The sequence below is a fragment of the Ranitomeya imitator genome, chromosome 2 (assembly GCF_032444005.1).
Source record: "Ranitomeya imitator isolate aRanImi1 chromosome 2, aRanImi1.pri, whole genome shotgun sequence".
In the NCBI taxonomy this organism is placed as follows: Eukaryota; Metazoa; Chordata; class Amphibia; order Anura; family Dendrobatidae; genus Ranitomeya; species Ranitomeya imitator.
In genome coordinates, this window is record NC_091283.1 from 188,423,862 (window position 1) to 188,568,040 (window position 144,179).

Genomic DNA, 144,179 nt, shown 5'->3' on the forward strand with positions numbered 1-144,179 from the left:
TCCTGCATGGCGGGCGCTCCTCTCTCACCTGGTTTATTAATATGGTGTCCCCTGCAACAGTTTTTATTGTTCTTTTTTAAAAACTACAATGCATTGATGTGCAAGATATTTTGGAAGTAATTAATTTTTTTTTTATTTTTTTTTTACAGTAGGATGGCTCTGGAGCAATTTTTTTTTCTACAAATGCCCAGTAGCGGGCATAAAAGAGTTAAAAACAGAACTATGTGCTGTAATATGAATGCGGCTTCCGGGGGTGGTGTCACTTTCCAGCCTAGGAGTGTCTGTCTCCTCTTACAGGTAGGGCTGGCTGTCCCCTGGGGAGGTCCCGTATGGTGTGTAAGGGGTGTGGACTGACTTCAGGTGAACGGAACTCAAGACCAGGAAAGAGTTACTGTACGAGACCTCAGGAGACATCCGCAGGGTCAGGATGTTCCGTAATTCCAGGAGACGTCGCTCTCAGGTAAGGTGGACGGCGGTGACTGCTGTATACTTTTGTCCGTATACTGTCCGTCTCCTGTTCTTTCTTTGTCTTTTTGACTTTCGCGAGCACAGACGTGCCCCGCTGTCTCTCATCATCGAAAGGTTTAGCGTCATTATAGCTTTACAGAATCTTTTTTTTAGTCCCCCATTCGCATGCAACAGAAAAAAATACACCGGAGGGTTTGAAAACCCAAAGCAGATTTGTTATTTTTCAACAGATTCCGCGCCGAAAGTTAGCCCCCTGCCGGATGATATTACTACGTGGGGATCTGCCGCCACTTTTTTTTTTTTTTTTTTTTTAGTTTTGGGTTTCTGCCATGGATTCTTTGGAAAACAAATAAATACAAGTCATCTTGAATCTAGGTGTCTTGGACACTCAACAATAGTGACCGTCACGTTTGTGGAGGAAAAACAATGTAGCCAGGTCAATATTCACAATGAAAAGATTCACGAGAATCGTCACGTCATCAGTAGCTTCGCATCGGTCATTTTACAGCTTTACGGGTAAAAAAAAATACAAAAACTGAAGTGGTTTTATCATTTAAAGGGTGGACAAAGTTTCAAACATTGTTATCAATCCTGTTTAGAAGTGTTGATGGGTGGGAATTCCGAGACCACCATTGATCACTGAATCCAAAGCGTAGAACCAGAAGCAACAAACTTGCACTCGAGTATGAGCAGAGCCTTCTATGGGTTAAAAAGTTTTGGTAAAAACAAGTTATTACCTATCCACATCATAGGTGATAACTTATTGATTGGTGGGAGTCCGACCGTTGGGGCACTTTTATCCCCATTAGAATGGAGCGGCATTCTCCAACATTGCTCCATTCATTCCCTCTGGAACTGTACTTCGACTTTTTTCTGGTGGAGAATGAATGAGCGGTGGTCGGGGGGGTCTGACCTGCAGATCCGTTTTGAAAGAGGGAATAAAGTTCCACTTTTGGGGATTAAAATTCTCAGCAGTGGGACCCCCATCAGTCAGTAAGAAAATAGGTGATACTTCAGTTTAACCAAACATTTTTATAGGGAAGTCTATGGGTTTATATACCTGATATGTTCAGGCGATCAATGGAGGTCTCAGGACCCGAATCCTACAGATCGAGGCTTCTGACAATCCCTTTTTGCCTCCAAAGATATGATAATGACCTTGTGACCTACTGCTTGAACCCACAATTATCAGCTCCAATCTGTCAGGAAACCCAATAGCAAGTGTTCAATTCCTCCACATCGCCCCCGCAGGAGAAATGAAGCATGACTGGTGCTAGGTCCTCCAGAGATGCAACAGTTGTATATACTATATACTGCAGGTAAAACCCAGATTTTTCTCATCCCTTCACTGGTGGAGCATCGAGTGAAACATTTCTAAGCCCACATACAATGATATTGGATTTTTGGAATAAAGTCATTAATGTAGTTAATCCACAATAAACAATGAACACTCTCAACCGGCCGAGCGTCTTCCGTCAGGCAGCACAAGTCACAGCTTCTCCGCATCAGCTGTCAACTTGCAAATCCAAGGAGTTTTAATGAAAAGTTAGGTATGAGATTTACAAATGTGATTGCAGCTGGTGTGTCCAACTCCGTCATCAGACACCCTTGTAAACATGGCAGCAATTAGCCACCGAGCAAACAAATTCTCATTTATCGGCTGATCGCATCTTCAAAAATAATTGTTGTAATTGCTCCTATGCAGTTTGCATTGGCCCATGTAAAAGACAGTGAAAGAATTACTAAAGGTTTTCGAAAAACATGGCTGCTGTGTTCCAGAAACAGCGCCACCCCAGACTTGTAGGTCAGCCTCATTCACTTTAATGGTGCACAGCTGCAATACCAGACACAACCAGTGCACCTGTGTAGCGCTGTTTCTGGAAGAAAGCATCCATGTTTTTCAGATCCTCTACAGCCCATGCGCTCCTCTATTTCTCCGAATGCAGGGACACATTTACCGGGCAATGCCAATGCAGCGCAGCCTTCCATAGATTGTGAAAAGTTAGGACAAATAAAAGACTTTAGACCCAATTCATTACTTGCATTTTTTAAGGCACTTTTATTTATTTTTTTGTCTTTCTTTGTTTTAAATTCTTCAAAATGCTGCACACAGTTTGTGATTTTTTGCATAAAATAAAAGACAAAAAAATATATATTTTTTTATTAACTTTTTTTTGTGTCTTTCAAGTCACGTGTTGCAAAATTTGTAGCAAATAATCAGACGTATATAAAATAACTCCAGGGGGGATGAAAACGGTGGGGTGAGGTTGACGGCGGATAATCAATGCTCGAAAAACCCAATAAAAAGATTTGCAGAAAAAGGAGTTAAAATGTGTGTTGTGCGTGAATGTAAGGAATGAGGAGCTATGAGGGGGTTTCTAAAAATGTTGTACAGCCCCTATCATGAAGTTATACATAGAATAAAGTCTTGATGGCGATCACATTAAAGGGTTTATCCCGTGAAGCTGATCCAACGATCATCAGATCACTGTTATGGTCAGGAAATGTGGGGTTCAGCTACTCATTTTTGTTACAGCGGCCACTACAGGATAAATGTAGTATTGCATCCTTGCCATTCAAATGAAAGGCCTGACTCCACCACGTCTGTATTTTCCCATGAGGTTGTCAACTTTGGGCCAGGAGACCGAGGCCGGTCTCTGCATCATGGTCTTTGTTCAGCCTTCGAAATACAGATGTGTGAATCTGGCATAATATGTCAACTGGTCCACCAAATTGAAAGCCTTTCTTTGTCTGGCTCTGTATTGTCACAAGGGGACTCTACTGTATGATTTTTATATGATCTTGATATTTGTCATGAGACAATCCCTTTAAAGATTTCATCATGATCATTGGCAACAACCATTATGAGAATACACAGTTAAAATCCATTTAATTTACATTTTAAAATTCAACTTTTGTATTTAGAACATTGTGGATTATTGTTTTTAAGTCTTTGTTATTATTTTTAGTTAAAGGGGACTTTTCATTGGGATTTTTAATATATACTGATTAGCTTCTTTAACCCTCCGTCACATACAACTGATCTGACAGGCGCTTCTCTTTTACTTTAATTTATCCTTCCTCACCAGATTGTGAGGAAACCCCCTCCCTCCATGTAGTCTCCTGTCTCTTGAAGGTCTGTGAAACCTGATATCACAGTTGGATTTCAGAGCTTCAGGGGAGAGGATATAGCTGCACAGATCTCTCAGGCTCATTGTATGTGAATACGTCACATTCAGTAAGGTTGGTATTTTATGTTTTTATTCATCACAATAGTTTATTTAGCTTGTTTTATGAATGTATAGCACAAAATGTGAGGATATTTCATAGAAATAAGGGAGATTTTATAAAAGAAAGTGTGCTGCTCAGGCATATACAGTAGTTCCCTAACATATTCCTTCTCTTGCTTCAGATTATCTGCTGAAATGGAGAGGAAAATGTACAATTTATCCAAACAACTTGATGTTGAGGAAGTAACAAACATGCTGTTAGATGATAGAGACCTCACACTGAATGAGGATTTAGGAGAGGAAAGTGAGATTGATTCTCATGATGAGGTGGAAGAATGTGTCCTGGATTCTGAAACAGAGCAAGATGGTGACAGTGGTGAGGATGAAGAAGTTGGATCATATTATATTGGAAAAGATAAAAATACTAAATGGAACAAGAAGCCATTCCAGAAAAAACGTAGGGAACCTTTAAACATTATTACTCACCTTCCTGCAGTAATAGGAACTGCACATAATGCAAAAACTGCAGTTGAATGCTGGAACAGTATATTTACAGATGACATTCTGGACTCTATTGTCACATATACCAACCAATATATAGACATTATAAAGGACAAGTACATCTGCAACAGAACCATCAAGCCCACAGATGAAATAGAACTGCGTGCTTTTTTTGGATTACTGTACCTTGCAGGAGCTTATAGGGCAAATAGACAAAGTTTGGAGGAACTTTGGGGTAAAGATGGGGATGGAGTTGAAAAATTTAGCCTTGTTATGTCCATAAACAGATTCAAGATTCTAATTCGTTGCCTTCGGTTTGACGACAGAACTACCCGAACCGAACGCAAAACACATGACCGACTTGCTCCAATTCGTGATATATTTCAAAGATTTGTTGTAAACTGTAAACAAAGTTATTACACTGGAGAGAATCTCACTATTGACGAAATGCTCCCTGGTTTTCGTAGTAGATGTGCCTTTCGTCAATATATTCCATCAAAGCCAAACAAATATGGAATAAAAATTTATGCCCTTGTTGATGCCAGTAAGACCTACACTTACAACCTGGAAGTTTATGCAGGAAAACAACCAGAAGGTCCTTACTGTGTGAGCAACAAACCCATTGATGTTGTAAAAAGACTGGCTGAACCCTTATTTGGATCGGGTCGCAATATTACAGCTGACAATTGGTTTACAAGTTGTGATCTGATTGATTATCTGAAAATTCAGAAGCTGTCATATGTGGGAACTGTAAGAAAAAACAAAAGGGAATTGCCGCCACAGTTTGTAAGTGTGAAAGAGAGACAACAGTACAGCAGTATGTTTGCATTCCATAATGGAAAGGCTTTAGTTTCCTATGTACCACATGCCAAAAAAATCGTACTTCTTCTATCAACACTTCATGATGATGCTGCCATCGATCCTGGGACTGGGGCAGAAAAAAAACCGGAGATAATTACATTTTACAATGCCACCAAAGGGGGTGTGGATACAGCAGATCAGATGTGCTCCACTTTAAACGTCAACAGAAACATCAAACGCTGGCCAATGGTCATATTTTTTGCTATGTTGAATTTGGGTGGTATAAATTCACAAGTAATTTATCTTGAAAACAAGCTTGAACCACTCCGTAGACGATTGTATCTGAAAAAATTGGCCCATGAACTAGTACTTGGAGAGCTACGCAGGAGAAGCGTGAAAACAATCGGTATCCCCTCTCGCCTTCAAGTTCAGCTCAAAAGGTTCCGCCCAGAAGATGATGGTGAAAAGTCACCATCTGCACCACCTCACAAAAGAAGGAGATGCACCACCTGCCAAATGGAAAGCGGAACCAGAAGGCTTTCAAATTATGAATGTCTCAAATGTCTTAAAGCAATTTGCCTGACACATGCAAAAATGGTGTGTAATTCTTGCTATTTGCTCTGCAAGTGTGACTTTTCTGGGGAAACCTCAGCATCTACTTCTGATTGAATATGTTTTTAATAGTACTTAAGGTACCTTAAAATTAAGTTTGTGTTCAAAAATTTTCTTTGTACATTTTTTTGAGAGAGTCGAACTGGGGACTATTTGGCGGGAGTTTTGAAAAGTTTGTATTTCATAGTTATTAGTTTTATGTTAAGTAAATGTTTTTTTTTGCAACTGATTATGTGTAGTCTCTTTTATTACATCCCTATGAAGGTCACTGATCACTTTTAGAGCACTGAAATTGCAAACATTAGATATTATAGGTATTTTTCCAGCAGGCGCCTGACAGGCACATTATATGTGAACTCGTTAGTCCGAATATTGTATGTGACGGAGGGTTAATTGTGGCTGATCCAGTGATTCTGGAACAGATTTTCTTTTTCTTCTGTGTCCCTCCATTCCAAAGTTATGGCCCCTGGAAATAAAGATGCAAATTTTCCCTTCAAATAACTGGGCGTATACCATGGAACTTCATTGTGGGCGTGGCTGTGTTTTGATTGGACAGCATCACAGGAGAAAAAAAAACAAACGCTCACAGAGACCTTCTGGGGTCTACGCCCAGTTTATTGAGGGGAAAATGTGCTTTTTTTCAAGGGGCATAACTATGGATCAGAGAGACACAGATGAAAAAGAAAAACGGATCCAAAATCAGTGAAGTAGTGGTAATTGGAGGAGATATTAAATTTAAATGAAAAAAATCAAGTGGAAGATCCCCTTTAATTAACCATCCCCAACATTCCAACATTTTAAACAATATATCATTGTTTTTAAATATGAATGAGATTTATATGTCTATGGTGACTACACGGGGCTCTGATTGGATCATTTATGAATACCATCTGCAAAAGTAACATAATTATAGGCAATCATGGCAGCTAATCAGACATGATGTAATAACGTGGTCTGGTAGGCATGCACTACTATATGCTTAGAAGATCTGTTTGGACTTGTCACCTTGAGCTGATTTGTACATACGATAGACCAGAGGTGGGAAATTCTGATGTCTGGCTGCAGGATATGCTGGTACCCGCAGGTAGTGGTACACATCACATAACCATGAATCAGTCGATCAGACCCATCACTGCTGGTAGAAAAGACTTTATCTGGTCCATAGTCTTCTGGAGGACACATCATAGCAGTGGTCCGCTGCACAATGGTACCCAAGTGTACAAACTTTTTTTCTTTCGCCAGCCAATATAGTTTCCCAAACTTTCCGTACATTCCCCAGGAGTTCTAACACTGTGACATAATAAGTAGCAGAGTTCGATCAGTCATTCATTAACACAGTTCCGTGACTCCATTAATTTTAAGACCTCGCACCCCTCCTCCTTCGAGTGCCCTGTATCCTGGTATTGCCAGATCTCTTCCATTTCTTGTCTGGGGAGCAGTCATCCTCTTATGTCAGTGCATGTGCTGCATACGCACTACTAGTATATGTAGTAAATATGAATGGCACATACAAATACCCCGAGAGGTGTCAAGACCCATATGGGTCACTCACTGCAGCCTCATCAGGGAATCGTAGGGAATCCAGGTGCAATAGCAGCAATGATTGTCTGAAAAGGGTTTTCCAGTTTTGGAAGACCACTGACCCTTGGCTGAAGTTTGTTTAAAAAAAAAAAAAAGCAAGCTGTGTGTTACCCTCAGTGTGCTTTTTTTTAAGCTGGGCACAAAATTGCAGTCTACCACACTCATGTGCCCAGCTAAAAAAAGATGGACACTGTCGTAAGAGAGGCCAGATGAAGCACAAAGTGTCCCCACCTTCCTCCTTATAGTGAATGGCTCTGTTAGCAGTTCTATCCAAATTCCGTGTTTCAGGACTTCAGACAGTAGTCACAAATGTCAAAAGACTGACTGGCACTTCCAAGCTAGTGTGAACAGGTGCATACTAGGAGCAGCTGCCTCCATATACAATAAAGTTGTACTCTGTAGTGCTAAATCATGTCAATATGAAATATATGAAATATGAATAGCCATACTGCTTCTGAATACAAGGAAAAAACTGAGACCCTTAGCACATAATTTGGCAAATTCATGCCTGCCCATCAACCAACGTCAAGGTGGTCTCACAACTGCTGGGGACCTACATGCCTAGTGTGAATGCCTCTCTAAGATTGAATTTCTGGGTAGATGTGAATACTTCTCTTTAAAGCCAGAATTTGGATGTGCCAGTCAGTCTTTTGTTATTTCTATGTTCGCTCTCTGACCGAGTGCTCCGCCCTTCAATAAGTGGTGATTTTAGTTGCAGCAGGATCCTACCTAACCATAAGTTCAAGCAAGGAGACAGAATAATTCTGCTACAAAGGGACCTAATACTGTTCTTGCACAGGGGCCCTCTTCTTTCTGTGTCCACCACTGCCCCAAGGGAATGTATGTGTGGAATGATGCCCATTGCAATCTATGGCATGTGGGTGAGATATAATTCATGTGGAATTTGACCTATAATCTGCAGCTTGTCAATTACTGTTATGGATTTTCACCCCTTTCAATATACCGTAGATGGTTAAATACTGCAGTTCTGCAACAAATGCGCGGTAAAAAAGAGCATTTTACACCTGAAAATGTGCTAATTTATTTCAAAATCTGGTGGACATGAATAGATGCCTAATACCTTTCCAAGGCCGGGGAACCCCTTTTAGGGTGCGTACACACACAGCGGAAATATCCACTGCAAGTCTAGGTCACATCCACAGCCTAAGACGCTGGCCAATCTCCATAGGGAAAGTCCAGAGCTCTGTCCTTACTTGTGAATTTACCCTAAACCCGGTCATACACATTAGATGGTTGTCAGCTATAGGATGGTTTGGACCATCCGTCGGCTGCCAGCCATCTCAGCTGTTTCTCCCACAGAGCCGAGCACTCCTGCGTTCTCCAAGAGAAAGATGGCGACTGACCCATCAGACGACGGTTTATCTCCTGGAGGACAGAGCGATCGGCAATCTGAAATTGAGCAGGCCTGATCCACATCTCCTCTGACCATCAGTCGGCCGGTGCCCCCATACTCATTAGACAATCGGTTGAACCCATTGATATTAGTGGATTTGGCCGACATTAGTCCAGTGTGTATGAGGGTTTTTAGGCAGTCATGCCTTACACCGCTTGGTTCTGCCAATCATGGGTTAAACTTTCCATCCTTACAGATCCCATTTTCGACAGGATAAGCTGGGCGCTCCAGGGCACGAGTGCAACTGCAACCCCTGCGTCCACTACAGTTACGCCCCTATAAGCAGTCGTGGCGCAAACCCGTCCTTCCTCTCTAAAGAATTCCGGCTGACCTACAGTAACGGCCTCCTCCATTAATGAGTTGGAAATGTAACGTCCAGTGACTTTCTCATCTCGCAGTTAACTATTAATAGGTTCTCATCATCGTTAGACAAATTCCATTTCCTATTCCCAACACTAACAGTTCCCAACATGTTGTAGTCCAATTATCAGTGTCTGTCCAGCAACTTCTCCCTATACCATTGTTTTCCCTCTCTCTTAAAGCATTTAGTAAAGCAGAATCTTCTCGTCTCGTCCACACGGTTTAGCTTTGATCTTTGCGGAGATCTGATAACAGGGAATGTGCCCTCCGGAGATTCACATGACCGGAATTACTGGTGTGTCCTCACCAATTGCTGCCCCTATCTGTGGCTACCGCTGGCAGTAATGGATGCCGCCTGTGCATTGTGAAGAGGAGGGTTTACGGGTTCAGCATCAGACTGCAGGGATTCACATTTCCTTCTAAGTGATCCAATGTTTCCGAAAAGTGACTTTTACGCTTTCGGTAAATGTGAATAGTGACGCATCTGCTAGAGTCATTTCTGCAGTAGATCACCAGGTCCTTAGATCCCTCATGATCGCGCAGAAGTGCTTAGCTTATCCTCAAGCCTCAGCAGAGCTCTGTACGATCCCTTTTGCTCTATTGACCCAGTACACGGGTCTGTTCACACTGACGTGATCCTAGTCCCTCCGGGATTCAGTGCTGAGCTCTCCATCTCCATCCAAACCAGCTTTTCCCCAGTCTATTTTCCTCTCATGAGCTGCACTGATATCAGAATATTTCATGTGGAGTACAGCTGATGGCAGTGATGGGGCAGCTCCTGTCTATTCCTCTGAGTATTGTGCTTATCAGAACAATCTCCTGCAGAAGCTGATCCCCAGAGTTAGTGACACTTAGGGTACCGTCACACAGAGCAATTTTCATCGCTACGACGGCACGATCCGTGACGCTCCAGCATCGTAACAATATCGCTCCAGCGTCGTAGACTGCTGTCACACTTTGCAATCTACGACGCTGGAGCGATAATTTCATGACGTATGTGCGATGTAGAAGCCGTTGGTTACTATGCGCACATCGTATACGATATATGTTACACCATGCGATCATGCCGCCACAGCGGGACATTAGACGACGAAAGAAAGTTTCAAACGATCTGCTACGACGTACGATTCTCAGCGGGGTCCCTGATCGCAGGAGCGTGTCAGACACTGCGAGATCGTAACTATATCGCTCGAACGTCACAAATCGTGCCGTCGTAGCGATCAAAATTGCACTGTGTGACGGTACCCTTAGGTGTTGACCCATCACTGCCATCAGCTGTACTCCACATGTTTACTTTGTTATATCAATGCAGAAGAAGACAGGAAAATAGACTGGGATTTTTTTTACAGGAATGAAGATAAATCCCCTACGAGGAGCATGGGCGCCACTTCCGAAACATTTAGGCTGCCAACCTCCACTGCAAGGCTGGGATACCCATGTAGGGACTTTCAGGACAGCACTGTCTCTGTACCCAGCTATCCCTTTGTGCTCATATTAGTCTCATTCTATTTAGTATTTGTCATGTCTCTTTTTTTATCTATTGGGTCTACGTTGTTTTTAGTGATAATTACTAAACTCTAATTTCTAGGGACTTTTTTTTAATATATGAGGTCAGTAGCTGTAACGCCCTATAGGGAGCCCTGGTCTTGATACCTGCTATATGAGTATTAGAGAGGGTCAAGGGATGCGACTCTTTTTAGTCTTTTTAGAATACAGTATAGTTGTCATTATAGTGAAAATGTATAAATGTACCAAGTAGGTTATCATGAATTCAGAGATGTTTTGTCTAGGACACGCCATAGTTTTTCAAGGACTTTTCTTGCATAGCTAAGTCTGTCCAAAGTATCCTTCGTATATTACTGTCTGAATCATGTGAATATTATATGTCACTAGATGGTAGCCTGATTCTAACGCATCGGGTATTCTAGAATATGTATGTAGTTTATTTATGAAGATTTTAGAATAATACATTGAATACACAGGATTCGGCCGGCTGCGACCAATTAGCGAAGCGTGGTTCAAATCCCGCGCCAATTCGCGGCCGGACTGCACCTGTCGCTGATTGTTCGCGGCTGGCCACATAGTATATAGCACAGCCACGTAGTATATAACAGCCCACGTAGTAAATAACACAGCCACGTAGTAAATAGCACAGCCCACGGAGTATATAGCACAGCCCACGGAGTATATAGCACAGCCCACGGAGTATATAGCACAGCCCACGGAGAGTATTGAACAGCCCACGCAATATATTGCACAGCCCATGCAGTATATTGCACAGCCCGCGCAGTATATTGCACAGCCCGCGTAGTATATTGCACAGCCCGCGTAGTATAATGCACAGCCCGCGTAGTATATTGCACAGCCCGCGTAGTATATTGCACAGCCCGCGCAGTGCCACGCACGCAGTATATAACACAGGCCACGTAGTTTATAACACAGCCCGTGTAGTGTATAACACAGGCCGCGTAGTACATTGCACAGCCCACGTAGTACATTGCACAGCTCGCGTACTACATTGCACAGCCCACGTACTGCATTGCACAGCCCGCACAGTACATTGCACAGCCCGCGCAGTACATTGCACAGCCCACGTAGTATATTGCACAGCCCACGTAGTATATTGCACAGCCCGCGCAGTACATTGCACACCCCGCGCAGTACATTGCACAGTCAACGTAGTATATTGCACAGCCCACGTAGTATATAGCACAGCCCACGTAGTATATTGGCCAGCCCATGTAGTATATAACACAGCCCACGTAGTATATTGCACAGCCCACACAGTATATAGCAATGTGGGCACCATATCCCTGTTAAAAAAAAGAATTAAAATAAAAAATAGTTATATACTCACCTTCCGTTGGCCCCCAGATCTAAGCGGTTACCGACACTCCTCGCGCGCTCCGGTCTGAAGAGTGCATTGTGGTCTTGCGAGATAATGACGTAGCGGTCTCGCGACACCGCTACGTCATCATCTCGCGAGACCGCAATGCATGGAGCGGTCACCGGGGCGTCGCGAGGAGCGGGAAAGGCCTGTTCCTGATCCGGGGGGCCGAAGCACAGTGAGTATATAACTATTTTTTATTTTTTTAATTATTTTTAACATTAGATCTTTTTACTATTGATGCTGCATAGGCAGCGTCAATAGTAAAAAGTTGGTCACACAGGGTTAATAGCAGCGTAACCGAGTGCGTTACACCGCGGTCAACGCTGGCATTAACCCTGTGTGAGCGCTGACTGGAGGGGATTATGGAGCGGGCACTGACTGCGGGGAGGAAGGAGCGGCCATTTTGCCGCCGGACTGTGCCCGTCGCTGATTGGTCGTGGCTGTTTTGCCACGACCAATCAGCGACTTTAATTTCCATGACAGACAGAGGCCACGACCAATTAATATCCGTGACAGATATTAAGTCATTTATATGTGATGGATTTTTATATCCAGTCAGTTTTAGGCTATGGTAACATTGCCAAACAGGGTAATTCGAGGCATCTGTCAGCAGATCCATCATCCAAGAATACTCCAATAAGCAGCAGTATTTTTCCAACCGAACAAAAGAACATTAATGGATCCTAAGTCAATAAAGTCCATCATGCAATAGAGCGATCTCCTCGCTATGGCTTCCAAAATCTGATGGTAGACTGATGCCCCATTTTAAACCGCTGAACCAAGCAAACAGGGCAGAATTCTAGCATGAACAAAAGGAGCGATTGCCCTAAGGTCTCCACCACTTTGTAGACCCCTGGGACATAAATCGTGGTTGTGTCCTTTTGCTTGTATTTTACCCAATATCTTGCCATTCAAAACATTTCCAAATTTCCTGGTACAAGATGCCCCCTTGCCCTGCTGACTCAAAGTGCTCTTGCACCATATGTTGGTATTATTTATGTCCTATGGGTAGTATTTGACTACTGTATAGCAGAAATTTTTGAGAATTGCATGATGGCACTATAGGGGCATTGTAATCTGATATTTCTTTGGTTCTGAGAGCACTGTTAGGCTCTGTTTACATATCCGTTTGGACTTTCCATTTGTCTGTTTCATTGTAGAAACAGACAAACATAATAGTGATCTGATGCTGAGGGCCTCATTGATCATTATGGGGTCCGTTTGGTGTCCATTTTTTTAGAACACGGGAATCATAGAACGTTAGGGTTGGAAGGGACCTCAAAGGTCATCGTGTCCAATCCCCGGCTCAATGGGGAAAACGTTCTGCCCTTTGCATACACAATGCAGCTGATCACTTATTCCAATTGTCTGTTCCCAAATACCTGTGTGAATAGAGGATTGGGCCAGTTCCACAACTTTAACAGACCAAGTACAGACTGCAATGTCCGAACCTGCCCAGGGACTTCTCACACGAACTCACCAGACCCCTGTTTGTTTATGAGGGCGTTTTGGGACGGCTGGTCTGGACCTTGGAATGTGTGAAATTGGTTTTATTTCGACACTATAAATTTTCACTATATAGTAGCTTCATTCATGTATTTTTGGGAAAATTATTCAGGCAATATTTTACTGCTTTTGAAAATTGATGAGGAACGAAAGCAGATGTTTTGCCCACAGGGCACAAATGTACTGTTCTTTTTGTTAAGCCATCATTATGGGTAGATTGAAAAAAAAAATTCTGTGTGCCTTGTATGGTTCTCTCAATTATAGATGAGCATTTTCTTGTCCTTGATGTTGAGCTGCGAGTGTTTCTCTGAAATTCTCTCATTCTTGTGGTTTGCGTTGTTTTGTTTCCACGCCTTTCTTCCTACTCTTACCCCAGGTACGGCGCTATGTGCATCAAGTTTAGACATCCCTTGTGTCTCACCGAATCATTGATCTTTTGTGAATATTCAAGTACAAACGCTTCATAGATTGTAGGTTAACCTTTATTAAATCCACACTTATTGCTCAAGAGGGAGATAAAGGATGTCATGTCATCGTCAGCCTGTTTTATTGTAACCTGTGTTATATATATATATATATATATATATATATATATGTTGTAGATTTATCCCCTGTGGATTGTCTGTAACTGAAAATCCATTGCGGAAAAATTTGCACCCAATTGTGCAGATTTACAGTATCACCAATTTTACCCTTTGAATTTATTTTTCAGAACAGTTCTCATTTATGGCTTGTGGGGGGTGCAAGGTGTGGGGGGTCTTTAGTGCTGAGCTCCTTGGGGTCTATTAGATAAAGGGCTAAAAATATACACACCCAAACCAAAGTAAAAGTTAGGGTTAAATGAGGGGCATATCTGGAGTAGTATGGGCCCTAGGACAAATGTATCTGCCGGAGCGGCTCTCGAGGTTGTTGCTGTGGGCGACTGCACCACTGTATCACTCGTGGGTGCGTTAGTAACTTTTCCTTCTCTGGCCTGAGTTCAGACTCACACAAACCTGTCCTGCATAAAGACTCCTGCTCTTCTGCTTGCAAACAAAACACTGACACACCTAAACCTTAACTGAAAGTTTAAGTGGGTTTCATGGACATGGACCATTCCAGAGACCCGAAGCAGAAGGAGAGATCTGTCCCACTACCATCCTACAGATCACTTAAAAAATAAAAGCCCATGTCAGGGTTTCCTAAATCTGACTTGGTAAAAAAGTTTGACGAAATCCACTCTCTCTTTTATTTTGCATTGTAAACACAGGCGCGGCTGTTATTACAATGCTCTCCAGTGGGTTCAGAAAGCCTGTATGCGCATCTGTAACACCCCAGGTTCGTGGTTGTTACAGTGGCATTACTTTCCTCATGGGAGAATGATGTCAGGCTTGGAAGCGAGGAAGGATCCCTTTATCAGGTATTCAGCACATACAACACTGTTCTGACTCCAGGCCAGAAGGGGGAGCTTTGAACTCAGTTTCATGGGAGCTTCCCAAGATATAGATATATATTCTAGTCTGGACGAGGAGTTAGTTTGTGAGAGGAGAGTGAGGAAGGAGTTCTGGGGCCGTGCAGCCACGTGAGGTGCTGCAGCTCCTGGGAAGAGCAAAGAGGAAAGCCGAGCAGTCTGTAAAGAGACAGAGGGGAAGTGGAGCAAATGAGAGAAGAGCTGGAGAGAGAAGCTGCACTGAGCTTCGTCCACGCTGAGCACAGATACCGGTAGCCGGAAGACTGAGGTTGTGGGAGAAACTCTATGCCCTACGGCAGAAACCGGCGAATTGCTGGACTTCAAGCCACCTGTCCACCATTAACACCCGAGAACACAGTAGCAGATAGAGCCCCGGTTGTGAAAGAGATCCTGTAAAAAGGCTCGAGTTATCTGTTGTACGTGTAGTGTCCTACCAACAAGGGGGACAGAGAGAAAATGTGAGGCCTAAGGGTATGTTCACACGTTCAGGATTTCCATCCTTTTTTTTTCAGGACAGTTTTTTTTAAAAACTGCAGCTCTTGGCAGAAAACGCAGGTCCTTTTTTTGGTCCTTTTTTTGTCCTTTTTTCATGCGTTTTTTGATGCGTTTTTTTGATGCGTTTTTTATCCTTTTTTTATGCAGTTTTCTATGCAGAGACTGTGTGTTTCCTAGGAAGCTTTTTAGGGCTAAAATGGCTGAAAATACCCTAACCCTACCCCTAACCCTAACCCTACCCCTAACCCTACCCCTAACCCTACCCCTAACCCTAACCCTACCCCTAACCCTAACCCTACCCCTAACCCTACCCCTAACCCTACCCCTAACCCTACCCCTACCCCTATTCTAACCTTAGTGAAAAAAAAAAAAAAAATTCTTAATTTTTTTATTGTCCCTACCAATGGGGGTGACAAAGTGGGGGGGGTGTCATTTACTATTTTTTTTATTTTGATCACTGAGATAGGTTATATCTCAGTGATCAAAATGCACTTTGGAGCGAATCTGCCGGCCGGCAGATTCGGCGGGCGCACTGCGCATGCGCCCGCCATTTTGCAAGATGGCGGCGCCCAGGGAGAAGACGGCCGGACGGACACCGGGACGCCGGGTAAGTATAAGGGGGGGAGATTAGGGCACGGGGGGGCATCGGAGCACTGGGGGGGGGCATCGGAGCACGGGTGGGGCATCGGAGCACGGGGGGGCGGGATCGGAGCACGGGAGGGCAGCCACACTCCGCCCACGCACTTCCGCCCGCTCCCCCGCACTTCCTGCTGCAGCGGTTCTGCACATCAAATCGCAGTAAAACCCGCAGATATATTTTTGATCTGCGGGTTTTACTGCGATTTTGACCTCACAATGGAGGTCTATGGGTGCAGAACCGCTGCGGTTCAGGAAAAAGAAGTGACATGCTCCTTCTTTTTTGCCGCAGCTATTCTGCGCGGCTTTTTAAACGAAATTACGGACCATGTGCACAGCAGTGACTGTTTTCCATAGGGTTACATTGTTATGTACCCTGCATGGAAAACTGCTGCGGAACCGCAGCGGCAATACCGCTGCGGTTCCGCAGTAAAAAACGCACTGTGTGAACATGGCCTAAGGCAGCAAGGAACTACAACGCAGTGCTAGAAGGAAGGCTTCCAACCCCACCTGGTTAAGGGGATTCCAGATTCGTTTCCAAGCCGGCTGGACCATACCAGCACCTGTGATCCGATACCCTGGACTGTGGCTGCCTGAATTCTACAGTAAAGAGGTAAAGAGACTTCAACTTGTGTCCTCTGTTTATTTTCCGTTACCGCACCAATCTTGCCAAACACACCGGGAGCCCTGGGGACCCAGCTTCACCTGTGGGAAGCCATACCATTCCTGCTGTCATAACATCACCCCAGAGGACCCCTTTAACCCCTTTCTGCCAATGGACGTACTATTCCGTCCATGTTGGGGTGGGCCCTACTTCCCAAGGACGGAATAGTACGTCCAGCGCGATCGGCCGCGCTCACGGGGGGAGCGCGGTTGATCGCGGCCGGGTGTCAGCTGCCTATCGCAGCTGGCATCCGGCACTATGTGCCAAGAGCAGTCACGGACCGCCCCCGGCACATTAACCCCCGGCACACCGCGATCATGTTTGCAGGGAAGCATCGCGCAGGGAGGGGGCTCCCTGCGGGCTTCCCTGAGACCCCCACAGCAATGCGATGTGATCGCGTTGCTGCGAGGGTCTTCCTACCTCCCTCCCTGCTCCAGGCCCGGATCCAAGATGGCCGCGGCATCCGGGTCCTGCAGGGAGGGAGGTGGCTTCACAGAGCCTGCTCAGAGCAGGCACTGTGAAGCCTGTGGTGAAGTGCTGTGAAGTGCTGTGAAGCACTGTGCTCTAAGACAGATCGGTGATCTGACAGAGTGCTGAGCAAACTGTCAGATCACCGATCTGTGATGTCCCCCCCCGGGACAAAGTAAAAAAGTTTAAAAAAAAAAATTCTACACGTGTAAAAAAAAAAAAAAAAATTCCTAAATAATGAAAAAAAAAAAATATTATTCCCATAAATTCATTTCTTTAAATAAAAAACAAACAATAAAAGTACACATATTTAGTATCGCTGCGTCCGTAACGACCCAACCAACATAAAACTGTCCCACTAGTTAACCCCTTCAGCAAAAAAAAAAAAATTATAGTCCTCAGAATAAAGCGATGCAAAAATAATTATTTTTTTTATAAAATTGTTTTTATCGTATAAAAGCGCCAAAACATAAAAAAATGATATAAATGAGGTATCGCTGTAATCGTACTGACCCGAAGAATAAAACTGCTTTATCAATTTTACCAATTGCGGAACGGTATAAACGCCTCCCCCAAAAGAAGTTCATGAATAGCTGGTTTTTGGTCATTCTGCCTCACAAAAATCAGAATAAAAAGCGATAAAAAATTGTCACGTGCCCGAAAATGTTACCAATAAAAACGTCAACTCGTCCCGCAAAAAACAAGACCTCACATGACTCTGTGGACCAAAATATGGAAAAATTATAGCTCTCAAAATGTGGTAACGCAAAAAATATTTTTTGCAATAAAAAGCGTCTTTTAGTGTGTGATGGCTGCCAATCATAAAAATCCGCTAAATAACCCACTATAAAAGTAAATCAAACCCCCCTTCATCACCCCATTAGTTAGGGAAAAATAAAAAAATTTAAAAAATGTATTTATTTCCATTTTCCCATTAGGTTTAGGGCTAGGGTTAGGGTTAGGGCTAGGGTTAGGGTTCGGGCTAGGGCTAGGGTTAGGGCTAGGGCTAGGCAGGGCCGTATTTAGAGTTTCTGCTGCCCTAGGCACTTTTAGTGCTGCCTCCCCTTTTGGTGAGTATGACACTATCGGCAGTGACTTTGGCAAGAATCGCTGATGTGAAAGTCGCCTTTTGCAGCAGATCGGGCAGTTATTTTGCATCTGCCGCGTAACGGATCACTTACGGCAACACTGCGTTCGGCCTCATTCATTCCCTATGGGATTTGCAGCACTTGCTGTGATCTGGCAAATGTGGTACCATACCTCCCAACTCTTGAAGGGAAAGAGGTATAAAGGTTGCTAATTTTAGGCCATGCTTCTGACCACACCCATTTCACAACTAGTCACACCCATATCCAAATCCCAACCACACCCATTTAGCACTGCTGATCACACTGTTTCATATACAATAATTATAACCAAAAAAAAAAAATGGCCACACAATGCTCCATACTGTATAATGGCCACACATGATGCTCCATACTGTATAATGACCCCACATGATGCTCAATACTGTATAATGGCCACACAGTGCTCCATACTGTATAATGACCACACATGATGCTCCATACTGTATAATGGCCACACATGATGCTCCATACTGTATAATGGCCACACATGATGCTCCATACTGTATAATGGCCACACATGATGCTCAATACTGTATAATTGCCACACATGATGCTCAATACTGTATAATGGCCACACATGATGCTCCATACTGTATAATGGCCACACAGTGCTCCATACTGTATAATGACCACACATGATGCTCCATACTGTATAATGGCCACACATGATGCTCCATACTGTATAATGGCCACACATGATGCTCCATACTGTATAATGGCCACACATGATGCTCCATACTGTATAATGGCCACACAGTGCTCCATACTGTATAATGGCCACACATGATGCTCCATACTGTATAATGACCGCACATGATGCTCCATACTGTATAATGACCACACGGTGCTCCATACTGTATAATGGCCACACATGATGCTCCATACTGTACAATGGCCACACATGATGCTCCATACTGTACAATGGCCACACATGATGCTCCATACTGTATAATGGCCACACATGATGCTCCATACTGTACAATGGCCACACATGATGCTCCATACTGTATAATGGCCACACATGATGCTCCATACTGTACAATGGCCACACATGATGCTCCATACTGTATAATGGCCACACATGATGCTCCATACTGTATAATGGCCACACATGATGCTCCATACTGTATAATGGCTCTCTACATGACGCTTCATACTGTATAATGGGTGGCCACACATGATGCTCCATACTGTATAATGACCACACATGATGCTCCATACTGTATAATGGCCACACATGATGCTCCATACTGTATAATGGCCACACATGATGCTCCATACTGTATAATGGCCACATATGATGCTCCACGCATAATGTTTAATGGCCCACCCCCCTCCCCCCTCCCATCCTGTATGCATGGCTCATCTCCCCCCCATGCATGGCTCATCGGCTTCCCGCTCCCATCATGCATGGCTCATCTCTCCCCCCCTCCTGTATGCATGGCTCATCTCCCCCCCCCCTGTATGCGTGGCTCATGTTGTCCCTCTCCCTGTATGCAGGGGTGGCTCTGGCTCATCTCCCATCCCCCCTATGCGTGGCTCATGTCCCCCCTCCCTGTATGCAGGGGTGGCTCATGCTCATCTCCCATCCCCCCATGCGTGGCTCATGTGTTGTCCCCCTCCCAGGCCTCCCTGTATGCAGGGGTGGCTCTCTGGCTCATCTCCCATCCCCCCCATGCGTGGCTCATGTGTTGTCCCCCTCGCAGGCTTCCCTGTATGCAGGGGTGGCTATGGCTCATCTCCCATCCCCCCCATGCGTGGCTCATGTTTTGTCCCCCTCCCAGGCCTCCCTGTATGCAGGGGTGGCTCTCTGGCTCATCTCCCATCCCCCCATTCCCTTCTGTACGCGTGGCTCATCGCCGCCCTCCTCTCTCCCCTGGCCAGCCGCCCCCAGGCTCCATCCTCCATGCATGGGCGCCGCATCAGCGTCACCATCATTCATGGGCGGCTCATCGGCTGAGGCTCCCCGACCCCGCCACTCCGCGCTCCATTCCCATCCTATCATGGCTCGGCTCGCTGCTCCGCTCCCCGTCCACGGTCCTCCCCCCGCCATCCTCCCACCCTGGCTGTCACATCATGACATCAGACATTCATACTCACCGAGTCACCGTCGGTCCGTCCGACTCCTTTCCACACCGCGCGGAATCCACCTCTGTCCCGGCGGCGGCGGCGCAGCACCCTCGTCCTCCTGCATGAGCGGTCAGGTGGTACCGCTCATTAAGTTCAGGAATATGCGCATAATCATGAACTTAATGAGCAGCGGTACCACCTGACCGCACCTCACGCAGGACGAGCTGCCGCCGGCCGACGTGGAGACCAGACCAGACCAGGCATTGCTGGAGCTAGCTAGGTGAGTATGTATGATGATGACTCACCAGTCCACACTGTATGATGTCGGGGCAAGGGCGGGCGACCGTGGGCGACCACGGAGGAGGGTATTATTAGGGACAGGGTGACCCCGCCGGCCCGGACCTTAAAAAAAAAACAAAAAAAAACCTTTGCTCTGGTGCCGCCCCCCGCATAGTCGCTGCCCTAGGCACGTGCCCTCGAGTGCCTATTGGCAAATACGGCCCTGGGGCTAGGGCTAGGGTTAGGGTTAGGGTTGGGGCTAGGGTTGGGGCTAGGGTTAGGGCTATGGTTAGGGCTAGGGTTGGGGCTAGGGTTAAGGCTAGGGTTTAGATTACATTTACGGTTGGGAATAGGGTTGGGATTAGGGTTAGGGGTGTGTCAGGGTTAGAGGTGCGGTTAGGGTTACCGTTGGGATTAGGGTTAGGGGTGTGTTTGGATTAGGATTTCAGTTATAATTGGGGGGTTTCCACTGTTTAGGCACATCAGGGGCTCTCCAAACGCGACATGGCGTCCGATCTCAATTCCAGCCAATTCTGCGTTGAAAAAGTAAAACAGTGCTCCTTCCCTTCCGAGCTCTCCCGTGTGCCCAAAGAGGGGTTTACCCCAACATATGGGGTATCAGCGTACTCAGGACAAATTGGACAACAACTTTTGGGGTCCAATTTCTCCTGTTACCCATGGGAAAATACAAAACTAGGGGCTAAAAAATAATTTTTTGGGGGGAAATTTTTTATTTTTATTTTCATAGCTCTGCTTTATTAACTGTAGTGAAACACTTGGGGGTTCAAAGTTCTCACAACATATCTAGATAAGTTCCTTGTGGGGTCTAGTTTCCAATATGGGGTCACTTGTGGGGGGTTTCTACTGTTTAGGTACATTAGGGGCTCTGCAAACGCAATGTGACGCCTGCAGACCATTCCATCTAAGTCTGCATTCCAAATGGCGCTCTTTCCCTTCCAAGCCCTCCCATGTGCCCAAACGGTGGTTCCTCCCCACATATGGGGTATCAGCGCACTCAGAACAAATTAAACAACAACTTTTGGGGTCCAATTTCTCCTGTTACCCTCGGGAAAATACAAAACTGGGGGCTAAAAAATAATTTTTGTGGGAAAAATTTTTTGTTTTATTTTTACGGCTCTGTATTATAAACTTCTGTGAAGCCCTTGGTGGGTCAAAGTGCTCACCACACCTCTAGATAAGTTCCTTAGGGGGTCTACTTTCCAAAACAGTGTCACTTGTGGGGGGTTTCAATGTTTAGGCACATCAGTGGCTCTCCAAACGCAACATGGCGTCCCATCTCAATTTCTGTCAATTTTGCATTGAAAAGTCAAACGGCGCTCCTTCGCCTGTTATGCGCCTAAACAGTGGTTTACCCCCACATGTGGGGTATTGGCGTAATCAGGACAAATTGTACAACAATGTTTGGGGTCCATTTTCTCCTGTTACCCTTGGTAAAATAAAACAAATTGGAGCTGAAGTAAATTTTTTGTGAAAAAAGTTAAATGTTCATTTTTATTTAAACATTCCAAAAATTCCTGTGAAACACCTGAAGGGTTAATAAACTTCTTGAATGTGGTTTTGAGCACCTTGAGGGGTGCAGTTTTTAGAATGGTGTCACACTTGGGTATTTTCTATCATATAGACCCCTCAAAATGACTTCAAATGGGATGTGGTCTCTAAAAAAAAAAATGGTGTTGTAAAAATGAGAAATTGCTGGTCAACTTTTAACCCTTATAACTCCCTAACAAAAAAAAATTTTGGTTCCAAAATTGTGCTGATGTAAAGTAGACATGAGGGAAATGTTACTTATTAAGTATTTTGTGTGACACATCTCTGTGATTTAATTGCATAAAAATTCAAAGTTTTAAAATTGCGAAATTTTCAACATTTTCGCCAAATTTCCATTTTTTTCACAAATAAATGCAGGTAATATCAAAGAAATTTTAACACTATCATGAAGTACAATATGTCACGAGAAAACAATGTCAGAATCACAGGGATCCGTTGAAGCGTTCCAGAGTTATAACCTCATAAAGGGACAGCGGTCAGAATTGTAAAAATTGGCCCGGTCTATAACGTGCAAACCACCCTTGGGGGTAAAGGGGTTAAGCAGCGTCGTTCACCCATGAGTATCACAGGTGGCGTGACAAACTTTTATTATTTCACAAACCCCTTTAAAGACCGTCCCTTTAACATTAGCGCCCAGGGCCATGGACCTGGTCACCGCCGCCATGACACATCTCTAAGTACCGGACCCGGTACAGAGTACCCCACAGGCCTGGCGGGCATTCCACATCCTTGGGGACACAACCCTCATAAATGATTCGACTCAGTGCCCACACTCCATAAATTAATTAAGCCCCCTTCTGTGCCTCCATATATTAATAATGCCCCTTCTGTGCCTTCATATATTAAAAGTGCCCCTTCTTTGCCTCCATATATTAATAATGCCCCTTTTGTACCTCCATATATTAATAATGCCCCCTTTTGCTGGATTCCATGGCCCGATGAGCGATGCGGCTTCCTTTCCTCTTCTGGCAGCTTTCAGCCTGGAGCAGGCAGCGCCTGCCTGATGTTTTCCATACACTCTGGACCTCTAGTAAATGACAGCAGCTAAAGCAGCTTTTGACTTACTGGAGTAAGTGGTGGAGCAGGGATCCAATGGCTCTCTGCTCCGCCACAGGTTTCAGCTGTATATTCCCTGCTGCAGATGCCATACAGCTGAGACAAGTTCTTGGTTGGGGATCTGGCAGGTCTCCTTCTCCTCTGGGCCCGCTTACTGTTGGACCCGCTACCACTGTGATGGCCGCATCATTGGGTTAGAGAACCAATTTTGCAATATGGTAGTTACAACAAATTAGAGTTCTGCCACTTGATTTTCCTGGAGTCCAATATGGAAACCAATATAAATGTTTGCCAACCGTGATGTCAGATTTACATTAATTCCCTATACGGAGTACTGTGCAAGAAAAGCAAATGGATACCAATTTCCTTGGAGGCCAGATTATAACCTTGTTGGGTGGTGTAAGAGTGGGTTCAGGCCATACTAAAACTTAGGCCATTCATGACCCCACGTTGCTCCGTGCGCTCGTCCGCAGAGCAAACTGTTTTCGACAAAATGTATGAAAACCTAGAAAATGTCTTAGATAGATCTATATTTTCCCCATCTGTAATTAATTTCAGTGATTTTCATTTCTGTACTAGGGAGCGGAGATTAATGTCACAGGTCAAGGTCAGCCATGTTACTCCTGCAAAGAGCGGTGCCCAGGTTTCCTTGCACACCGATGGAGGTATGTTAAAATATAATCATTTTTATGTACTCCTTGTATATAAACCCTCCTTCTATATAAACCCTCCTTGTGGAGTGTGTCAATGACTGCCTTCTGGACAGCTGTCAAGTCAGCAGTCTTCCCCATGATTGTGGATCCTACTGAACTGAAACAAATTAAAGGCCCTTTTTACATGGTTAGGAAGCCATTACACGTCTTTTTTTGTTAATTAATGTAATTTAGTGAGATAATGACTTTTGGGTTTTCATTGGCTGTAAGCCATAATCATCAACATTTACAGAAATAAACATGTGAAATTGATCACTCTGTCTGTAATGACCCTATATAATATATGAGTTTCACTTTTCGTATTGAAGAAGTGAAATAAATTAACTTTTAGATGCTATTCTAATTTTGTGAGAAGCACATGTATATGTGTCCTCTATGGAGATGCTGCTTCACCAATGAGAGCAGAGAGTGACTACAAGGAACAACTCTCACTCTGAAGACTTGGCACTACCATATGTTAGTACCCATTTGTTTTTTTTCCCAGCGTGCTTTGCTTGGTTTGTGTGTCAGTTTTTACAATCCTTGTTGCATCCAATTTTTGCGCATGAAAGAAAGAAATAATTAGCTTCCTCTACCCATGAAGCAGTAAAATACAGAATAAACATGGATGACATACATGTGCTATACATTTTCTCATGGGGAAACTTCAAAGTAGGCCAGGAAAAAAAAAGGACACGTGAAATGCCACATTGATTGTAGTAGGGCTGTGATCTATCTGTAAAAATACAGTACATAGCACTTGTACCAAAAAAACTGAGTCCGTACCAGAAGCTTTTCATTTTCCATCACGCAGACCTCAGGAACTCAGTACAACTTGCACAATGCAACTTTGGGTCACTTTCACAGGTTGAGGGTCGTTCCCACACCCAACTTACTACCATAGCCAATTCCTCCTATAACTTGACTGATCCTTCCAAGACACACCAGAAGCTTCATGGCAGCCAATCTCCCCATACACACCGGTCACCAGTCTTTCCCATGCTTATAGCCCCTCTAAATCCAAATTACAGTCCCCCTGCCCATAAAGCTCTAACATCCTTTCCACCCACTTTCGGAGAATCCAGCACAGAAACCCACAAGTTTCCCTTTCCCATGGCTAAGATTTTACCACTTCACTGTCTGTTCCTCAGTGTCCTTCTAAAGGCCTTGCTAGGTGTCACCATGATGGTACCTCTCACCCAAAACCCTGAAGCTTCTCATTCCAGCCCACCACCTCTCGCAATACGTCCACTATAGACAAGCCAGTCTGGCTCCCAGCGTCCCACCATGGTCACCGTGGACTAACCTTAGCTTAACAATCACATCGGCCCATTCTAGGTTTTCCAGGACCATCCGCACTCAGCCCATTGGTGCCAAACCAACTTCTTTCATCAGCTCATCTATGCCTCTCCCATCATAGCTATAGTGCAGTGTTTTAGTATGACATTGAGCACACTTACCCCCGGGTCACGGTCTACCTGGGCTACATTGATGCTGGTGCACAGTCAAGAAGAAAGTTAGAAAGCAAAACTGATTATAGTTCATTATGCTGGAGGGATCCCTTTACTAGAAATTAACATGTCTTGTAGGCCTATGAAGAATCTGTCCCAGTTAAAGCTTCATAAAGCTCGGTCCACATTTTATCATTCTATATTTTGCCTGTGGCAGAGATATTTTCTTCATTTCTAGGCATCAGGACAATGCCAGGCTAATCTCCAGTCATGCGGTGCTATTAATGTGTCACATTCCTCGGAGTTCCTAAAACAACTTTTCATTGACCTGGCTGACCTAGCGTAGTCCAAAGTTCTAGGAAACTACGTCGACTGTAAATGCAAAAGTGTGTGTAAGTGGTCAGTAATGTGGACTTACAAGCACAGCATTTCTTACTCTTGGATAACTCCTTTTCTCTTTTTTTTGCAGTTAATATTCTGCAATAACAATGCTCTTCTGTGCTCACCAGCCTTTCGGGTGCATCTTAATTGGAAAGGGAGCTGCATGGGGGAAAAGGGGCTTTGATTTAGCATATTAGGATTACTACATTGTCAATCTAGAAGTGGCGAGGTATTCGGGGGGGAAAACACTGTGCAAGAATGACCACATAGCAAAATAAAAATGCCTTACAACTCCCTACATGGTCCCTGCTCTGTGTACCCAATAGTCCCGACCCTAATACACATTACACAATTAAAGAGATCACATCAACCTAAATTTCTTACATCCCAGCCACAGCAGTTCTAGTTGCTTCTGTGTGACCCTTTTTGTAGTCCCGGGGTAGTGCACCATATACAGCTAGCAATACTCACCCCCCACTTGCTAGCTAGCTACAACGCAGTTTCTACCAGGCTACACAGTTCTCCTTTTCATACCAAACTGCTCCATTTGACTTCGGTAACTATTACTTTTTTTTCCAGGAAGATCTGCCAGCATTGTCACTGTCCATAGGAAGATCATGGGAGTTGGAGCTGGAGCTTTCTAGTTGCTTCTGTGTGACCCTTTTTGTAGTCCTGGGCTAGTGCACCATATACAGCTAGCAATACTCACCCCCACTTGCTAGCTAGCTACAAAGCAGTTTCTACCAGGCTACACAGTTCTCCTTTTCATACCAAACGTCTCCATTTCTACAACTATTACTTTTTATTCCAGGAAGATCTGCCAGCAATGTCACTGTCCATGGGAAGATCATGGGAGTTCCACATCTCATCGGGAACTGGAGAGATCTCTATGTCAAATGGTAGGAGCAAATCGCTTATCCTCAGGAGAAAGCAGTTCTGACTCTGCCTTTGAGAAATATGCATGGGTGCCCCCTGGACTAACACCTGCGCAGGTATCACTTATCCTCACAGTAATAATAGTAAAATATACAGTATCATGCCAGTCAATAAAACGTACGTTATGGGGTTTTATCTCACTCAGGTTCACCAATATTTCAGATGTCTCCCAGAGGACAAAGTCCCATATGTGCAGAGTATGGGAGAAAGATACAGACTAAGGCAACTTCTACGCCAACTACCCCCACATGACTGTGAGGTAAGTAGAATGGTTGAGGATTAAATTAGAACTGAAATATCTTCCCTTCTTTTTGTTTCTTAGTACCAATATTAGCTAGCATTTTATATAGTGGTTTCTATATAACGCTCAGTCTACAAAACATGGCGGTTTTCAGTGAGGCGGATAGGGGGAGTCATCCATGCTCTTGACACTCTGAGAAGTTGATCTAATGGAGCTTTATTGTGTTGATGTCCAACTTGGACCTTTCTTTTGCCTCATGTATTGACCTGAAGACCTTCAAATTGAACAATAGTTCATCTACAGAAGTTCACAAGCCACAAGCAGAAGAATGCCAATATGTCATGATCCAGTCCGGGTTTTGAGTCCTGTCTGCTCTTTTCCCAGACTGATCATGTCAAGGGTTAACTTTGCTTTGCCTCATTCTGGGTTCAGATTTGCTATTTAGCTCCGCTGCATCCTGTAGGTGGTGTCTGTTATATTTTTTTTGCCTACGGCGTGTGTATCTGGCTCTGGTAGTACCCTGATTGGTCCTGCTGCGCTTTCTGACCTTGCCCGTGTCTATCCTTCCTTCCCTACCCTCCTGTCTTAGTGTTTTCCTGATTGCTGTTGGATTCCCCGGTGTTTGACTCGGCTTTGACTCTGACTTGACTTTGCCTCTGGTCCCTGGTACTTCTGTCTTTTATCTGATATTGACCCTTTGGCTCTCCACTGACTCTGTGCCACATCACAAACAAGAAGAATATGATTTAATGTCTCCCTCCATTCTTGGGAGCGTTTTGTATGCTGCAATTCCTTGCTAGTTGGATACTTAGAGGCCACCAGGGTTCAATATGTTGATAGCCAAATGTGTGAGCAGGACATTACACAGGAACTGTAATAAAGTATGTTAAGGTTAGCCCTAATCTTCCTCTGGGTCACAGTATTTCCCATTTTATCTCGTAAAGCCCATGCTAGAGATACTTCCTCGGTGCCTTCGAGTCTAGATCAAGGGTTCTTCAAGTTCTGTATACTTTGCTCCCTTCTTCTCTGCTTTCTGTGTTACTCCTTGCGTGGTTCTGTGGCAGATCCAGTGCTGCTGTTTGTTCTGTGCTAGGCCCAGTACCGCTGTTAGTTGTAAGCCGGACCTGTCCCAGGCCCGGTACTGCTGCTCTTTGCAGGGAGAGGAAGAAGAGGAGTTACTAATACTTTTCGGCCAGAAACGGAAACTTGAAAATTTGGGTCGTGGATCTGTACGTCCTGTCTCCAGAACCATGAGTGGCACAGTCTGCCAGAAGGTAAGAGGACATATAATGCAAGCAATCATAGCGTTATAACTTGATCCTGGATTGTTAATTTGACTTTTTGTGAACCCCAATCTCACATAGTTGGTAACTTAGTTGATTGCCTAATTCTACCAAAAACGTAACAATCATACTATAACAAAATCTATCCTTGTGCAGTGTGGACACCAAATTGGTGGAGGTGATGTGGCAGTATTTGCATCAAGAGCAGGACTAGGCTCTTGTTGGCATCCTCAGTGTTTCTCCTGTACGCAGTGCTCGGAGCTACTTTGTGACCTCATCTACTTCTACCATGGAGGACAAGTGTACTGTGGCCGGCACCATGCTGAACTTCAGCGACCACGATGCTTGGCATGTGATGAGGTGAGTGCCCCCATCATCTGCCAAGTAGTTTACCTATTAATTGTAAATTAAATATTTTCTATTTTTTTGTGGTTCCTGGATGTTTTGTCTTTTAGATCATCTTCTCGGTGGAATGCACACAGGCTGAGGGTTTCCACTGGCACACCAGGCATTTCTGCTGCTTCGAGTGTGAATGTTCTGTTGTTGGGCACCGCCATGTAATGAAGGATAAGCGGCCATACTGCTCTGCCTGCTATGAGAAACTCTACGCACAGTACTGTGACAGCTGCGGTGAGATCATAGGTGAGGAAAAAAAATCATCTGTAAATAAAGTCCTTCAAGGGATTGTCCACTGCTTGGCCAAACCCATATTGCATTCAAGAGTGCCAAGTAGATAAAAAAAAACACAAAAAAAAATTATGCTCGCCTCCCGGAGATTTTTTTCTCACTTTACCTGGAATACATTTGCATTTAAGGGGTGACAACAAATAGTGGACAACCCCCTTAAATTCATCCATTTTGTCCTGTTGATGGAGTATTATTATGTACCCTATTAGGAAATTTTGAGTTAATAGCCAGATACCCCTTGTTCTTGACCCTTATCTTTTGGCTACAAGTGTCTTTTACTCTGGAGGACCAGTCCTGTACTGCATTACACAGGCAACCCGTTGATTTAATGTGCACTGTGTAATGCCTTATTTCTCCTGTGGAGGCACTGTAGGGAAATTGATCAACTCTTAGAAGGTTTTCCCACAGATCACAGACGATCACTGGGGGTCAGATCCGAGATACACTTTGTGATGATTATTTTGTCAAAAGAAAGTTGTAACACGTTAGGCTTAGTTCACATTGCGTTAGGGCAATCCGTTAAGCGCATAGCGCTAGCGGATTGCGGTAACGCAATGTTTGTTTAGGGTCCGCGTTCAGCGTCCCCGCTAGCGCACATCCCCGATCTGCGCCAGCGAGGGACGGGCCTCGGACGCAAGCAGCAAGCTGCAAGCAGCGTCCGAGGTCCGTCACAAAAGAACGGCACATCGCTAGCGCGTGCCGAAAATGGCATGCGCTAGCGATGCGCTACAGCAAAAAATCACATTGCTGTCAATGCGTGCGCTAACGGACCCGTTGCACGGTGTTAATTGCGACATTTTCGCCGTGCAACGTAGTCCGTTAGCGTTAACCCATTAACGCAATGTGAACCTAGCCTAAGAGATGTTCAAAGCGTAGAACCCCTTTACAAACCGGATGGTAAACAATATGGCTACCATCACAGGGGTTTTCATCTAACTTTTCCATCTCCTAAATGACAAACTAACTTAAAGACACAATGAGATATGGTCCTGTTCTGTATAAGTGAATAGTTAGTTGGATTTCCCATGTGTGCAGAATAGGGCATCTCTGAGGGGAGAAAAGGACATTGCCGTGGGTAGAACAAGGCATCGCCGTGAGTAGAAGAGGGCATCTCTATGGGCAGACGAGGGCATCTCTAGGACTTGTACCAGTCTTCCATAAGCTAATAAACGGTGTCTTGGCCCCCAGGTGTCGATGAAGGACAGCTATCTCATGGAGGACAGCACTGGCATGCATCTGAACGCTGCTTCTGTTGCGATAGGTGTGGGTCATCTCTTCTGGGCAGACCATTCCTACCACGTCATGGACAAATTTATTGCTCCCGGGCATGCAGTCTGCCACGCACAAACAGTGAGCGCTCTATCAGCCCGGCACAATCAGATGTATCTACACGCAAGGAAACAAGAGATATTGGCACATCTACCAACATAGAACCAGAGGGAGAAAATTTCGAAGAAAGACGAATGGGAGGAGGAAGAAGAGCCATGTCTATGATTGACCAAACTAGGACGCCCCAGCATTGTAACTCATATATAACTCCTCCGAGGTCCATACATTCCAGCCTAAGAGGAGCACCTCGCGAATTTTCCCGCGAATGTTCTCAAAGACGCTCTCTGCCCGACCTCAGGAGTCAAAATCGAACCGGTCCTCGAGTTACCTTTAAGATTCCCCTTAGTACTGAACTAAAAGAACCCATACATTTCACCTGTCCGTCGTTCTCGTCTACATCCTCTTCATCTTCAGATGAAGAGGAGGATGGATATTTTTTAGGAGAACCAATTCCTTTGCCTGCTTTTATGAGACCTCCAGGACATCCTACTCCTCCCAAACCTCCCCCAACACCAAAGAAGAAAGACAAGAATTGCAACCTGTCCTGAACCACCTGCGGGGGTCATTGTATGTCACCAATGTCACCTTCTAAACTCAGACTCAGAATTGATATTTAGTGAGGTACTGTCATCATCGATGTGGAAGCAGTATATGTATTTGTCATTCGAGTTGGAAGAAATTCAGGATAGATACAATCACTTACATGCCATATTCTATGTAAAGATTAGCGGTAACAGACACCTAATCCTTAGTAATGACGATAGCCCTTACCTAAGAATTTTGAAGTATCTTCTAAAGGGAATGTCCAGTCAACAATAAAGCTTAAAGGAGTTGTCCAGAACTGAGATATTTATCGATCACTCTCTCTGTAGAAATGGTCATCGTCAATCAGTGGGGTCCAACAATCAGCACCTCCATTAATCAGGTAACACAGGATGCTGTGGCCAAAGGAAGTACACAATCTACGGAGGTGGAACAACACAGATCCATACACTGTGTAGTGGTCAATCTCGTGGGGGTGCTGGATGTCAGACCACCACTGACCTGATACTTATGACCTGTCCCATTGGAAACGCATTGCACGAGAACTGCTAATGCTTGAGAGTAGAGCTGCCAATCATACTGAAGTCCCTCCCACAAGGAGCTGCTCGGCAGTGAAAACAATCGGGATAATACCAGCCAGGTGTAGTATGATATAACAGACGATAAATATGTGATTGCATATGATCTGCCATGGAGACTTTTACTGACTGCACCAAATACCCCCGTTCGATAAAATAGAATATGGTTATACCGGCTTTAAACCTGGTTACACAGCCAAACTGCGAAAGAGATCCATTTTTACATTTCATTTTTATTGTGCTTATCTTCTTGTGTCCTGATTTGCACTAGGATATATTGCGATATTGTTAATTGTTGTGATGTGTTGTCATGGGCTATAAAAATATCCATCTTTTGAAATATACGCAAGGGTTAAAGAGTAATTCCTTATATATTTTGAATAGTTAAGGATTCTCTGATGATGGTACCAGTAGCGGCAGAATATGATGTGGATACTTCCGGCCACATTCCGACTAGAAGTGACAAGTGAATTGAGCGAGGTCGTGTACGTCTAGTCAGCATGTGGCGTAAGTATGCAAATCGCATACTTGTGGTCATGCGCCCACCTGCTTCAGGCGTCGTAGAATCCTGACAGTGCACACTGTGCGCTGTGTGGATTCACAAGCCTGGACAACCGCTATAAGGCTACAGACCTTTTTCGGAGGTGTAAAAATTCCACAAGTTTTGCAAGTGGAATCTGCTTCATTAAAAGATTTTTGAAGGTGGTTTCTTTCTTAGTTTTTTCTATACGTGTTTCTTCGAGAATTTTTTTTTTTATGGTGGATTTTGGAGCGGATCTGCTTTAAAATCCTTCTCAAGACCTAACGAACATAGTCTAATTTTTTAGACAGTCGTAATGTGGCCATTTTTTATCAAGATCCCTCTTTAGCAGTTCTTCTGGAGCAAGCTCAGATTACAGGCATTTCTTATTGAATGGGGGAAAAAACAACAACTGGTACATGGCCCATAAAAGATACGACCCAAAAACGATAGAAAAACGCTTGAAAAGACAGCCGGTGGTTAAACGTCAAAGCGATCAGAGAACAACCAAAGATATGATTCAGGACAAAAACGCCAAAGTATCTTGATCCTCTTAAGATCCAGAGTAGTCCAGCATTGCAACCTGACCGGCTCTTTCCAGCGCTGCTGCAGGTGATTGACAGGTCTCTCCCTCGTGTGTACATAGGGACAAACCTGTCAATCACCTGCAGCAGCGCTGGGATGAGCCAACCAGGGGCAACGCCCGACTAGTCATAATTCAAACTATGGTCACCGACCGGATCTTTATCATTTAATTTCTCTGAAATGTCGATGTGAATACTTTTTTGCCCAATGATGACAGAAGTATTCTAGGAGTGATACCTTTATTGGCTAACCAGAAAATAATATGTTTGCAAGCTTTCAGAGCACAGTGGCTCCTTCTTCAGGCAAGATTTCAAACATTTCATAGAAAAATATACCTGGGCTCTGATTCATGCTGCCAAAGGTGTGGGCAGATCAAATCACCTGACAGATTCTGTTTAAAGGGAATCTGCCAGCAGGCTTTTGCTGTAATATCTGAGAAGAGCTGATGAAATAGAAGAGTCCTGTATTCCAGAGGTGTGTCACTGGACTGTATTTTACGGTTTTAATAAAATCAGTGTTTTATCACCAGGAGATTATCACTACAGGACTAGGCGTTAAGTACTTCCTAGTCCAACCACTGACACATCACTGATTGGCTGTACACTGTATATTGACAGCAAACCGCTAATCAGTGATGTGGGCAGAGTTATAAAGGCCCTACATTCTGAGCTCTGATAGATCTGCAGCAGAGATTATATCACAACTACTTCACACAGTAAACTAAGTGACACATTGCTGGAATCAGGATCTCTTTCTCTTCAAGTGGGAAGAGCCAGGCAAAGCGCCAGAATTGGCGCATCTAATAGGCAGCTGCGGGCTGTTTTTAGGCTGGGGGGGCAATATCCAAGGCCCCTTACCAGCCTGAAAAAAGCAGCCCCCAGCTGTGAGCTTTAGCACGGCTGGTTGTCAAAAATGGGGGGGACCCCACACTGTTTTTTAATCATTTATTTAAATAATTAAAAAAAACAACAGTGTGGGGACCCCTCTATTCTTGATAACCAACCTTGCAGAAGCCGACAGCTGAGGGTTGCAGCCCCCAGCTGTGAGTTTTGCCTGGTTGGTTCAACAAAATAGAGGGGAATCCACGTCGGGTTTTTCATTCATTAATTTCATTATACCGCAGGCGGCTGCTGTGGAATACCCCCATCATCCGCACCTACTGTCATTGTTATTAGCGACAGCGGGTGTCAGATGATGGGGGATAGAGTCCCAAAAGCTCCCACCTACTGTCATCGTTCGGACATCATTCTCCTCTGCTTGCGCCGATCGCCAGCAGAGCAGGGTAGAATGATGAGAGCCGGGTTCACCGCCAGCCGCTGGGGGACAGCGCTTACCGTAGCGCTTCTTCCCCAGCGGCTGTCCATGTGGTTGTGATGCGGCACACGGGTGGCACACCGTTGCCACTCGTGTACCGCATGTAGTACACACATGGACATCTCCGGTACTGGTTTTTCCAGTACTGTAAATATCAGGACGTGTGAAACCGGCCTGAGATGGTTCTACTCGCACACTGGAGTCCAGCTATGTTTAATTAAACTGATAGGACTTGATTTGGAAAGGTGCACACGTGTCTACATAAGACTTCACAGCTCACAGTGCATGTCAGACCAAATGAGAATCATGAGGTCAAAGGAACTGACCAAGGAGCTCAGAGACAGAATTGTGGCAAGGCACAGATCTGGCCAAGATTACAACAGAATGTCTGCAGTACTCGAGATTTCAAAGAGCACATGTGGCCTCCATAATCCTTAAATGGAAGAAGTTTGGGACCACCAAAAGTCTCCCTAGACCTGGCCGTCCAGCCAAACTAAGCAATCGTGGGAGAAGAGCCTTGGTGAGAGAGGTAAACAAGAACCCCGCGATCACTGTGGCTGAGCTCCAGAGATGCAGTAGGGAGATGGGAGAAAGTTCCACAAAGTCAACTATCACTGCAGCCCTCCACCAGTCAGGCCTTTATGGCAGAGTGGCCGGATCGAAGCCTCTCCTCAGTGCAAGACATATGGTGGTGGCACCATCAGGCTATGGGGGTGTTTTTCAGCTGCAGGGACAGGACAACTGGTTGTCATTGAAGGAAACATGAATGCGGCCAAGTACAGAGATATCCTGGATGAAAACCTCTTCCAGAGGGCTCTGGACCTCAGACTTGGCTGAAGGTTCACCTTCGAACAAGACAATGACCCTAAGCACACAGCTAAAATATCAAAGGAGTGGCTTCAGAACAACTCTGACCATTCTTGACCGGCCCAGCCAGAGCCCTGACCTAAACCCAATTGAGCATCTCTGGAGAGACCTGAAAATGGCTGTCCACCAACGTTCACCATCCAACCTGACGGAACTGGAGAGGATCTGCAAGAAAGAATGGCAGAGGATCCCCAAATCCAGGGGTGAAAAACTTGTTGCATCATTCCCACAAAGACTCATGGCTGTACTAGCTCAAAAGGTGCTTCTACTCAATACTGAGCAAAGGGGCTGAAGACTTATGACCATGTGATATTTCAGTTTTTCTTTTTTAATAAATTTGCTAAAATTTCTACATTTCAGGGTTTTTTTCAGGCAAGATGGGGTGCAGAGTGTACATTAATGAGAAAAAAAAATGAACTTTTTTTGAAATTACCAAATGGCTGCAATGAAACAGAGCAAAAAATTTAAAGGGGTCTGAATACTTTCCGTATCCACTGTATCTATCATCTATTTATCTATCGATTATCAATCTATTATCTACCGTATATCTGTCATCTATCAATCATCTATATCTATCTATTATCTATCATCTATATCTATCTATTATCTATCTATTATCTGTAATTGATGAGACATTATTTTTCATGCTTTTTAAAATCTCTTTATTAGTTGCAGGCAAAAAGGACAAACCGTATCACAGAACAAATATTACAGGAAAGTGAGGAGTGAGGCTGAGGGTCCGGCCGTACGTTTCTCTCCATTCTCTTACCCGTCAGTCTATAATCTACGTAGGAGGAATTAAGCTTGTAGGGATGTTCTATCAGAAGCATGGAGTGAGCGAGTCTCATATCACAGACTGTATTACCCTTCACAATATGACATTCCTACACGGCCCCTCGTGGGCGTTTCCTTCCTGGATATTATTTACATGAAATACATAAATTAGTGATAATAAGTTAAAGTCGCAGTCCAGGCCTTAGCCTCACCCCTTCTATCTAGAAACATAAATATCTCTTTATATATTATATATATAGGACGGAACCAAACTTGGACACTTAGGTTGCTACACACAATAAGGATGCAAGCATTCATTTCCAAGTAGTGGGGCAGGACAAGCTCACTCAAATACAGAAACACACATTTCCTGAACAGATAACAAATTGGGGGTTGGGGTCGAGGGTCGGGAAGGGTCAGTTGGGGCTTTTTTTGGCTAGGTGGAGTAGAAGAGCATTGGTTTCAGCATGTTCTAGACTGCAGTGGAGCGAGATGGCATCACCGGTTGGGCTTTGCCACATGGGGGGCAATGCTCCTCTGCCTGTCTAGCAAAAACAAAAAAGCAAAGTGCCTTGTGGGGAAACTGCATAAAAGACATAAATGGAAGCAATATATGATGCCGGAATATGTTTCAGTACACATCGAGAAGGGTCATGGCTGCAAAGCGTGCGCGGGAGGCGACACGTGTACACATACAGTGTGCTGGACCCCGGATGTAACCCATTAAAATTAAGCAAGAAATCCAAAAATACAAGAGTCAAAATTCACTGGTGTCATTACAAGTCCAGGACGAACAGATACAATCTCCACAATGGGGGACAGATTGGGTGAGGGGAAGTACAAAATGGCCAAAAATACATCCATGCCTTAATGTTAAGAAGCCTCATTCAAAGGCCAAAAAAATTAGGTATAGAAGAAGGGTAGGGCTGAGAAGAGTGTTTTGGGGGTGGACACTCCCTTTGTGCTGGTGGGGCAAAGAACTGAAGAAGACCGATCCTCAACAGCTTGGGTGGGCAGGAACGGTTAAGACGAGATCGGGGGAAAGCTATGACAGTTTGGAGAGTTTCGGGGGGGGAACCTAACTGCTGATTTCATCGTCTGTCTTATTCAATCTCTTCAGGGTGTCCAGGAGTTTCTGAGGGGTGAGGATATGGGTGGAACCTGCAACAGAATAAAGTGAGAAGAAAGAGAGGGAAAAACAAGTAAGTATAGAGCAGGAGAGACGTCTGCTGACGTTACACTATGCAACCTCTAGGAGTGAGGGCATGACATCCTGGACAGTGGTGAAACCACCTAATCTAGAGGCCCCCCAGACACATTAGATTAAGGGTGGCCTGAAGAAGCCTCCCCCCATACACTTTAGATAGCTGTCGGACGAACAATGGTTCCTCTCGGCTCACTCATACAGAGGAGCACTCGCTCTGCCAAAAGCTGTCTTCTCCGAGAGGTCCACTGCTTCAGTGGTAGCTTATCTCTTGGAGAAAAAATAAGGATTGGCACTCCAAAATCAGACATGCTGGATCCCTATATCCCCCGGACATCCTATGTTAGGGCCCCCACACACACATTAGACTGCCAGCCAAACCCGACCGACATGGGCGAGTTTGGCTAATATTAGTCTAATGTCTACGGGGGCCTTTTTTGAGACCATCCAACCATCTAATGTGTATGGTGGCCTCCACACATGATGTCGGGAGAGAAAAGGAGCAAGCTGTTAAGGCCCCGTCACACATAGCGACGCTTAAGCGATCCCGACAACGATACGACCTGTCAGGGATCGTTGCTGCGTCGCTATGTGGTCGCTGGTGAGATGTCACACAGTGCGATCTCCCCAACGACGCAGCAGCGATGCGGCGACCTGTAGCGACCTGTACAACGATGCTATTTCATGATGATTCAATGGGACGTCCTGTCAACGAGGTCGTTGGTAAGGTGTCAAACACAGCGATGTGTGCTACCCAGCGGGACCTCAACGATCAAAAAATGGTCCAGGCCATTCCGACACGACCAGCGATCTCACAGCAGGGGCCTGGTCGCTGCTACGTGTCACACTTAGGCTACGTTCAGATTAGCGTTTCCCGACGCTGCGTCGGGAAACGCAGCGGCGACGCACGCGTCATGCGCCCCTATGTTTAACATGGGGGACGCATGCGTTTTTCTTGTTGCGTTTTCCGACACGTGCGTCGTTTTTGACGCTAGCGTCGGACGCAAGAAAATGCAACAAGTTGCATTTTTCTTGCGTCCGATTTTCGTCAAAAAACGACGCACGCGTCGCAAAACGCAGCGTTTTTGCGTGCGTTTGCACGCGTTTTTTCGTGCGTCGTGCGTTGCGTCGCCGACGCAGCGGCGCGCATCGCTAATCTGAACGTAGCCATAGCGAGATCGCTACTGAGGTCGCTGTTGCGTCACAAAACTTGTGACTCAGCAGCGATCTCGCTAGCGATCTCGCTATGTGTGACGGGGGCTTTAGACTTTCAAAGCCAATCCTGCTGCTTTCACAGGAGATAAGCCTCTGTTAGAGGAGCCTATCAAAGGCTTTCACATGAGAGCTGAGCTGTGTATGGGGAGAATCAGAAGAGAGAGCTATCTGACAATCGAACGTTCGACCGACAATTATCTGAAGTGTACGACCAACTTAATACTGGATAATATCACAGAAAGCAGGGCTGATCCAAAAACTTGGAATCTGTATTTTTTTTTTTAATGAACCATTTTCCTTGAAGGTTATTTTTAAAGGGAATGTGTCAGCCCAAATCGACATGGAAAACTAAGCACAATGTCTTGTAAGGAATATAGCCCCTTTAAAACCTTTAGTGCTCTAATTGTGACCTTCGATCTGCAGAAATATTGAGTTTCGCATATTTGATTAATTACGCTCAGTGCACCCTGGATGTGACCAAGAAGCTTGGTGCACCGCTCCGCCCACTGGATTTGCATGCCTTGCCTTCCTCACTGATGATTGACAGAAGTGGTTTGCAACCTACACCTACCGGTAGTACGCGTTACCTATCGGCAATGTAGCAGCAGTGCTCATCCAACATGCCATACCTCTGCTCCATTCATTCTCTATGGTGGCAGTAGAGAACGAAAGACGAAGCAGCAGTCAGGAGTCCAACCTGCTGATTCATTATAATGGTGATAAAAGTGCCCCGCTAGGGATAAAAATTAGTTGTGTTGCCGATCGGTGCAGGTCCCACCAATCAATTACAATTACCTATAAATAAATCATTGTTGGCAGCACATCTGCCCACGACACAAATGTTAATCCCCGTTTTGGACTTTAAAGCGTAACGATCGGCTTGTTACACCCCCAAACCGTGCACATTATGGGCATAAGTCTGCCCCTACAAGTGTGTCGTATTTGCATGGGATCTATTATCTTCAGAGGAAGAAGCCTTAGATAATGAACTAAATGGGCTTCTGTCAACTCTTATACGAACTTGTAAGTAGTTCTCCATCTATTTTCTTTTTATATGATTAATTAGACAGCCACTTTTTCCTTCTGTGGTATTATCACAGTGCCAGTTAGGAATTTATTTTTAACGTACGATACTATGTAGTTGAACCTGGTATCCCCCTCTAGACATTTATAAGGGATGTCATAGTTCAAAACTGAAGATCACAGGTCATGTATTATAGTAGGTGTCAGACTCACTTAGGACCACATTGTACCACAAATCAGCAATAAATGGTTTCCTCGGCCATATGTTCAATTTTCATTAACTGAGGAAAAACTACTTCTAAGGGCTTGTGATCATAGCTGCATTGCAAGATGGTTTTATATGGATCCATAACATGGTACTGAGGGACCGCTATGGGCTAATACAGCATGCCTTCTGATGTGGCTTGTTCCATATCATGTGATATTAAACTCTGAAGGAACTGTACAGCAGTGCATGGACAACCTATGGAATCCTTACGGGTTGCATATTGATAGGATATGCCATAAACGTTAAATTTTTCTCAAGTGGGGCTCTGGTGCATTTTGTATGACAGAGAGGTGGTTGCGAATGTGCGTCTCTTTCTCTATTCGTTTCTACGAAAGATCCAAAAATTGCTAGATAAATGAATGAGCTGCACACGGACAGGCACTTCTGTAATCTACACAGTGCGCCAAGCCCCTGTTCTCAATATAGATGAAGAACCCAGAAGTGGGACCCCATCTGCTGGACATTTACAGCATAACCAACTGGTATATTCAACTGAGACAACCCTTTTAGGACCCTGAGCTCTGTAATTTTCCATTTCCATAAGCCCTTAAAGGGAATTACCTATTGTTTAAATCAGGTTTTGTGATACATGGATTTTTTTTAAATATATTTGCAATGTTGTTTATTAATAATTAGAATGAATAATCTTACAATTTTCCACGGACCACTAGGGCTATTTTCGTCTCATATGTCCTGTCAGGATTACAATTACTGGTAACATAGGTCTACCCAGCTCATAACACAGGATCTATCAGTCACAATAGGTGATCTCAGGGCTGACCTCCTCCCCCTTTCTTCACAATGACTTTGCACACGCTCATTAAATGCGTCAGTACAAAAGATACAATCTGATTATTGTGGCTAATGTACATGTATTGTTTCCTGAAAGAACATGAAAGAACAGTATAAAAAAAGCTCTAGTGGCCAGTATTAGAATTGCAACATTTTTCATTTTTAATAGATTGTGAAATGGAAAAAAAAAAAAAACCTCACCAAAAATGATTAAAAAATCCATTTAACACAAATACTTAATTTAAACAATGGGTAGTTTTTTGATGACACATTCCCTATAAACAATTGCAGGTGTCCACAGAAAATTATCAGAACTTGCATAGGAGGTATCTCACAAAACACCCCAAACTTTGACTGTGCTTTTTGCTCCTTTGTGGCCAGGATAATGCATTTTATATGTCCTAAGTGTGGCTGACAGCGTCATATACAAACCACATAACTAGGTGAACGTTAAAAGCCTTCCCATAATTCCCAGCATGCAATGTCCTTTTGGATATCCCACCCAACTCCCCTATAAGATAAAAAATACAAAACATTTTTTTGTGCCAAACCAACCACCACCCCCACCATCACCCTCAATAAATCCAATGCTTGCTGACGTGGAATCCATGACATGCACAGATCCCGTGAACGAGCGAAAAACGTAAGAAGTGACTTGCGTGAGCCCAAAACCTGCCACCTCCCCGTGGAGAGAAGGGGTTAATGTAACAGATGTCACTGGGTAAATGAGGAGATGGTAGCACGAACCAGGCGAATGGCACCTTTACCGGCAAACTTGGCCATGATTCCTCCCTCGTGGGTTACGACTATATATATATTTTAGACCAGATTATAATATATTATTAATATCAATGCATACAAACAGGTTGTGTAAGAAAAGGTGACATTCGGTCTAGCTTTCATTAACGGGGACCAATTAAAATGCACCCGTCACCGCGCATCGGCGACCGTCATGGTCCCGCTACTAATTCACCGAGGACGGACGGCGTACTCGTCACTGATGTCATTAGTCCTTATTAAATCCTCCGAAGAATAAAATTTGGTGCCGGTCCGTTTCCCTCCTTATTCGCGCAGGCGACAGGCGCAGGTTAGACCGGTCTCGTACTGACTACTCGGTCATTAACCCCTTCTCTGCCATAGCAGGTTAAGAGCGAGCGTTCCTTGCCTTGATTGGTGAAACATGACTTCATGCAACCAGTGGCAATGCGTTTTGGTTGTTTTTTGGGGGGAGAGGGGGTGCTGCATCCGCCCCACTGTATATTAAAACTTACAGAGATTGTTGTGGGGCTGACAAGTGAACCGCTGGCTAAGCAAAATGCTTGAAAATGTTTGTAAAGGATGAAACAAGGGATCGCGGATGAAAGATGGAGAAGGGATGGTAATGGATATAGGCAGGAAGGAGACCATACGTTACATTGGCGGAGAGTCATCAATAATATTGTTGAGTATATGCTTTCCATAAATGTGTGAACGGCGGGGGTCCGACTGCTGGGACCCGTCACCAGTCAACCCATTAGCTGATCTGTGGAGGTCCAAGTGATCAGAACTGATCATATATTGATGGCCTATCCTTAAGATCTCCCCCCCAAAGAACCCTTTATAGTGTGGATACACCGAGAATGTTTGCAGAGTTTTGGAGCAAAGATGCAAAATTCCTCAAAAACAGTTCCGAAAACTCAGTGTACACATATCCGAACACAGGTTTGACTGCAGAAACTCCCACGATCCAGAGAATGGGGGGTCCCAAAGACACTTGTAGGGCATACGTGCACCACCAATCCAGTTACTTTTATGGGACTTGTGGACTTCGCGTTCTGACAATTCCACAGAAGTAAATGGAGCGGTGGACGACCCCTGTAAGATGGAGATGGACATAATTTTCTCAATTTGACAGATCTTATGAATTTCCTTGCTCCTGGCAAAGAGGCATGAACTAAAGGTAAGAAGGTAAATCACTTAGATTTTGGGTATGATTGTGTATTTTCATTGCCTTAAAGGGGTTCTCCACGTTTAAGGTAAATTCGGCAGTGGACAGTCAAGGAGTTAAAACAATAAAAGAATCCCTGCGGGATTAGTGACATCATGAACCACCAGTGAAAAGACTGCTGCTGCCGACTGAGCGTCTGCAGCGGTCAGGTAACAGGTCACCAATCATGGCTTGGCAGCGCTGGAGTCACTAAGACAATCCGGGGTGAGTATACATGATTTTATTCTTACTGCTGAATTTACCAATTGACCAGTAAAACCCTTTAAGGTACCCATATATATTGGACAAACAGTCATCTAATTTTTATGGGGACCACAAAATCTCCCCCAGATGTCAAGAGAACACGGATAGGGCATGTTTGATTTCAATATGCCTGATCGTTTTGCAGTAACTGGCGATAAGCTGCAGACAGAGGTGTCTAAAACACCGGATTATTCCCCTCTAACCTCAAAATAAATGTGCATGCGCGATGCTCCCTAGTGTGTAAGGCAGTCAGTTGGCCCAATAGATATCTTAAAGGAGTATTCCCATCTCCAAAATCCGATTCCAATATGTAGTATGTGAAATAATAATAATATTAGCAAATATCTCCAATTAGTAATGTGGAATAGTTTTTCTGATTCTCTGTGTCTTTCCTCATGTGCAGGACCTTAGGTATCCATGGTTACGACCACTGATATAGTGACAGTTAGATAACTATTGGTCGTAATCATAGATACCTAAGGTCCTGCAATGTCTGCACATGAGGAAACACATAGCAAATCAGAAGAACTATACTACATTTCTAATTGGAGAGATTGGCTCATATTATTATTATTACACCTACTACATATTGGGATAGGATCTTGGAGATGGGAATATCGCTTTTGAGTCTATGGCCAACTGTACTTACTTTAGACATCAATGGAAGGAAAGCTCAGAAATGGGACCACCCCTCCACTGATTATGGCGGTCTCTTCCAGCTGGTGAAAAGGGGTTATGAGATCCCAATGAAAGATACTATAGTGAGGAATGAATGATTTTATGGAAATGGAAAGTTCATATGATGGAGGACAGAAGCCATAGTGGAACAGCGACCTGAAAGCAGAGTTGGGGCAAGCGGTATGAGATCATGATCCAACAAGCACAATGGAAAGATGGCGGCACAGGTCAATCGCCAAGTGTCATGATCAGCGATGGATGGAAGGAAACATTTTCAATAGTTACCATAATGACATTTTCAAACACAAATTAACAAAAAATAAATAAAACCAGCAAGCATTTTCTTATTGTAAAAAAAAACAAGTGAAATTAATCGGTGATGTCCGAGCTGAGGGTGAGTGGGGCAGAGAAATCCACGAAGGGTGGGGTGTTTGGGGTGGGGGTTTTAAAGTCTCTCTTTACTTTTTTTTTGTCCCAGCTCGTTAGACCTCACTCCATGATGGGAGCCGGGTCCTCGAATGACACCCGACTGCTGTCTCGGAAGTCTGGGTGTCTGAGGTCTTGAAGGAATTTGATGGGTGTTAATATGTGAGTGGAACCTGTGAGAGAAGAGAGGGGGGCTGACAAAGGCCTAACACGGAGAGGGAGGAGCGGGGGAAGGGAAGGAGAGAGGGGCTGTGGAAGAAGTAGTAAGGTAATACAGAAAGTAATGGGCGACCAGAGGTCCAGAGCAATGATGGGACGGCTGCAGGTCGGATGACGGAGGAGAAAGAATGGAGAGAAAAATATTGGAGAAAGCGTAAAAGAAGAAGCTGGATGTAGAGATAAAGCTGAGAATGAAAGACAAAAGGAAAAAAAAACTATAGAAACCATGCAAAAAAGTAGTATAAATTCATGGAGGTACGTTACAGAAAACTCTAGGCTACTGCTATCTCCTTTTGACCGGCAAACTTCTTTACCGTTCCCATAGATGAATAGTCATCAGATGTCTAACGCTTATGGGGACCCCCCCGGGTCTCGCCCACTGTCAAGAGAAGATTGATCAGGAATTTTTATATGACCTGCAACTTCCTATTCGTCCCTACACTCATTATTCCATTGCTCAAATCTGTCTACGAATCTGTCTGCAGTGATGGATCAAATCACATGCTGCTATAAAACTGCATAGATAGGAAATGTAGGAGAAGCTGGAGGGAACCCAAAAGGAGAAACCCACAAGCTGAAACTACTGAGGCTTCCACTTTAGAGGGAATAACTAGATTTGGCAGCCGTTTGACTCCTGAAAACCGCGTCTTACCTGACGGCATGATGTTGTGCCAGGCCGACTAATTAAAAGATGAACCTGGCAGGTAAGATGTGGTTTTAAGGGTTCCTGTCCAGCGGCCACAGATTATACCAGGTCCTGCAAACTGATTCGTACCAAGACTAGAAATAACTGCAACCAATGCAGGTAACGAGTCACGTAATGGCCAGAAACAGTGTTACTCCTCATCTGCACCAACCGCTTATTCTGAAACTGCAGGGACACTTTAGGCCCGTCCCTATTATTTTCTGTCCAGTACCTCCAAAAGTTTTGGCACCAGTTACATTACTTTTTACATCATGTAGGGAAGCTCAAAAAAGAAGGTTAAGGCTTCAGGTCCCCATAGGATGAAGAAAAGGCAGCAACCCTGTGACTTCACAGTAAACAGGTGTGCAAGTGGCCCAAGACATGTTCTGGTTTCAGAAAACCCCGTTTACTCTCCCTCCTTGGGTCCAATGCTGAGCCCTAGCCCCTGGTCCTGACGTCTGTTATTGCAGCGCTGCAGCCAAATCAGTGATCTGAGAAGCTCGAGAGCTGCTGAGCTCACTGATTGTCTGCAGCACTGTCGATATCATGTCGGAGCTGCAGCCAATCAGTGATCTGAGAAACTCGAGAGCTGGTGAGCTCACTGATTGTCTGCAGCACTGTCGATATCATGTTGGAGCTGCAGCCAGTGATCTGAGAAGCTCGAGAGCTGCTGAGCTCACTGATTGTCTACAGCACTGTCGATATCATGTTGGAGCTGCAGACAATCAGTGATCTGAGAAGCTCGAGTGCTGCTGAGCTCACTGATTGTCTGCAGCACTGTCGATATCATGTCAGCGCTGCAGACAATAACCGACAGCGGAAACAGCGGTGGGGACTCGGCGCTGGATTTTAAAACCCATAGACGGGACAGGGATTTTCCAATACCGGGAAACCCCTTAAAGCCACTAAGGTGCAAACTCTAAGAGTATAGGGGTGCAGAAGAAGATGGGGGGCACACACGTAGGATAATATGTCAGAAGCATGGAAGACAAAAACAAAACTGCAGCAAAAAGGTGATCGATGATCAAAAGTGGAAGAAATGGTGATTAGCAGAGGGGGAAACGTGATTGAAACAGACAGAAGCGCACAAAGGACAGCGAAAGACGAAACTCTGCACAAAACAGAAAGGAACAAACAAGGGTCAAATAAGAGACTTCAGACAGACACTCCTCCGGAGGTGAGAAAACGGCGCTCTCCACAGGGACCCGACACTTTTCCACTTCTTACATAGTGGGAGAAAACTTTATGGATTTTCAGGTGGGAAATTTGCAGCTTGTTAGATAAAATTTTGCCAAATCATCCACACATTGCAGACAAAAATTTGCAAGGATTAAGTGTGTGAAAATGATAGTAAATCTGTAGGAATTCTCAATTTATGCTGAGCATTTTCACTGCAGATTGGGGCGATATCCACAGCAAATCTACAGTCAAATCCACGACGAATTCGCATGGATGTAATGCATTTGCTGTATATTTTTTTCCCTGCACCTGTATACTGAGGGAAAAAGACAACAACTTAGGCCTTGATCCCACCAATGCGTATTGTTATGCACCAAAATATACAATAGCTTCTTGCTTTGATTTTTTGCTGCTTTTTTCTGCATTTTTGCGCAGATTTGATGCAAAATTTTGATGGTTTTTAGTGCAGAAACGCTGGGATTCTGCACATAAAAATATATATTTTTTTACATGCATTTTTTTCAGAAGTTTACAGTGAGAAGAAAAAAAATCCTGCACAGTTCAAAGCGTCTTTAGAAGTACAGGGGGCACAAATTTTCATAAAATCACATAAATTTTGCCTGAAGTGTAAAATACAGCAGGTTTTCTGCATGAAAAAAACAACGGAAAAAAGGCGTCGTTTTCTCACCTCGTGAAAAATGTCAGAGACGGCAAAAGAGACAGTCAGAGACCAGAAGTAAAGAACAGACAGACTTCACACAGGAGCTTCAGTAAGAAAGAGACCAACATGGAGGCAGGCATGAGACCCGTACAGCACACACGCAGCTGGGCACATGCGCCAACATCCACCCATTCACCCTGCAGCTAGAGGCACACAAGTATCTCTGACACATCCGTGTGAATGGACTGGTAACAGTGCGCCCCCTGTGCGGCCCGTTCAGGAAATCTACTATTGAGAAAGCTGCAATATACTGGGGGGGGGGGGGGGTCCAGATACAGCGCCACCTTTTCTCCTGCGCCGTGCTTGGTATTGCAGCTAAGGCTTAAAGGGACTCTGCCACCTGAATTTGGAGGGAACAATCTTCAGCCATAGGGGCAGGGTTTTCGGGTGTTTGATTCACCCTTTCCTTACCCGCTGGCTGCATGCTGGCTGCAATATTGGATTGAAGTTCATTCTCTGTCCTCCATAGTACACGCCTGCGCAAGGCAAGATTGCCTTGTGCAGGCATGTACTACGGAGGACAGAGAATGAACTTCAATCCAATATTGCAGCCAGCATGCAGCCAGCGGGTCAGGAAAGGGTGAATCAAACACCCGAAAACCCCGCCTCTATAGCTGAAAATTGTTCCCTCCAAATTCAGGTGACAGAGCCCCTTTAAACTGCAGTTCCAGATACAGCCTGTAGATGAAAGTGGTGCTATTTCTGTAAAAAAAAAAAAAAAAAGTAAATCTTGTTTAGCAATGGCCAGAAATGGGAGTCGTATTCCATGTCATCTCATTAACATGGGGTCTAGGTGCTTGATGCTTAACATCATTAAAATCAGCCTTTTCATGAACAATCTGAAAAGGCAAAAGGGAAAGAGATGCCCAGCCGACCATCTGATGCGTATGGGGCAGAGTTGGTGCAAATCGATTGGGACAATCCAGTCCATTGACCACGACAATGGTCACTGGCTATTGAGCGGGAGAGCCGTCTCTTACCTGACGGCATCCGCACAAATCTACGAGCACGTCACAGTCCATCGGCCATAAGAGTGATCTGTGGCCGCTATACGGGAATAGCCAACCTGGCGAGACGGCACATGTAAGTCATGCTGCAATGATGACGTTGAGAAGAGTTGCGGACGGGGTTCTCCTGATCCCATTCAGCGGCCACAGACCAAAGTTTGGGCCGATTGGCTGTGACCTGTGAACAGGGGCTGACTGGCAAATTTTGGCCTGGGGGGCAAGCACACAGCAGTGGCCCATGAGTAGTGGCTCATCCTTAAAGGGGTTGTCGAATCTTATGCTACATGTCTACAGACACTATGTGTGAATCCTCATATCATGCAATATGAAGATTCTCTGGTGCCGGCAACAGGTGGTCTTGTGACTGCAAGCATGCGATATATATATTCCCAGCCACATTTCGACTAGACTGTTTTGGGCCTTGTTCAATACAGTTGCATTAGGCCATGCAAGTCTAGTCGGCATGTGACCGCATGTATGCAAATCACAAACTTACAGCCACACACCCGCCAAATGACCACAGCACTGCCAGCAATGTGAGAAGCACAAGTCTGCAGTCCAAAGAATGACAGAGTGAATGCACCAATGACACACACACACACACGCACAGCCCCACTGTATAATGACAGACACACGCACAGCCACACTGTATAATGACACACACACAGCCCCACTGTATGACACACACGCACGCACAGCCCCACTGTATGACACACACACGCACAGCTCCACTGTGTAATGACACACACAGCCCCACTGTATAATGACACCCACACAGCCCCACTGTATGACACACACTCAGCCCCACTGTATAATGACACACACACGCACAGCCACACTGTATAATGACACACACACAGCCCCACTGTATAATGACAGGCACATGCACAGCCCCACTGTATAATAACAGGCACACACAGCCACACTGTATAATGACCCACACACACAGCCCCACTGTATGACACACACACATAGCCCCACTGTATAATGACCCACACACACAGCCCCACTGTATAATGACCCACACACACAGCCCCACTGTATGACACACACACATAGCCCCACTGTATAATGACACACACACGCACAGCCACACTGTATAATGACACACACACAGCCCCACTGTATGACACACACGCACGCACAGCCCCACTGTATGACACACACACGCACAGCTCCACTGTGTAATGACACACACAGCTCCACTGTATAATGACACACACAGCCCCACTGTATAATGACACCCACACAGCCCCACTGTATGACACACACTCAGCCCCACTGTATAATGACACACACACGCACAGCCACACTGTATAATGACAGGCACATGCACAGCCCCACTGTATAATAACAGGCACACACAGCCCCACTGTATAATGACACACACACGCACAGCCCCACTGTATAATGACACACACACACGCACAGCCCCACTGTATAATGACTCACACACACAGCCCCACTGTATGACACACACACATAGCCCCACTGTATAATGACACACACATGCACAGCCCCACTGTATAATGACACACACATGCACAGCCCCACTGTATAATGACACACACGAACAGCCCCACTGTATAATGACACACACGCACAGCCCCACTGTATAATGACACACACGTACAGCCCCACTGTATAATGACACACACGCACAACCCCACTGTGTAATGACACACACGTACAGCCCCACTGTATAATGACACACACACGCACAGCCCCACTGTATAATGACAGGCACACGCACAGCCCCACTGTATAATGTCAGGCACACGCATGGCCCCACTGTATGACAGGCACACACACGGCCCCACTGTATAATGACACACGCACGCAGCTCACACACGCATGCAGCTCACACACGCATGCAGCTCACACACACACGCAGCTCACACACACACGCAGCTCACACACACACGCACAGCCCCACTGTATAATGACATACCCACACAGCCCCACTGTATGACGCACATGTACAGCCCCACTGTATAATGACACACACACGCACAGCCCCACTGTATAATGACACACATACACAGCCCCACTGTATAATGACACACACACGCACAGCCCCACTGTATAATGACACACACGCACAGCCCCACTGTATAATGACACACACACACAGCCCCACTGTATAATGACACACATAGCCCCACTGTATAATGACACCCACACAGCCCCACTGTATAATGACACGCACAGCCCTACTGTATAATGACAGGCACACGCACGGCCCCACTGTATAATGACAGGCACACGCACGGCCCCACTGTATAATGACACACGCACGCAGCTCACACACGCACGCAGCTCACACACACACGCAGCTCACACACACACGCAGCTCACACACACACGCAGCTCACACACACACGCAGCTCACACACACGCACAGCCCCACTGTATGACATACCTATAAAGCCCCACTGTATGACGCACATGTACAGCCCCACTATATAATGACACACACACGCACAGCCCCACTGTATAATGACACACACAGCCCCACTGTATAATGACACCGACACAGCCCCACTGTATGACACACACACACAGCCCCACTGTATAATGACACGCACACACACAGCCCCACTGTATAATGACAGGCACACGCAAAGCCCCACTGTATAATGACAGGCAGACGCACGGCCCCACTGTATAATGACACACACACGCATGGCCCCACTGTATAATGACAGGCACACGCACGGCCCCACTGTATAATGACTCACAAACGCACGCAGCTCACACACGCACGCAGCTCACACACGCACGCAGCTCACACACGCACGCAGCTCACACACGCACGCAGCTCACACACACACGCAGCTCACACACACACGCAGCTCACACACACACGCAGCTCACACACACAGCTCACACACACGCACAGCCCCACTGTATAATGACATACCAATAAAGCCCCACTGTATGACACACATGTACAGCCCCACTGCATGACACACACACACACGCACAGCCCCACTGTATAATGACACACACGCACAGCCCCACTGTATAATGACACACACACGCACAGCCCCACGGTATAATGACACGCACACAGCCCCACTGTATAATGACACGCACACAGCCCCACTGTATAATGACAGGCACACGCACAGCCCCACTGTATAATGACAGGCACACGCACAACCCCACTGTATAATGACACGCACACGCACAACCCCACTGTATAATGACACGCACACAGCCCCACTGTATAATGACAGGCACACGCACAGCCCCACTGTATAATGACAGGCACACGCACAACCCCACTGTATAATGACACGCACACGCACAACCCCACTGTATAATGACACGCACACGCACGGCCCCACTGTATAATGATGGGCACATGCAGCTCACACGCACATGCAGCTCACACGCACACGCAGCTCACGCACACGCAGCTCACACGCACACACAGCTCACACACAGACGCAGCTCACACACAGACAGCTCACACACACGCAGCTCACACACACACAGCTCACACACACACGCAGCTCACACACACACGCACAGCCCCACTGTATAATGACACACCCACACAGCCCCACTGTATAATGACACGCACAGCCCCACTGTATAATGACACGCACACACACACAGCCCCACTGTATAATGACACGCACAACCCCACTGTATAATGACACGCACACGCACGGCCCCACTGTATAATGACAGGCACACGCAGCTCACGCGCACGCAGCTCACGCGCACGCAGCTCACACGCACGCAGTTCGCACGCACACAGCTCACACACATGCAGCTCACACACACACACGCACGCAGCTCACAAACACACGCATGCAGCTCACACACACACGCACGCAGCTCACACACACACTCTCCTCACACACACACACACTCTCCTCATACACACACACTCTCCTCATACACACACTCTCCTCATACACACATACACACTCTCCTCATACACACACACACACACACTCTCCTCATACACACATACACACTCTCCTCATACACACACACACGCACTCTCCTCATACACACACTCTCCTCATACACACACACACACACACACTCTCCTCATACACACATCACACACTCTCCTCTGTGGTGCAGGGGCGGCTGATGTCCATGTGCAGCTCTTCAGTTTCTCCTGCTCAGAGCTCTGCACTGTCCCGGCACTTCCCCCGTCTCTCCTTCTCTGCCGGGATGGCAGATGAGAGCAGGAGAAGCTGAAGCTCCGTGCACACACAGGCCGGTATGCTGACCTTTCATCTTGGCTGCTGGCTCTCTCCCTCAGAGACAGTGGCAGTGACGCTTAGGAGCTTGCTCATCGCATACCCCTGCAGCCTGCATGTCAGGGCTGCTAGCGGGATGACACCACCGCGCACTACAGGTGCGCTATGTATTAGTCACTGCCAGTCCTCCAGCAGCCCTGTGCAGCTGCTTAGACACCGGCCCGGGGGGCATATGCATTTCTGCCACCCGGCCCAGCCCGCGCCTGCCTGTGAATTAAGTCGTATAATATGGGGTGCACAGGTTATGTTGGGGAGAATAGATGTTTTAAGGGGAGATAAGGCATTCTTACAGACCGAGCCAAGCATCCCATGTGTATGGGGGAGTCGGGACCGATATCCTGTATATGGCCATCTTATGGGGTCATTAGAAAGACATTAGAGTACACTGAGCAGCACAGCTGAGCCGGAGCCACTGATCATTGGTCTGTACTATGAGGAATGTAAACGGCATCATGTATGTTGCTGACGGGTTCGCAGTAGAGTATTGATATCCCTTGCAGCCGTATTATCCTCACATTCCTCTGGGCTCATGCAGAATTCTGTGAAACATGGTCCGGGCACGGGACACAATGCACGGACTGTCCACGGGTCTCCCAACCCAAGCCTAGACATCCTCCCAGGGTGGGAGACCTGCGGACAGTCCGTGATCGGTCCGACGTCTGCATGAGCCCCAAAAAAGAGTAATTCTGCTAACAAGGATATACACTGCTCAAAAAAATAAAGGGAACACAAACAACAGAATATAACTCCAAGTAAATCAAACTTCTGTGAAATCAAACTGTCCACTTAGGAAGCAACACTGACTAACAATCAATTTCACATGCTGTTGTGCAAATGGAATAGACAACAGATGGAAATTATTGGCAATTATCAAGACACACTCAATAAAGGAGTGGTTCTGCAGGTGGGGATCACAGACCACATCTCAGTACCAATGCTTTCTGGCTGATGTTTTGGTCACTTTTGAATGTTGGTTGTGCTTTCACACTCATGATAGCATGAGACGGACTCTACAACCCACACAAGTGGCTCAGGTAGTGCAGCTCATCCAGGATGGCACATCAATACGAGCTATGGCAAGAAGGTTTGCTGTGTCTGTCAGTGTAGTGTCCAGAGGCTGGAGGCGCTACCAGGAGACAGGCCAGCACACCAAGAGATGTGGAGGGGGACATAGGAGGGCAACAACCCAGCAGCAGGACCGCTACCTCAGCCTTCGTGCAAGGAGGAACAGGAGGAACACTGCCAGAGCCCTGCAAAATGACCTCCAGCAGGCCACAAATGTCCATGTGTCTGCACAAACGGTTTCTAAACCGACTCCATGAGGATGATCTGAGTGCCCGGCAATCCACAGATGGGGGTTGTGCTCACAGCCCAACACCGTGCAGGACGCTTGACATTTGCCACAGAACACCAGGATTGGCAAATTCGCCACTGGCGCCCTGTGCTCTTCACAGATGAAAGCAGGTTCACACTGAGCACATGTTACAGTGTGGAGACGCCTTGGAGAGCGATCTGCTGCCTGCAACATCCTTCAGCATGACCGATTTGGCAGTGGGTCAGTAATGGTGTGGGGTGGCATTTCTTTGGAGGGCCGCACAGCCCTCCATGTGCTCGCCAGAGGTAGCCTGACTGCCATTAGGTACCGAGATGAGATCCTCAGACCCCTTGTGAGACCATATGCTGGTGCGGTTGGCTTTGGGTTCCTCCTAATGCAGGACAATGCCAGACCTCATGTGGCTGGAGTGTCATCAGGTCCTGCAAGATGAAGGCATTGAAGCTATGGACTGGCCCGCCCGCTCCCCAGACCTGAATCTGAATGAGCAAATCTGGGACATCATGTCTCACACCATCCACCAACGTCACGTTGCACCACAGACTGTCCAGGAGTTGGCGGATGCTTTAGTCCAGGTCTGGGAGGAGATCCCTCAGGAGACCATCCGCCGCCTCTTCAGGAGCATGCCCAGGCATTGTATGGAGATCATACAGGCACGTGGAGGCCACACACACTACTGAGCATCGTTTACTTGTCTTGAGGCATTTACACTAAAGTTGGATCAGCCTGTAACTTCATTTTGCACTTTGATTTTGAGCATCATTCCAATTCCAGACCTCCGTGGGATATTAGTTGTGATTTACGTTGATTGTTTTTATGGTTTATTGTTCTCAACACATTTCACTATGTAATGAATAAAGATTTACAACTGGAATATTTCATTCAGTGATATCTAGGATGTGTGATTTTAGTGAACCCTTGATTTTTTGAGCAGTGTATATAAAAAGCCAGGAAGGAAGGAGAGCTGCTCCCTCTGGAGGAGAGTCATTTATGGCATTGGCCACTATCAGCTCTATTACATTATCGGGGAACAGGTTTAGTATTTTGCAGGTAAAGTGGGGGCGAAATGTAATCTATTAGCAGCCAGACAGAAGCAGAGCAGACTCACACATACGACATATAAAACAGGGGACACACAGCAGACACACGAGCGGAAGAACGCACACAGAACTTACATATACTTACATGGTGGGAAGCGCCAGGTGTACATTAATAGGCAAACATACGTAGTAACATACACACAGTAAAGGAAGCCTTATATACAGTCACTGGGAGACCCCATATACCGCCCGGTGTACGCAGATGATATATGTCCTCCACTCACCTATGAGCACTTCCCACTTGCCGCTGGCCTGTGATACCTCATATGCACAGCGCATTTCGCTGAGACCCACTCCTCCCAGGATGAAGATGATCAGACGAGGGCCGGCGCGGTACTCCCCCGGGGCCTTGTTCTTGTGCCAGTGTCCATAGCGGGCACTGCGAAGAGAACATTCATATATTGTGTCTTTATCTTCCATTATGAGATATTGTTTCCATTGCTCATAGCTAAGACCGGCACCCACCTTACAGCCGTTGTACTAAAAGAGGCAGAGGAGCGGGTGGAGATGTACGGGTAATGCTTGGTGTCCAGCTTGTCATCAATCGTGTCCTGGGTTAGCCGCATTTTGGAAATTAGAAAAATAAGGATAAAAAAAAATAACCAAAAATAATGTAATTCTTCTATTTTGCAATTGCTGATGGCAGCAGGTCCGACACTGGGAATCAGCAGCTATAGAGTGAGCTGGTCACGTTAGGGCTACGGCTATCCCCCACTAGCGGGCGCGGCATTGCTTCCTGCTTGTATTGGGGGGTGCGTAATCATTTTGTATGAGCTGCACACATAGCAGAAAATGGCACCAATTGAACGGATCGTGACTATGTTAGAGCTGAGATTTCTATTTCCATTCTTCAATCAAAGCTCCTTCATGGACACCAAGAGCCTCAGGGCACCATATAAATGATGGGGAAGATGGCCGTCTCTGCGCCCGTCCACTCACCTCCATGATGTCTTTCACAACCGGTGTCCATCTGGACAGCTGATAGGTCTGCTCACTGATCCTCTCCTTGCGGTCTGGTTTACTCCTGCGACGAAGTGTCGACTAAAGATCAAAGAAGTTGTTAATATTTGCCAAAGTGTCATTCAAGAAGATACTTAGAATTTCCCAAACCAAATACCTCCTCAGATTTTCCTCTGCCTCCAATTCTTCATTGCTGAATTGTCCAACTAATTACACCAGATAAACTAATCTATTGTAATAAAGGTGTCCGGAATATTAACCAGAAAAGTCTTATTACAATGTACAAATATATGAGGGGACGGCACAGAGATCTGTGGAATGGTCTTTTTACACCTAGGCTTGCGACTGGGACAAGGGGGCATCCTCTACGTGTAGAGGAAAGAAGTTTAATCATCATCATCACGGATGCAGATTCTTTACTGTACAAGCAGTGAGACTATGGATTCTTTGCAGTACAAGCAGTGACACTGGATTCTTTACTGTACGAGTAGTGAGACTATGGATCCATTACTGTACGAGCAGTGAGACTATGGATTCTTTACTGTACGAGAAGTGACACTATGGATTCTTTACTGTACTAGCAGTGAGACTATGGATTCTTTACTGTACAAGCAGTGAGACTATAGATTCTTTACTGTACAAGTAGTGAGAATATGGATTCTTTACAGTACAAGCAGTGAGACTATGGATTCTTTACTGTATGAGCAGTGAGACTATGGATTCTTTACAGTAAAAGTAGTGAGAATATGGATTCTTTACAGTACAAGCAGTGAGACTATGGATTCTTTACTGTATGAGCAGGGAGACTATGGATTCTTTACTGTACGGGCAGTGAGACTATGGATTCTTTACTCTGAAAGCAGTGAAACTGTAGTTTCTTTAGAATAAGCAGCAAGAATGTGGATTATTTTCTGTATGAGTAGTGAGACTATGGAATCTTTACAGTACAAGCAGTGAGACTGTGGATTTTTTACTGTAAGAGCAGTAAGACTATGGATTCTTTACTGTACGAGCAGTGAGACTATGAAATCTTTACTGTACTAGCAGTGAGACTATGGATTCTTTACAGTACAAGCAGTGGAACTATGGATTATTTACTCTGAAAGCAGTGAAACTGTGGATTCTTTAGAATAAACAGCAAGAATGTGGATTCTTTTCTGTATGAGTAGTGAGACTATGGAATCTTTACAGTACAAGCAGTGAGACTGTGGATTATTTCTGTGCAAGCAGTGAGACTATGGATTCTTTACTGTATGAGCAGTGAGACTATGGATTTTTTACTGCACCATCAGTAAGACTATGGATTCTTTACTATACGAGCAGTGAGACTATGGAGTCTTTACTGTAAAAGCAGTGCGACTATGGATTCTTTACCATACGAGCAGTGAGACTATGGATTCTTTACTATAAAAGCAGTGAGACTATGGATTCTTTACAGTACAAGCAGTGAGACTATGGATTCTTTACTGTACTAGCAGTGAGACTATGGATTCTTTGCAGTACAAGCAGTGAGACTATGGATTATTTACTGTACTAGCAGTGAGACTATGGATTCTTTACAGTACAAGCAGTGAGACTATGGATTCTTTACTCTGAAAGCAGTGAAACTGGATTCTTTAGAATGAGCAGCAAGAATGAGGATTCTTTCTGTATGAGTAGTGAGACCATAGAATCTTTACAGTACAAGCAGTGAGACTGTGGATTCTTTACTGTGCAAGCAGTGAGAGTATGGATTCTTTACTATACGAGCATTGAGACTATGGATTCTTTACTGTACGAGCAGTAAGACTATGGATTCTTTACTGCACGAGCAGTGAGGCTATGGAGTCTTTACTGTAAAAGCAGTGAGAATATGGATTCTTTATCATCTGAGCAGTAAGACTATAAATTCTTTAGTGTACGAGCAGTGAAACTATGAAATCTTTACTGTATGAGCAGTAAGACTATGGATTCTTTACAGTATGAGCAGTGAGACTATGGAGTTTTTACTGTAAAAGCAGTGAGACTATGGATTCTTTATCATCTGAGCAGTAAGACTATAAATTCTTTAGTGTACGAGCAGTGAGACTATAAAATCTTTACTGTACGAGCAGTCAGACTATGGATTATATAGAGTACGAGCAGTGAGACTATGGATTCTTTACTGTATGAGGAGTAAGACTATGGATTCTTTACTGTACGAGCAGTGAGACTATGGATTTTTTACTGTACGAGGAGTGAGACTATGGATTCTTTACAGTACAAGCAGTGAGACTATGGATTCTTTACAGTACAAGCAGTGAGACTATGGATTATTTACTTTGAAAGCAGTGAAACAGTGGATTCTTTAGAATGAGCAGCAAGACTGTGGATTCTTTTGTGTATGAGTAGTGAGAATATGGAATCTTCACAGTACAAGCAGGGAGACTGTGGATTCTTTACTGTGCGAGCAGTGAGACTATGGATTCTATGGATTCTTTACTGCACCAGCAGTGAGACTATGGATTCTTTACTATACAAGCAGTAAGACTATCGATTCTTTACAGTACAAGCAGTGAGATTATGGAGTCTTTACTAGACGAGCAGTGAGACTATGGATTCTTTACTGTACGAGTAGTGCGACTATGGATTCTTTACTGTACGAGCAGTGAGACTATGGATTCTTTACTGTACTAGCAGTGAGACTATGGAGTCTTTACTGTAAAAGCAGTAAGATCATGGAACTTGCTGCCACATGATGCTGTAACGGTTGACTCACTAAACAAGGAGGGCCTAGATGCCTTTCTTGATACATATAAGATTACAGGTTATGAATAATAGATTCTTTCATGGGACGTTGATCCAGGGAACTAGTCTGAGTGCCGTATGTGGAGCTGGGAAGGAATTTTTCTCCTAGTATGGGCAGTCAGCATCTGTTTCATGGGGTTTTGCATTCCTAGGTTATGGGTTGAACTTGATGGAGTTATGTCAACCTTCAACCTTAAAAACTATGACACTACATGTCTGTCACATGATTCCGGTTCTTCCGTTATGTTAGTGGCAGTGCCCGTTAGTCCTCTGTACCCTCCCAGCCGTTACCGCTGAGAAGTACACATACGTCAGTGATGATGGGAACACCCAAATGCCCCATGTTGGTGATGATCTCGCTATCTTCTGGAGGGATCTGTGCATGCTGGATCAGCTTGTTCAGATTTTCCTCAGTGATCCCTGAATTAAACATGACAACAAAAGGTTACAGGGTCTCCATGTAGTCATTCTCTCATTTATGGGCTTCATACAACATGGTGGTCTCACTACTGAGTAGGGTAAGAAGGCTCGCACTTACCATTCTTAAGGAAGATGTACAGAAGAATGATGCGGATCTTATCATATGTAGTGACATTTCCATCCAGCAGAATAGGAACGATGGCCCTCATTGGATCCTTAATCTTTTCCCCCTCTGCATCTGTACCCATCGCAAGGTCCTAAGGAAAGATGGCATGGCAAATTAAAGGTTTAAAAGTCTCCTCACCTTGGCATGTCACTCTCGGCAAGGAGAAACGTTATCCCTTGGATCCTTTACTGTGAGTCAAAGGATTAACATACCTCGCAATTTTTACATGTGACTTATGGCAGAAAAAAATCATGTAGGTATTGCAGTTTGTTAAAGGGGTTATTACCATTTTCATACATGGGTATTGTCGGACAGAGCTTCTAAATACAAGCAATTCTGCAATTTACTGCTTATTAAAATTTTCAGCCGTTCTTGAGATATTAACACTTTTCTTTTCTTTACAGCTCGTTGCCTTGGAGACCGACCGTCGCGGCTCGACAGCAGAACATGCACAGTGCTTACAAGCTCTTTTCTATTGATCTTGTGAGCACTGTCTTGAATCTGGGCCAGGATCACATTGTTTTGAAGCTGGGCCAGGAACACTGGAGTGCGTTGTTGCCTCCTAACCTCGGCTAGCTTCATTGCCATGCTTACAAGCTAGACAGCAGCGGCGGTCGGTCTCTTAGGCAACGAGTTGTATACAAAACAAAAAATCTTAATATCTCAAGAACACCTGCAAATTTTAATATGCAGTAAATTGCAAAAGTGCTTATTTTTACAAGCCCTATCCAAAAATATCCACACTTTAAATGACAATAACCCCTCCACTGGAGAAATTCATCATGTGTTATGTATGTGAGACATTGGTATTTCTCACCTGTTCCACACGGCAAAGTTTATCCACAGTTCCCTGATAGTGCTTCATGCAGTCCTCCGCTAGATGAAGGTGAGTGGAGTACTGTGAAGAGATGAATGGGTTAACTATGGCATAAGGATCTGTATACGGGCAGACCGTACAGTGCGGATACAGAGTATATATGTACCCACTGTATCTGGGATGAACAACGTCTAGAGAGTATCCTGGCCCAGGACAAGTGGCTATGATAGAAGCACTGGCTGGAAATGAGTGGGCTCAGCAAGTAGTCGTGCAAAATAACATATGAGGGTGGAATTTAGTAAAGGCTGGGCAAACATTTCGGTGGAGGAAATTCGCAAATTTTGCTTTCTGAAAAGCAATTTTTGGAGCTCTGGAATGGAAAGAGCAAAGTATGAGGTCAGCTCACTTGCGAAGTTGGGCACCATTCTCAAGATTAGGATCCCAGTGTCCCCTAACTGTAGTTTGTTAAAAAAAAATACCCTTACTCACCCTCCCCAGGTCCAACACACAGTCCCTGCCTCTGCTCCCAGTGTCTGTTATAGTTTGCAGCACTGACCGACAATGCTGCAGCCAATAATTTATCTCACTGACTGGCTGCAGCGTGGTTGACATGATGTCAGAGCTGCAGACAATAACAGACCCTGGGAGTGGTGGCAGAGACTCAATACTGGACCAGGGAAGGGTGAGTAAGGCATGGCTTTTTTTTGTTGTTTTTTTTGTTTTTTTACAAAGTTCTCCCGGGAACAGGGATGTTCTGAAGCTAAAAAAAATACCTTTAAACTATATCCTATCGATATAGCACAAATGTCCCAGATGGAGCAGATTTAATAAATATATGGAGCATAATTTATAATAAATGAGGCACATCTTACTCCAACACATCTTATAGATTATGACTGGAGTATGACACGCCGGCCTTAGTCAATTCCTCCCATACTTTCTATGTATGTCGATGGCTATGAACACTCACCTTGCTCAGCTCCTTCTGATACTGGGGCATCTTCTTCAGCATTTGGGAGAGATCTCTCATGGTGGTCTGGGGAAAGCAGAATCATATCCATTACTTGGCACTACCGTCCGGTGAAGCCCCCCATCTACAGGAATCAGAGACCACTGACCTTGTCGCCCGTGTTCATCCGCTTACTGGATGAGAAATCCTTTAGAGACCGCGTCACTTCTCTAGATAGGGGACAAGAGCAATATCTCATCATTTAATGAGTCTTTTTATCTTTTAATTTCAATTAAGTTTTATTTAAACAGTTTAAACTTAATACATTGTTTTGGCAAAGGAAGTGAAATGTATGTTATTCCCTCGCAGGGGAATTTAAATAAATCAATAACAATAACAGTGTAATTATCATAAAGGGGGACCAAAGACAAAGGGAATGTAAACAAGGGGAAGAAGACAGACAGGAATTCCATAGCATATTATTATGATGACTTATCCTTAAGAGATATATTAATCCAGACATACCATATTATATATATATATATATATATATATATATATATATATATATATATATATATATATATATATAGTAAAAAATAAAAAGGGGGGGTGGATTAAGGAGAGGGGCGCAGCGCTCGGTCTGATTAAATATTTGGCTCCAGTTCCATCCAATCCATACAAGGACTCCAAAGTTGGAAGAATAGATCCCAGGTGTCACCTCTGGTTGCTCCAATACGTTCAGATTGCATAATATTATTCATTCTTTCTTTAACAACTGATATAGATAGCGGGGATGATTTCCATTTGCTGCTATATGTATTTTAGTAGCCATAAAAAGGAAATTTGCTAATTTATTCATGTTCTTATTGAGTGCGGGGTGTTTTGCTCCCAGCAAAAAGATTGCCGGATCCAGATGAATTGTTTGACCAGACATTTGATCAACTAGGGATTTTACCCTTTGCCAAAGGTCTGTCATGAAAGGGCACGTCCACCAAATATGCATTATATCTCCTCGTTGGTTACAGCCTCGAAAGCATAAATCGGAAACTTGTAGATATATATTATGGAGCTTAGATGGAACAAAATATGTCCTATGAAGAACCTTTAGTGAGGTTTCTGCCAGGGATGATGGTGACTTCCTTTAGATAATGTATCTTCTATAGACATTTCAAATCCTATATCCCTTTCCCAGTTTATCATGTAATTCAGTTTTTTCTCGTCATGTGGAGGATTAATAATTGAATATATCAAAGAAATTGTTCCTCTTCCCATGGGGTCATTGATACATTTCTGTTCGAAACTAGAAATAGTAAGAGGATTGTTATTTGAAATAAGATTCTTAGCAAAATGGAAAATTTGGTTCAATCGAAAAAATTCCCTTACTGGGGGCTCATATTTCCGAATAAACTCCTGTTTATCCAATAATATATTAAATGGTGAGCATACATTTTTTAATGTAAAAAATCCCTTTAAGGCTACATTCACATTTGCGTTGTTGGGCGTGGCGTTGGCGACGGATACCTACGCATGCGTCATGCGCCCCTATCTTTAACATGGGGGGCACATGGACATGCGCCGGTATGCGTTGTCATGCGTTGTATGACGCATGCGTTTTTTTGGCGCACCAGACAGGGCATGGACGACGCTACAGGTTGCAGTTTTGATGCGTCACATTTCCGAAGAAAAACGCATGCAACGCACCTGCGTCGTAAATGCGGCAAAAAACACATTAGTGTCTATGAAAAACGCATAGGGCGCAGGTGCCTGCGTTGAAACGCGTCTTTTGACTTAATGTACCGTATATACTCGAGTATAAGCCGACCCGAGTATAAGCCGACCCCCCCTAATTTTGCCACAAAAAACTGGGAAAACGTAATGACTCGAGTATAAGCCTAGGGTGGAAAATGCAGCAGCTACCAGTGAATTTCAAAAATAAAAATAGATGCTCCATACGTTCATTATTGCCCCATAGATGCTCCATATAAAGCTGTGCCATATATAATGCTCTGCATCGTTCATTATTGCCCCATAGATGCTCCATAGAAAGCTGTGCCATATATAATGCTCTGCACTGTTCATTATGGCCCCATAGATGCTCCATATAAAGCTGTGCCATATATAATGCTCCATACCGTTGATTATTGCCCCATAGATGCTCCATATAAAGCTGTGCCATATATAATGCTCTGCATCGTTCATTATGGCCCCATAGATGCTCCATAGAAAGCTGTGCCATATATAATGCTCTGTACCGTTCATTATTGCCCCATAGATGCTCCACATAAAGCTGTGCCATATATAATGCTCTGCACCATTCATGGCTCCATAGATGCTCCATATAAAGCTGTGCCATATATAATGCTCTGCACCGTTCATTATGGCCCCATAGATGCTCCTTCTAAAGCTGTGCCATATATAATGCTCTGCACCTTTCATGGCTCCATAGATGCTCCTTATAAAGCTGTGCCATATATGCTCTGCACCGTTCATTATGGCCCCATAGATACTCCATATAAAGATGTGCAATATATAATGCTCTGCATCGTTGATTATGGCCCCATTGATGCTCCATATAAAGCTGTGCCATATAGAATGCTCTGCACCGTTCATTATGGCCCCATAGATGCTCCTTATAAATCTGTGCCCCATATAGAATGCTTTGCACCGTTCATTATGGCCCCATAGATGCTCCACATAAAGCTGTGCCATATATAATGCCCTGTACCGTTGATTATTGCCCCATAGATGCTCCTTATAAAGCTGTGCCCCATATATAATGCTCTGCACCGTTCATTATGGTCCCATAGATGCTCCATATAAAGCTGTGCCATATATAATGCCCTGCACTGTTCATTATGGCCTCATAGATGCTCCTTATAAAGCTGTGCCATATATAATGCTGCTGGTGCTGCAATAAAAAAAAATCACATACTCACCTCTTTTCGCTCAGGACGCCGGCACTTTCAATATTTACCTGCTCCTCGTGCGGCTCCGTCTCCAGCACTGACGCTCAGCAGAGGGCGCGCACTGACTACGTCACCGCGCCCTCTAACCTGAGCGTCACTGCCAGAGGACGCTGGAGACGGAGCCACACCGGAACGAGGAGCAGGTAAATATCGTGCAGCGCTCCCCTCCCCGTATACCTACCTGCTCCTGGCGCGGTCCCTGCAGTCCCGGCTTCTCCTGGCGCTGCATCTTCTTGCTGTATTGAGCGGTCACAGTTACTGCTCATTACAGCAATGAATATGTGGCTCCATCTCTATGGGGGTACCATGTGACCGCTCAATACAGGAAAAAGATGCAGCGATGGAAGAAGCAGGGACTGCAGGGACCGCGTCAGAGCAGGTAAGTATAACTAGACAGCCCCCGCCCCCCCTCCCCTGCCGACCCCCGGGTATGACTCGAGTATAAGCCGAGAGGGGGACTTTCAGCCCAAAAAAATGGGCTGAAAATCTCGGCTTATACTCGAGTATATACGGTATTTTTGGGGGGCATTTTCTTCAATTGTATAGGACAATGCATGCGTCAAAAAACGCTGCGTTGTGTATGCGTTTGACATGCGTTGTGCGTTGCATCGCCGACGCTGCGCCCAACAACGCAAATGTGAACGTAGCCTAAGATCCAGATAGAAAATAGGGGTGGATCTAAACCAGGAGCAAACATTGGATTATGGAAGAGATTGCTCATAGGGGGAGGAGTTGACTGAAGTCCAAACTTAAATCTAGCCTTTCTCCAAAGGAGCAAAGAGTGGGCTGTAAAAGGTGCTATGCTATTAATGCCTTTTGGAATTTTTCCCATTGTCCACAGTAGACCTGGTAATAAAAATGGTTTAATAAAGGACGACTCTAGTATTACCCATCTCGGTTTATTGGCATATGAACAAGTACTTGTTACCTGAGCTATTTGCACAGACCTATAATACAGGGCAAAATTTGGTAGTGAGACACCTCCTAGTTTTCTATGGAAAAACACAGTTCTTCGCAAAATTCTAGGCTTTTTTTTCTGCCAAATATAGTCAAATACTAAATTATGTATCTTAGTAAATGTTATAGCTGGTATAGCTATTGGTAGGGAAAGGAAAAGATATAGGAAACGAGATAGAGAGACCATTTTAATTGAGTGGATTCTTCCTAGCCATGATAAATTAGTCAATGACCACTTGGTAAGATCAGTGGGGTGTAATTCCACTTAAAAAGAGTAGACTTATTTGATGTTAGAGTAATACTTAACCCTTGTCAGGCTGCATAATTTTACAACCTTAACAGGCTGCATAGGTACAATTGTACCTTCACATATACCTCCACTGTGGGAAGACTTTACTTGGTTTCAGAAACTAAAGTTCATTCAGCTACAAAAGTTCATTCAGCTACAAATGTTATGCTGATATCTATTGTTCAGTGTTGTTACTGGTCACTTATGTTGCTGTCAATTAAGTTAATTCAAACTGGGAGTGGCTTCTACTTGTCTTCCTGCCTCCCTCCTCTCATTAGCCATTTTGCTGTTCATCTCATTGCTGTGAGCACACATTTCTAGGCTTGTGAAGTCTTCAATTTCTTGGAAACGAAGGTAGGAAAGTCTCACAGCATCTAACAGCCAGTTATACCTTTATTCTCATTATGTGGGGACAGAACAGTCAAATTGTCTTTCAGCCTGGACTTGGCTTACATATATTTTGTATGAAACTTATCACTATAGGTATAATTTTTATACGAAAAATGGATAATAATTAGTATCTACATATTGTTTTACGATGTTTTATTTATATTCAGCACAAAATACGAAGCCAAAATTCATCTAGCAAGTCATCATGAGTGATAGTAATGCTGGATCTAGTTTCCGCCATAATCCAAGAAAACGTGTTTGCAGGTTAGTATAATTTTGTGAAAAGCCAATAATGTAGTATTTCGGAAAATTATTTATTTTACATTTTTTCATATTTACAGATTTACGTCTGACGAAATAATGCGAATGCTAGAAGAATCTGATTCTGAGCATGAGGATGAACCATATGTTCCATCTGATGATGAAAACTATGTACCACAAGTGGATGTTACTGAAGAAGATTCAGACATTGAACAAGAAATGGTCATAGAGCATGAAAATGAATACGAATCAGACGAAAGTGTTGAGGATGATTCTGTGCCTCAAAGTGCAGGCGACATTTGGACTGCTAAGGATGAAACTCAATGGTGCAGTAATCCACTGCCAAATGCACAAACAAAATCTCGTAATGTCCTACGACAAAGAGGTGGCCCTGCAGCAATCAGCAACCTATATACAGCAAAAGAGCTATTCAAGTCCATCATGACTCCCGAGAGGTGTGACATCATATTACGGGAAACGAATCGAAAGGCCAAGAGAGTTTGTGATGCTTACAACAACGAACTGGTACAACGTTTTCCTGATTCTTCCAAACGGCCACCACAAAAAACATTCAAGCAATTTACTGAAACTGAACTTCATGCATTTTTGGGCATACTGATTGCTGCTGGTGTGCACAGAGCCAACAAAGAGAATCTGGAGGAAATGTGGAATGTTGCTGCTCTGCCTCTTATACGTGCAGCCATGTCTCGTGACCGCTTCAAGATGATACTCAGATTTATCAGGTTTGACAACGAAAATACACGTGCAGAACGTGTGCAAACAGATAAAGCTGCACCAATACGGGACATCTGGACAATGCTGAACAGTAATCTGGAGAGAGCCTACAAGCCATATCATTGTATCACCGTCGACGAGCAATTATTTCCATTTAGAGGTCATACTAAATTTACCCAGTATATACCTTCAAAACCAGCTAAATATGGCATAAAGATTTTCTGGGCTTGTGACTCATCAAATGCCTACCCTTTACAAGGTCAGCTCTACACTGGGAAACCAACTGATGGTCCTCGACAAGTAAACATTGGAGAACGAACAGTATTGGACCTAGTGAGCTCGTATAAAGGCTCTGGAAGAAATGTCACCACCGATAACTTCTTTACAACCATGGAACTAGCTAAGGTATTGAACTCCTGGAACATGACACTAGTTGGTACAGTGAGAAAAAACAAAAGGTTCCTACCTAACAACATGCAGCCTGCCAAAGAAAGGCCTGTATACTCGACAAATTTTGCCTACAATCATGATGCAACAGTCTGTTCATATGTACCAAAGAAGAACAAATCAGTCGTGCTTCTATCATCTATGCACATGACGGGAGAAGTTGAAGAGACACTAGCAGCCAAGCCAGAGATAATAAAATACTACAACATAACAAAAGGTGGCGTTGATGTTATGGATAAAATGTTGGGAGAGTACACTGTGAAACGACGAACATCACGTTGGACTTTGGCATTTTTCTACAATATGATTGATGTCAGTGGGTTAGCATCCTACATCATCTACAGAGAACACAATCCAAGCTTCAGGGCAAAGGATCAACGAAGAAAGTTCCTGAAAGATCTCGCAAATCAGCTGTGTATGATTGCAATTGAAGATCGTAGTACAAACAAAATGATAATGAGAAACCATTTTCTTCGAGGTGCAGTAGAAATGGTGCTTGGACGATGCATTGTGGTAGCATCGCAGCCAGCAGCTGGCCCCAAAATACCTCATGGTAGTCGTGGACCCTCCCCTGTTGTTGGTAGTTGCTATGTCTGCAGAGACCTGAGGCGAAAACAACGCAAGACTAGAAAGTCTTGTGTGGTTTGTGTGAAACCCATTTGCGATGAACACTCTGTAGCAAAGCCAACATGCATTACTTGCAAAGAAAATCAATAAAAAAAAGTTTCTTACATTTTCTTTTATAATGTAAATGAACAGTTTTTTACTTGTTTATAATAGTTAAATAGCATTATCATTAAAAAAAAATTTATGCTTTTTCCCTTGCATTATCTTCATTCAAAATATATGAGGTACATTTGTACCTATGCAGCTTGTTATGGATGCAAAAAGATCTCGACCCCTTATCTCGGAAGCGGGTGGAGATATTTTATTGAAATTTGGCCAATATATTCTGGACCAAAAATGTAGAGATGTCACGAAATTTCAGCCCTCTACGTCTTTTCAAAAAAAAGTTATTGCAATTTTAAAACGGAATAGTTACAATTGTACCTATTCAGCCGGATAAGGGTTAAATATGTAATGTAATTATCCTTTTTTCTAAAAATTGAAGTGAGATATTATATTGTCTTGTGTCTCCTTAGGCGTGTTTATAATGAGAGCTTCTGACTTATCTACATTTATTTCGAGTCCAGAGATAGTTTCAAAATCAAGAAGTAAGGAAAATAAATTAGGAAGAGTGGTATGGGGGTTGGTGATTGTTAGAAGAAGATCATCTGCAAATAGACTGACCTTATATTGGTCTTCTAAATTTGAGGGACCTGTCATATTCGGATTCCTTCTTATGGCTTCTGCAAGCGGTTCCATAGCTAATGCAAAAAGGGTCGGGGACAATGGGCAGCCTTGTCTTGTACCTCGTTGTATTTGGGTGCATTGTTGGGAGTTTTAAATATGCCATCGGGTTGTCGTAGAGAAGGCAAATGCATGAAATAAATTGAGCTGGAAAGCCCAATTTTGTGAGAACAGAAAATAGATAACGCCAGGATAGTGAGTCAAATGCCTTTTCAATATCTAAGATGTGGTGCAAGAGCATCTTTAAATTTTTTATAGTACATTGCTGTAAGGCCATCTGGCCCAGGCGATTTCCCTTTTTTAAGTTTTTAATAGTAAAATTTATCTCTTCCTCAGAGACATCTGAATATAGCTGTTGGGCCATAGATTCCGAGACTTTATGAAGTCCTAGATTTTGGAAAAAAATCATCCATGAGTTTTGGGGGAGGTGGTTGAGGGGCTGAATAAAGGTTTTGGTAATAGTTATGAAATGTGTTATAAATAAAATCTGGATGGGCTGAGACCTTCCCTGTATTATCTTTTATAGCAGAGATAAGATTATGTGATTCTGTCAGTCCCAATTTCCGTGCTAGTATTCTACTTGGTTTATTAAAATGTTTATTAAAAGTAGATTTAGTGCTTTTTCAGTCTTATTGGTAAGGATAGCGTCCAACTGAAATTTAAGGTCTCGGATTTGTATAGTAAGGTAGAGAGTTGTGGTTGTTTGGTTAGCTAGCTTTAGTTTACCAAGTCTATTGTCCAGTTTGGTTTGGTGTTCTGTTCGAGCTTTCTTTCTGTTAGCAGCTAACTTAATCAGGGTACCTGTAATGTATTTTTTATGAGCTAGCCAGATCATACCCGGAGAGGAATCTTCTGTGGTATTAATTTCGAAATATTTCACAAGGTCTTCTCTGATTGTATTCGTGGTTATAGGATCTGCTAGTAAAGATTCATTTATTCTCCATTTAAATAGTCTCGAGGAAATAATATTATAATTAAAGACCGATAGGGTGGCATCATGGTCTGACCAAGATGAATGTACATGACGAGTGTATAATAGCGATGGTAATGAAGTTGCTTTTGTTAATTGGAGATCAATCCTAGAATAAGTTTTGTGTGCAGAAGAGAAATAAGTGTAGCCTCGGTTATTCCCATGCAGCTCCCCCCATATGTCGACTAGATGGTGGGCTTTCATAAGGTGAAGAATCTTTTTTCGTTCTGATTTGGAAATATCAAAGCGCTTTGGGGTAGTACTATCTAAAGTTGTATTAATGAAATTGAAATCACCACACCATATTAAGTGTCGAAAAGAGATCAAGTCAAGTTTGGACAAAATTAGCTTAAAAACTGAAAACTGTAAGGAGGCAGGAAGGTAACAGTTTACTATACAGATGTCTTGGCCTTGTAGAGAGCCTTGTAGTAGAATGAATCTTCCTTCTGTATCGATTATAGAGTTAACAATTTGAAATGGGAAGCCATTTTTAAGTAAAATGGACACTCCTCTTGTCTTACGTGACCATGATGATATATGGAACCGAGAATGATTAGAATCAAAATACTTAGGGCAGGACGTATGTGCAAAATGAGTCTCCTGAAGGCAGATAATGTCAGGATCTTGTTTTTTATAATCCAGGAAGGCTTTTTTTTGTTTGAAAGGAGAATTGAATCCTCCGACATTATGGGATAACATCTTACACATGATGGATAAGATTCGGTTTGTAAAATAGCTCGCCCCTATCTCTGATCCAAAAAGCATGACACCGGAGGTACCAAGAGATAACATCTATGGATATTTCAATCAGGAAAAGACTGCAATTATTTAAAACCTTGTGGAAAAAAACAGAAAAGGGGAGAGAAGAGAAGGGCGGGAAGGAACATACAACATAAAACACAGATATATGAACAAGTGAGCAATTTGCTCAACAAACATAGTGGACTGGAGTCCCATATTAATCGAGTATTCCAGTAAACACTAAGGTCAGGCAACATGTGAAATCCCTGGGAGCCATGCCCCGGCTTATATTGGTTATCTATGATGTACAGGGTCAATAAGAACTATTGTTAAAAATAAAATGCTATTAAGGGTCATCATAGATGAATGTAAGGGATGGATCGCAACAGGTAATAAACATCCGCCTCAAAGTTTTAATTTTTCAGCTATCAATTCCAACGAGCCAGGAATAAAGATAAATCAAATTAATTATCCTCAGGTGACATTCTGGCGTTCTGTGAACTTCCGTCCACTCTCTAGTTGGTCTTGATTTCCGTTGTGGCGGTGGGTGTGTGGCTTCTGGAACCTGGATGCCGGCTTGATCTAAAATACTTTTACCTTCCTCCAAGGAGCGACATGTATCATTTTTTATTTTCAAAGGAAAAAGAGAGGGCAAATGGAAATCCCCACCGGTATTTTATTTGAGCCGCTTGTAAAGCCGTTGTAAGCGGCGCTTTAAGAGACCTTCTTCTAGCAAGTATGGCTGGTGCAATGTCCGCCAATAAATGCACAGAATCTGGTAGGTCAGGTAGTGAGGAAGTTTTTCGTGCTGCAGCTAATATAAGATCTCTAGTTTCTCCATGATGAAACTTAAGTAGCACATCTCTACGTGTATTGTCAGATCTTGGTTTTCCCAAAGCCCTGTGAATCCTGGCAATGTTTTCAAAATCTTCACATTTAAGCTCCAAATCGTTAATACGATCCATATGTTGTTTTATCATTTCTTGATCCTCTCCCAGTGCATCAGTCATTGAGTCCATTTTTTCCTCCAGAGAAGAAGTGCGCTGCATAATATCCTGTATTTGAGAGGTAACATTTTGCATTGCGCCAGCTAATTCTGATCTGAATGTTTCCTGCAGAGTTTTTATTCGTGTCGCTGTAGGTACAATGGAGTCCTCTTGAGGTTTCCCCCCCTCTGTGACAGAGCTCTGTAGGGCACTATGTGAGGAGGCTGCTGTGGTGACGGCGGCCATTTTGGTGCTATTTCCTTCAGTAAGGAGTTCGGCGATGGAGCGGCTTACCTTCTGCGCAGCACCTCCTTTTTTCGGCATCTCGGGTCACGGAGCTCTCTGGTGAGTGAGGAGTTCTCCGATATAAGTAATTGGGAATATTTTTAGCTCCACATGGAACGGAGCTCAGTGCCGCGCGTCAGCCGACATCAAGCCCCGCGCATGCGCCCCGTCTTTTTATCTTTTGATAGTGATGGAAAGGAAAATACTTACTGAGACACCTCGGCAATGTGCTTATGACGCAGGCCCACCCAGAGATCATCGTCTTCGTCTAGCAGGACCTCCTTGACACGCTGCTCACCGATACCACTGGTCTCGTACCTGTGGAAAGAACAGGGTTTGGGACCTAATAGCGGGTATATAATACATGTGCCGGTATATAATGTGTATGTATAGGGTACATTGTGATCTCAGATCCCGGCTGAGAAAAGCGGCGTAAATTATACACAAAAGGAGCCGGTTACAGATCAGTGCTAACATATTATAGATAAAAAGCAAAGAGCTTCTGCAGCGGCTGCAGCTACGAAGCATGAAATTAAAAACGACCTGGTTTATTAAAAGGTAAAGCGTCCTTTATATCAATCAATGTTGCATTGTATTGTATTAAAAATGAGGTTCTGCAGCAGCTTTGGTTCACCATGCTCCTTGCTCTGAGTGATAAACAGTGTAAGTCACCGAGACGTTCTCTGAGCTTTATAAAAGATATCAGTTTTTGCAATCACTGACATAAAGGGGTGTTCCCATCTGTGTTAATAAGGCAAATGGCTAGAAAATGCCACTGCCCACTTCACGCTGGGTCTGACCACCGGGCCCCCCAGCGATCCTAAGAATTTATGGGTCTCAGCGCTGTGTCCCATGCTCAGTTTTGCCTCTGCACAGGGGTGTTCCCATTTTTTTATGAGCATCGCTGCGAAAGAAAGGGGACGCAATGCTGAGGCACCTTCATTCTCAGGATCATTAGGGGTCCCACAGTGGTCATTAGGTGATCATATAGTCCAGTGATATAATATCACGTACTGAGATGAGAATATCCCTGATAGGTTGCTTAGATTAATGTCAGCTGAGCCTATTAATGTGATTGGGGGTTTCATGACTTTTCCCCGATAGCAGATATCGAGGGAAAGAAAGATTAGGCATGTTGGATTTAAACTTGCCTGATCCTTTTGGTCTCAGGAGATAAGTTGGCGCTGTAGGTGTCCGGCTGCAGCTGACTCCCCTCTCCCCATTAGAGCACAGGCATGCTCAGCTGGGCTGAGAGAACTGCTGGATGTGGAGGTGGGGAGGAATAGTAGTGATACACAGGCTTGCAATCCTGACTTAGGCCGGTGTCGGACACCATCAGAGCTACATCTACTAGTGAGAACCATTGGTTCTACAGGTCTGACATTTACAACCTCTACCTGGAGCAGCGGAGGGCCCGCTGACAGCCTCATACACACCTGGCTGTTGAGTTCGGGTTAGGAGCCTTGAGGCGGGGGCAGACATGCAGCTCATTCTCGGACTGTGAATGCCAGCCCTGAAGAACCAGCCTAAGGCCGGGGTCACACTAGACCGTAATACGGACGAGTGCAATGCGATAAAAAATCGCATAGCACTCGTCCCAATGTTAATCTATGGGGCAGCTCCCATCATCCGATATTTTCTCGGCCGTATTCAGGATCCGAGTGAAATCGCAGCATGCTGTGATTGTCAGCGTTTCTCGGCCGAGAATCGCCAATGAAAGTCTATGGGGGTGAGAAAAAATAGCACAGCACACAGACCATCAGTGTGACTTGCGAGAAATTCTCAGGCATTGGGCAGGTGACAGGAAAGGCTCAGCCATTATTTGCTCATTTTGCAAGTGTGTGAGAAAATCTCACCATACGGATGCCATACGGATGTCACACGGATGTCACACGGATCATTTGATGCGAGAAAATCGCATCCTCGCACTGCACACGGATCACTGTTTTGGTAACATTTGTGCGATTCTCGTCCGTCAAAAACGGACCTTTTTTTATACGTTGTGTGTGTCCCCGGCCTTAGGCCACGGTCACACTATCAGTATTTGGTCAGTATCTTACATCAGTATCTGTAAGCCAAAACCAGGAGTGGAACAATCACAGGAAACGTATAATAGAAACACGTCACCACTTCTGTATTTATCATTCACTCCTGGTTTTGGCTTCCACTCTCAATGGTAGATGGAGATTTGATGTTGTAGCTTGAGGCATACATTTTTACATTTTGATTTTCAATGGTCCAAGCAATTTCTGGCAGATATTTTACCATGGAGCAAAGAAAAAAAGAAAGATTAAAAAAAAAAAAAGAATCCACATGGTAAAACAACTGCTCAGTATGCCAATGTATGGCAGCCAGAAATGAGGACGTCCTGCCTTACTTATAGACATCGTTCTCCACTGGAAGAAGATCGTAGCTCATGGCCTGGAACGTTAATTCATGCAGGACTGGAGAGGAAGGATCGAAGCCACGATCCAAGATGATGAGCTGTGAGCGAGCTTTGTCCGGTCCCTGTGCACAGGAAAAAACAACAATCATAAGATCTACGGAGGAGAGTTATCAAAACCAGTGTAATGTCGAGTACTCGCTCCAGTACTAGCTCCAAAGCTCATTTCACAAAAGCCCTGACATACGTCCTGCCACAAGGGGGAGCTGTAATGGTGAGATAAGACTGGGATTCCCCGCTGTATAGGGTCGGACAATGCTGCACCATTTTCCATTTCTATGGATAAGATGTCAAGTTGGCAGATTTTACACCAAATTTTGGCTTTTTTTTTACCTTGGTCACCCCACCTGCATACCCACTTGTGAAGCCACAAGTGCTAAGAAGATCATGAAGACGAATCACACGATATATTATATATTAGGCGGGTGGTTTATGTCATGGAGGCTATGACTTTCATGTTGGCACACTGGTGGGCAGTGGTATGGCATTCTGTACTGAGACTTTTGTTGCATGCGCTGTATTAAAGGGTCATTTTCAGAATTATAGGCCACCCCGTATCCTAGGGAATAACCGACTGATTGCATGGTGTCTGACCCCCAGCAATCCCGAGATGGGAGTTCTGGATCCGGGGAACCAGTGTCCCATCTTGCACTGCATGGTGCGCCGGTGTGCGAGCTCGACCTCCTGACAGTGTGGCTCCCGGATCACAACAAGCTGAGCCCTTTATAGGGTATTGGCCCCTAAGTTACCGTATAGTCTTCTGCAGTAGTTGAATATTTAGTCAAACAATGACATAAGATTTAATAAAAATGCACAATTCTTTTTTTCCGATACATTTAGCAGAATCCATGCCTCACCTCCCCCATAGTGGGATCGTCAGCCTTGTACGCATCGAGCTTATCTTGGATCAGCTGTGCCAGCATTGCATTATCCTTATAATCTCTGCGGAGGAACACATGGGGTAATTACTGCCCTTATATAACCACCCGAGTTTACACATGAAACCATGGTGGTGCAGAGCTCCCACCATATCACGGGGTCCACGCTCACCCTCTGCCCCCACCCACATATATAACACCAGTGTTTTATTCTCATCCCATAGCCTGGTCATGGAGCTGTCATACGGCACGGAGAGCGAGCTCGGAGAAGATGCATCTGGGCTTCCAAAAGGACGAGAAGAACGGTCCTGCAAACACGGAGGGATGACCGACCAGACAGAAGGTCGATCTGCTCTACTATGGCCTCATTCACACACCTGTGTTTCGCCTACACGATCTATTCATGTTTTTTAAAAGGTCAAAATGTGAACCTCTTACCGATAATGGGAAGGTTCCCATGTCTGATTTTGATCATAATCTCCCATTCTAGTCAATGGGGTTATAACAAAAAATGGGACAGCACGCAGATGCCATCCATGTTGCATTGTGATGCTGAATGTTTTTTTACAGGTAGAAGAAGATAGGAAACTTTTTTAATGCTACCTGGACACATGGGCCCTAAAAAATCAGATGAAAAATGGTTAAAAAAAAACCAAACCTGACCCATGAATTGGGCCTAACCAAGAGGCAAGGAGCAAACAAACACTGGTTCTTTATGCCTTGAATTGGGGTAGTTTATGAGGGTGGAATCCAAAATGTCCAAGCACGGACTGTCCACGGGTCTCCTGACCTGAACTCAGTGGTCCCATATATGCCTATGAGGGTGATGAGTTCGGGTCAGGGGACCCGCAGCCAGTCCGTGCATTGTGGTCCATGTTCAGACCATATTTTATGGACAGCAGCTGTAATTCAGGTGCATCCAAGGTGGCATAGTGACCCCAGTTACTGTAGGAAGACCAAACAACTGACTTATTAAAAGGAACAATCCAACGGAAATATTGTATAGTTGACCTCTGATTACAAGGGAAAGCACACTCCTGGCTTTGAGCGCACACTCACCCACGGTAGCGTACGGCCGGATATTCTTTCAATGTAGCACACAAGGTGGCAAGTTGTTCTGCAAGACGTTCCAGGATGGGATTCTTCATCTGAGCCTTATGGGGGCTGTAAAAACTGTGGAAGGAGTCAGGGTAATCCAAAGAGAAAACCTGGAATAGAGAAAGCAGTAATTGAAATAATCATTTTTTTTTCTGCATCTTTGGCAGGAGAGTGACGGAAGGTGGGTGCTACCCAGCCAGAGGAAAGTTGCCTTGCCTAAAGGTCACCATACACAACAGATGAATGTCGTCTGAACCAGTATCTCCAAGATCAGCTGACCATTTAATATGTATGGTGAGGTCCTGACTCTCCACCCAGCGACAGATGTCAGGGGAGTAAAGGATGGAAAATGTTAAACTTCATGATGCCCAATCCTTTTGTTCTCACCAGAGGCAAGCTGGTGATATAGGTGTCTGAGAGCAGCTTTTTCCCCAATTGTCACATGTGTGGGGGTTCAGGAGGGATAGCGGTCATTTGTCTATATATCAGCCTAGAGGAAATCTGTCAGCAGGGTTTTGCTATTTTGGGGCAGAGAGCATGATTCTACCTATGTGTTACTTGCTCAGCAGCTTGCTGCAGTTTCAGTACAATCAGTGGTTTATCAGCAAGAGATTATCAATGCCGGACTAGTTGTTGCATGCCAGGCAGTCCAGATAATCTGTGTAACCCTGTCCCCACCACTGAGTGGCAGAACTATTTTTGTGTAAGGGCTCGAAAATGACTCATCCCTGATTACCAAGCCTGGAGATTAGAATATACTTTTCTCTTTTTGCTTGTGATATGAGGGTGGCATACAGCGCTTACCTGGGACTCGTATGGAAGGAAAGCAATGTTGATCTCAGTTAAGGTCTTGATGACCTTGGATGCTCGTGACTTCACCAGCTCATTGAACAGAGTGTCTGGACACGCTGAGGACAGAATATTACCCAAAGTCAACTCTGGAAGAAAACGCTGAGGAAGACACAATACAAGGACGGAGACAGAGGAGATCATGGGGAGGTGTTAGTGACGCACTTACAGTCAGTAAAGAAGACGTGTGCGGCTTTGTACTTAGCGGAAGGAGGATCTTTGAAGTCATTGATGAGAGAATGAACAGACTGCAAGAGAATGAGCAGTATAAGATAGAGCCAGGAGCACAAGGAAAGCATATGTCATCGGGGGCAAGGATTTGGGGCTGTGGGAGTTCACATCAGAAGCATCTCAATTTACAAGACATTTGTAACATCCATATTGGTATCTACCAACTCTTTTGCTGTTTATGATAGTGCTGCACTACCATTGTTCGCAACAACACGACTGTTCTGTTTAATTCTCTGGGATTTGTAGCGATGTCTAGACAGGAAGACGGAGGCTAATTCCTTGCCTTGATTCTTAATTACTTCCTTCTGTGTGCATATAGCAGAACAGCTCACTATATAATCCCCTGAGTCTGTCTACTTGCCAGTTATAAATTAAGCTTGACCTGGTCCACATCCCTGCTCTCTGCTCCTGTAGTGCTAATTTTGATTACCTGTATTCTGACCTTGGCTTGAATTCTGTCTATCCGCTTGCATTCCAATTCTATCCCTGACTTTGACCTCCTGGAAACAACTCAGCTTGGTCACTCTTCTTGTTGTCAGCTGGCTCCACCGGCCAGCAGATACTCTGTGGCCACAACCCACGGGTGCCTGTGTAAGGTGAGATCCCTGTACAGGGGTTAAAGGGTGAAGGATCTACTGGATGGAGTGACTAGCCCCAAGCCTGTCCGTGGAAACTCTTAATTGCTGTCAGGCTTCCATGCACAGAGCCCTTGTGACAAGTGAGTCGCCCACCAGGGCCGTGGGGTACTCGGCACCGGGTCTGGTCGCACTTAAAGGGGATGTCACGGTGGCTGTGACTCGGTCCGTGACCCTGGGCGCTCAAGTAGAAGGGTGGGGAAAGGTCTTTTAAGGGTTCAATAAAGTCTATATTCGTGATGCCACCTGTGGTGTTAGGTCAGAGGGGACCGACACAGCTTAAAGGGGTCCTCTGGGGTGGTGTTGTTGCAGCAAGATGGTAATGCTTCCCACAGGTGAAGCAGGGTCCCCAGGGCTCTAAAGGTGAATGGCAATGATGATGTATGCCGGTAAATAAGTGGAAGACACAGAGTTTGTAAAGTCTTTACCTGGTTTACTGGCAGTAACAGTCCACAGCTCAGGGTACCAGGAACAGGTGATGGAATGGCCCGGCCGGCCTGGAGGCAAAGGTAGATCCCTCTCCCAGGTGAGGTTCGTAATCCTTTCCTACTTGCGTCGATGTACGAGGTCCCTGCTGCCTGAAGCTTGCTGGCAAAGTACCCCTTCCTTCCCCTGTCCTGGGACAGGTACCTGTATGGCGGGGAGCTTGAGCTGTTTTACAGGTCTCTATCACGACCTGGGCTCTTCCGATGCTGCTTCGTCTTCAGGTGTGGTGTGGGCCAATTACGTACAGTTCAATGCCCTCCGGTTCCATCGCATGTCCTGGAGCACAACACGACCTCGGGCTCCCGGTGCCCGGTTACTGCGCTCTGGCTCTGAGGGTGCCCGGTCACAGTTCCCCTCTGAGCCCCATGCTTTCTCCACTGTGCTCCTTTCCTCAATTGCTCCACTACATTCAACAACCCCTCGGGTTCTCATCCTTCCCTGGAGCTGCAGCTCAGTCCTGGCTGCACGGTTCCATAGTCTGCTCTCTGCTCCAGACTTCCTTCTCTGTCCACTGTCTCTCTCAGACTGGCTAACTCCTCCTCCAGACCAGAATGCTTAAAGCTGAAGGAAGCTCCCCTGAATCCGGGTCCTGAGCTCCCCCTTCTGACCTGGATTCAGAATGTGTTGTGTGTAGGTGCTTACCTGGTAAAGAGAATCCCCCTTGCCTCCAAGCATGATATTACCTTCCCCGAAGGGAAAGCAACATCACTGTAACAACCGGTTACCTTGGGTGTTACACAAGTATGTTGGAAAAGACTTGAACTCTACATTTTCTATAAGAGACAGCCCTTCAGAATCATTTTATGTTTCTGCCTTCAGTTTCTGAGACAGGAAGAAACTGCATCAACTTCCTGTCAGCCATATTAGCTCTCAAGGGACTTATTTTTCTGTCACCTGGCCATCCAGAATTTCACTCACACTCTTGACATTAAAATATAAGAGAAATCTCTTCTTACTGTGCAGACATGTGACTGTAGGATGTGAAATGTGATCCTCTAGTATAGACCAAAGTTTATTTGTCCATCAGGGAGGAAGTAGCTAGCTCCTCCGATATCAATATAGCGGACAGCTTGGAACACCGTAACCACATGCAGAGAAAATCTCTCTCTCCTTCACGGATTTTAGTAAGTAACATCATCCATACACATGGATGTAAATGTAGATTCTAAAAAGAGTACATATATCAGATACACAGGAGAACATAAGAGTCACCGCCTTCCCAGGGTGTAGTGTCCCTTTAAATAGTGAAGATATTAAGTGAAAGTTAGTGAGGAGTCAAGACTAAAGTGTTAAACCGTGAGCAAAGATGAACACAAGACAAAATGGAGAACCAAAACAATGTAAAGGTCAGGCCAGAAGTGGCGCTTACATTGCAAATGTAACCCCATAGGAAATTTACAAAACTCAGAGATAGCCGGTGAGGGGAACACATTCCCAGATGGATCGTTTGTCTTTCGCCCGGCAGTCTTTGGCATGTATGGCCAGTATGACTGACTATAATGGACTAAATGTGTATGGCCTTATTGGTGCAACCAGGGTTCATCAGGCGAATGTTCATTTAATGATTATTTAAGTAATCTACCATGAGTGGCCATCTCTGGACAAGCAGTATGTAAACCACCGCTACCTGGAACCACAGACCAGGACCCTATACATAAGTGACAGTCCTACTGCTCTGCCTTCATGCTCAGTAATACAATTCTGTTTAAAGGGGTATTCCCATGTTATAATGTGATGGCATATCACAGACTGAATGAATGAGATGCATCCTCTTCATTTCGAGTAAAAGAAAATTTTAGGTACTCACCATAAAATCTCTTTATAAGGGCCTTCATTGGGGGGAAACAATGCTGTGTTCTCCAAGGAAGCGATAGCCTAAAGGAGATTTTGGGTACTCACCATAAAATGTCTTTCTTGGAGCCTTGATTGGGGGACATGGGAAGCTATTCTGTGCCCTACTTAATGAAGTGATAGAGAAAATAAGATTTTGGGTACTCACTGTAAAATCTCTTTCTCTGAGCCTTCACTGAAGGATGCAGCAAGGCTTATTTTGTCTCCCAATAAAGGCTCCAAAAAAGATTTTACAGTGAGTACCCAAAAATCTTCTTTTCTCAATCACTTCATTAAGTAGGACATAGAATAGCTTCCTGTGTCCCCCAATGAATGCTCCAAGAAAGACATTTTATGGTTACTACCTCAAATCTTCTTTCTCTATCACTTCATTAAGGGACACAGAATGGTTTCCTGTGTCCTCCAATGAAGAGATAGAGAAACAGGGCTGGTTGCAATTCCCAGCACAGCAGGTGGTCAGGATCGCTGCTGGAGAAGGAAAACTAAAGGTACCTTCACACATAACGATATTGTTAACGATATCGTTGCTTTTTGTGACGTAGCAACGATATCGTTAAGGATATCGTTATGTGTGACAGCGACCAACGATCAGGCCCCTGCTGGGAGATCGTTGGTCGCTGAATAAAGTCCAGAACTTTATTTCGTCGCTGGACTCCTGCTGACATCGCTGGATCGGCGTGTGTGACACCGATCCAGCGATGTCTTCACTGGTAACCAGGGTAAACATCGGGTAACTAAGCGCAGGGCCGCGCTTAGTAACCCGATGTTTACCCTGGTTACCATCCTAAAAGTAAAAAAAAAACAAACAGTACATACTTATCTACAGCCGTCTGTCCTCCAGCGCTGTGCTCTGCACTCCTCCTGTACTGGCTGTGAGCGTCGGTCAGCCGGAAAGCAGAGCGGTGACGTCACCGCTCTGCTTTCCGGCCGCTGTGCTCACACAGACAGTATAGGAGGAGTGCAGAGAAGCAGAGCGCTGGAGGACAGACAGCGGTAGGTAAGTATGTACTGTTTGTTTTTTTTTACTTTTAGGATGGTAACCAGGGTAAACATCGGGTTACTAAGCGCGGCCCTGCGCTTAGTTACCTGATGTTTACCCTGGTTACTGGCATCGTTGGTCGCTGGAGAGCGGTCTGTGTGACAGCTCTCCAGCGACCAAACAGCGACGCTGCAGCGATCCGGATCGTTGTCGGTATCGCTGCAGCGTCGCTTAATGTGAAGGTACCTTTAGATGGTGAACATAAATCAGTGGTCCTTTCATTCTCAGGATCAGTAAAGTTCCCAGCGGTTGCACCCCCTAAAGGTCTAGCGATATGCCATCACTATGAAACATAGGAATACTGCGTTAAGTATAATATAATTTTCACTTATAAATTCAGAGCACAGACCGTAGATTATATTAATGTTATAACCATTTGTTATTGTCAGGTTATTATATACGATCTTATTTTACCTTTTCAGAGGGTGTGATCAAGTACACGGCCTCCAGGCTAGGAAGAGGCTCCCTCCGCTTATTAATGTCTTCAACAACTGGAAAATAAAAAATTAGATCAAAATTACAAAAATTGTTTGCTAATGATTTTGGAGACCATACACAGCATAAGTGGCCGAACTGTGACCGGGACATGTCCCTTTAAGTCTGATGCTTTAGAAAAGTGTAACAGAGGGTATGCCTGCACCCACTACTCAGCTGCTTAGGCCGAAGTCGGGCATCCATGAAACATTGTCGTGTATGGGCCACCATGCAAGGACTGTCCGCAGGTCTCCTGACCTGAACTTCACTGCTTTATAAGAAGACATGAGGTTGTCGCAAACTTGGGTCAGGAGTCCTGCGGCCAGTCCATGAATTACAGTCCATACTAAGACAGACATCCAAATTCCTAAATTACGATATCTAAATTTCACTGTTAATATGCATTACGGCACTTTTGGTGTTTATAAAGGGAAGCCATTGTCAGAAAATGCTTTTTGTGTTAACTGCACCTTCAAAAAAAATTGGAAATGTTTTTTTTCCCCATATCACAATTAAAAAAATAAATAAAAATAAAATCTAACAATTTTCACAATGGTCATTGGGGGTTTAGACCATAACTTCCTATTGTTCCAGGAAACAACACATGTACAGTACATTAGCAACAATGGTAAGACCCATGACCTCATTTGTATTGATGCATCTAATGAGAGAGTGCAATAGTCATTGTGAAGAGACAAGGAGCAGTGTCAACTGTGACATGGCCCCTTGTGATTGGTGCATCCTGTGTTATCGGATGTGTAGAGAAGTGGTATCAGTCATTTTGATCCTGCCAGTGCTTATACAAAACATGCTGAAAAGCTTCTTGAAGTATAGGAAGTAAGCGTCTATAATGCCCTAATGGCCAGTGTGAAAACTGCAAAATTACTACCGTAATTTTCTTTTTTAATAAAGATTGTGATATTTGAAAAAAATTACAATTTTTTTTTTAAATACATTTACTACAAAAATGTAATTTACGCAGTAGGTAATTTTTTTATAAAAATTTCCCTGAAAGGGGTTATCTCAAGTTATGAAATGGGAAAAACTGCAAACCGCTTGTAAAAAAAAGAGCAACATTAGCAATTTATCTTATGGATGGAGCAATTTTTTAATGTTCTAGTTTTCTGTTTGTTGCCTGATTTACCGGCCACCTATGCAGTCTCTCACGCAAGGAGCACAGCACTTTCAAGCTGTTTTCTAGACCGTAGACGTCAGTCGAGGGAACTGTACACATGCTGGGCCATTTACCACTTCGTTTTTGCCTTGACTGCCATACTATGGTCATGGGACTCCCATAAGTATAGGGCCTGTGACAAATTCTCTGGCAAAGTGCTGGAGTGGAGATACGTTTCACTGAGGCTATTAGCTTCAGTGATTTGAATCCCAGAAGTTTGCTCCAGCACGCTATGTGGTGAGAGGGGTTAATCGGCCATTTTAAGGGCTGGCTTTTTGCGGACAGCCATAGAGCGGGTGGGAGGGTTTGTTTATGTTAACTATACCGAAACTGGTTGTTATATCCTGAGCGGGCGGATCCCAGCAGCTGCAGAGACTGGATACCATTCTGTATTGTATTCCTGTTTTGCCTGAAGGGCTGTGTTTATTTTTCACTTCACACTGGTTTATGCCACATGTATAGTAAACCAGTGGAAGATTTAAAGAGACAGTTTACCTTTGTCTACCTCAGTGTGCAGCCGAGTGAGCGGATATACCACAGGTCCCTGCTACTAAAAGGTACTACAGCCACTCTCTTAATCTGAAATAGCTGATAACAGGGAACTACAGATTGTAGTCACCCGCATAACAAGATGGACATAACGTAAAGGTTCGATTTCATGTGTCTTCGGTCCCTGTCAGCTTATGGTACGATCGTCTGATGCCACCACTCACTTGTAATTCCCTCCGTCATAATGTCAGTCATCTTGCAGCAGGAGGACAACATGCGTGTACTGAGCTGATCCACCACCAGAACCTGCGGGGAAAGGACGACAATATTATAAAAAGTAGAGGAAAATCACAAGTCACATAGCAGTAAAACGTTTAGTCCAACACTAATTTCCAGAATATAAGGGCTTTATACAGCAACCATACCCTTTGGCATGGCTTAGAGACTTCTGATACTGGAGAACAGAGATGTTCTCGCCATATGAAAATGTATGTTAGATTTCAAGTAGCAGAAATCTCTGTGCCATGTCAAAGTGGTCTGATTGATGTATAAAGCTTTTGGTTTTTGGAAATCAGGGTAGGTGTAGTATATTTCCTCCCCAAATACAAGCCTCTTAATTAGAATGTTACTGAAAGACTCACCTTCCACTCTCCTTTCTTCTTAACCTTCCGGATCACATCGTGCATAATCTCTGCAGGAGAAACAGATATTTGTGGTCATATCAAAGATGCGTGGATTCTACATACCGAGTGCTAAATCTAGGATGTTATACCAACACAAACAATATCCGTCAGTCATTGTGTCTCCATTAACAGTGCCATTACAGTGCCAACCCATGCCATGAGAGTGCCCTTCATAAATAGTGCCATCGGAATGCCATAAACAGGGCCATTACTGCCCGGGATAGATAGTGCCACAAGAATGACACCCCATAAACAGTGCCATCAAGATACCACCTCATAAGCAGTGCCATCAGACTGCCCCCATAATCCTTGCTATCAGACTGACACCCCAGAAATATTTCAGAGTGCCCCCCATGAACAGTGCCATTAAGATACCAGCCCATAAACAGTGCCATTAAGATACCAGCCCATAAACAGTGCCATTACACTGCCCCTAATAGTGCCATCAAGATACCACCCCATAAGCAGTGCCATCAGACTGCCCACATAATCCCTGCTATCAGACTGACACCCCAGAAATACTTCAGAGTGCCCCTCATAAACAGTGCCGTCAGAGTTCATCCATAGACCGTGCCATCAAAATGCCATCCCATAAATAATGCCAAACCATAACCAGTGTTCCACTCCATAAACTGTGCCATTAGAGTGCCACTTCATAAACTGCCATAAGAGAACTACCAATTAACAATGTCATCAGGGACCCCACAATAAACAGGTCAAAAAGAGTGCTCCATTATAAGCTGTGCCATCAGTCTCCTCCAAAAACAGTGCGCTCAAGGTCTCCTCCATAAACAGTGCCATCGCAGTGCTACAAAAGTTGTTTTGTCCAAAGTCCAAAACTCTTTCTCACTTCTTTTGGGATATAGAGTTCCAAATTCCCTTCAGTTTTTCCATACTTGTAAATTAAAGAGGTTGTCAGGTCATATATTTTATGGATGACTTATCCCTGATCTGCAGTACCCTGCTGCGGCCGTCAGACAGTGGAAAATGCTGCACATTACAGTTATTTTTATTATTATTATTATTATTTATTATTATTATTATTATTATTATTTATATAGCACCATTAATTCCATGGTGCTGTACATGAGAAGGGGTTACATCAAAATACAAATATCACTTACAGTAAACAAAACTAACAATAACGGACTGATACAGAGGGGAGAGGACCCTTACATTCTACAGGATTATGGGGAAGGAGATAGTAGGTTGAGGGTTGCAGTAGCTCCGATGGTGTTGAGGTGGCCGTGTGGTCTTTACAGGCTGTAAGCTTCCTTGAAGAGGTGGGTTTTCAGGTTTCTTTTGAAGGATCCAAAATTAGTGGATAACCGGATGTGTTGGGGCACTGAATTCCAGAGGATGGGTGATATTCGGGAGAAGTCTTGGAGGCGATTAAGTGAGGAGCGATTAAGCGTGGAGGAGAGGAGGAGGTCTTGGGAGGACCGGAGATTACGTGAGGGAAGATATTGAGAGATTAGTGTGGAAATATACGGAGGAGAAAGGTTACGGATGGCTTTGTAGGCCAGTGTTAGTAATTTAAACTGGATACGCTGAGAAATTGGGAACCAGTGAAGGGATTTGCAAAGAGGCGAAGCAGGAGTGTAGCGAGGAGAGAGATTAATTAGTCGGGCAGCAGAGTTAAGAATGGACTGGAGGGGTGTGAGAGTGTTAGAAGGTAGGCCACAGAGGAGTATATTGCAGTAGTCGAGGCGGGAGATGAATAGGGCATGCACGAGCATTTTGGTAGAGTGCGGGTTGAGGAAAGGACGGATTCTGAAAATATTTTTGAGCTGGAGGCGACAGGAGGTGGCGAGAGCTTCGATGTGCGGTTTGAAGGACAGGGCAGAGTCAAGGGTTACTCCGAGGCAGCGGATTTTAGAGACAGGGGAAAGTGTGATTTCATTTATTGTGATAGATAGATCAGGTAGGGAAGATATGCGTGATGGAGGAAAGATAATGAGTTCAGATTTGTCCACATTGAGCTTGAGGAAGCGAGAGGAGAAGAAGGCGGATATGGCTGATAGACACTCAGGGATTCTGGAGAGCATGGAGGTGACATCTGGGCCAGAGAGGTAGATCTGAGTGTCATCGGCATATAGATGGTACTGGAAGCCATAGGACCTTATGAGTTGTCCCAGGCCGAGTGTATAGATTGAGAAGAGTAAGGGTCCTAGGACAGAGCCTTGGGAGACTCCAACAGAGAGGGGGCGAGATGAAGAGGTGGTATGGGAGTAGGAAACGCTAAATGTGCAGTTGGCAAGGTATGAGGAGATCCAAGATAGTTAAGTAAACAAGGCAGCACACTGCAGCGCTAGAACATGCAAACTTGAAAACACGAAATTTGAACTGCATTACTGCACTAGAAATATGAAAAATGAGAGCGTTTAGCGCATAAAAATGGCCAATTTTATGTGTACCTGGTAGCCCCTTTACGGCATCTCTCTTATACCAGGTCCTAAACTTGCCTTACCTCGCTGAGAATAAACGTCTCCATCTGAACGGGTACATGTGAAACCTCTTCTTAGACTAAAATTCTCTCTCTCTGTGGAGGGGTATTGGACCTGCTGTAATTAAAACACCTGAAGCTAGAAGGCGGAGTGCACGATCAGAAGGCTAAAGAATACATTTCAAAAACCTGACCTGCACATCCAAACATAGACTCAGTGTGAACAGATGCTGAACCTAGAGTCGCCAACTCGTATAAGAGATCCAAGATAGGGCAAGGTCTTTCTTTGACCCCAAAGGAAGAGAGGATCTGTAGTAGGAGGCAGTGGTCAACTGTGTCGAAGGCAGAGGACAGGTCTAGGAGGAGGAGTATAGAGAATTGTTTGTTAGCTTTGGCTGTAAGTAAGTCGTTAGTAATTTTGGTCAGGGCAGTCTCAGTGGAATGGTGGGGACAGAAGCCAGATTGTAGGTTGTCAAAGAGAGAGTTAGATGCAAAGTGAGAGGAAAGTTCAGCATGGACATGCTGCTTAAGGAGTTTGGAAGCAAATGGGAGCAAAGATATGAGGCGATAGCTGGACATACCGCTTGGGTCAAGGGATGGCTTTTTAAGGATAGGTGTGATTGTGGCATGTTTGAAGGCAGAGGGGAAGGTACCAGAAGTTAGTGAAATGTTGAAGAGATGGGTTAGGAATGGGATTAGTGTGGTGGTGAGGTTGGGGAGGAGGTGGGATGGGGTCAAGTGCACAAGTGGTGAGGTGTGATTTGGAGAGAAGATGAGCAAGCTCCCCTTCAGAGATTTTGGAGAGAGAAGTTATGGGGTTTGGGCATTGGTCTCATACAAAGGGGTTGTGGTGGTTGGACAACAAAGACTTGCCTTGTTTGGTCTATCTTATTTTTGAAGTGCGTGGCAAAGTCCTCGGCAACGATTAGGGAACTCGGAGGGGGCAGTTGTGGGCGGAGGAGAGAGTTTAAAGTGTTGAACAACTGTTTGGGGTTGTGGGATAAGGAAGATACGAGGGTTGTGGAGTAGGCCTGTTTAGCAGAGGTGAGAGCTGATTTGAATGCCAGTGTTGCTTGTTTGAGTGCAGTGAAATCTAGACCCCAGTCCAGAGCCTCTCACCTAGCCAAATCAGTTCTCATGCTTCGCACTGACGAGGGCCAACAGCCCGAAACACCGTGTCTGCGAATTGAGATACTGATTTGGCTTTTATCCTAAGTCATATTGCATGACTTGTTAAAGGGTTGATTGTGACTTGTAGGATCGCTACTTCCAACAGGTGGGGCTATAGAGTTTAAGTCCTATTTTTCTCAGAAGAGGCAATTTGCAGTTCAATGTATACGGCCACCTAACAACAACTGATCAGTGGGGATACTGGGTGTGACTCCCACCAATCTGATATTGATGACAAATCCTGATCATAGGTCCTCAATTTCATTGTTATTCTGTTACATGCAGAAAAACTGAACCACATGATGTGGATCTGTGACTGTTGCTTGCTGTTTCAGCTGTGTGCAATTCCTCATCCTCTGCTATTTGGTGTTCCTCCCTTTACTCCCCGGTGTTCCTCTTTTTTGTCTGAGTGGATATTTGTATGTTTGGTATGTTCATTTATCCCTGTACATCCTCCCTTGTTAGTCTGGTTGTTGTATATGATACACTATTTACTTTCCACTTCCCTGGGTGGAGGAGGGGGACAGATATAGGGCTGATTCAGGAGTTCAGCAAGGTACATGGCCCTGGTGTATACACCATCAGAAGTAATCTGGGGAGTAGGGATAGCTAGGACACTACTAGTGTAACACCCCAGGGTCCTGGTTGTTACAGTGGCATTGCTTTCCTCACAGGGAGTGTGATGTTATGCTTGGAAGCGAAGGAAGATCTCTTTTATCAGGTAAACACAATGCACACAACATATTCACACTCCAGGCCAGAAGGGGGAGCTCTAAACTTGGTTTAGGGGGAACTTCTCTATTGATGTATTTTGGTCTGGAGGGAAAGTTAATTAGTTGGTGCCAGACAGCAGACTGGAGCAGTCTGAGGCAGAGAGCAGTGTGAGGGGCCGTGCACCCAGAGGTGCTGCAGCTCCAGGATTGAGAGAGCAAGAAGGAAGGACAGTGTTCAGTGAGCGTTCATGAGAACGAAGCACAGGAGAGAGACACCAGGGGAGCGTCGTTTGGGCTATCTCCCTGGCCGAGCGCAGAATCCGGTAGCAGGAAGACCGAGGTTGTATCGGACTTTAGGAGGCACAACAGAAACCGGCAGGACACCTGGATTACATATCACCTGTCTGCCCTAATACCCAGGAGGCACAGTGGCACATAGAGCCCGGGTCGTGATAGAGACCCTATAAAAAGGCTTGAGCCACCTATCATATGGGTTTGTGTCCTAACCTTCATGGAGGACAGAGAGAAATGTGAGGACCTTGCCAGAAGCCATAGGCAGTAAGGGACTACAACATCACTGCGCTAATAGGACGGCTTCTAACTCCACCTGATAAAGGGGACTATAAATTCGCTTCCAAGCCGGCCAGATCCTGCCTGTACCTGTGATCTGGTGCCCTGGACTGTGCCTGCCCAAAGCCTTCAGTAAACCAGGTAAAGAGACTGCAAACCTGTGTCATCCGTTCTTTACTGCACCAGTCACCATCCTCATCTATATACTGGGAGCCCTGGGGACTTACTTCATCTGTGGGAAGTTATACCATCTAGCTGCCATAAAACCACCCCAGAGGACCCCTTTAAGCAGCATCGGTCCCCACTGACCAAACACCACAGGTGGCGTCACGAACACAAACTTTACTAAACCCCTTAAAAGACTTTCCCCCTTTATTTGGGCGCCCAGGGCCACGTATTGGGTCGCAGCCACCGTGACATCCCCTTTAATTACGACTGGACCTGGTACCGAGTACCCCACGGCCCTGGCGGGCATCAAACTGGCGTTAGAGAAGGGAAGGAGCCCCTGGCTCCGGGTACTCCGACAGTAGGGCTGTGATAGCAGCGGTAATCGATGGACCTTATTAACTATTATTTTTCGCAAAAGACACTACTTTGCAAAGTCACCAATAATAGAACTATGTAAGCCCCTCGCCCCATAATAAAAATTGACCATGTATAGAAATTGTATGTATGGATTTACAAGAGATCCATAATGGAAAAAGATAGGACAATAGATAAAATGTGGGTAGATAAGGTCAGCATCCTGGGGACAAGTTTTGCCATCCTACCATAATAGACAGTATAGAGAAGGTGAAATTTCTGGCATTGTGATCCTCTAATCTGACTGTGCTGTGCAGATATGCTAATATGTGGCTTCATTATTTCTCATCCTGACTCCGTGTCTCTCCCACACAACCTAGAGATGACATAACATTTCTCTACGCTACAACTTACAATGCAGCTGGGTATCTCAGAGAGCTTATTATTTTAGGGTATTATTCCTACTAAGGAGGAATTCCATCTACATACAAAAATAATATGTTACCCTCCTACATTATAAAGTGCTTCAAATAATGCACTGTGAAAAATACAGAGCGCCAAATCTCCTGCACAGACAATTCTGTCTGCCTGCAGCCACCACTAGAGGGAGCTATGGAGCTGACAGTGTATTGTCTTATCCTTAAAGTTGTTGCCCATTACTGGACAAGTTCTTAAATAGACTAGTGGCACATGTAAAATAAGAACAAAGCATAATTCCCTAAATGGCGCCTTTCCTGGTGCTCGCTTGAAATTGTTGTATAATGTGAGCGCTGCAGCCTATCAGTTGACACTGATCAGCTGCAGCCATCACAATTTTGTCAGACGGAAGAGTTTCATATGACATAACCGTGAAGGCTGCGGGGCCCACCCAGGGACAGCACCAGCAACCAACCAACCTGGCCAGGTGCCATGCCCATGGTGTCTGGGAGACCCACTGGGCCCTGTGTGTACTGCATGCATGAAGCCGACTCAGGAGCTCCATAAAGCAGGAGTGTTGGCTGTGCTATACAGCCGGCACTGAGAACCTATCTATTGTGATTGGAGCTAGATCGAAATTAGTCAAATGATGTACTTAGCTCATACAATGAACACTAAAATGAATGAAAAAAAAAAAAAAACATCAAAATTGCCTTGTTGTTTTTCGGACATTTTGACTCCTCAAAAAAAAGAATAAAAAAAAAATTAAAAAGTCGTATGGACCAAACAATTGTACAAATAAAAATTACAGTTTGCATTGCAAAATAAGCCCTGCTACAACTCTATTGTTCCCCCAAAAAACTATGGTTCATGGAAGGTGAGGAATTAAAATCGAAAGTCAAGAGGGACCAATTCAGACTCAAAGTCCGCATAAACCTGGAGCTGATCCTGCCCTGAATTAATACTTCTAACATATGACTTTGAGGCTATGTGCACACGTTCAGGATTTTTCGCTTTTTTTTTCAGCCTTTTTCCACGATAAAAACACTTAAAAAACACATACATATGCATCCTATCATTTAGAATGCATTCCGCAATTTTTGTGCACCTGATGCGTTTTTTTTTTCCACGAAAAAAATGCATCGCGGTAAAAAAAGCAGCATATTCATTAATTTTGCGGATTTTTCGCGTTTTTCCTGCTATTTAATGCATTGGGAAAGCTCTGGAAAAAAAAGCGAAAAAAACGCATGCGGATTTCTGACAGAAATGTCCGGTTTTTGTCAGGAAATTTCTGCAAGAAATCCTGAACGTGTGCACATACCCTGATACGTCCAAATTTTGTATTAATTCATAGTTAAAAATCACTGTACAAACTATGGGGGGCATTTATTAACCAAATTAGCTAGACCGTTTTCTAGTTCTACCAAAATAGCAGATTTTGGTGCATATAATACTGCATTAAAGTTTACAACTTTTTGTTGTTTTAGGCTTTTTTTCACCACTTTTCAAAATTAACAAAAAATGTAGACTAAAGTAGTGGAGCCTTCCGTGGATCAAAAAATGTACTATAATTTATGCCGCTAATTGACGTACATTTAACAAAGCTCTGTCTGCTGATAGTACGTGTAGATTTCTAGTGTCTACACAGTGCGCCTCTTAAAAATTTGGCATCCAGGCCCCCTAGATTAGATTCACTTACTGTTTTTATTTTTTAATTACAGGAAAGATTACCGTAATTTCTTACAATTTTCACACCATACAGCTTCACAAACCACGGCGTGTGAATGCTGACGCCTTTGCAAAGGGAGGTTTAGCACTGTGAAAGTTAGAAGAATGAGGATTATTTTATATTCACTTGTTCCTAAAAAAAAATAATAGAAAAAAAATTAAAATGTGTAAAATCAAACAGTCGCTCTGGGCCAAAAATGGACACATCGTCACATAAAAGCCAGAATTAAATTAGCCGGATAAACCCACGTTAATTGTTTTAGTAGGTAATCTGAAGTAAACTGTGCCCAATCAATCAGAGTGCCCTACATTATCCAGCTCAGCAGACGTGGGCAAATCCATTTAGTGGCACGGTGAGTGACGGATATATACCCTGCCCACTGTAACGAGACAAGAACAGCATTTTTACGGCCTTTACAGATGATTTGTTGTTGAGTTTTACCACACACTATCCAATGCTTTATGAGGCATGCCACATTCCCGCTCTTGCCCTTTTCGTCATCTTATAACTGTATTAACTCATTCACATGTCAAATTTATTTTATTAGATCATTATTTATTTATTTTTTTTTACCACAGCACCTCTTTCAATGCTCTTGGGCCTAGTGTGTGCTATATGTAATTTGTAAGGCATCACAGCCTGACTAGACAAGAGGCGTCTTCTTGAAGCGCCCATAACAGTTTGGGTATAAAGATGCCTTAAATGTGGTTATTTGGTGACCGCAAGTTACTTAAAGGAATCGCCCAGCAAAAGTCGGGCCTACATGGTTTCACAGTTTCTCAAAATTATAAAACTGTGTCTGTTGCTCCTAGCAACCAATCACAGTGCAGCTTTCATTTCTAAAGCTGCTTTGGAATAATGAAAGCTTTGCTGTGATTGGTTGCTTAGGGTAACAGACAGTTCACTGTTAGACTAGTTTTAATTAAGCTGCCCCATAGTGTTTTTACTGTATTTTTCGGAGAGATTTTATATAATCCAATGTGACTGGTTATGAAACACTGGGGGAAATTTATTAAGACTGTCATTCTTTACATAGGTCTTAATAAAAAGAATGCTGGGGTAAGATGTGCCTAATTTATTAAAACATTACTTTTATTAACTTTTATTAAAAAGGCACGCTATACTGTTTAAAAATATTACAGTGATCCTGTATTTTTTAAATATTCAACCAGATTCCTACAAGTAGAAAACCTTCCCCATTTGGCTAAATGTATTAAACTCCTTACTGAGGTTATACTATCCTACCTACGCCATGGCTGCACTCCATGGATCTTAGCGATATATGGTTGTATATCTCTTTGAGCTCATACTCATCGCCATTTTAAAAAAAAGGTCCAATTTCAGTCCAGAAGCGTGTGACAAGCGTCATGCGATTATCATGCGACAATCCGATTTTTAACACATAGCATCCGATTTACATGTGTATGTGAACTGATTGCACTCGCAGCTCAGTGTCTCTGCTGGATGGCAGGCGGTATAGTCGCATCATGCAACAATGCACCCTGCCATCATTTGTTATAGGACAAAAGGATTTATCTTCTCGGCAGACAGGTGAGGAATACGGTTGTTTAGTATCTTAATTCTGTTACAGGAGACATTGGCTTCCGTGGCTTGGCCGTTGACGTATTGAGTATATGTGTTTTTGGTAAATGCAAATTCATTAAATGATTCTGTGTCATTATATAAATTAAAGGACTTTATTCTGAGTGTGTTTTTTATAAAATACCACTATGGGGTTAGTAATGGGGGCATCTTATAGATGATTCCCCATTACTAACCTCTGGGCTTGATGTCATCTGACAATACAAAGGTGACATCAACCCCCCAACTATCACCCCACTTGCCACCGCACTAGGGCAAGTGGGAAGAGTGAGGCTAAGTGCCAGAATTGGTGCATCTTATGGATGCACCATTTCTGGGGTGGCTGAGAGCTGATGCTTTAGTGTGGGATGGGGCCAGTATCCATGACCCTTTCCTAGGTAATTAATATCAAGCCATAGCTGCCTGCCTAGCCTTTGCTGGTTAATAATTATAGGGGGACTCTAAGTCAGGAAAGGCTAGGTAAAAAGCTGTGAGCCGATATTAATAGCTTGGAAAGCTCCGTGGCTATTACCCCCTTCCCATGCTATAAAGATCTACCCCAAGCTGTCTGCTTTCCCTCTGCTGGTTGTTAAAATGTTGGGGGATTGCATGCCATTTTTTTTCAGAAAATAATTTAGTAAGTAATAAAATAAATGTCCAGTAAGCTACAAATGCAATGTACTCATTATATAGGTCACTGACATCTTTATATATATCTATTCTATGTGTACATATCTATTATTTCGGGTCACGCTGTGACTTTACGGTACGAGGCTAATTGCCAGCTTTTCAAAGGACTCTCATGGTCCATGTGCCGTGTGATTTTTATTTTATCACACCTATTAACTTGCATTGGTGAGTCTTGCCAAAGATACAAGGACAATCACAGCATGCTACAATTTTTTTCTCATCCCGATCTGAGCTGAGAAAAAAAAAAAAAAAAAAACCGCAGAAGAGTAGCTACTCAGAGATTAACATTGGTCATAGTGCAGTCCAAATTTTTATCAGATTGTACTCATCCGTTTTCCTCGCCGATGAGTATGAGCCCTTAGTAGGCAGGATGGGATCATCTCAGTAAAGGACTGCTTATACTTGTGGGTAGTTAATAATTTATTACAAGGCACCTTTAATAACTAAGGCGCATCATTTGCGGAGGTGGAGATCTGCACCATGAGTAACTCCACTACCTATTGTAAACTGGTCCCACACATGGCCCCGTCACTTCCACTAAGCCCCGTCCAGTTTTTATAAAACGTGATGTGAGCTGTGAAAAACAACAAAAAAAAGTAATAAATTAAAGAATATAGTATGTGGTCCGACGCGGACACCACTGTGTGTGAACATAACCTATAGGTGATTTTCATCTGTGACACAGGTTATAAAAGGGACGTGTCTCTGTGATCCATTTGCGGACACATAGTCCACAAAAAAACCTGACTCATGAACAGCCCCATAGATTATTATGGTGCATGTTTTATTCGTGAAAAATAAGAGGGGAAAAACACATACGCGAAGAACACACGTCTGAATGAGGCCTTAGAAAGTCTTTCTAAATTCGTGCTATAGTCACTTACTTTAGACCGGGTTCTGACTGCCATATTAAAAATTGGGCCAGTCACAACCGCAAGTTAAGGATGTGACTGGCTCCATTTCTGTCCACGTAGACCATCGGTCCACGTAGAAAATCAACCATGTGCACTGGCGACAATGGGTCCATGAGCTCTCCGTATGCAATATGTAGTACACAAGGGCAGCAAACGGGGCGATGATACGTCCGTCTGTTCGAGCCCTTAGGACGGGTTCAGAGGAGACGATTTTGATACATATTGGCATCCGTTTTTTACACTGTACATCAGCAGTTAGTAAAATTTACCAAATACAATTTCCTATGTTAATAATGGCAATGTACTCATAAAAAAAATGTATGCAATATGGATGATCCGTATGGGATCCATTTTTTTTCTGCACTCCCAAAGACTTGAATGGGCAATTTTCATTCGAAACTCGGAAGAGACTTGTGCACACAGCGATTTCTTTCACAGGGACCCTCATTCCATCATCTGTACAGCCCTATTAAATAATATTAGTCAGCGTGCCACCCGGTGTTAGCACGGACAGAACACCTACCTATCAACTACTCGCTTGACATTGATCCAACCACATCTGTTCATTCCTATGTCACATGCAGCCGAGGGACGAGCTCCTTGTAAGAAATGCTGTCATTGCGCAGTGTTATTCGAGGCGGCCATGAGTGCAGGGACGGCCCTATATAAGTGATTAATCGCTCAGTCCTCTGAGAGCAAGCTGATTAACCGCTTACAATCCGTCATTAATGGGGTTGATGGAGGGTAATATGATTGTGTTGTGGAGAGGAGACTTGGACGCAGCTGTTCTTGTATTGTCTACCTACAAAGCAGCACATACAATGTTACACAAACAATAACTACATTAATGAACACATCCTTTCATAGATTTTTTTCAATGCAGAAATATCAAATCTGCTATGTGTGAACCCAGCCTAATAGAGGCCTCCATGCCTCGCTCTGGGGGCCTTCTCCATAGTCACAATGGCGTCACCCACAATATCATTTTACACACGGGCGTCACATTCCAGCTGCCGTCATATTGTCAATTACAGAATTCATCTGCTGCTCAGTTTTGGGAAATGTCATTCAGACAGAGTATACGGAGGTCACGGAGGCTGGTTAGTGGGGGTAGGTGATAAAGTCCTGACTGCTGGGACTCCCAACAACTTCGGATCCACCTTTCCTGCTCCCTGCATTGGGACTGATTGGAGTGGCATGGTTGTAAACGATTTTTAATCTAAGTCTGCGGGACCTGCGGAAAAAAACTAGTAAATCGCTTGTCCCATAGGTATTAAAAAAAATGGCAACGATCATGCAATGGCACTGATCAAGTCGTTCCCTATACAGATGAATGGGGGATGGAATCTCAAGTCAATTCTTTCAGCATTTTTGCAGCGTTTTACACCTGTTTTAATGAATGGGGAAAATACACAAGTAAAAGCGCTTGCATGTATTTTGCACAACATCTTTCCTGCCCATACTCTGGTTTTTGCAGCAAAAAAATCTGCTACAAATACTCAATGTGTGCACATACCTTTACTTAAGCCAATCTTTTTTGGTGCTATTTTTTATTTTAAAGGGGTATTCCGACCTAGGCCTGAAAAAAAAGCTATTCCATATATCTGAATGGGTTGATTCTGTAGTATGTGAATTTATTTATGCAAGTGCCATTCTGATACAAACAATTCTGTAACAAAATAGTTTTGTCCTAAGAGTGTTTTCAGAAAATGACCTAATATTTGTGTTGAATTTTTTATTTTTTTTTACATTTTTGGCTTCTGTTCCTGTTTCTTAAATTGTATTAAAATTAATAAATTATTAAAATATTAATAAAAAAAAAAATCAAACTTTTTTTGCATTGATTTTGATTTCTTTATGTCTTTTTTTTTTCCGTTGCTGCAAACCCCTGCTGACTGCCCTCAGAAATAGAGAGCAGTTTAGCTCCGCCCCATTGCCAGATATGTGACTGAGCCAATTAGGTTTAAATGTGTAAACGGTCACCTGAGCTCCCACAATGCATTGCTATCAGGATATAAGGAGATTTTAATTAATTATATTGATGAAAAAAAAAATTTACATAGCAAATATTGAAAAAAAAATTTTTTTATAAAAATGAGTGAGTTTTGCCTTTAAAGGGATATTCTAATCCAATACATTTATGACAATGTTTGATAGACATTGGTCTTATCTCTATTCTTTAGTATTATTTCTGGAGAAAGTTAATAAAAGAAAAGCAATCTCGAGATAAGGATACTGGATATGCTTAAAATGTCTGAGATGAGAGTAACCCTTTAACAAAGGGGGTTGACCATTAACTATAGAAGAAAATAGATGCAAAGAGTACTAGATAAATGCATACATGATTATAGTGACAGCGCACTGATTCCAAAGTGACTGTGTAATACCTATTTTCTCCTACGGGAGTGCTGTAGGAGAATCTAACACTTGAGGGAGGGTTCCTCCACAAATTATATCTGATTTAAAGACAGAAAGCAGAGGTCTTCAGACCATAAGAAATTGATGCACAAAGTAAATTGAAAAAACTGTATTACATTTTATTGTACAATAAATTAGATTTATTTGCCACGTCTGAAATACCCCTTTAAGACACTCTATTATGGAACAGAGCTCAGATGACAGTCTATCGATGTCACCATCCTCAGTGCCTCGTGGTGACAATCTCGTCATGTGCACACACTATCACTATACTGAACATGTTCTTCCCATGTAATAAATTATGAACAAGGAGAACATCTGTGTAACTTGCCTCCGCACCTGCAACTTTTGTGGAAAAAGTAAATAAGATCTGGGAGTGCAAGGATTGTCATAGTATTCTTCACTGAGGAAGACATACCGTAGGTGCATTCTGCGCAACTCACCAGAGCCCGAATAGGGGGGAAAGGAAGACATACCGTAGGTGCAGCCTGCGCAACTCACCAGGGCCCGAATAGGGGGGAGGGGAAGACATACTGTAGGTGCAGCCTGCGCAACTCACCAGGGCCCGAATAGGGGGGAGGGGAAGACAAACCGTAGGTGCAGCCTGCGCAACTCACCAGGGCCCGAATAGGGGGGAGGGGAAGACATACCGTAGGTGCAGCCTGCCCAACTCACCAGGGCCTGAATAGGGGGGAGGGTAAGACATATCATAGATGCAGCCTGCGCAACTCACCAGAGCCCAAATAGGGGGAGGGGAAGACATACCGTAGGTGCAGCCTGCACAACTCACCAGAGCCCGAATAGGGGGGAGGGGAAGACATACCATAGGTGCAGCCTGCGCAACTCACCAGGGCCCGAATAGGGGGAAGAGGAAGACATACCGTAGGTGCAGCCTGCGCAACTCACCAGAGCCCAAATAGGGGGGAGGGGAAGATATACCATAGGTGCAGCCTGCGCAACTCACCAGGGCCCGAATAGGGGGGAGGGGAAGACATACCATAAGTGCAGCCTGCGCAACTCACCAGAGCCCGAATAGGGGGGAGGGGAAGACAAACCGTAGGTTCAGCCTGCGCAACTCACCAGAGCCCGAATAAGGGAAGAGGAAGACATACTGTAGGTGCAGCCTGCCCAACTCACCGGGGCCCGAATAGGGGGGAGGGGAAGACATACCATAAGTGCAGCCTGCGCAACTCACCAGAGCCCGAATAGGGGGGAGGGGAAGACATACCGTAGGTTCAGCCTGCGCAATTCACCAGAGCCCGAATAGGGGGGAGAGGAAGACATACCGTAGGTGCAGCCTGCGCAACTCACCAGAGCCCGAATGGGGGGAGAGGAAGACATACTGTAGGTGCAGCCTGCCCAACTCACCAGGGCCCGAATAGGGGGGAAAGGAAGACATACCGTAGGTGCAGCCTGCGCAACTCACCAGAGCCCGAATAGGGGGGAGGGGAAGACATACCGTAGGTGCAGCCTGCACAACTCACCAGAGCCCAAATAGGGGGGAGGGGAAGACATACCGTAGGTTCAGCCTGCGCAACTCACCAGAGCCCGAATAGGGGAAGAGGAAGACATACTGTAGGTGCAGCCTGCCCAACTCACCAGGGCCCGAATAGGGGGGAGGGGAAGACATACCGTAGGTGCAGCCTGCGCAACTCACCAGAGCCTGAATAGGGGGGAGGGGAAGACATACCATAGGTGCAGCCTGCACAACTCACCAGAGCCCGAATAGGGGGGAGGGAAAGACATACCATAAGTGCAGCCTGCGCAACTCACCAGAGCCCGAAAAGGGGGGAGGGGAAGATAAACCGTAGGTTCAGCCTGCGCAACTCACCAGAGCCCGAATAAGGGAAGAGGAAGACATACTGTAGGTGCAGCCTGCCCAACTCACCAGGGCCCGAATAGGGGGGAGGGGAAGACATACCATAAGTGCAGCCTGCGCAACTCACCAGAGCCCGAATAGGGGGGAGGGGAAGACATACCGTAGGTTCAGCCTGCGCAACTCACCAGAGCCCGAATAAGGGAAGAGGAAGACATACTGTAGGTGCAGCCTGCCCAACTCACCAGGGCCCGAATAGGGGGGAGGGGAAGACATACCATAAGTGCAGCCTGCCCAACTCACCAGGGCTCGAATAGGGGGGAGGGGAAGACAAACCGTAGGTTCAGCCTGCGCAACTCACCAGAGCCCGAATAAGGGAAGAGGAAGACATACTGTAGGTGCAGCCTGCCCAACTCACCAGGGCCCGAATAAGGGAAGAGGAAGACATACTGTAGGTGCAGCCTGCCCAACTCACCAGGGCCCGAATAGGGGGGAGGGGAAGACATACCGTAGGTGCAGCCTGCGCAACTCACCAGAGCCCGAATGGGGGGAAAGGAAGACATACTGTAGGTGCAGCCTGCCCAACTCACCAGGGCCCGAATAGGGGGGAAAGGAAGACATACCGTAGGTGCAGCCTGCGCAACTCACCAGAGCCCGAATAGGGGGGATGGGAAGACATACCGTAGGTGCAGCCTGCACAACTCACCAGAGCCCGAATAGGGGGGAGGGGAAGACATACCGTAGGTGCAGCCTGCGCAACTCACCAGAGCCCGAATAGGGGGGAGGGGAAGACATACCGTAGGTGCAGCCTGCACAACTCACCAGAGCCCGAATAGGGGGGAGGGGAAGACATACCGTAGGTGCAGCCTGCACAACTCACCAGAGCCTGAATAGGGGGGAGGGGAAGACATACCGTAGGTTCAGCCTGCGCAACTCACCAGAGCCCGAATAGGGGAAGAGGAAGACATATTGTAGGTGCAGCCTGCCCAACTCACCAGGGCCCGAATAGGGGGGAGGGGAAGACATACCGTAGGTGCAGCCTGCGCAACTCACCAGAGCCCGAATAGGGGGGAGGGGAAGACATACCGTAGGTGCAGCCTGCACAACTCACCAGAGCCCGAATAGGGGGGAGGGGAAGACATACCGTAGGTTCAGCCTGCGCAACTCACCAGAGCCCGAATAGGGGAAGAGGAAGACATACTGTAGGTGCAGCCTGCCCAACTCACCAGGGCCCGAATAGGGGGGAGGGGAAGACATACCTTAGGTGCAGCCTGCGCAACTCACCAGAGCCCGAATAGGGGTGAGGGGAAGACATACCGTAGGTTCAGCCTGCGCAACTCACCAGAGCCCGAATAGGGGAAGAGGAAGACATACTGTAGGTGCAGCCTGCCCAACTCACCAGGGCCCGAATAGGGGGGAGGGGAAGACATACCGTAGGTGCAGCCTGCGCAACTCACCAGAGCCCGAATAGGGGGGAGGGGAAGACATACCGTAGGAGCAACCTGCACAACTCACCAGAGCCCGAATAGGGGGGAGGGGAAGACATACCGTAGGTGCAGCCTGCGCAACTCACCAGAGCCAGAATAGAGGGAAGAGGAAGATATACCATGGGTGCAGCCTGCGCAACTCACCAGAGCCAGAATAGGGGGAAGGGGAAGACATATCGTAGGTGCAGCCTGCGCAACTCACCAGAGCCCGAATAGGGGGAAGAGGAAGACATACCATAGGTGCAGCCTGCGCAACTCACCAGAGCCAGAATAGAGGGAAGAGGAAGATATACCATGGGTGCAGCCTGCGCAACTCACCAGAGCCCGAATAGGGGGGAGGGGAAGACATACCGTAGGTGCAGCCTGCACAACTCACCAGAGCCCGAATAGGGGGGAGGGGAAGACATACCGTAGGTTCAGCCTGCGCAACTCACCAGAGCCCGAATAGGGGAAGAGGAAGACATACTGTAGGTGCAGCCTGCCCAACTCACCAGGGCCCGAATAGGGGGGAGGGGAAGACATACCTTAGGTGCAGCCTGCGCAACTCACCAGAGCCCGAATAGGGGTGAGGGGAAGACATACCGTAGGTTCAGCCTGCGCAACTCACCAGAGCCCGAATAGGGGAAGAGGAAGACATACTGTAGGTGCAGCCTGCCCAACTCACCAGGGCCCGAATAGGGGGGAGGGGAAGACATACCGTAGGAGCAACCTGCACAACTCACCAGAGCCCGAATAGGGGGGAGGGGAAGACATACCGTAGGTGCAGCCTGCGCAACTCACCAGAGCCAGAATAGAGGGAAGAGGAAGATATACCATGGGTGCAGCCTGCGCAACTCACCAGAGCCAGAATAGGGGGAAGAGGAAGACATATCGTAGGTGCAGCCTGCGCAACTCACCAGAGCCCGAATAGGGGGAAGAGGAAGACATACCATAGGTGCAGCCTGCGCAACTCACCAGAGCCAGAATAGAGGGAAGAGGAAGATATACCATGGGTGCAGCCTGCGCAACTCACCAGAGCCAGAATAGGGGGAAGAGGAAGACATATCATAGGTGCAGCCTGCGCAACTCACCAGAGCCCGAATAGGGGAAGAGGAAGACATACCGTAAGTGCAGCCTGCACAACTCACCAGAGCCCGAATAGGGGGGAGGAGAAGACATACCGTAGGTGCTGCCTACGCAACTCACCAGAGCCCGAATAGGGAGGAGGGGAAGACATACCGTAGGTGCATCCTGTGCAACTCACCAGAGCCAGAATAGGGGGAAGAGGAAGACATACCGTAGGTGCAGCCTGCGCAACTCACCAGAGCCCGAATAGGGGGGAGGGGAAAACATACCGTAGGTGCAGCCTGCGCAACTCACCAGACCCCGAATAGGGGGAAGAGGAAGACATACCGTAGGTGCAGCCTGCGCAACTCACCAGAGCCAGAATAGGGGGAAGAGGAAGACATATAGTAGGTGCAGCCTGCGCAACTCACCAGAGCCCGAATAGGGCAAGAGGAAGACATACCGTAGGTGCAGCCTGCGCAACTCACCAGACCCTGAATAGGGGGAAGAGGAAGACATACCGTAGGTGCAGCCTGTGCAACTCACCTGGAATACATACCATAGGTGCAGCCTGCGCATCAGCACAAGGGTCTTACATTATAGGGGCAGACAAACGATAGGTGAAACCTGTGCATCTGGCCATTATAGGGGTGGACATGCCATTCATGCTGTGTGTTACACAGGTGGATATACCATACGTATAGCGTGTGTGACTGCACTAGGGCCATTATAGGGGTGCACAGACCACACATGCTACGTATGTAATTGCACAAGGGCCCTTATGGGCAAAGGGGGTCAATTAAAAAATAAAAATAATAAAAGAGGGCATAAATAACCCCTTGGATCAAAATGTTTCCCTATTGTCTATGTCCACCTCTTCAATAGCAGCAATTATTAAGTATCGCCATGTTGTGCCATCTGTTTATATTATAATTACATGGTTCCAGCTGCTGCAGAACCTCTTAACACAAAGAGCTTCACTTTAATCAAGAAGTAATTAACATGACCTATCATACCATCCTGTAAAGAAAAAAAAACATATATTAAGTAAAGAGTAATTGCCATAAAGCTTCACCTTCCTGATAAAAAAGAGGTTCCTCAGCAGCTGGGATATTAGAAGATATATATCTATATTAGTCAATGAAGTTAAACCTTCCTGATAAAAAGGTAATATAGCGCCTGGGGTTTTATATGAAATAAAATAATCCTTTTTTAACTTCCTACTAAAAAAGAGGTTCTGCAGCAGCTGGTAATATTGGGATGTCACCTCGGGCTTCTAATAATGGTGTAATAATCAGATGGGAGACATGTGAGTCTGCCGGTAATATAAGTGTCCATACATGGTAGCATTAGGACACCCCCTGGAGATTGGGGTGGGGGGCAGTGAGGCATCAGGAGGGATGCTGGGAATGAGGAGACAGGCATGGATGAGGAGGGGGGTGATGGGAGGAGTCAGGGCACATGATTGATGATGATGGGGGTGGTAGTATGATTTTATGCCATCACCAGGGATGATCACATAACGGCTGGCATCTTCTAGGGCACAGATAACTGCAGGGTGGCATGGAGTGTGGGGTGAGCCAGGGATGCATGGTGGGCTGGGGGAGGGGAGGCACGGATGAATGGCTGATGCTGCAGCACACACAGGGGATGATGGTGGTGCGTGCAGGGATGAGGGAGAAGGAGACAAGAGGCTGCGGACAGCTGCAGACACCTCCGCAGGACACAGGGAGGGGTCTCCCCGCCACGGACCCGCACCGCTATCCCCCGCACCTGTGCTGCGCCCACCCATCAGTGCCCACCAGCTTACTTTCTCCCACCACTGCCTTCAGCCCGCTGGGTGCCATCCTGATCCGATCCAAGAGCTAGAGCCGAACCGAGAGAGAGATCCGACTGCAGGGGAGAGGGAGGAGAGAGCTGGAGGTAGAGGAGGCTGAGGATGGAGGAGGAGGATGAGGCTGCTGTCAGCTGACCGGAGAGGAGGGGTGCTGCAGCAGAGCCGGGGAGGGGTGACAGCTGTACCAACACCCTGCCATCACCAGGACACTACTGCCCCCATCATCTGCATCCTGGACTGTGGCCCTGGACCACACATCCCCCGGAACATCATTGTGTTACCCACCTATTATCTATCTATCATTTATCTATTATCTATCATATATCATCTGTTATCTATCATTTATCTATTATCTATCATATATCATCTGTTATCTATCATTTAGCTATTAACTATCTATTATCATTTGTCTGTTATTATCTATCTATTATCTATCTACAGTATTATCTATCTATTATCTATCGTATATCATCTGTTATCTATCATTTATCTATTATCTATCAATTATCTATCATCTATCTATTATCTCTCTATTATCTACAGGCATGGCCAAAAGTATTGGCACCCCTGCAATTCTGGCAGATAATACTCAGTTTCTTCCTGAAAATGATTGCAATCACAAATTCTTTGGTATTATCTTCATTTAATTTGTCTTAAATGAAAAAACACAAAAGAGAATGAAGCAAAACGCAAAACATTGATCATTTCACACAAAACTCCAAAAATGGGCCAGACAAAAGTATTGGCACCCTCGGCCTAATACTTGGTTGCACAACCTTTAGCCAAAATAACTGCGACCAACCGCTTCCGGTAACCATCAATGAGTTTCTTACAATGCTCTGCTGGAATTTTAGACCATTCTTCTTTGGCAAACTGCTCCAGGTCCCTGATATTTGAAGGGTGCCTTCTCCAATCTGCCATTTTTAGATCTCTCCACAGGTGTTCTATGGGATTCAGGTCTGGACTCCTTGCTGGCCACCTTAGAAGTCTCCAGTGCTTTCTCTCAAACAATTTTCTAGTGCTTTTTGAAGTGTATTTTGGGTCATTGTCCTGCTGGAAGACCCATGACCTCTGAGGGAGACCCACCTTTCTCACACTGGGCCCTACATTATGCTGCAAAATTTGTTGGTAGTCCTCAGACTTCATAATGCCATGCACACGGTCAAGCAGTCCAGTGCCAGAGGCAGCAAAGCAACCCCAAAACATCAGGGAACCTCCGCCATGTTTGACTGTAGGGACCGTGTTCTTTTCTTTGAATGCCTCTTTTTTTCTCCTGTAAACTCTATGTTGATGCCTTTGACCAAAAAGCTCTACTTTTGTCTCATCTGACCAGAGAACATTCTTCCAAAACATTTTAGGCTTTTCAGGTAAGTTTTGGCAAACTCCAGCCTGGCTTTTTTATGTCTCGGGGTAAGAAGGGGGGTTTTCCTGGGTCTCTGTTATGATCTGGTGGTTAGGAGCACCAGGAATGACCTGATGGTTAAACTCACAGGACAAGCTCTGGGAAGTGGGAACTTTGCTGACCGCAATCCCTAATCCTATCACACACACTAGAAATAGCCGTGGAGCGTACCTAACAGGCCTAGACGCCTCGGACACAGCCTAAGAACTAGCTAGCCCTAGAGATCGAAAATAAAGCCTACCTTGCCTCAGAGAAATTTCCCCAAAGGAAAAGGCAGCCCCCCACAAATATTAACTGTGAGTTAAGATGAAAGTAACAAACACAGAAATGAAACAGGTTTAGCAAATGGAGGCCAGACTAACTAAATAGACAGAGGATAGGAAAGGTATCTTTGCGGTCAGCACAAAACTACAAAAGACCACGCAGAGTGTGCAAAAAGACCCCCGCACCGACTCACAGTGTGGAGGCGCCACCCTGCATCCCAGAGCTTCCAGCTAGCAAGACAAAATCATGAAAGCAAGCTGGACTACAAAACCATGAACAGAAAATAACAAACGGGGACTTAGCTTCTTGCAGGAAGAGACAGGTCTCCAGAAGATCCAAGAGCAAACTGAACCAGCACAGGAACATTGACAGCTGGCCTGGAGTAACGATCTGAGTGGAGTTAAATAGAGCAGCCAACCAAAGGATAAACCATGTCACCTGTGTAAGGAACCTCAGAAGCAGCAGCTTCACTCACAGCCACCAGAGGGAGTCCATGGACAGAACTCGCCGAAGTACCATTCACGACCACAGGAGGGAGTTCAACAACAGAATTCACAACAGTACCCCCCCCTTGAGGAGAGGTCACCGAACCCTCACCAGAGCCCCCAGGCCGATCAGGATGAGCCAAATGAAAGGCACCAACCAGATCGGCAGCATGAACATCAGAGGCAAAAACCCAGGAATTATCTTCCTGACCATAACCCTTCCACTTGACCAGGTACTGGAGTTTCCGTCTCGAAACACGAGAATCCAAAATCTTCTCCACCACATACTCCAACTCCCCCTCGACCAACACCGGGGCAGGAGGATCAACGGAGGGAACCATAGGCGCCACGTATCTCCGCAACAACGACCTATGGAACACATTATGGATGGCAAAAGAAGCTGGAAGGTCCAAACGAAATGACACAGGATTAAGAACTTCAGAAATCTTATATGGTCCAATGAAACGAGGCTTAAACTTAGGAGAGGAAACCTTCATAGGAACATGACGAGATGACAACCAAACCAAATCCCCAACACGAAGTCGGGGACCAACACAGCGCCGGCGGTTAGCAAAACGTTGAGCCTTCTCCTGGGACAATGTCAAATTGTCCATCACATGAGTCCAAATCTGCTGCAACCTGTCCACCACCGTATCCACACCAGGACAGTCCGAAGGCTCAACCTGCCCTGAAGAGAAACGAGGATGGAAACCAGAATTACAGAAAAAAGGAGAAACTAAAGTAGCCGAGCTGGCCCGATTATTAAGGGCGAACTCAGCCAAAGGCAAGAAGGACACCCAATCATCCTGATCAGCAGAAACAAAGCATCTCAGATATGTTTCCAAAGTCTTAGTTCGTTCGGTTTGGCCATTAGTCTGAGGATGGAAAGCCGAAGAAAAAGACAGAACTCGCCGAAGTACCATTCACGACCACAGGAGGGAGTTCAACAACAGAATTCACAACAGGTCTCCTACCATACAGTCCCTTTTCATTCAGACGCTGACGGATAATACAGGTTGACACTGTTGTACCCTTGGACTGCAGGGCAGCTTGAACTTGTTTGGATGTTAGTCGAGGTTCTTTATCCAACATCCGCACAATCCTGCGTTGAAATCTCTTGTCAATTTTTCTTTTCCGTCCACATCTAGGGAGGTTAGCCACAGTGCCATGGGCTTTACACTTCTTGATGACACTGCGCACGGTAGACACAGGAACATTCAGGTCTTTGGAGATGGACTTGTAGCCTTGAGATTGCTCATGCTTCCTCACAATTTGGTTTCTCAAGTCCTCAGACAGTTCTTTGGTCTTCTTTCTTTTCTCCATGCTCAATGTGGTACACACAAGGACACAGGACAGAGGTTGAGTCAACTTTAATCCATGTCAACTGGCTGCAAGTGTGATTTAGTTATTGCCAAAACCTGTTAGGTACCACAGGTAAGTTACAGGTGCTGTTAATTACACAAATTAGAGAAGCAGCACATGATTTTTCGAACAGTGCCAATACTTTTGTCCACCCCCTTTTTTATGTTTGGTGTGGAATTATATCCAATTTGGCTTTAGAACAATTCTTTTCGTGTTTTTTCATTTAAGACATATTAAATGAAGATAATAATACCAAATAATTTGTGTTTGCAATCATTTTCAGGAAGAAAATAAGTATTATCTGACAGAATTGCAGGGGTGTCAATACTTTTGGCCACTACTGTATCTATATGAGACTCCAGTCTCCCTTTTGGCAGCCATGTCCCTAGCGATCGGGGTTGATTTCCGTCTTCGCCAGAGACATAGGGAGACACCTCTGTGTACAGGAGGTCTGGGGTCAAGGGAGATCAGTACCGAGTCCCAGGGCTGCCATCAGGGCATTACTGCCCTGACTGGCATATGGGGCCAGATGGGCAGAGGGGGCCCGCATCGGGCCCCGGCTCATCTGCTCACCGGGCCCCTACCGGCATGCTAAACCGGGCCCTTAGCGGCGCTGCGGCAGTATTTACGCTATTGACGTGCGGGCCCAAAACAGGCGTACAAAACGGAGAGTCCCCTGAGAAGGATACCCACGGTTTCAAAAGAGCCTTATGGAATACACTGGGGATCTGCAGCGATGGGGCAAGCGCAGGCGAAGTGCAACAGGATTAACTACCTCCAAAATTTCGTAAGGTCCAATAAACTTGGGACCCAACTTAGCAGAAGGAATCCTCAGCCTTATAAACTTAGTCGATAACCATACCTTATTCCCCTCCTGGAAATCTCCATGCTTCATGAAAAGTTTCGACACAGTTTCCGCATTAGGCAGCCCTGCCAATGGTACAAAATGCACTTGCTTGCTGAACCTATCCACCACCACCCAGACCACAGTTTTGCCATTAGAAGGAGGAAGGTCTGTGATGAAATCCTTGGACAGATGGGTCCAAGGATTATCTGGAATTTGCAATGGCACCAATTCCCCGGTCGGCTGGTTACGGGAGGTTTTAGCGCGGGCACATGTGTCTCACAGGACGACACAAATACAGCGACATCAGAAGCAAATGAAGACCACCAAAACAACCTAGTGATGACTTTGCGCATGGCCTAGATTCCCGGATGCCCACTCAGACCCAAGTCATGGAAATGCCGGCACACCCTTAACTGATACTGGACAGGCACAAAAAACGTATTATCCGGCGTGGATGGAGAAGCAAGAAACTGGGCCTCCCGAATCTCCCGCTCTAACGTTGATTAAACTCCAGCCACAACCACCCCGTGCTGAGGAATGGAGGAAGAAGGTTTAGGAGGGGATATTGGATCCAAGCTGAGGGATAAGGCATCCACCTTCACTTTCTTGGTAAAAGTAATGGAAAATTGAAATCAAGAAAAAAAAAAAAGTGATCACCTTGCCTGCCTCGGGGTTAAATGTTTGGCTACCTCAATGATAGACAGGTTCTTGTGGTCTGTGATGACTGTGATTCGATGACAGCCCCCTCCAAAAACTCCCTCCATTCTTCAAAAGCCAATTTAATGGCTATTAACTCCCGGTTACCCACATCATAATTCCTTTCTGCAGAGGAAAATGTTTTAGAAAAGAAGGCACAGGGTCTTAAATTGGTTAACGTGGTGGGCCCTTGAGACAACACCGCCCCCACTCCCACCTCCGAGGCATCCACCTCCACGATACATGGCTTAGACAGATCAGGATGAATCAGTACAGAGGCAGACATAAAACATTCTTTTAAAGAAGAAAATGCTGCTAAAGCTGGAGCTGACCAATTTTTGATATCAGTCCCCTTGCGAGTTATACAACCCATGGCAAAAATTATGGAATCGCCGGCCTTGGAGGATGTTCATTCAGTTGTTTAATTTTCTAGGAAAAAAGCAGATGACAGACATGGCACAAAACTAAAGTAATTTCAAATGGCAACTTTCTGGCTTTAAGAAACACTAAAAGAAATCAAGAACAAAAAATGTGGTAGTCAGTAATAGATACTCTGTCCATTTATCAGGATGCCTGCATCTAGGGATCATCTGGTTCTATATTCTGCCTCCTGATGAACCGTGTTATGGGGAAACACGTAGAGGCTGGGGCTATTGGCTGGAAGCTAAGTTCTTTTGGGCTAACACCCTTCTATGCTTTCCGTTGTATTACCCACTAAGGCTGGATTCACATTGCGTTTACAGCAGCCCGTTCAACACATACGGTAACGGGCTGCTGTAAACGCAAGTGCCGGTATGGCAGCACGCTAGCGCAGATAGAGCATCTGCTAGCTCTATCTGCGCTAGCGGTGACGGACCCGGAAACGCTGCAGCCCGCGTCTCGGGGTCCGTCACTCAATGACGGCACATCCCTAGCGCACGCCCATTGTGGGCGTGCGCTAGCGATGCGCCTGACATAGGAATTAATGGCGGCCTTAACGGACTACGTTACACCACGTTTATACCACGGTGTAACGTAGTCCGTCTAACGGACGTCCATAACGAAGTGTGAACACCACCTTATGCTCACAAGGCTGCTATTGGTTGTAGTTTTTGTGTGAACTATGATGGGCTATTTATTATGATTTGAACCAGGCATTGTTTAACTATTTTGTTTCATTACTTCCCCTTTGTTTATGATATTTTGAGTCCTTTTGAATGTAGGTTCTATGTATTTCTGAAGTGGTTAATATAGCCAATATTATGTAGGACTCTTTAGGGCTATATGCCATTGCATTGTTAGGCTCCTTTCACACTGGCGTTTTTTGGAATACGTCGCAATGCGTTGTTTAGGGGAAAAAACGCATCCTGCAAAGTTGTTTGCAGGATGCATTTTTGCCCCATAGAGTAACATTATCGATGCATTGTGACTTATTGACACACGTCGCAACCGTCGTGCGACGGTTGCGCCGTGTCGTGGCAGACCGCCAGGAGCAAAAAACGTTAAATGTAACGTTTTTTGCTGCCGACGGACCGCTTTTTCTGACCGCGCATGCACGGCCGGAACTCTGCCCCCACCTCTCCGCACCTCACAATGGGGCAGCGGATGCGCCGGAGAAATGCATCCGCTGCACCCGTTGTGCGGCGCTAACAACGCTAGCGTCGGAATCTCGGCCCGACGCAATGCGACGGGCCGAATCCGACGCTAGTGTGAAAGTAGCCTTAGCTACAATGTATCTTTTGATATTAGCAATATATGTATGGGGAATGTTACTTATCTCTGTACTGAACCTTCTTTGTTAACAATTTAAGCACTTTCCTTTCATCTCTTCTTTTTGCTCATTGTTTTCCTACCTTCAGTGTGGCAGGTACTAACAGGGCTAGTTGGGGACAGCCGCCACGGAGTGGGGGCACCAAAAAATCGCTTCTATCAGGGTGCCAACCTCCACTGCTAGGAAGGGACAGCAGAAAAGTGCAGGGATACTGCTAGGTTACTGGTACGGTATAGATCTATTCGGAATTTCACTAGGATTGGTTATTTTTAAAAATTTATACAATAAATAATATTTTTAAGGGATTACATGTTACACACACATACTTTTTTAACCAAGCATAGGGGAAAAAATATGGAATCACTCAATTCTGAGGAAAAAATTATGGAATCATGAAAAACAAAAAAAACTCCAAAACATCCCTAGTATTTTGTTGCACCACCTCTGGCTTTTATAACAGCTTGCAGTCTCTGAGGCATGGACTTAATGAGTGTCACACAGGACTCGTCATCAATCTGGCTCCAACGTTCTCTGATTGCTGTTGCCAGATCAGCTTTGCAGGTTGGAGCCTTGTCATGGACCATTTTCTTCAACTTCCACCAAAGATTTTCTATTGGATTGAGATCCGGACTATTTGCAGGCCATGACATTGACCTTATGTGTCTTTTTCAAGGAATGTTTTCACAGTTTTTGCTCTATGGCAGGATGCATTATCATCTTGAAAAATGATTTCATCATCCCCAAACATCCTTTCAATTGATGGGATAAGAAAAGTGTCCAAAATATCAACATAAATTTGTCCAGTTATTGAAGATGTGATGACAGCCATCTCCCCAGTGCCTTTACCTGACATGCAGCCCCATATCATCAATGACTGTGGAAATTTGCATGTTCTCTTCAGGCAGTCATCTTTATAAATCTCATTGGAACCGCACTAAACAAAAGTTCCAGCATCATCACCTTGCCCAATGCAGATTCCCGATTCATCACTGAATATCACTTTCATCCAGTCATCCACAGTCCACAATTGCTTTTTCTTAGCTCACTGTAACCTTGTTTTTTTTGTTTAGGTGATAATGATGGCTTTCATTTAGCTTTTCTGTATGTCAATCCCATTTCCTTTAGGCGGTTTCTTACAGTTCGGTCACAGACGTTGACTCCAGTTTCCACCCATTTGTTCCTCATTTGTTTTGTTTTGCTTTAAGTTTCCGGTCTTGATGCTTTGATGTCTTCCTTGGTATACCAGTATGTTTGCCTTACCTACGTTCCCATGTTGTTTGGATTTGGTCCAGATTTTAGACACAGCTGACTGTGAACAACCAACATCTTTTGCAACATTGCATGATGATTTACCCTCTTTTAAGAGTTTGATAATCCTCTCCTTTGTTTCAATTGACATCTCTCGTGTTGGAGCCATGATTCATGTCAGTCCACTTGATGCAACAGCTCTCCAAGGTGTGATCTCTCCTTTTTAGATGCAGACTAACAAGCAGATCTAATTTGATGCAGGTGTTATTTTTGGTTATGAAAATTTACAGTGTGATTCCATAATTTTTTCCTCGGAATTGAGTGATTCAATAATTTTTTCCCCTATGCTTGGTTAAAAAAGTAACCATTACTGACTACCACATTTTTTGTTCTTGATTTCTTTTACTGTTTCTTAAAGCCAGAAAGTTGCCATTTGAAATGACTTTAGTTTTGTGCCATGTCTGTGATCTGCTTTTTTTCTACAAAATTAAACAACAGAAAGAACATCCTCGAAGGCCGGCGATTCCATAATTTTTGCCAGGGGTTGTATCAGTGAGGGGTTTAACCACCTGTGAAAACCCCTTGATGAATTTTCTATAGTAACTGGCAAAACCCCAAAATCTGTGAAGACCCTTGAGATCTTTGGGTTGTACCCAATCAACAATAGCCTGTACCTTTCCAGGGTCCATGTGAAACCCCTCAGCAGACAAAATAAACCTCAGAAAGGACAATTCTTGCACAGAAAGTTAGCACTTCTCCAGTTTAGCAAAGAGAGAGTTCTCCCTCAGCCTCTGGAGGACAGCACGGAGATGACCCATAGGTTTCATTTTATAAGCAGAATAGATAAGGATATCATCCAGATACACCACCATGAAGCGCCCAATGAAATCCGAAAAAACATGATTAATGAAATTCTGAAACACCACTGGTGTGTTAGTCAGACCAAAGGGCATAACCAGGTTCTCAAATAAACCCTCAGAGGTAAGGAAAGCCATTTTCCACTCGTCCCTCTCCAGCATGCGGATGAGATTATATGCTCCCCTGAGGTCTAAGAGAACCACCTGGCCCCGGACAATTGATTGTACAAATCAGGGATACGTGGGAGGGGTAAGTATTCCTCGTGGTGATCTTGTTTAATTCTCGAAAATCGAGTCATGGGTGTAAACCACCATCTTTTTTCTTCACAAAAAAATCCCACCACCACAGGAGACACAGAGGCGCGAATATGCCCTTTATGAAGACTATCGGAGATATACTCCTTCATTGCTGACAGCTCAGGGCCCGGAAAGATTGCATAAATAGGCCTTGGGCGGTTTGGCACCAGGGATGAGATTAACAGCACAATCGAATGGGCGGTGTGGTGGTAGAACCTCAGCCTTTTTTTCGGAGAATACATCCTCAAAATCCTTCAGGTACTCCAGAATACCCTCCAGACTGACGGATGACACAGACACATTAACAAGGCAATCTTTAGAACAATTAGGACCCCAAATAACAATGTCCCGAGATTCCCAATCAATGACTGGGTTATGTAACAGTAACCAGGGAAACCCCCAACACCAGTCCCGCAGGTAGATTGTCCATAATAAAACATGTAATACATTCTTGATGACAGGACCCCACCTTCAGGATAAACTCCTCAGAGATAAACTTAACAATATTGTTAGTGGGGGGTGTTTTATCAATGGCCACGATATTAATGGGAGTTTCCAACCTGACTGTCCCTATCTTACATTTGGCCACCAAATCAGAGTCAATCAAGTTCAAAGATGACCCACAATCCACAAAAGCTGAACCGTTCTTGACACAAAGTTCTACTTCCAACAGTAGTCTAACAGATGAGGACAAAGGTACCCGAGAGTCTGGGCAACCTCCTCGACAGTTACCCAGACTTAGGCGTTTTCCAGCACCTTGGGAGTCGGAGAACAGGAGGGTCAGTCCTTCTTCCAGTGTCCCGGACTACCACACGCCCCGGAAGAAGCAACAAGTGCGAAACGGTGCCCGTGGGGCGAGGGGATTGTCCTCAGCTTACCCCGTTTTGTGTGCACAGTCTCTTTACTGTCAAGTGCTGTGTGTCAGTCTCAGTGTAAGATCTATTTCACATGTACTATAACGTTTTTCTGTTTACATTATTATTAATACAGTATGAGTTTCTCACACAAATTAGCATTGGTAGTTTTTTTCAGGCACTTTTAAATGTGGCAATTGATTCATTTTGATTAATTTATTACTATCTTTCATGCACCCTATTTTGACATAGATTCTGAACTACCTTTTGCCCCCTACTATTTGACAATATAGTGGAATTAAGGGGCACTAACTATAATGCACACTTAGTGAATTTCTTCTTGTATATTATAATATATTACTTTCTTATTTAACCTAGGGTGCCTTCTTCAATAATTGCCTTCATTTATCCTTCCATATTTTGTTCATGTGCACTATTAACTCTACAAAGAAATTCTCTTGGCTGCAGGCTCTCCCCACCTCCATTTTTGGAGTTTCCCCATTTTTGTCTTTTTAATATGTACAGTACAGACCAAAAGTTTGGACACACCTTCTCATTTAAAGATTTTTCTGTATTTTCATGACTATGAAAATTGTACATTCACACTGAAGGCATCAAAACTATGAATTAACACATGTGGAATTATATGCTTAACAAAAAAGTATGAAACAACTGAAATTATGTCATATTCTAGGTTCTTCAAAGTAGCCACCTTTTGCTTTGATGACTGCTTTGCACACTCTTGACATTCTCTTGATGAGCTTCAAGAGGTAGTCACCGGAAATGGTTTTCAATTCACAGGTGTGCCCTGTCAGGTTTAATAACTGGGATTTCTTGCCTTATAAATGGGGTGGGGACCATCAGTTGTGTTGTGCAGAAGTCTGGTGGATACACAGCTGATAGTCCTACTGGATAGACTATTAGAATTTGTATTATGGCAAGAAAAAAGCAGCTAAGTAAAGAAAAACGAGTGGCCATCATTACTTTAAGAAATGAAGGTCAGTCAGTCCGAAAAATTGGGAAAACGTTGAAAGTGTCCCCAAGTGCAGTGGCAAAAACCATCAAGCGCTACAAAGAAACTGGCTCACATGAGGACCGCCCCAGGAAAGGAAGACCAAGAGTCACCTCTGCTTCTGAGGATACGTTTATCCGAGTCACCAGCCTCAGAAATCACAGGTTAACAGCAGCTCAGATTAGACACCAGGTCAATGCCACATAGAGTTCTAGCAGCAGACACATCTCTACAACAACTGTTAAGAGGAGACTTTGTGCAGCAGGCCTTCATGCTAAAATAGCTGCTAGGAAACCACTACTAAGGACAGGCAACAAGCAGAAGAGACTTGTTTGGGCTACAGAACACAAGGAATGGACATTAGACCAGTGGAAATCTGTGCTTTGGTCTGATGAGTCCAAATTTGAGATCTTTAGGTTCCAACCACCGTGTCTTTGTGCGACGCAGAAAAGGTGAACGGATGGACTCTACATGCCTGGTTCCCACCGTGAAGCATGGAGGAGGAGGTGTGATGGTGTGGGGGTGCTTTGCTGGTGACACTGTTGTGGATTTATTCAAAATTGAAGGCCTACTGAACCAGCATGGCTACCACAGCATCTTGCAGCGGCATGCTATTCCATCCGGTTTGCGTTTAGTTGGACCATCATTTATTTTTCCACAGGACAATGACCACAAACACACCTCCAGGCTGTGTAAGGGATATTTGACCAAGAAGGAGAGTGATGGGGTGCTACACCAGATGACCTGGCCTCCACAGTCACCAGACCTGAACCCAATCAAGATGGTTTGGGTGAGCTGGACTGCAGAGTGAAGGCAAAAGGGCCAACAAGTGCTAAGCATCTCTGGGTACACCTTCAAGATTGTTGGAAAACCATTCCCGGTGACTACCTCTTGAAGCTCATCAAGAGAATGCCAAGAGTGTGCAAAGCAGTCATCAAAGCAAAAGGTGGCTACTTTGAAGAACCTAGACTATAAGACATAATTTCAGTTGTTTCACACTTTTTTGTTAAGTATATAATTCCACATGTGTTAATTGATAGTTCTGATGCCTTCAGTGTGAATGTACAATTTTCATAGTCTTGAAAATACAGAAAAATCATTAAATGAGAAGGTGTGTCCAAACTTTTGGTCTGTACTGTATATACCTATACCTATTTCACTACTTCATTCCTAACCCTAATTCCATCCCTAACCCTAATTCCAACCCTAATTTCAACCCTAACCTTAATCCCAACCCTAACTTTAGCCTCAACCCTAACCCTAATGGGATTTACTATTTATAGCGGGTTTTTATGTTTGATAGCTGTCACACACTAAAAGACGCTTTTAATTGCAAAAAATAGTTTTTGCATCACCACATTTTGAGAGCTAGAATTTATCTATATTTTGGCCAACAGAGTTATGTGAGGTCTTGTTTTTTGCAGGACTAGTTGATGTTTTTATTGGTACCATTTTCAGGCACATGACTTTTTTGATCACTTTTTATTTAGATGTTTGGGAGGCAGAATGAACAAAAAACAGCAATTCAGGAATTTTTTTTTTTTTTTTAATTGATAAAGCAGCTTTATTCTTCGGGTCAGTACGATGACAGCGTTACCTCATTTCTATAATTTTTTTACGTTTTGGTGCTTTTACACAATAAAAACAATTTTATTGAAAAAAAGTTATTTTTGCATCGCTTTATTCTGAGAGCTAGAACTTTTTTTTATTTTTCTGCTGATAGAGCTGCATGGCAGCTTTTTTTTGCGAGACAAGATGATGTTTTCAGCGGTACCATTTTTATTTACATCCGTCTTTTTGATCGCGTTTTATAGTACTTTTTGTTTGGCAGTATGATGATAAAGCATTGTTTTTTCCTCTTTTTTTTTACGGTGTTCACTGAAGGGGTTAATTAGTGGGACAGTTTTATAGAGCGGGTCGTTACGGATGCGGCGATACTAAATATGTGTACTTTTATTATTCTTTTTTTCTTATTTACATAAATAAATGGATTTATTGGAAAAAATATTTATTTATTTTTTCTTTATTTGGGGATTATTATTTTTTTCAATATTTTTACACATTCTATTTTTTTTTTTTTAACTTTATAACATTGTCCCATGTTGGGACATTACTATATAAAGTCAGATTGCTGATCTGACACTTTGCATAGCACAGTAGGGTTGAGCGAAACGGGTCGTTCATTTTCAAAAGTCGCCGACTTTTGGCAAAGTCGGGTTTCATGAAACCCGATCCGACCCCTGTGCGGGGTCGGCCATGCGGTACGCGACTTTCGCGCCAAACTCGCGTTTCAATGACGCAAAATGCGCCATTTCTCAGCCAATGAAGGTAAACGCAGAGTGTGGGCAGCGTGATGACATAGGTCCTGGTCCCCACCATCTTAGAGAAGGGCATTGCAGTGATTGGCTTGCTGTCTGCGGCGTCACAGGGGCTATAAAGGGGAGTTCCCGCCGACCGCCATGTTACTGCTGCTGATCTGAGCTTAGGGAGAGGTTGCTGCCGCTTCGTCAGAAGCAGGGATAGCGTTAGGCAGGGTCCATTAACCACCAAACCGCTTGTGCTGTAGCGATTTCCACTGCCCAACACCACCTTCGGTGTGCAGGGACAGTGGAAGCTACATTTTTTTTTTTCCCCCCCTCAGCGCTGTAGCTCATTGGGCTGCCCTAGAAGGCTCCCTGATAGCTGCATTGCTGTGTGTACGCCGCTGTGCAAACCAACTGCTTTTTTCAAAGCACAAATCCTCTTGTTCCTTCCTTTCTGCACAGCTATCTTTTTTGTTTGTACACACTTTTTATTTAATTTGTGCATCAGTCCACTCCTTATTGCTGCCTGCCATACCTGGCTGAGATTACTGCAGGGAGATAGTAATTGAAGGACACTCCCTGTTTTTTTTTTTTTTTTGTGGGAGATTAAGATTGACATTTCTGCTAGAGTGCCATCCCTGTGTGTGTCATCTCTCACTCAGTGGGCCATAGAAAGCCTATTTATTTTTTTGCTTGATTTGGGTTATAAAATCTACCTGAAAAAATCACTACATCAATCAGTGGGAGAAAAATATTGGCCTCAGGGCTTGTGTGCCACTCTTGACTCCTGTGTGCATCATCACTCACTCAGTGGGCCATAGAAAGCCTATTTATTTTTTTGCTTGATTTTGGTTCTAAAATCTACCTGAAAAAATCACTACATCAATCAGTGGGAGAAAAATATTGGCCTCAGGGCTTGTGTGCCACTCCTGACTCCTGTGTGCATCATCACTCACTCAGTGGGCCATAGAAAGCCCATTTTTTTTTTTTTTTGCTTTATTTGGGTTCTAAATTCTACCTGAAAAAATCAATAAATCAATCAGTGGGAGATTAATATTGGCCTTTGGGCTTGTGTGCCAGTCCTAAGCGTGCCATCTCTCTCTCTCAGATAGTGGGCCATAGAAAGCCTATTTTTTTTTTTTTTATTGGGTTTATAAATTTTCCCTGGAACCAAAAAAAAAAAAGTGGGAGATTAATATTGGCCTCTGGGCTTGTGTGCCAGTCCTGAGCGTGCCATCTCTCTCACAAATAGTGGGCCATAGAAAGCCTATTTATTTTTTTGCTTGATTTGGGTTCTAAAATGTACCTGAAAAAATCACTACATCAATCAGTGGGAGAAAAATATTGGCCTCAGGGCTTGTGTGCCACTCCTGACTCCTGTGTGCATCATCACTCACTCAGTGGGCCATAGAAAGCCCTTTTTTTTTTTTTTTCTTTATTTGGGTTCTAAATTCTACCTGAAAAAATCAATAAATCAATCAGTGGGACATTAATATTGGCCTTTGGGCTTGTGTGCCAGTCCTAAGCGTGCCATCTCTCTCTCTCAGATAGTGGGCCATAGAAAGCCTATTTATTTATTTTTTTTTTATTGGGTTTATAAATTTTCCCTGGAAAAAAAAAAAAAAAGTGGGAGATTAATATTGGCCTCTGGGCTTGTGTGCCAGTCCTGAGCGTGCCATCTCTCTCACAAATAGTGGGCCATAGAAAGCCTATTTATTTATTTTTTTTTGGTTTTATAAATTCTCCCTTAAAAAAAAAAGGGAGATTAATATTGGCCTTTGGGCTTGTGTGCCAGTCCTAAGCGTGCCATCTCTCTCTGTCTCTCAGATAGTGGGCCATAGAAAGCCTATTTATTATTTTTTTTATTGGGTTTATAAATTTTCCCTGGAACAAAAAAAAAAAAGTGGGAGATAAATATTGGCCTCTGGGCTTGTGTGCCACTCCTGACTCCTGTGTGCGTCATCTCTCACTCAGTGGGCCATAGAAAGCCTTTTTTTGTTTTATTTGTTTTCTAAATTCTCCCTGAAAAAATCATTTTATTTTATTTGGTTTCTAAATTCTTCCTGAAAAAATCATTTTATTCTATTATTTTTTTTTTCCTAAAGTCTCCCTGAAAAACAAAAAAAAAAAAACAAATCAGTGGGAGATTAATATTGCCCTTTCTGCTTGTGTGCCAGTCTTGACTCCTGGGTGTGCCATCTCTCTCTCCAATTGTGGGCCATAGAAAGCCTATTATTTTTTTAGCTTGATTTGGGTTCCAAAATCTACCTGAAAAAATCAGTACATCAATCAGTGGGAGATAAATATTGGCCTCTGGGCTTGTGTGCCACTCCTGACTCCTGTGTGCGTCATCTCTCACTCAGTGGGCCATAGAAAGCCTTTTTTTGTTTTATTTGTTTTCTAAATTCTCCCTGAAAAAATCATTTTATTTTATTTGGTTTCTAAATTCTTCCTGAAAAAATCATTTTATTCTATTATTTTTTTTTTCCTAAAGTCTCCCTGAAAAAAAAAAAAAAAAAAACAAATCAGTGGGAGATTAATATTGCCCTTTCTGCTTGTGTGCCAGTCTTGACTCCTGGGTGTGCCATCTCTCTCTCTCTCTCCAATTGTGGGCCATAGAAAGCCTATTATTTTTTTAGCTTGATTTGGGTTCCAAAATCTACCTGAAAAAATCAGTACATCAATCAGTGGGAGATAAATATTGGCCTCTGGGCTTGTGTGCCACTCCTGACTCCTGTGTGCGTCATCTCTCACTCAGTGGGCCATGGAAAGCCTTTTTTTGTTTTATTTGTTTTCTAAATTCTCCCTGAAAAAATCATTTTATTTTCTTTGGTTTCTAAATTCTTCCTGAAAAAATCATTTTATTCTATTTTTTTTTTTCCTAAAGTCTCCCTGAAAAAAAAACCAAAAAAAAACAAATCAGTGGGAGATTAATATTGCCCTTTCTGCTTGTGTGCCAGTCTTGACTCCTGGGTGTGCCATCTCTCTCTCTCTCCAATTGTGGGCCATAGAAAGCCTATTATTTTTTTAGCTTGATTTGGGTTCCAAAACCTACCCGAAAAAATCACTACATCAATCAGTGGGAGATAAATATTGGCCTCTGGGCTTGTGTGCCACTCCTGACTCCTGTGTGCGTCCTCTCTCACTCAGTGGGCCATAGAAAGCCTTTTTTTGTTTTATTTGTTTTCTAAATTCTCCCTGAAAAAATCATTTTATTTTATTTGGTTTCTAAATTCTTCCTGAAAAAATCATTTTATTCTATTATTTTTTTTTCCTAAAGTCTCCCTGAAAAAAAAAACAAAACAAAACAAATCAGTGGGAGATTAATATTGCCCTTTCTGCTTGTGTGCCAGTCTTGACTCCTGGGTGTGCTATCTCTCTCTCTCTCTCCAATTGTGGGCCATAGAAAGCCTATTATTTTTTTAGCTTGATTTGGGTTCCAAAATCTACCTGAAAAAATCACTACATCAATCAGTGGGAGATAAATATTGGCCTCTGGGCTTGTGTGCCACTCCTGACTCCTGTGTGCGTCATCTCTCAGTGGGCCATAGAAAGCCTTTTTTTGTTTTATTTGTTTTCTAAATTCTCCCTGAAAAAATCATTTTATTTTATTTGGTTTCTAAATTCTTCCTGAAAAAATCATTTTATTCTATTTTTTTTTTCCTAAAGTCTCCCTGAAAAAAACAAAAACAAAAACAAATCAGTGGGAGATTAATATTGCCCTTTCTGCTTGTGTGCCAGTCTTGACTCCTCGGTGTGCCATCTCTCTCTCTCTCTCCAATTGTGGGCCATAGAAAGCCTATTATTTTTTTTAGCTTGATTTGGTTTCCAAAATCTACCTGAAAAAATCACTACATCAATCAGTGGGAGATAAATATTGGCCTCTGGGCTTGTGTGCCACTCCTGACTCCTGTGTGCGTCATCTCTCACTCAGTGGGCCATAGAAAGCCTTTTTTTGTTTTATTTGTTTTCTAAATTCTCCCTGAAAAAATCATTTTATTTTATTTGGTTTCTAAATTCTTCCTGAAAAAATCATTTTATTCTATTTTTTTTTTCCTAAAGTCTCCCTGAAAAAAAAAAAAAAAAAAAACAAATCAGTGGGAGATTAATATTGCCCTTTCTGCTTGTGTGCCAGTCTTGACTCCTGGGTGTGCCATCTCTCTCTCTCTCTCCAATTGTGGGCCATAGAAAGCCTATTATTTTTTTTAGCTTGATGTGGGTTCCAAAATCTACCTGAAAAAATCACTACATCAATCAGTGGGAGATAAATATTGGCCTCTGGGCTTGTGTGCCACTCCTGACTCCTGTGTGCGTCATCTCTCACTCAGTGGGCCATAGAAAGGCTTTTTTTGTTTTATTTGTTTTCTAAATTCTCCCTGAAAAAATCATTTTCTTTTATTTGGTTTCTAAATTCTTCCTGAAAAAATCATTTTATTCTATTTTTTTTTTCCTAAAGTCTCCCTTAAAAAAAAAAAAAAATCAAATCAGTGGGAGATTAATATTTACATTTGTGCTTCAGTGACAGTCCTGCGTGTGTGGCATCTCTCTCATTTGTTGCCACCAACAACAGAGTGTGTAACATTGTGCCTGATTTTCGTTGTGGTCTCACTCACCTGTAAAGGGGTAGCTAAATCATACTGAAGTTATAGCTCACCGTGTAATTTGTGTGACAGCAACAAATACCGTTAGTTTGTTTACGTTTTTAAAACAATGAGGAAGTATGGTGGAAGAGGTCGTGGCCGGGGGCGTTCATTGTCAGCTGGTAATGAGGGTAGTGGTAGTGGTGGAGCATCAGCTGGTCGTGGGAAAAAAAATATTGCACCTAAGTCTGGAGCTGTGGAGCCAGGTTCGTCGTCAGGCTACACAAGGCCTCGAACGCTCCCTTTTCTGGGAGTAGGAAAACCGCTTTTAAAGCCGGAGCAGCAAGAGCAAGTTTTGGCTTATCTTGCTGACTCAGCCTCTAGCTCTTTTGCCTCCTCTCGTGAAACTGGTAAATGTCAAAGCAGCGCGTCGTTAGTGGATGTTCACGGTCAGGGACAAGTCGCTTCCTTGTCCTCTTCAGCAAAAACAACAACAGAGAAGAATGCAGCAGGCGACACAACGGGTTACTCCATGGAGCTCTTTACACATACCGTCCCTGGCTTAGAAAGTGAAGCAGTTAACAGTCCATGCCCATTACAAGTTGAATCTGACATGGAGTGCACTGATGCACAGCCACAGCCAGACTACTATGCTGGTCCTTTGACTCAGACCACAACATTGCCCTCGCAGGGTGCTGATCAAGAATCAGACCCTGATGAGACTATGTTGCCCCATCACGAACGCTATACCACCGACCGACACGGTGACACAGACAAAGTTGCACACGAGCTACAAGAAGAGGTAATAGATGACCCAGTTCTTGACCCCGATTGGCAGCCATTGGGGGAACAGGGTGCAGGCGGTAGCAGTTCTGAAGCGGAGGAGGAGGGGCCGCAGCAGGCATCAACATCGCAACAGGTTCCATCTGCCGGGCCCGTATCTTGCCCAAAACGCGTGGCAAAGCCAAAACCTGTTGGAGGACAGCGTGGCCATCCGGTTAAAGCTCAGTCTGCAATGCCTGAAAAGGTATCCGATGCTAGAAAGAGTGCAGTCTGGCATTTTTTTAAACAACATCCAATTGATCAGCGCAAAGTCATCTGTCAAAAATGTTCAACTACCTTAAGCAGAGGACAGAATCTGAAAAGTCTCAATACAAGTTGCATGCATAGACATTTAACCACCATGCATTTGCAAGCCTGGACTAACTACCAAACGTCCCTTAAGGTTGTAGCACCCTCGGCCAATGAAGCTAGTCAGCAACGCAACATCCCTTCCGGCAGTGTAGGGCCACCATTTTCCGCACCACCTGCAGTATCTGTGCAGGTTTCTTTGCCAGGCCAAAGCAGTCAGGGTCAGGGAATCACCAGTTTCGTAGTAGGAAACACTGCATCTAGGGCACCGGCGGCAACAATACCATCTCCCACCGTCTCTCAGTCTGCCATGTCCACCGGCACCCCCGCTAGTTCCACGATCTCCAGCTCTCCAGTCCAGCTCACCCTACATGAGACTATGGTTAGAAAAAGGAAGTACTTAGCCTCGCATCCGCGTACACAGGGTTTGAACGCACACATAGCTAGACTAATCTCGTTAGAGATGATGCCCTACCGGTTAGTTGAAAGCGAAGCTTTCAAAGCCCTGATGGACTACGCTGTACCACGCTACGAGCTACCCAGTCGACACTTTTTTTCCAGAAAAGCCATCCCAGCCCTCCACCAGCATGTTAAAGAGCGCATCGTCCATGCACTCAGGCAATCTGTGAGCACAAAGGTGCACCTGACAACAGATGCATGGACCAGTAGGCATGGCCAGGGACGTTACGTGTCCATCACGGCACACTGGGTAAATGTGGTGGATGCAGGGTCCACAGGGGACAGCAAGTTTGGGACAGTTCTGCCTAGCCCACGGTCTAGGAAACAATTGGCTGTAGCCGTTCGCACCCCCTCCTCCTCCTCTTCGTCCTCCTGCAGAAGCGAGAGCTCGTCCACAGACCGCAGTCGCACAACCACTCCATCCGCAGCTGCCACTGTTGCACACCAGGTCTCCCATTATGGGGCAGCTACTGGCAAACGTCAGCAGGCTGTATTGGCTATGAAGTGTTTGGGCGACAACAGACACACCGCGGAAGTTCTGTCCGAGTTCTTGCAGAAAGAAACGCAGTCGTGGCTGGGCACTGTAGATCTTGAGGCAGGCAAGGTAGTGAGTGATAACGGAAGGAATTTCATGGCTGCCATCTCCCTTTCCCAACTGAAACACATTCCTTGCCTGGCTCACACCTTAAACCTGGTGGTGCAGTGCTTCCTGAAAAGTTATCCGGGGTTATCCGACCTGCTCCTCAAAGTGCGTGGACTTTGCTCACATATCCGCCGTTCGCCCGTACACTCCAGCCGTATGCAGACCTATCAGCGTTCTTTGAACCTTCCCCAGCATCGCCTAAATCATAGACGTTGCAACAAGGTGGAACTCAACACTGCACATGCTTCAGAGACTGTGTGAACAGAGGCGGGCTGTTATGTTTTTGTGGGAGGATACACATACACGGGCAGGCAGTAGGATGGCAGACATGGAGTTGTCAGGTGTGCAGTGGTCGAAGATTCAAGACATGTGTCAAGTCCTTCAGTGTTTTGAGGAATGCACACGGCTGGTTAGTGCAGACAACGCCATAATAAGCATGAGCATCCCCCTAATGCGTCTGCTGATGCAAAGTTTGACGCACATAAAGGATCAGGCGTCTGCAGCTGAGGAAGAGGAAAGCCTTGATGACAGTCAGCCATTGTCTGGCCAGGGCAGTGTACAGGACGAGGTAGCGGGCGAAGAGGAGGAGGAGGACGAGGAGGATGATGGGGATGATTATATTTTTAATGAGGAAGCTTTTCCGGGGCCACTGGAAATTGGTGGCGCGGCAAGGCCGGGTTCTGGTTTTTTGAGGGACACAAGTGACGTGGATTTGCCTGAAACTGCCCCTCAACCAAGCACAACCGCAGATTTGAGAACTGGAACTTTGGCCCACATGGCGGATTATGCCTTACGTATCCTCAAAAGGGACACACGCATAACTAAAATGATGAATGATGACGATTACTGGTTGGCCTGCCTCCTTGATCCTCGCTATAAAGGCAAATTGCAAAATATAATGCCACATGAGAACTTGGAACTAATATTAGCAACCAAACAATCAACTCTTGTTGACCGTTTGCTTCTGGCATTCCCTGCACACAGCGCCCGTGATCGTTCTCACACGAGCTGCAGGGGCCAGCAGACCAGAGGAGTTAGAGGGGCAGAAATCAGAAGTGGCGTTGGCCAGAGGGGTTTTCTGACCAGGTTGTGGAGTGATTTTGCTATGACCGCAGACAGGACAGGTACTGCAGCATCAATTCAAAGTGACAGGAGACAACATTTGTCCAGTATGGTTACAAACTATTTTTCATCCCTTATCGATGTTCTCCCTCAACCGTCATTCCCATTTGATTACTGGGCATCAAAATTAGACACCTGGCCAGAATTGGCAGAATATGCATTGCAGGAGCTTGCTTGCCCGGCAGCTAGTGTCCTATCAGAAAGAGTATTCAGTGCTGCAGGTTCAATACTAACAGAAAAAAGGACTCGTCTGGCTACCCAAAATGTAGATGATCTAAGCTTCATTAAAATGAACCACAACTGGATTTCGAAATCTTTTGCCCCACCTTGCCCGGCTGACACCTAGCTTTCCTATGAAAAGGTCTTGCCTGTGGACTATTATGAATGCCTTTTCCAATCTCGTAATTTTCTGCACCTGATTGTCCAGCATACGACATGTTTACACCTCACTAAATGGCCAAACTCCCCACGCGGGGCCGTGGTATCGACACTTGGCGACAGCACCCGTGAGAGTGCAGTTTGTCTGAAGAGGTGGGTGAGCCCGCTTTTGGTCGACGGCACTGCCACTCGGTCCCTCCTAGTACAATAAAGTGTCTCTGGCGGTGGTGGTGCGCACCCAACGTCAGACACACCGTTGTAATATGAGGGGCCCTGGGCCTGTACCGCCGGCCACAAGACAGTTCCCCCCCCAGCTCAAACAGTGCTCTACCACTTGCAAAATTATCTCACAGCTCCACCAATGTTTAGTCTATGCGCTGACATCCTTCAATGCCTGCCACTGACAATACCATTGTATTGACATTTTTGTTATGTTAGGCCTTCGATGCCTGTCTGTGGTCACTCCTTCCACTAGGCCTCCACTGACCACACCACTGCTGCCCGTGTACCCCTGGAACCAATTTAAAATTGCCTACAGCCAGCCCAATTTATTATGTTAGGGCTTCGAAGCCTGTCTGCGGTCCCTCCTTCCACTAGGCCTCCACTGACCACACCACTGCTGCCCGTGTACCCCTGGAACCAATTTAAAATTGCCTACAGCCATGTGTTATTATTTTAGGCCTTCGATGCCTGTCTGCGGTCACTCCTTCCACTAGGCCTCCACTGACCACACCACTGCTGCCCGTGTACCCCTGGAACCAATTTAAAATTGCCTACAGCCATGTGTTATTATTTTAGGCCTTCGATGCCTGTCTGCGGTCACTCCTTCCACTAGGCCTCCACTGACCACACCACTGCTGCCCGTGTACCCCTGGAACCAATTTAAAATTGCCTACAGCCATGTGTTATTATTTTAGGCCTTCGATGCCTGTCTGCGGTCACTCCTTCCACTAGGCCTCCACTGACCACACCACTGCTGCCCGTGTACCCCTGGAACCAATTTAAAATTGCCTACAGCCATGTGTTATTATTTTAGGCCTTCGATGCCTGTCTGCGGTCACTCCTTCCACTAGGCCTCCACTGACCACACCACTGCTGCCCGTGTACCCCTGGAACCAATTTAAAATTGCCTACAGCCATGTGTTATTATTTTAGGCCTTCGATGCCTGTCTGCGGTCACTCCTTCCACTAGGCCTCCACTGACCACACCACTGCTGCCCGTGTACCCCTGGAACCAATTTAAAATTGCCTACAGCCATGTGTTATTATTTTAGGCCTTCGATGCCTGTCTGCGGTCACTCCTTCCACTAGGCCTCCACTGACCACACCACTGCTGCCCATGTACCCCTGGAACCAATTTAAAATTGCCTACAGCCATGTGTTATTATTTTAGGCCTTCGATGCCTGTCTGCGGTCACTCCTTCCACTAGGCCTCCACTGACCACACCACTGCTGCCCGTGTACCCCTGGAACCAATTTAAAATTGCCAACAGCCATGTGTTATTATTTTAGGCCTTCGATGCCTGTCTGCGGTCACTCCTTCCAATAGGCCTCCACTGACCACACCACTGCTGCCCGTGTACCCCTGGAACCAATTTAAAATTGCCTACAGCCATGTGTTATTATTTTAGGCCTTCGATGCCTGTCTGCGGTCACTCCTTCCACTAGGCCTCCACTGACCACACCACTGCTGCCCGTGTACCCCTGGAACCAACATCAGAAAATATAAAAATAAGTATTTTGCTTATAAAAAAGAAAATACTGGAGAGATATCAAATGCAGACATTTTAACATTAAAAACAAACACATACAACAAAAATCTGGTACAGTACTAAAAATGACCACCAGCTACAATAACTTTCTCCTGCAAGTAGTTAACTGAAAGGTTTTTTCAATTTTAAACACAGATATGGCATCCACCGAGTGTTGTCCTGTCGCGTCTTCTTTATATTATTGCCAAGAAGATGCAAAACAATGAAAATAATAAAATCATTATTTACCAAAAAAATAGAGTAAGTCAAAACCACATTGCAAATAAACATTCATTACAAATAAAGAAGCAGGGCGCGTCCGAGGGTGAGTATATACCTAATAAGAATATAATCACCCTCGGACGCGCCCTGCTTCTTTCCGACAGCCTTCCTTCCTAAGAATCAGCCCTTCCGTGGTGTAGAGAGAGGGTTTGTTACACTCCAAGGTGTTCCCCAGGTTGCCTTTCCTGAGCTTCGATCTTCCGGCTCTCGTTTAGTAGTTGTTGGAAACTACGCTGCATTGGGCCTACAAATTGGGTATGGGGTGTAGAGAGATGGTGTGTTCCACTCCAAGGTGTTCCCCAGGTTGCCTTTCCTGAGCTTCGATCTTCCGGCTCTCGTTTAGTAGTTGTTGGAAACTACGCTGCATTAGGCCTACAAATTGGGTATGGGGTGTAGAGAGATGGTGTGTTCCACTGTAGAGAGATGGTGTGTTCCACTCCAAGGTGTTCCCCAGGTTTCCTCGCCAATGCTTCGATCATCATGCTCTCGTTTAGTAGTTGTTGGAAACTACGCTGCATTAGGCCTACAAATTGGGTATGGGGTGTAGAGAGATGGTGTGTTCCACTCCAAGGTGTTCCCCAGGTTTCCTCTCCATTGCTTCGATCTTCATGCTCTCGTTTAGTAGTTGTTGGAAACTACGCTGCATTAGGCCTACAAATTGGGTATGGGGTGTAGAGAGATGGTGTGTTACACTCCAAGGTGTTCCCCAGGTTTCCTCTCCATTGCTTCGATCTTCCGGCTCTCGTTTAGTAGTTGTTGGAAACTACGCTGCATTAGGCCTACAAATTGGGTATGGGGTGTAGAGAGATGGTGTGTTCCACTGTAGAGAGATGGTGTGTTCCACTCCAAGGTGTTCCCCAGGTTTCCTCGCCAATGCTTCGATCATCATGCTCTCGTTTAGTAGTTGTTGGAAACTACGCTGCATTAGGCCTACAAATTGGGTATGGGGTGTAGAGAGATGGTGTGTTCCACTGTAGAGAGATGGTGTGTTCCACTCCAAGGTGTTCCCCAGGTTTCCTCGCCAATGCTTCGATCATCATGCTCTCGTTTAGTAGTTGTTGGAAACTACGCTGCATTAGGCCTACAAATTGGGTATGGGGTGTAGAGAGATGGTGTGTTACACTCCAAGGTGTTCCCCAGGTTTCCTCTCCATTGCTTCGATCTTCCGGCTCTCGTTTAGTAGTTGTTGGAAACTACGCTGCATTAGGCCTACAAATTGGGTATGGGGTGTAGAGAGATGGTGTGTTACACTCCAAGGTGTTCCCCAGGTTTCCTCTCCATTGCTTCGATCTTCCGGCTCTCGTTTAGTAGTTGTTGGAAACTACGCTGCATTAGGCCTACAAATTGGGTATGGGGTGTAGAGAGATGGTGTGTTCCACTCCAAGGTGTTCCCCAGGTTTCCTCGCCAATGCTTCGATCATCATGCTCTCGTTTAGTAGTTGTTGGAAACTACGCTGCATTAGGCCTACAAATTGGGTATGGGGTGTAGAGAGATGTTGTGTTACACTCCAAGGTGTTCCCCAGGTTTCCTCTCCATTGCTTCGATCTTCCGGCTCTCGTTTAGTAGTTGTTGGAAACTACGCTGCATTAGGCCTACAAATTGGGTATGGGGTGTAGAGAGATGGTGTGTTACACTCCAAGGTGTTCCCCAGGTTTCCTCTCCATTGCTTCGATCTTCCGGCTCTCGTTTAGTAGTTGTTGGAAACTACGCTGCATTGGGCCTACAAATTGGGTATGGGGTGTAGAGAGATGGTGTGTTCCACTCCAAGGTGTTCTCCAGGTTGCCTTTCCTGAGCTTCGATCTTCCGGCTCTCGTTTAGTAGTTGTTGGAAACTACGCTGCATTAGGCCTACAAATTGGGTATGGGGTGTAGAGAGATGGTGTGTTCCACTGTAGAGAGATGGTGTGTTCTACTCCAAGGTGTTCCCCAGGTTTCCTCGCCAATGCTTCGATCATCATGCTCTCGTTTAGTAGTTGTTGGAAACTACGCTGCATTAGGCCTACAAATTGGGTATGGGGTGTAGAGAGATGGTGTGTTCCACTCCAAGGTGTTCCCCAGGTTTCCTCGCCAATGCTTCGATCATCATGCTCTCGTTTAGTAGTTGTTGGAAACTACGCTGCATTAGACCTACAAATTGGGTATGGGGTGTAGAGAGATGGTGTGTTCCACTCCAAGGTGTTCTCCAGGTTGCCTTTCCTGAACTTCTATCTTCAGGCTCTCATTAAATTGTGGTTAAACGGAACAACTGCATTTGGCGTACTAGTTGGTTTGGGGCCTACTATCGGTGTCTGCCGCTCCTTGCTGTTCTCCTGGTTTCCTGTCCTGAAATTCCGTTTTCAGGCGCTCGTTAAGTAGTTGTTAATGTTAGACTGCATTTGGCCTACTAGTTGGGTTGGGGCCTACTATCGGTGTCTGCCACTCCTTGCTGTTCTCCTCCACTGAACAAAGCTGTGCCGCCTGTTTACTACTGTTGCCAATTTTGAACTGCATTTCGACTACTTACTGATTTGGGCCTACTCTCTGTGTCAGCCTCTCATTCCAGTTGTCCTCCACTGCAATGCCCCCTGATTAGTCCTGTGTTACCAATTTTGAACTGCATTTAGCCCACTTTATTCTTTGGGCCTATATCTGTGTTTCCTCCTCATCCTGCCCATTGCCCAGCCAGTGATAGATGAGTCTGCTGGTACATTGACCCATAACACAACATTTCCCGTGCACGCTACACTGCAAGATTGTGACCCTGCTGAAAGTCAGGTCCCCCTTCCCGCATACCATACCACCTTACACGGGGACAAACAGGAAGGTGCAGATGAAAGTGCAGGTTCCTTCATCAGGTGGGGGGAGGAATACTAGTTGGCGACGTCACTGGCACAGGGCCTCTCATGGTACGCAAAAGTGTTGCTGCCGGTGGGAGGCGCCCCCGCCGTGCAAACACACTGCTGTACTTTGAGGGGCCCTGTGCCAGTGCCAATGCCAACGAGTGGGCCCCCCCTGCTTGCTCAGGTTCACAGCACTTGCAAAGTTGAAATACTTACCTCTCCCTGCTCCACTGCCGTGACGTGGTCCAGATTTCCTGGGCCCACTAATTACTTGAACCAGCCCTACCCACCACAACTTTAGCCAAATGAACCCCAATTTCAAATGCCTTCCTATTATTATAAGGTAAATTACGCTTGACAAGCTTCATTAAGAAGAATGGATGGTTTTGACATTAAAATGGGCACTCTAGGTGTTTTCCTGGCCCCCACTCACTGCCGACTATGCTGCCCCATTGACTTGCATTGGGTTTCGTGTTTCGGTCGATCCCGACTTTACGTCATAATCGGCCGATTTCACTCGACCCGACTTTTGAGATAGTCGGGTTTCGCGAAACCCGGCTCGACTCTAAAAAGGTCAAGGTCGCTCAACTCTATAGCACAGTGTCAGATCAGCAATCCGACTGGTAGTGTAAGGGGCTTGCCGACGCCTGCTTTCAGCAGGCGCTGACAAGCCACCTCACTCAAGGACTTGGAAGGACCCCGCGGCCATCTTGGAGCCGGGGATCTCCATGGAGACCACAGGAACAATGTGATCGTATCGCGCCACATAGAGCTGACACCTGCACGCGATCGCTGCGGCGCTCACCGTGAGACCGCGCGATCGTGTCGCCGTACTGGTAGTGCTGTTTGTGGGATGGCGCATGTCAGTAAGGGATAAAGTTTGTAAGCTACAGCATTAATCTGCGGAGAACCTCGAACGGACCGATGAGGACCCAGTTTATACGAGGGTAGCTTGAAATGGACATATTTTGACGAAAGCCACACCATATTCCCAGAGTGAAAGAGAAACGGATTCAGATGTCTCTTGTCTGCGTGTTTCTACATCCGTTAGGAAATTTCATTAAAGAAGTCTTGGTGTCTTCACAGATCTTAGAGAAGCCCTTTAGGCTATGTTCACACATGGCATTTTTGCTGCATTTTTTTCTGTAGCAAAACCTGCTCTCGTGGCAATAAAGAAGCTGCTTTTATTGTGCTTTTTTGTGCATTTTGTCATTCTACATTTGTGTCTGGCGCTGGATGATAAAGTTTAGTGACAAAAAAAAAAATCATATTCTACTTCATAATGTTTTGGCATAAAAAACGCAGCAAAACTTGATACCAGCATTTTTTTCAGCGTTTTTTTCTCCACCAACTATTACTTTCAATGGGTGAAAAACGCTGAACAAATGCTGAAAGAAGTGACATGCTCTATTGTGCAAAAATTAAGCAAAGCACAAAATGCTGAGGACAAAAAAACTAGCTGTGTATATGAAATCTCATGGACTTTACTGGTACTGTAAAACACAGCTGAAAGTTTGCATTAAAAATCATTAAAAAAATGCAGAAAAAAACACCAAGTGTGAACATAGCCTTAAGACAGTTTCAGTGGCAGGAATGTCGGTGGTAGCAGACACAGGAAATAGAATATTGGGGTCTTGACCATACACCACAGAAACATGGATTTAGCTGAGGACTTACATGGTTGTTGTATAAGAATGTGGCCCAATGCAGGAGTTAGGCCCAATCACTGTGGTGAGCATTGACAAAATGCCTCAGATAGTTGGTCAGAATCTGGTTAACTCGCTCAACTTGGCCAATGGACTGCAGATGGTGGGCTGAACAGTAGTCCAAGTTGACATTCTGTAGGTTCCAGGTAGCCTCCAGAAGTGAGATGTAAACTGGTGCCTCTATCAGAGACAATATGGAGAGGTAAACCATGGAAGAAAAAAAATGTTGAACGAACTTCTCGTCCAGCACATGAGCAGACGGGAGGCAGAACAGCGGAGTAAAATGGCCCATCTTAGAAAAGGGAACCACAACTACCCAGATGACGGTACTTCTGGAGAATACTGGAAAATCGGTGATAAGATCCATCGCGATATGCTGCCATGGAGCAGACGGTATGGGCAAGGGAAGTAACAAACCAATTGGAAGCTGTTTCAGAGTCTTATTCTGGGCACAGGAGGGACAGGTGGAGACAAAATCCGGAAAATCCTGGTGCAGTGATGGCCACCAATAGTGCTGTCAAATGAGAAGAGCTGTTTTCTTCTGCCCGGCATGACCACTCAATTTGGACGAGTGATCCCAGTGAAGTTCCCGCTTCTAGTCCGGTACAGAGACAAAGTCTTTCCAGGTGTGACCCGAGACAAGTTCAGTGAAGTGACAGTACGCATCTTGGAGGGTTCTATGATGCTCTGAGGCTCCTCCTGGTCAGAAGACAGAAAAGACCTGGAAAGTGAATCCGCTTTTATGTTCTTGTCTGCTGGACGGAAGTGGAGGACAAAATTAAAGTGGGTGAAAAACAAAGACCACCTGACTTGACATGGATTTAGGCACTGTGGAGACTGCAGGTAGGCCAAGTTCTTGTGGTCCATACAGATAATCACAGGATGAACTACTCCCTCAAGTAGAAAGCACCACTCCTCTAGAGCAAGTTTTATCGCCATCAGTTATTGATCACCTGATCACCTATTGAGTAGTTGTGTTTTAGAACCAAAAAGCCTTTAGAGAAGAAACCGCAGGTCACCATACAGCCAAAAGAAGACTTCTGGGTGAGGACAACTCCAGCATCGGAGGAAGAGGCATCCACCTCCAAAAAGAATTGCTTATTGCTGTCTGGTCGGTACAGCACTGAAACGGAGGCGAAGGCCTGTTTTAAGGAGACAAAGGTGCTTTCAGCCTTCGGAGTCCACACTTTGGGGTTGGCACCCTTGTGGGTCAGGGCAGAGATTGGAGTGGTCCGAGAAGAGAAATGCAGAATTAACTGATGGTAGTAATTAGCAAATCCGACCGTCAAGATGAGGCCACTTCAGAACAACGGATACCTTCTCGGGTCCCTTCTTAGTTCTGTCTCTTAGATTATGTACCCAAGGAACGGAAGAGAGGTTTGCTCGAAGAAACATTTTTCAAACTTGGAGTACAAACGATTCTTCTTTAGTCTCTGCAGAATCTGGCAAACAACCCTCCTGCCTGTGGGCAGATCGGGAGAGAACACTAATATGTGGTCCAGGTAAACTACCACTCACGAATAGAGAAGGTCCCGGAAGATATCGTTCACCAGTTCTTGGAAGCCTGCGTGGGCATTACAGAGTCCAAACGGCATTACACAATATTCATAATGGCCATCCCAGGTGTTATAGGCAGTCTTTCATTCGTCTGTCTGGTGTATGCAGATCAGGTTATATGCCTCCAGCAGTTCAAGTTAGGTAAAAAAAAAAAAGGGACAGCCAAATGGAGTGCTTTGAGCTTAAAAAGGTTATCTTGTATTCATACAAAAATACACATTAACCACCCCCCCAACCCCAAGTGTTTGAAAAAGAACACACAAGGGGTAAAAAGCACTGGAAGGCTAACATTTATGCAGATAGGTATTTAAACTAGGTGTTTTGAATTAGGCGAGACAGAAGGAAGGTTAAACAAACTTATCCATAATTGTCATAGTGGCCATTAAACTTCCTCCATAACTTTTTGCCATCTATATATATAATTGTCTAAGGGTTTTTCCGTCTGTCTGTCTTTCTGTCTGTCTGTCTGTCCTGGAAATCCCGCGTCTCTGATTGGTCGAGGCCGCCAGGCCTCGACCAATCAGCGACGGGCACAGTATCGACGTAGAAACCCGCGCCTCTGATTGGTCGAGGCCGCCAGGCCTCGACCAATCAGCAACGGGCACAGCAACGATGATGTAATAAAGGACGTAGAAATCTCACGTTTCTGATTCAGCGATGGGCACAGTATCGACATAGATGTCATAATGGTTGCCATGGCGATGATGATGTCATAAAGGTTGCCTCGACCAATCAGCGACGGGCACAGTCTGCCGCAAATTCTGAAATCATCATTGTCCATATACTATTGCATTATTCTGAAAATTTCATAAATAAACTACATACATATTCTAGAATACCCGATGCGTTAGAATCGGGCCACAATCTAGTACTTCAATAAGTATCCTCAATGCAAAAAATGATTCTTACCTATACAGCCAAAAGTAACCCCCCAGCACACATGCAGGCGAATCCCCAACTCGCACTTCGCTTGTTGATACCCTGTTTTCTCAAGGGGAAGAAAAAATAATGATCCCTGCAGGATCTTTTCAACATGTGAAAGTGTCACATGATTGCTGGCCTACGAATAGGATTGGATTATTGGCACATGTGCAGATTGCTGTGCGTGCACCGCATCCACCCCAGCCATCAGATTAGCAGCACACATGTCAGGAAGGAAAGGCAAAGGTTGTGTCATGATCCAGACTGGGTTTTGAGTCCTGTTTTCCCTTTTTCCCAGTCTGGTCATGTCAAGAGTTAACCTTTCTCAGACTCTGTCTGGGTTCAGGTTGGCTATTTATCACCGCTGCTTCCTGCAGGCGATGGCAGTTATAGTTATTGCCTATTGCTGCTGTAGCTGACTCTGATTGCTCTGATTTGTCCTCCTGCGTTTGCTGTCTGAACCTGTGTCTCTGTTTTCCCCTATTCCCTTTTTTTCTCCGTGTTTCCCTTAAGAGTGCTGACTCCCTGGTTTTAACTTGGTTTGTATCCTGACCTGCTTCTGTCTTTTGTATTTTGTCTTATCCACTCCTGACTGTTACTGACTCCCTGGCTTGTCTCTGACCATGAGTTTGCTTATTCCTTTGGTACTGCGGTGCAGTCTAGGATTTGACCCAGCTTGTTTGACTATTCTGCTGCCACCTGTGGTAGCCTCACTGCTGCACTGCAGGTCAGCTCTGGTTAGGTGCAGTCATTCTTCCACTCCACTGCCATCTAGTGGAGCCTGCACTTACCTGCATTGCAGCAGCGTGACATTATAACTGACCAGAAACAGAGTTTTTTTTTATCTCTGCTCTACTTTCTATGGATCCGCTCCATACCTTGGTGGATCAAATGACTAGTTTGACACAAATGATGCAAGATCTGTCTGTGGAACAGTGGAACATAGAGCCTGAACCACATCTCATAACCACTTGCAAAGAGAGCTTTCTGACACGGTAAAATCTTTGCAGGGATCTTCTTCCCAGTCTGTCTGTAAGCACTCTGACACTGTTGATGTCTCATTGCAATCTCTTGAACCTACGGTCAGGCTCCCAGATACCTTCTCCAGGGAAAAGGAGAGGTTCCGTACGTTTAAGGAGTGTTGCAAGCTATTGTTTTCTCTTAGACCCCAATGTTATAGAGATGAGAGTCAGCGAGTGGGGATAATCATTTCCTTACTTCGGGAGGGACCTCAATCATGGGCTTTCTCTTTACCTGCTTCTGCCCCTGAATGGATGTCTGTGGACAGGTTTTTGAGGCCCTAGGACTTATTTTTGACAAGCCTGACTGGGTCAGAGTGGCAGAGGACACAATCATGAGTCTCGTTCAGGGTAAGCTCTCGGTTTAATGGTATAGCTCTGAGTTCCGTCGATGGTCCACTGAGGTGTCCTGTGATGACTCTGAGCTGAGATGTCAGTTCAGGAAAGGATTGTCAGATCACCTGAAGGACGCTCTGGCTCTCCATCCACCACCCAGCTCATTGGAGGAGGCTATGGCTCAGGCTATCCATATGGATCGGAGGCTGCGGGAGAGAGGTGTTACACAGCGAGAGGTTCAGTTGCTCTCTGCTAATCCTGTTGTTTTGCCACCGCCTGAACCTATGGAGGTGGGGGCCACCAACCTCAATGAGAAGGAGAGGAGACAGCGATGTGAAGGAAAGCTGTGTTTTTACTGCTTAGATCCAGGACATTGGAAAAAGGACTGTTCCTCCTGCTCACCGACTAATGTGGCACCTCTGAGGGTCCAGTCGTCACAGAGGTACTGCACCTCAGCCAGAGGTGTGGTACTCCACTCTCGGGTAAGGAGGGGACACTACCCAGTACCCACACACTAGCATCCAACAATAGACCTCTCCAGGCCAGGGAGGGACTAGGTAGAAGTTGTGGGTGGAGAGAGTAGAGTTGTCATGGAAACAAGAGGGAGGAGTTAGTTAGGGAGTTCAACAGTTGGAGCTGGGAACTTGAGCAGTGAAGAGCTAGTCCCAGCACCAGAGGACAGAGAGAGAGAGAAGTTCCAGAGAGCGAGAGGAAGAAGGGGTCCTAGGGGCAAGGGCAGTGAGAAATCCACCCGTTGGGCCCGAATCCACATTGACCGTAGTTGGGTGGAGGGACCAGGTCGCAGTAGGGGACAGGCCACAGACTAGTGAAGAACTACAAGGCTCAGCTAGCCAACAGGAGGCTGTGGCATCCGTATGTGCCACAGCCACACAAATTTGCCGAAAATGCAGCCATACAGGATCCAGGGGATCAACAGAGAGCATCTGGCTTGGGACACTGTGTGTGAAGGTGAAGATGAGTCGCACCGCAGGCTAGGGGTACTCGGTACCGGGTCCTGCGGTTCACAGGGGGATGTAACGGAGGCTGCGACCCGGTCCGTGGCCCAGGACACCCATGTAAAAGGGGAAAGGTCTTTAAATGGATAGAGTTTATGTTCGTGACGCCACCTGTGGTATTCGGTCAGGGTGACCGACACTGCTTTAAGGGGTCCGCTGGGGTGATGTTATGGCAGCTAGATGGTATACCTTCCCACAGGTGAAGTGTGTCCCCAGGGCTTCCCGATGTGTAGATGGTAGGATGGTGAGAGGCGCAGTGAAGAATGAGGATACAAGGTTGCAGTCTCTTTACCTTTACTGAAGACTTCAGTATCCACAGTTCAGGGTACCAGACCACAGGGCAGGTAGGGTCCGGCGAGTTTGGAGGCAAGTCCAGAGTCCCCTTCTCCAAGTGCAGAATAAAAGCCTTCCTTGGCGCTGTAGTCCCTTACTGCCTATGGCTTCACATAAGGTCGTCACAGATGTTATCTCTCTCTCTGTCCCCCAGATAGGATAGGTCAAAACCTGTATGACTGGTGACTTGAGCCTGTTTATAGGAATATCTTAAGATGACCCGGCTCTGTGGGGTGTCACCATGCCTCCTGGGTATAAGTGTGGACAGGTAACGGGCAATTAGCTGTCCTGCCGGTCTCTGATGTAAGGTGTAGAGGTCCTCACAACCTCGGTGTTCCGGCTACCGGCGTTTCTGTGCCTCAGAAGGAGGCAGCCTGCTCGGGGCTGGTCCCCTTCTGGTATCCTCTCCTGTGCTTCCTCTCCTGCACGCTCGCTGCAAACAATTCAGCCTTCACTGTCTCTTTCTGGGAGCTGCAGCTCTGGGGTCATGCACAGCTCCGTGAACCTTCTATCCTCCTCAGATGGCTGTCTGGAGCTACCTGAGCTGAACATAGCCAGCAACTAACTAAATCTTTCCCTACAGACTACCAGTTATATATATATATATATATGGGGAGTGACCTAGTAAATAGGAGCAAAAGCTCCTCCTGGTGGCCTGGAGTGTGAAGTGTTGCATGTTTGTGGTACCTGGATGCAGTTATACTTTCTTGCCTCCAAACGTAGCATCACTCTCCCCAGGAGGAAAGCGACACAACTGCGATGACCAGGACCATGGGGTGCCGCAAAGGCGCAAGGCAGGAGAGGCCGAAGCCAGCACAGTGAGACTGCTAGGAAAGTAACATAAGAAGGGGGTCCTGGCAAAGTATACCCCAAATTACCTGACAGCTGGCTGGACCACAGACCCGGAGGAAGCAGCACCCAGCTGGGGATTGCATAAAGATCTGAGTAAAGCATGGAAACAACACCCTGCTGTGTCCTCTGAATTATTACTGCGCCACCTGCCCTGCATTACGACCACCATCACATTTAACCCTATATCTGCCCTGGGGTCTACCTCTACCTGTCGAGAGCTGTAACAGCTCTGCTGCGTCCCAACTGCCCCAGTGGACCTGAACCACAGCGTCAGCCATCCATTACCGAACACCACAGGTGGCATCATGAACAATCTTCCCATAAACTTTATTCCCCTTTAATTTCAATCCATTGTGTTGGACGCCCAGGGACATGGACTGGGTCTTTGCTGCTGTGACCACCCCTTTAAGAACAGTCGGACCCGGTCCGAGTACCCCACGGCTCTAGCGGGCGCTCCACTAACAAGCGGCTGAGTCTGGGTGATTCTCGAGGAGGTCGCCCAGACTCCCAGGTACCTTTTTCTTCATTCTCAAAAGTATTGTCTGAAGTTGAACTTAGTTGTGGGAGTTGCTTCACGCGAACTTCTGCTTTTGTGGACTGTGGTCATCCATGAACTTTATGGAGTCTGACATGGTGACCAAGTGTAAGTTAGGGACAGTTAGGTTGGACACTCCTATTCATATTGTTGCCATTGACAAACCGCTGGCTAAGAATATCATAAAATTTGTCTCAGATGAGTTTCTCCTTAAAGTGGGTTCCTTGCACTAGGAACATATTTCATGTTTTGTTCTGGACAATCTGCCTGCGGTACTGGTGTTGGGGTTCCCCTGGTTACAGTTACATAGCCCTGTGATAAGTTGGGAATCTCAGGACATTGTCAAATGGGGTCCTAATTGTGTCAAAAATTACCTTACTACTGTACTTGTGTCATCCGTTAATCTGGAAAGTATTCCGGAGTACCTGAAGGATTTTGAGGATGTTTTTTCCAAAAAGGAGGCCGAGGTCTTACCACCACACCGCCCTCTTGACTGTACTATTAATCTGGTTCCGGGTGCCAAATTGCCCAAGGCCCATTTGTACAACCTCTCTGGCTCAGTACGAATGCTATGAAGGAGTATATTTCTGAAAGCCTACTTAAAGGCCACATCCGTCCCTCTGTCTCTCCTGTGGCAGCTGGATTCTTTTTTGTTAAAAAAAAAAAAGATGGTGGTTTGCGCCTATGCCTCGATTTTTGGGAATTAAATAATATCACAGTGACAAATACCTATCCCCTCCTCATTCCTAATTTGTACAATCAATTGTCGAGGGGCAAATGGTTTTCTAAATTGGACCTCAAGGGAGCATATAATCTAATCCGTATTCAAGAGGGGGATGAGTGGAAAACAACATTTCTCACTTTTGAAGGGTTATTTGACAATTTGGTTATGCCCTTTGGTCTCACTAATGCGCCAGCTGTTTTTCAGAATTTTATCAACCATGTTTTTTTCAGATTTTTATCGGGCGCTCTATTGTGGTATATTTAGATGATATCCTTGTGTTTTCATCTAACAAACAAGTTCACATGGATGATCTACGTGCGGTTCTCCAGAGGTTATGGGAGAACTCGCTTTTCGCGAAACCTGAAAAATGCACATTTTTTGTCCAAGAATTGTCCTTTCTGGGATTCATTCTGTCTGACAAGGGGTTTCGTATGGACCCTGGGAAGGTACGGGCCATTGTGGATTGGGTGCAACCCAGAGACTTAAAGGGTCTTCAACGTTTTCTGGGGTTTGCAAACTATTATAGGAAATTAATTAATGGGTTTTCACAGGTGGTCAAGCCACTCACTGATCTGACTTGTAAGGGGGCTGATCTCAAAAACTGGTCAGCTTTGGCTCTGGAGACGTTTACTTTATTAAAGAAATGCTTTATGTCTGCCCCTGTTTAGGTCCAGCCTGATCCGTCTGAACCGTTCATCGTTGAGGTGGACGCGTCGGAGGTGGGGGTGGGGGCAGTGTTATCCCAAGGACCCGCCACTTAGACTAACCTGAGGCCCTGTGCCTTCTTCTCGAAAATATTCTCTCCTGTTGAAAGAAATTATGATGTTGGGAATCGGGTGCTTTTAGCTAGAAAGTTGGCCTTTGAAGAATGGAGGCACTTTTTGCAGGGGGCTGTTCATCGGATCACAGTGATTACGGACCATAAGAAGCTGTCTTATATTGAGTCGGCCAAACGTTTGGCTCCCAGACAGGCGAGGTGGTCATTTTTTTTACGGTTTAATTTTTCTATTATCTTTCAGCCTGTTTCCAAGAATGTCAAGGCGAATGCCTTATCTCGCAGCTTGGATCCAATATCACCTCCCAAACCTCCTTCCTCCATTCTTCAGCACGTGGTGGTCATGGCAGCAGTGTCCTCAGAATTGGAGCAGGAGATTCATGACGCTCAGTCTCTTGCTCCTCCGTCTTTGCCTGACAACAATCTCTTTTCCCTGGTTCAGTACAGTTCAAGGTTGCTCCAGGAGTTCCACGATTCTGCTCTTAGTGGGCATCCTGGGATCTTGGCCACTCGTAGAGCTATTGCTAGGCTGTTTTGGTGGTCCTCTATGGCTTCTGATGTCGCCGTGTTTGTGTTTTCCTGTGATACTTGTGCCCGTGCTAAAAGATCTCATAACCGATGCCATTGCCAATTCTGGATAGACCTTGGACTCATTTGTCCATGGACTTTATCACTCATCTCCCTCCTTCCAATGGCAAAACTGTGGTCTTTGTGGTGGTGGATATATTCAGTAAACAGGCACATTTTGTACCTTTGGTGGGACTTCCTAATGCTGAAACACTTTCTAGGTTGTTTGTTGAGCACGTGATGCAATTGCATGGTGTGCCTTTGAATGTGGTTTCAGATACGAGGTACAATTTGTGTCCAAATTTTGGAGAGCTTTTTGTAAAAGCTAGGTATTACTAGGTATTACTTTGGCCTTCTCCTTGGCCTATCATCCCAAAAGCAATGGTCAGACGGAGAGGACCAATCAGTCTCTTGAACAAATTTTGCGGTGTCTTGCCACATCCTAGTAGGATGATTAGTGTTCTTTGTTACCAGTGGCTGAGTTTGCCTTTAATAGTCATATTAATCAGTCCACAGGCACCTCTCCGCTCTTTTGTAATTATGGCTTTCACTCCCATTTTGGAGAGTTTTCCAGGATGGACTCGGGGTGTCCAGGGGCTGATTCGGCCATTCAGCGGCTGAGGGAGGTATGGAGTGAGATCCAGAGGAACATTGGGGAAGCTCAAGTCAAACAAACAGTTTGCAGAAACGCAACGATCTACAGGACACATATTCCTGGTTGAAGATAAAGTATGGTTGTCTACCAAGGACATTCGGCTGAAAGTTTCTTCCGCTAAGCTAGGTCCCAGGTTTACATGTCCTTATGAGGTAATTGAGGTTATCAATCCAGTTGCCTTTAGCTCACATCTACCTCCGTCACTTTGGATCCCTAATGTGTTCCATAAGTCTCTCCTGAAGCCATTTGTACCTTCCTCTGATGGGTCTCAATCTCATGCTCCTCTGGTTTCTGTGGATGGGCAGATCGAGTATGAGGAGGAATGGATTGTCGATTCGCGCATGATCCGCAGTATACTGCAGTATGTGGTCCATTGGAGGGGTTACGGTCCTGAGGATCGATCCTGGGTCCCGGTGCGATTGGTTCATGTCGATCGATTGGTTCGGGTGTTTCATGCGCGGTATCCTGGAAACATGGGGTTCTGGTGGCCCCGCTTGAGAGAAGGGTACTGTCATGATCCAGACCGAGTTTTGAGTCCTGTTTTCCCTTTTTTCCCAGTCTGGTCATGTCAAGAGTTAACCTTTCTCAGCCTCTCTCTGGGTTCAGGTTGGCTATTTATCGCTGCTGCTTCCTGCAGGCAATGTCATTTATAGTTTTTTGCCTAGTTCTGCTGTAGCTGACTCTGATTGCTCTGATTTGTCCTGCTGCATTGCTATCTGAACCCATGTCTCTGTTTTTCCCTATTCCCAACTTGACTCCGTGTTTCCGGTAAGTGTGCTGACTCCCTGGTTTTGACTTGGCTTGTATCCTGATCTGCTTCTGTCTTTTGTCTTTTCCGCTCCTGACCGTTACGGACTCCCTTGCTTGTCTCTGACAATGAGTTTGCTTATTCCTTTGGTACTACAGTCTAGGATTTGACCCAGCTTGTTTGACTATTCTGCTGCCACCTGTGGTAGCCTCACTGCTGCACTGCAGACTAGCTCTGTATAGGTGCAGTCCTGCTTCCACTCTACTGCCATCTAGTGGAGCCTGCACCTACCTGCATTGCAGCAGCGTGACAGGTTGCCTTTGGGCAGGTCTTACCTTACCCCATAACATCAGTGGACTCTGTAAATGTTGTCACACCCAGTGGACAGCCGTTGCACTAGATGGAACACGGCCTCACTTAATACAAGTGTATGGAGCGAGACCTCGATGACTGGCTGGGTTCTGGCCTGAAGTATGCAAAACACTTACATAACCCACCAATCCCAGCTCAGAAACCGGCGTATCCCTGCATTGCGTGCGCTGGGTGAATTTATAAGTCTGCAATGTTGAAAGCAATCTGTTATATGTGAAGAAACTTACAAGACAAGGAAATGAAGTTACATTTAAAGATTCTATCATCGGAAAAGAAAAGTCATACACTGGCAGAAGGACGCATCAAAGAGGAGTTCCACCAGCTTAAATGTAAGGAAAGTGCATACACTGCTAATCATGAACATAACAAAAATTGTATACATGCATGGCACCTATGCACATAGAAACCAGAAGCAATAAGAAAGTTAAAAAAAACAACTTCATTATGGTATTAGAGTTGATCTGTGTAATCAGACGATGAAGCGTGCTAGCTGTCTCAAAGGGAAAATGTCAAGAAAATCCTTTCCTAAGAATAGTATTATAGTATAAAATCAAAACAGCTTCTAGACTTAATATACACTGATGTTTGTGGTCTAGTGAGTGCTCAAACTGCTCAGAAGAAGAGATATTTTCGCACATATTTTGATACATCTAGATAACTGTATATCTTTAATAATGTTCATACCAAAAATGAAGTTCCAGAGAACATTAAAATATATCTTCCTGAAGTATATAACAAATTTGGGAGAATGGCGAAAATTCTGCATGCAAATAACGGAACTGGATATATAAGTAATGAGACACAAGCACTTTAAGGAAAAATTGAATCGTGTTTCAGACCACTGTGCCATACAACCCTGAAGAAAATGTGCTAGCGGAAAAAAGGAACCGAACACTTTGTGAAAGTGGAAGAAATATGAAGTATGCTATATGATGCAGATTTGCCAACCATATATAGGGGTGAAGCAATCATGACAGTTTGCCATCTTCAAAACAGACTACCAGGTAAAGCTATTGAGAAAACTGCATTTGAGCAGTGGGAATCTCATGCAAAAGAAGATATCTTGGTGGACTACAGTGAAACCGAGAAAGGATATAGAATCTTGCACCCAGAAACAAACAAGGTCACAATAAACATATACAGTATGTAATGATTGATGAGAATTTTGTGTCGCTCAAGTTTCATGACATCATACCAGTAGTCCAGCAGAAGCAACAACAATCTCAGTCACAATTTCAAAATAACAATGAAAAGGATGTAGAAGTTTGGTTAGGTTCTTTAATTACTGAAGAAGTAACAGAAAAATAAGGTGAACCTGAAGTCAGGACATTATTGAGATCAAACAAGGGTATACCAGCTAAGCGTCTATCCTCCTTTGTCAAAACGCTACCCGAGTCAGAATCGCAGTCATGGGATGAAAACAACAACAACCTGTCAATGAAAAACTTTAGTGGATTAATGCTGCTAATGAGGAAATGAAGTCCCTTCATCAACGTCAAACTTGGAAACTCACCAAACTACCACAAGGCTAGAAAGCAATCAAATGTAAATGGAATAGAAATATGGTGAAGGTTATGGAACCACATTTTCTCCAGTGGCTAAGCAGACCACATTCACGACTTTAATGGCTATAGCTGTGGTACAAAAGATGTTTGTCAGACATTTGGACTTCAAAACTGCCTTTTTAAATGGTGAGATTGAAGAGGACTTGTACATGACTCAACCTGAGGGTTATATGAAAGAAGGTGAAGAGCATCCCATTTGCAAACTACAAAAATCTCTTTATGGTCTTAAGCAATCGGCAAGAGCATGGAACGCCAAAATTAACAAAGTCTTATTGGAAGGATTTAAAAGAGGTCAAGATGATCCGTGTTTATAGACAAAATGTACAAAGGAAAAGTGGATGTATATTCTCTTATATGCGGACAATCTGATTATAATTCATCAAGAGGAAAGGGTAATTGAAAAATGACTGAAATTCTGACCCGGCATTTTGAAACTAAAGACTGTAGAAATGTGACATATTATCTAAGAATCCAGGTCCAAAGAGAAGAAAATGGAAGCTTTCTTCTTAAGCAAAGTGAAAAAATCAATTCAATTCTGAATCAGTTTGGAATGTCAGAAGCCAAAGGTAAATCAACCACAATGAAGTCATCCTACTTAACATTGGAAGAAGAAGAAAAAGATCTGTTACCTAACAATGAGAAATACAGACAGGCACTGGAGGCCCTTCTATACATAGCAACTATGACTCGGCCAGATATCACAACAATTGGAAATCTCTGTAGATACGTGGAAAAAAAACGCACCAAAAAGACTTGAATGCCATTAAGAGAGTTATTTGATATGTGAAAGAGATTTAAGAAATACATTTAAGGATATCTGTAATAGGAGATCTAAATCTCACAGGCTATGTGGATGCAGACTGGGCTGATGATTTAAGTGACTGTAAATCGACAAGCGGTTATTTGTTCAAGTGTGGAGAAAGTTCAATTTCTTGATCTAGCAGAAAACGGGTGTCTGTAGCCTTACCAGCTACAGAAACTGTGTGAAAACAAAAACATTAAAAAATGGAATAACGTGAACCACCAAGCCAAAATGTTAGCTAAAAAATTCTTTTTTTTAATTAATTGAATATTAAAATGCCATCAGAAATTCCAATATATACAATGTAGACAGGTCTAATAAGAAGGAAGTAGATAAAGGTATATCACAATCCAGAATAAAGCATATAATCATTAGTATAACCCCACCCCAAAACACTACAAATATTGGCTGGTGACTATCTCATGCTGCCTTTTTCTATTCCCTGGTCCCTCAAGATGGCTGGACAATCATTGTAAATAATCACCTGTACTTTGTGTTTCCCTCCACCTTATTAAAGACTGTAAACTCTTATGGGCAGGGCCGTCATTATTTTCGCTTTAATTATTGTATTATCTTTTACTTTGTTACTTATGACTGTTGTATATGAACCTCTGAATTGTAAAGAGCTGTGGACTATGTTGGTGCTATATAAATAAAGATTATTAATATTAACAACTAACACTTATATAAATAAGTCCCAGTAGTAAACCATTTTGGCTGAAAATGACAATGTCAAGTCATTTAGATGTAAACTACAAGTGAAGTTAAAGTGGCATGTGCTATTCAGTACCAAATGTCATGCTTACCCATGAATAGGGAAGGATTGGATGGACCCATCACAGCTGCCCAATGTTCAAGCTAGGAGAAAGTTCAATTTCTTAATCTAGCAGAAAACAGGTGGCTGTATCCTTGTCATCTACAGAAGCAGAGTATGTGTCTGCAGCCCACGCAAGTCAAGAGGTCATTTGGTTAAACCAATTCTTAGGAGATCTTGGTAAGCCATCATGTCAACAGAGTGTGATTTATGAAGACAACCGAAAAGGCATTAAACTTGCATGCAGTGAGAAGATCAATGTGAGAACCAAACACTTTGACGTTAAACATCATCATCTCCATGATTTCATAGAACGGGGCATAATTGAGTTTGTTTATTGGGAGACTGACCTGATGAATGCTGTTGTTATGACAAAGCCATATTTGAAAAATTCAGAACCACTATGGGACTAACAGGATAAGTAGTTGTTCAGTGGAGTTGTTGGAATAATGCTTATTACTGTATATATT

General features: G+C 44.8%; 2 protein-coding genes across 4 annotated transcripts; one reads left to right on the forward strand and one right to left on the reverse strand.

The window, feature by feature from the left end:
• The first annotated feature begins 323 nt into the window (after positions 1 to 323).
• Positions 324 to 31,642, forward strand: PRICKLE3 (prickle planar cell polarity protein 3). 2 transcript variants are annotated; one of them, XM_069748359.1, is made up of 8 exons: positions 324 to 460; positions 23,757 to 23,842; positions 26,513 to 26,693; positions 26,783 to 26,896; positions 28,012 to 28,152; positions 28,318 to 28,521; positions 28,617 to 28,803; positions 30,037 to 31,642. In XM_069748359.1, exons 1-8 carry the CDS (start codon positions 428 to 430, stop codon positions 30,723 to 30,725), a joined length of 1,635 nt encoding a protein of 544 aa, XP_069604460.1. In that variant the 5' UTR covers positions 324 to 427; the 3' UTR covers positions 30,726 to 31,642. The 2 variants fall into 2 exon arrangements, with proteins under 2 accessions (XP_069604460.1, XP_069604462.1); XM_069748361.1 differs by having other exon boundaries at positions 28,036 to 28,152; positions 30,037 to 30,860.
• Positions 31,643 to 35,219: 3,577 nt separating this feature from the next.
• Positions 35,220 to 102,114, reverse strand: STXBP1 (syntaxin binding protein 1). 2 transcript variants are annotated; one of them, XM_069748362.1, is made up of 20 exons: positions 101,843 to 102,024; positions 82,474 to 82,523; positions 82,057 to 82,138; positions 80,110 to 80,186; positions 75,623 to 75,701; positions 75,409 to 75,512; positions 74,566 to 74,714; positions 73,486 to 73,570; positions 72,563 to 72,693; positions 70,396 to 70,503; positions 59,975 to 60,035; positions 59,827 to 59,892; positions 58,857 to 58,937; positions 57,992 to 58,130; positions 57,764 to 57,873; positions 54,667 to 54,768; positions 54,193 to 54,278; positions 53,952 to 54,106; positions 43,231 to 43,367; positions 35,220 to 36,519 (listed from the first exon to the last, which is right to left on the reverse strand). In XM_069748362.1, exons 1-19 carry the CDS (start codon positions 101,877 to 101,879, stop codon positions 43,258 to 43,260), a joined length of 1,812 nt encoding a protein of 603 aa, XP_069604463.1. In that variant the 5' UTR covers positions 101,880 to 102,024; the 3' UTR covers positions 35,220 to 36,519; positions 43,231 to 43,257. The 2 variants fall into 2 exon arrangements, with proteins under 2 accessions (XP_069604463.1, XP_069604464.1); XM_069748363.1 differs by lacking the exon at positions 43,231 to 43,367 and having other exon boundaries at positions 101,843 to 102,114.
• Positions 102,115 to 144,179: the final 42,065 nt, after the last annotated feature.

What these genes read in the sequence shown, in the direction of transcription:
- STXBP1 (XM_069748362.1), bottom strand. Translation starts at nt 101,879, where the DNA reads ATGGCACCCAGCGGGCTGAAGGCAGTGGTGGGAGAAA. An exon ending in AGAAGAAAGGAGAGTGGAAG is followed by an intron (nt 82,139 to 82,473) that starts GTGAGTCTTTCA and finishes CTTTCCCCGCAG; the next exon opens with GTTCTGGTGGTGGATCAGCT. An exon ending in ACGATCCCACTATGGGGGAG is followed by an intron (nt 72,694 to 73,485) that starts GTGAGGCATGGA and finishes TCCTGTGCACAG; the next exon opens with GGACCGGACAAAGCTCGCTC.
- PRICKLE3 (XM_069748359.1), top strand. Translation starts at nt 428, where the DNA reads ATGTTCCGTAATTCCAGGAGACGTCGCTCTCAG. An exon ending in CCAGGAGACGTCGCTCTCAG is followed by an intron (nt 461 to 23,756) that starts GTAAGGTGGACG and finishes TTTCTGTACTAG; the next exon opens with GGAGCGGAGATTAATGTCAC. An exon ending in GTGGCACAGTCTGCCAGAAG is followed by an intron (nt 28,153 to 28,317) that starts GTAAGAGGACAT and finishes ATCCTTGTGCAG; the next exon opens with TGTGGACACCAAATTGGTGG.